Source organism: Heterodontus francisci, chromosome 1 (assembly GCF_036365525.1).
Source record: "Heterodontus francisci isolate sHetFra1 chromosome 1, sHetFra1.hap1, whole genome shotgun sequence".
Classification (NCBI taxonomy): Eukaryota; Metazoa; Chordata; class Chondrichthyes; order Heterodontiformes; family Heterodontidae; genus Heterodontus; species Heterodontus francisci.
Window position 1 is genome coordinate 168705812 of NC_090371.1, and position 122637 is coordinate 168828448.

Sequence of the window (122637 nt, forward strand, 5' to 3'; positions counted from 1 at the left end):
AGAGAGCGGGTGGCGGTGGGGGAGAGAGAGCGGGTGGCGGTGGGGGAGAGAGAGCGGGTGGCGGTGGGGGAGAGAGAGCGGGTGGCGGTGGGGGAGAGAGAGCGGGTGGCGGTGGGGGAGAGAGAGCGGGTGGCGGTGGGGGAGAGAGAGCAGGTCGCGGTGGGGGAGAGAGCGGGTGGCGGTGGGGGAGAGAGAGCGGGTGGCGATGGGGGAGCGAGCGGGTGGTGGGGTAGTGAGTGTGTGGCGGTGGGGGAGAGAGCGCGTGGCGGTGGGGGAGAGAGAGCGGGTGACGGTGGGAAAGAGAAAGCGGGTGGCGGTGGGGGAAAGAGAGCGGGTGGCGGTGGGGGAGAGAGAGCGGGTGGCGGTGGGGGAAAGAGAGCGGGTGGCGGTGGGGGAGAGAGAGCGGGTGGCGGTGGGGGAGAGAGAGCGGGTGGCGGTGGGGGAGAGAGAGCGGGTGGCGGTGGGGGAAGAGAGAGCGGGTGGCGGTGGGGGAGAGAGAGCGGGTGGCGGTGGGGGAGAGAGAGCGGGGTGGCGGTGGGGGAGAGAGAGCGGGTGGCGGTGGGGGAGAGAGAGCGGGTGGCGGTGGGGGAGAGAGAGCGGGTGGCGGTGGGGGAGAGAGAGCGGGTGGCGGTGGGGGAGAGAGAGCGGGTGGCGATGGGGGAGCGAGCGGGTGGTGGGGTAGTGAGTGTGTGGCGGTGGGGGAGAGAGCGCGTGGCGGTGGGGGAGAGAGAGCGGGTGACGGTGGGAAAGAGAAAGCGGGGTGGCGGTGGGTGAAAGAGAGCGGGTGGCGGTGGGGGAGAGAGAGCGGGTGGCGGTGGGGGAAAGAGAGCGGGTGGCGGTGGGGGAGAGAGAGCGGGTGGCGGTGGGGGAGAGAGAGCGGGTGGCGGTGGGGGAGAGAGAGCGGGTGGCGGTGGGGGAGAGAGAGCGGGTGGCGGTGGGGGAGAGAGAGCGGGTGGCGGTGGGGGAGAGAGAGCGGGTGGCGGTGGGGGAGAGAGAGCGGGTGGCGGGGGGGAGAGAGAGCGGGTGGCGGGGGGGGAGAGAGAGCGGGTGGCGGTGGGGGAGAGAGAGCGGGTGGCAGTGGGGGAGAGAGCGGGTGGCGGTGGGGGAGAGAGCGGGTGGCGGTGCTGGAGAGAGAGCGGGTGGCGGTGGGGGAGAGAGAGCGGGTGGCGGTGAGAGAGAGAGCAGGTGGCGGTGCGGGAGAGAGAGCGAGTGGCGGGGGGGAGGAGAGAGCGGGTGGCGGTGGGGGAGGAGAGATCAGGTGGGGGGGAGGATAGAGAGTGGGTGGCGGGGGGGGAGGACATAGCGGGTGGCGGAGGGGGAGAGAGACTGGGTGGCGGTGGGGGAGAGAGTGGGTGGCGGTGCGGGAGAGAGAGTGGCTGCCGGTGGGGGAGAGAAAGTGGCTGCCGGTGGGGGAGAGAGAGTGGCTGCCGGTGGGGGAGAGAGAGTGGCTGCCGGTGGGGGAGAGAGAGTGGCTGCCGGTGGGGGAGAGAGAGCGGGTGGCGGTGGGGGAGAGAGAGCGGGTGGCGGAGCGGGAGAGAGAGCGGGTGGCGGTGGGGGAGAGAGAGCGGGTGGCGGTGGGGGAAAGAGAGCGGGTGGCGGTGGGGGAGAGAGAGCGGGTGGCGGTGGGGGAGAGAGAGCGGGTGGCGGTGAGGGAGAGAGCAGGTGGCGGTGCGGGAGAGAGAGCGAGTGGCGGGGGGGGAGGACATAGCGGGTGGCGGAGGGGGAGAGAGAGTGGCTGCCGGTGGGGGAGAGAGAGCGGGTGGCGGTGGGGGAGGGACCGGGTGGCGGTGCGGGAGAGAGAGCGAGTGGCGGGGGGCGGAGAGAGCGGGTGGCGGTGGGGGAGAGAGAGCGGGTGGTAGTGGGGGAGAGAGAGCGGGTGGCGGTGGGGGAGAGAGAGCGGGTGGCGGTGGGGGAGAGAGAGCGGGTGGCGGTGGGGGAGAGAGAGCGGGTGGCGGTGGGGGAGAGAGAGCGGGTGGCGGTGGGGGAGAGAGAGCGGGTGGCGGTGGGGGAGAGAGAGCGGGTGGCGGTGGGGGAGAGAGAGCGGGTGGCGGTGGGGGAGAGAGAGCGGGTGGCGATGGGGGAGAGAGAGCGGGTGGCGATGGGGGAGAGAGAGCGGGTGGCGATGGGGGAGAGAGAGCGGGTGGCGGTGGGAGAGAGAGCGGGTGGCGGTGGGAGAGAGAGCGGGTGGCGGTGGGAGAGAGAGCGGGTGGCGGTGGGAGAGAGAGCGGGTGGCGGTGGGAGAGAGAGCGGGTGGCGGTGGGAGAGAGAGCGGGTGGCGGTGGGAGAGAGATCGGGTGGCGGTGGGAGAGAGAGCGGGTGGCGGTGGGAGAGAGAGCGGGTGGCGGTGGGAGAGAGAGCGGGTGGCGGTGGGAGAGAGAGCGGGTGGCGGTGGGAGAGAGATCGGGTGGCGGTGGGAGAGAGATCGGGTGGCGGTGGGAGAGAGATCGGGTGGCGGTGGGAGAGAGATCGGGTGGCGGTGGGAGAGAGATCGGGTGGCGTTGGGGGAGAGAGATCGGGTGGCGGGGAGAAGAGAGAGCGGGTGGCGGTGGGGGAGCGAGAGAGCGGGTGGCGGGGGGAGGAGAGAGAGAGCGGGTGGCGGGGGGAGGAGAGAGAGAGCGGGTGGCGGGGGGAGGAGAGAGAGAGCGGGTGGCGGGGGGAGGAGAGAGAGAGCGGGTGGCGGGGGGAGGAGAGAGCGGGTGGCGGTGGGGGAGAGAGCGGGTGGCAGGGGGAGGAGAGAGCGGATGGCGGTGGGGGAGAGAGTGCAGGTGGCGGTGGGGGAGAGAGAGCAGGTGGCGGTGGCGGAAAGAGAGCGGGTGGTGGGGGATGAGAGAGCGGGTGGCGGTGGGGGAGAGAGAGCAGGTGGCGGTGGCGGAGAGAGAGCGGATGGCGGTGGGGGAGAGAGTGCAGGTGGCGGTGGGGGAGAGAGAGCAGGTGGCGGTGGCGGAAAGAGAGCGGGTGGTGGGGGATGAGAGAGCGGGTGGCGGTGGGGGAGAGAGAGCAGGTGGCGGTGGCGGAGAGAGAGCGGGTGGTGGGGGATGAGAGAGCGGGTGGCGTTGGGGGAGAGATAGCGGGTGGCGGGGAGAAGAGAGAGCGGGTGGCGGTGGGGGAGAGATCGGGTGGCGGTGGGGAAGAGAGAGCGGGTGGCGGTGGGGGAGAGAGAGCGGGTGGCGGTGGGGGGGAGAGAGCGGGTGGCGGTGGGGGGGAGAGAGCTGGTGGCGTTGGGGGAGAGAGAGCGGGTGGCGTTGGGGGAGAGAGAGCGGGTGGCGTTGGGGGAGAGAGAGCGGGTGGCGGGGAGAAGAGAGAGCGGGTGGCGGTGGGGGAGAGATCGGGTGGCGGTGGGGGAGGAGAGAGCGGGTTGTGGGGGGAGGAGAGAGAGAGCGGGTGGCGGGGGGAGGAGAGAGAGAGCGGGTGGCGGTGGGGGAGAGAGAGCGGGTGGCGGTGGGGGAGAGAGAGCGGGTGGCGGTGGGGGAGAGAGAGCGGGTGGCGGTGGGGGAGAGAGAGCGGGTGGCGGTGGGGGAGAGAGAACAGGTCGCGGTGGGGGAGAGAGCGGGTGGCGTTGGGGGAGACAGAACAGGTGGCGGGGGGAGAGAGAGCGGGTGGCGGTGGGGGAGGGAGAGCGGGTGGCGGTGGGGGAGAGAGAGCGGGTGGCGGTGGGGGAGAGAGAGCGGGTGGCGGTGGGGGAGAGAGAGCGGGTGGCGATGGGGGAGCGAGCGGGTGGTGGGGTAGTGAGTGTGTGGCGGTGGGGGAGAGAGCGGGTGGCGTTGGGGGAGACAGAACAGGTGGCGGGGGGAGAGAGAGCGGGTGGCGGTGGGGGAGGGAGAGCGGGTGGCGGTGGGGGAGAGAGAGCGGGTGGCGGTGGGGGAGAGAGAGCGGGTGGCGGTGGGGGAGAGAGAGCGGGTGGCGGTGGGGGAGAGAGAGCGGGTGGCGATGGGGGAGCGAGCGGGTGGTGGGGTAGTGAGTGTGTGGCGGTGGGGGAGAGAGCGCGTGGCGGTGGGGGAGAGAGAGCGGGTGACGGTGGGAAAGAGAAAGCGGGTGGCGGTGGGGGAAAGAGAGCGGGTGGCGGTGGGGGAGAGAGAGCGGGTGGCGGTGGGGGAAAGAGAGCGGGTGGCGGTGGGGGAGAGAGAGCGGGTGGCGGTGGGGGAGAGAGAGCGGGTGGCGGTGGGGGAAGAGAGAGCGGGTGGCGGTGGGGGAGAGAGAGCGGGTGGCGGTGGGGGAGAGAGAGCGGGTGGCGGTGGGGGAGAGAGAGCGGGTGGCGGTGGGGGAGAGAGAGCGGGTGGCGATGGGGGAGCGAGCGGGTGGTGGGGTAGTGAGTGTGTGGCGGTGGGGGAGAGAGCGCGTGGCGGTGGGGGAGAGAGAGCGGGTGACGGTGGGAAAGAGAAAGCGGGGTGGCGGTGGGGGAAAGAGAGCGGGTGGCGGTGGGGGAGAGAGAGCGGGTGGCAGTGGGGGAAAGAGAGCGGGTGGCAGTGGGGGAGAGAGAGCGGGTGGCGGTGGGGGAGAGAGAGCGGGTGGCGGTGGGGGAGAGAGAGCGGGTGGCGGTGGGGGAAGAGAGAGCGGGTGGCGGTGGGGGAGAGAGAGCGGGTGGCGGTGGGGGAGAGAGAGCGGGTGGCGGTGGGGGAGAGAGAGCGGGTGGCGGTGGGGGAGAGAGAGCGGGTGGCGGGGGGGAGAGAGAGCGGGTGGCGGGGGGGAGAGAGAGCGGGTGGCGGTGGGGGAGAGAGAGCGGCTGGCGGTGGGGGAGAGAGAGCGGGTGGCAGTGGGGGAGAGAGCAGGTGGCGGTGGGGGAGAGAGCGGGTGGCGGTGCTGGAGAGAGAGCGGGTGGCGGTGGGGGAGAGAGAGCGGGTGGCGGTGAGAGAGAGAGCAGGTGGCAGTGCGGGAGAGAGAGCGAGTGGCGGGGGGGAGGAGAGAGCGGGTGGCGGTGGGGGAGGAGAGATCAGGTGGGGGGGAGGATAGAGAGTGGGTGGCGGGGGGGGAGGACATAGCGGGTGGCGGAGGGGGAGAGAGACTGGGTGGCGGTGGGGGAGAGAGTGGGTGGCGGTGCGGGAGAGAGAGTGGCTGCCGGTGGGGGAGAGAGAGTGGCTGCCGGTGGGGGAGAGAGAGTGGCTGCCGGTGGGGGAGAGAGAGTGGCTGCCGGTGGGGGAGAGAGAGCGGGTGGCGGTGGGGGAGAGAGAGCGGGTGGCGGTGCGGGAGAGAGAGCGGGTGGCGGTGGGGGAGAGAGAGCGGGTGGCGGTGGGGGAGAGAGAGCGCGTGGCGGTGGGGGAGAGAGAGCGGGTGGAGGTGGGGGAGAGAGAGCGGGTGGCGGTGGGGGAGAGAGAGCGGGTGGCGGTGGGGGAGAGAGAGCGGGTGGCGGTGGGGGAGAGAGAGCGGGTGGCGGTGGGAGAGAGAGCGGGTGGCGGTGGGAGAGAGAGCGGGTGGCGGTGGGAGAGAGAGCGGGTGGCGGTGGGAGAGAGAGCGGGTGGCGGTGGGAGAGAGAGCGGGTGGCGGTGAGAGATAGAGCGGGTGGCGGTGGGGGAGAGAGAGCGGGTGGCGTTGGGGGAGAGAGAGCGGGTGGCGATGGGGGAGAGAGAGCGGGTAGCGATGGGAGAGAGAGCGGGTGGCGTTGGGGGAGAGAGAGCGGGTGGCGGGGAGAAGAGAGAGCGGGTGGCGGGGAGAAGAGAGAGCGGGTGGCGTTGGGGGAGAGAGAGCGGGTGGCGGGGAGAAGAGAGAGCGGGTGGCGGTGGGGGAGAGAGCGGGTGGCGGTGGGGGAGAGATCGGGTGGCGGTGGGGGAGGAGAGAGCGGGTTGTGGGGGGAGCGAGAGAGCGGATGGCAGGGGGAGCGAGAGAGCGGGTTGTGGGGGATGAGAGAGCAGGTGGCGGTGGGGGAGAGTGAGCAGGTGGCGGTGGGGGAGAGAGAGCAGGTGGCGGTGGCGGAGAGAGAGCGGGTGGTGGGGGATGAGAGTGCGAGTGGCGGTGGGGGAGAGAGAGCAGGTGGCGGTGGCAGAGAGAGAGCGGGTGGTGGGGGATGAGAGAGCGGGTGGTGGTGGCGGAGAGAGAGCAGGTGGTGGTGGCGGAGAGAGAGCGGGTGGTGGGGGAGGAGAGAGCGGGTGGCGGTGGGGGAGAGAGAGCAGGTGGCGGTGGGGGAGTGGGTGGCGGTGGGGGAGGAGAGCGGGTGGTGGGGAAGAGAGAGCGGGTGGTGGTGGGGGAGAGGGAGCAGGTGGCGGTGGGGGAAGAGAGACCGGGTGGCGGTGGGGGAAGAGAGAGCGGGTGGCGGTGGGGGAAGAGAGAGCGGGTGACGGTGGGGGAAGAGAGAGCGGGTGACGGTGGGGGAGAGAGAGCGGGTGGCGGTGGGGGATAGAGAGCGGGTGGCGGTGGGGGAGAGAGAACGGGTCGCGGTGGGGGAGAGAGCGGGTGGCGTTGGGGGAGACAGAACAGGTCGCGGCGGGGGGAGAGAGAGCGGGTGGCGGGGGGAGAGAGAGCGGGTGGCGGGGAGAAGAGAGAGCGGGTGGCGGGGAGAAGAGAGAGCGGGTGGCGTTGGGGGAGAGAGAGCGGGTGGCGGGGAGAAGAGAGAGCGGGTGGCGGTGGGGGAGAGAGCGGGTGGCGGTGGGGGAGAGATCGGGTGGCGGTGGGGGAGGAGAGAGCGGGTTGTGGGGGGAGCGAGAGAGCGGATGGCAGGGGGAGCGAGAGAGCGGGTTGTGGGGGATGAGAGAGCAGGTGGCGGTGGGGGAGAGAGAGCAGGTGGCGGTGGGGGAGTGAGAGCAGGTGGCGGTGGCGGAGAGAGAGCGGGTGGTGGGGGATGAGAGTGCGAGTGGCGGTGGGGGAGAGAGAGCAGGTGGCGGTGGCGGAGAGAGAGCGGGTGGTGGGGGATGAGAGAGCGGGTGGTGGTGGCGGAGAGAGAGCAGGTGGTGGTGGCGGAGAGAGAGCGGGTGGTGGGGGAGGAGAGAGCAGGTGGCGGTGGGGGAGAGAGAGCAGGTGGCGGTGGGGGAGTGGGTGGCGGTGGGGGAGGAGAGCGGGTGGTGGGGAAGAGAGAGCGGGTGGCGGTGGGGGAGAGGGAGCAGGTGGCGGTGGGGGAAGAGAGAGCGGGTGGCGGTGGGGGAAGAGAGAGCGGGTGGCGGTGGGGGAAGAGAGAGCGGGTGGCGGTGGGGGAAGAGAGAGCGGGTTGCGGTGGGGGAAGAGAGAGCGGGTGACGGTGGGGGAAGAGAGAGCGGGTGACGGTGGGGGAGAGAGAGCGGGTGGCGGTGGGGGATAGAGAGCGGGTGGCGGTGGGGGAGAGAGAACGGGTCGCGGTGGGGGAGAGAGCGGGTGGCGTTGGGGGAGACAGAACAGGTCGCGGTGGGGGAGAGAGAGCGGGTGGCGGGGGGAGAGAGAGCGGGTGGCGATGGGGGAGAGAGCAGGTGGCGGTGGGGGAGAGAGAGCGGGTGGCGGTGGGGGAGAGAGAGCGGGTGGCGGTGGGGGAGAGAGAGCGGGTGGCGGTGGGGGAGAGAGAGCGGGTGGCGATGGGGGAGCGAGCGGGTGGTGGGGTAGTGAGTGGGTGGCGGTGGGGGAGAGAGCGCGTGGCGGTGGGGGAGAGAGAGCGGGTGATGGTGGGAAAGAGAAAGCGGGTGGCGGTGGGGGAGATAGAGCGGGTGGCGGTGGGGGAAAGAGAGCGGGTGGCGGGGGGGGGAGGAGATAGCATGTGGCGGTGGGGGAGAGAGAGCGGGTGGCAGTGGGGGAGAGAGAGCGGGTGGCAGTGGGGGAGAGAGCTGGTGGCGGTGGGGGAGAGAGCTGGTGGCGGTGGGGGAGAGAGCTGGTGGCGGTGGGGGAGAGAGCTGGTGGCGGTGGGGGAGAGAGCTGGTGGCGGTGGGGGAGAGAGCGGGAGGCGGTGCGGGAGAGAGAGCAGGTTGCGGTGGGGGAGAGAGAGCGGGTGGCGATGGGGGAGCGAGCGGGTGGCGGGGTAGTGAGTGGGTGGCGGTGGGGGAGAGAGAGCGGGTGGCGGTGGGGGAGAGAGCGGGAGGCAGTGGGGGAGAGAGAGCGGGTGGCGGTGGGGGAGAGAGAGCGGGTGGCGGTGGGGGAGAGAGAGCGGGTGGCAGTGGGGGAGAGAGAGCGGGTGGCGGTGGGGGAGAGAGAGCGGGTGACGATGGGGGAGTGAGCGGGTGGTGGGGTAGTGAGTGGGTGGCGGTGGGGGAGTGAGCGGGTGGTGGGGTAGTGAGCGCGTGGCGGTGGGGGAGAGAGAGCGCGTGGCGGTGGGGGAAAGAGAGCGGGTGGCGGTGGGAAAGAGAAAGCGGGTGGCGGTGGGGGAGACAGAGCGGGTGGCGGTGGGGGAAAGAGAGCGGGTGGCGGTGGGGGAAAGAGAGCGGGGTGGCGGTGGGGGAAAGAGAGCGGGTGGCGGTGGGGGAGAGAGAACGGGTGGCGGGGGGGGGAGGAGGTAGCATGTGGCGGTCCGGGAGAGAGAGCGGGTGGCGGTGGGGGAGAGAGAGCGGGTGGCGGTGGGGGAGAGAGCAGGTGGCGGTGGGGGAGAGAGCGGGTGGCGGTGGGGGAGAGAGAGCGGGTGGCGGTGGGGGAGAGAGAGCGGGTGGCGGTGGGGGAGAGAGAGCGGGTGGCGGTGGGGGAGAGAGAGCGGGTGGCGGTGAGGGAGAGAGCAGGTGGCGGTGCGGGAGAGAGAGCGAGTGGCGGGGGGGGAGGACATAGCGGGTGGCGGAGGGGGAGAGAGAGTGGCTGCCGGTGGGGGAGAGAGAGCGGGTGGCGGTGGGGGAGGGACCGGGTGGCGGTGCGGGAGAGAGAGCGAGTGGCGGGGGGCGGAGAGAGCGGGTGGCGGTGGGGGAGAGAGAGCGGGTGGTAGTGGGGGAGAGAGAGCGGGTGGCGGTGGGGGAGAGAGAGCGGGTGGCGGTGGGGGAGAGAGAGCGGGTGGCGGTGGGGGAGAGAGAGAGCGGGTGGCGGTGGGGGAGAGAGAGCGGGTGGCGGTGGGGGAGAGAGAGCGGGTGGCGGTGGGGGAGAGAGAGCGGGTAGCGATGGGGGAGAGAGAGCGGGTGGCGATGGGGGAGAGAGAGCGGGTGGCGATGGGGGAGAGAGAGCGTGTGGCGATGGGGGAGAGAGAGCGGGTGGCGGTGGGAGAGAGAGCGGGTGGCGGTGGGAGAGAGAGCGGGTGGCGGTGGGAGAGAGAGCGGGTGGCGGTGGGAGAGAGAGCGGGTGGCGGTGGGAGAGAGAGCGGGTGGCGGTGGGAGAGAGAGCGGGTGGCGGTGGGAGAGAGATCGGGTGGCGGTGGGAGAGAGATCGGGTGGCGGTGGGAGAGAGATCGGGTGGCGGTGGGAGAGAGATCGGGTGGCGTTGGGGGAGAGAGATCGGGTGGCGGGGAGAAGAGAGAGCGGGTGGCGGTGGGGGAGAGAGTGGGTGGCGGTGGGGGAGAGATCGGGTGGCGGTGGGGGAGCGAGAGAGCGGGTGGCGGGGGGAGGAGAGAGAGAGCGGGTGGCGGGGGGAGGAGAGAGAGAGCGGGTGGCGGGGGGAGGAGAGAGAGAGCGGGTGGCGGGGGGAGGAGAGAGCGGGTGGCGGGGGGAGGAGAGAGCGGGTGGCGGGGGGAGGAGAGAGCGGGTGGCGGTGGGGGAGAGAGCGGGTGGCAGGGGGAGGAGAGAGCGGATGGCGGTGGGGGAGAGAGTGCAGGTGGCGGTGGGGGAGAGAGAGCTGGTAGCGGTGGGGGAGCGAGAGAGCGGGTCGCGGGGGGAGCGAGAGAGCGGGTTGTGGGGATGAGAGAGCAGGTGGCGGTGGGGGAGAGAGAGCAGGTGGCGGTGGCGGAAAGAGAGCGGGTGGTGGGGGATGAGAGAGCGGGTGGCGGTGGGGGAGAGAGAGCAGGTGGCGGTGGCGGAGAGAGAGCGGGTGGTGGGGGATGAGAGAGCGGGTGGCGTTGGGGGAGAGATAGCGGGTGGCGGGGGGAAGAGAGAGCGGGTGGCGGTGGGGGAGAGATCGGGTGGCGGTGGGGAAGAGAGAGCGGGTGGCGGTGGGGGGGAGAGAGCGGGTGGCGGTGGGGGGGAGAGAGCGGGTGGCGGTGGGGGGGAGAGAGCTGGTGGCGTTGGGGGAGAGAGAGCGGGTGGCGTTGGGGGAGAGAGAGCGGGTGGCGTTGGGGGAGAGAGAGCGGGTGGCGGGGAGAAGAGAGAGCGGGTGGTGGGGGATGAGAGTGCGAGTGGCGGTGGGGGAGAGAGAGCAGGTGGCGGTGGCGGAGAGAGAGCGGGTGGTGGGGGATGAGAGAGCGGGTGGTGGTGGCGGAGAGAGAGCAGGTGGTGGTGGCGGAGAGAGAGCGGGTGGTGGGGGAGGAGAGAGCGGGTGGCGGTGGGGGAGAGAGAGCAGGTGGCGGTGGGGGAGTGGGTGGCGGTGGGGGAGGAGAGCGGGTGGTGGGGAAGAGAGAGCGGGTGGTGGTGGGGGAGAGGGAGCAGGTGGCGGTGGGGGAAGAGAGACCGGGTGGCGGTGGGGGAAGAGAGAGCGGGTGGCGGTGGGGGAAGAGAGAGCGGGTGACGGTGGGGGAAGAGAGAGCGGGTGACGGTGGGGGAGAGAGAGCGGGTGGCGGTGGGGGATAGAGAGCGGGTGGCGGTGGGGGATAGAGAGCGGGTCGCGGTGGGGGAGAGAGCGGGTGGCGTTGGGGGAGACAGAACAGGTCGCGGCGGGGGGAGAGAAAGCGGGTGGCGGGGGGAGAGAGAGCGGGTGGCGGGGAGAAGAGAGAGCGGGTGGCGGGGAGAAGAGAGAGCGGGTGGCGTTGGGGGAGAGAGAGCGGGTGGCGGGGAGAAGAGAGAGCGGGTGGCGGTGGGGGAGAGAGCGGGTGGCGGTGGGGGAGAGATCGGGTGGCGGTGGGGGAGGAGAGAGCGGGTTGTGGGGGGAGCGAGAGAGCGGATGGCAGGGGGAGCGAGAGAGCGGGTTGTGGGGGATGAGAGAGCAGGTGGCGGTGGGGGAGAGAGAGCAGGTGGCGGTGGGGGAGAGAGAGCAGGTGGCGGTGGCGGAGAGAGAGCGGGTGGTGGGGGATGAGAGTGCGAGTGGCGGTGGGGGAGAGAGAGCAGGTGGCGGTGGCGGAGAGAGAGCGGGTGGTGGGGGATGAGAGAGCGGGTGGTGGTGGCGGAGAGAGAGCAGGTGGTGGTGGCGGAGAGAGAGCGGGTGGTGGGGGAGGAGAGAGCAGGTGGCGGTGGGGGAGAGAGAGCAGGTGGCGGTGGGGGAGTGGGTGGCGGTGGGGGAGGAGAGCGGGTGGTGGGGAAGAGAGAGCGGGTGGTGGTGGGGGAGAGGGAGCAGGTGGCGGTGGGGGAGTGGGTGGCGGTGGGGGAGGAGAGCGGGTGGTGGGGAAGAGAGAGCGGGTGGTGGTGGGGGAGGAGAGAGCAGGTGGCGGTGGGGGAGAGAGAGCAGGTGGCGGTGGGGGAGTGGGTGGCGGTGGGGGAGGAGAGCGGGTGGTGGGGAAGAGAGAGCGGGTGGCGGTGGGGGAAGAGAGAGCGGGTGGCGGTGGGGGAAGAGAGAGCGGGTGACGGTGGGGGAAGAGAGAGCGGGTGACGGTGGGGGAAGAGAGAGCGGGTGGCGGTGGGGGATAGAGAGCGGGTGGCGGTGGGGGAGAGAGAACGGGTCGCGGTGGGGGAGAGAGCGGGTGGCGTTGGGGGAGACAGAACAGGTCGCGGTGGGGGAGAGAGAGCGGGTGGCGGGGGGAGAGAGAGCGGGTGGCGATGGGGGAGAGAGCAGGTGGCGGTGGGGGAGAGAGAGCGGGTGGCGGTGGGGGAGAGAGAGCGGGTGGCGGTGGGGGAGAGAGAGCGGGTGGCGATGGGGGAGCGAGCGGGTGGTGGGGTAGTGAGTGGGTGGCGGTGGGGGAGAGAGCGCGTGGCGGTGGGGGAGAGAGAGCGGGTGATGGTGGGAAAGAGAAAGCGGGTGGCGGTGGGGGAGATAGAGCGGGTGGCGGTGGGGGAAAGAGAGCGGGTGGCGGGGGGGGGGAGGAGATAGCATGTGGCGGTGGGGGAGAGAGAGCGGGTGGCGGTGGGGGAGAGAGAGCGGGTGGCAGTGGGGGAGAGAGAGCGGGTGGCAGTGGGGGAGAGAGCTGGTGGCGGTGGGGGAGAGAGCTGGTGGCGGTGGGGGAGAGAGCTGGTGGCGGTGGGGGAGAGAGCTGGTGGCGGTGGGGGAGAGAGCGGGAGGCGGTGCGGGAGAGAGAGCAGGTTGCGGTGGGGGAGAGAGAGCGGGTGGCGATGGGGGAGCGAGCGGGTGGTGGGGTAGTGAGTGGGTGGCGGTGGTGGAGAGAGATCGGGTGGCGGTGGGGGAGAGAGAGCGGGAGGCAGTGGGGGAGAGAGAGCGGGTGGCGGTGGGGGAGAGAGAGCGGGTGGCGGTGGGGGAGAGAGAGCGGGTGGCGGTGGGGGAGAGAGAGCGGGTGGCGGTGGGGGAGAGAGAGCGGGTGACGATGGGGGAGTGAGCGGGTGGTGGGGTAGTGAGTGGGTGGCGGTGGGGGAGTGAGCGGGTGGTGGGGTAGTGAGCGCGTGGCGGTGGGGGAGAGAGAGCGCCTGGCGGTGGGGGAGAGAGAGCGGGTGACGGTGGGAAAGAGAAAGCGGGTGGCGGTGGGGGAGACAGAGCGGGTGGCGGTGGGGGAGACAGAGCGGGTGGCGGTGGGGGAAAGAGAGCGGGTGGCGGTGGGGGAGACAGAGCGGGTGGCGGTGGGGGAAAGAGAGCGGGTGGCGGTGGGGGAAAGAGAGCGGGTGGCGGTGGGAGAGAGAGCGGGTGGCGGTGGGAGAGAGAGCGGGTGGCGGTGGGAGAGAGAGCGGGTGGCGGTGGGAGAGAGATCGGGTGGCGGTGGGAGAGAGATCGGGTGGCGGTGGGAGAGAGATCGGGTGGCGGTGGGAGAGAGATCGGGTGGCGTTGGGGGAGAGAGATCGGGTGGCGGGGAGAAGAGAGAGCGGGTGGCGGTGGGGGAGAGAGTGGGTGGCGGTGGGGGAGAGATCGGGTGGCGGTGGGGGAGCGAGAGAGCGGGTGGCGGGGGGAGGAGAGAGAGAGCGGGTGGCGGGGGGAGGAGAGAGAGAGCGGGTGGCGGGGGGAGGAGAGAGCGGGTGGCGGGGGGAGGAGAGAGCGGGTGGCGGGGGGAGGAGAGAGCGGGTGGCGGTGGGGGAGAGAGCGGGTGGCAGGGGGAGGAGAGAGCGGATGGCGGTGGGGGAGAGAGTGCAGGTGGCGGTGGGGGAGAGAGAGCTGGTAGCGGTGGGGGAGCGAGAGAGCGGGTCGCGGGGGGAGCGAGAGAGCGGGTTGTGGGGATGAGAGAGCAGGTGGCGGTGGGGGAGAGAGAGCAGGTGGCGGTGGCGGAAAGAGAGCGGGTGGTGGGGGATGAGAGAGCGGGTGGCGGTGGGGGAGAGAGAGCAGGTGGCGGTGGCGGAGAGAGAGCGGGTGGTGGGGGATGAGAGAGCGGGTGGCGTTGGGGGAGAGATAGCGGGTGGCGGGGAGAAGAGAGAGCGGGTGGCGGTGGGGGAGAGATCGGGTGGCGGAAGGGAAGAGAGAGCGGGTGGCGGAAGGGAAGAGAGAGCGGGTGGCGGTGGGGGAGAGAGAGCGGGTGGCGGTGGGGGGGAGAGAGCGGGTGGCGGTGGGGGGGAGAGAGCTGGTGGCGTTGGGGGAGAGAGAGCGGGTGGCGTTGGGGGAGAGAGAGCGGGTGGCGTTGGGGGAGAGAGAGCGGGTGGCGGGGAGAAGAGAGAGCGGGTGGCGGTGGGGGAGAGATCGGGTGGCGGTGGGGGAGGAGAGAGCGGGTTGTGGGGGGAGCAAGAGAGCGGGTTGTGGGGGGAGCGAGAGAGCGGGTGGCGGGGGGAGGAGAGAGCGGATGGCGGTGGGGGAGAGAGCAGGTGGCAGGGGGAGGAGAGAGCGGATGGCGGTTGGGGAGGAGAGTGCAGGTGGCGGTTGGGGAGGAGAGAGAGGGTGGCGGTTGGGGAGGAGAGCGGGTAGCGGTGGGGGAGGAGAGAGCGGGTCGCGGGGGGAGCGAGAGAGCAGGTGGCGGTGGGGGAGAGAGAGCAGGTGGCGGTGGCGGAAAGAGAGCGGGTGGTGGGGAATGAGAGAGCGGGTGGCGGTGGGGGAGGAGAGAGCGGGTGGCGGGGGAGGTGAGAGCGGGTGGCGGTGGGGGAGAGAGCGGGTGGCAGGGGGAGGAGAGAGCGGATGGCGGTGGGGGAGAGAGTGCAGGTGGCGGTGGGGGAGAGAGAGCTGGTAGCGGTGGGGGAGCGAGAGAGCGGGTCGCGGGGGGAGCGAGAGAGCGGGTTGTGGGGATGAGAGAGCAGGTGGCGGTGGGGGAGAGAGAGCAGGTGGCGGTGGCGGAAAGAGAGCGGGTGGTGGGGGATGAGAGAGCGGGTGGCGGTGGGGGAGAGAGAGCAGGTGGCGGTGGCGGAGAGAGAGCGGGTGGCGTTGGGGGAGAGATAGCGGGTGGCGGGGAGAAGAGAGAGCGGGTGGCGGTGGGGGAGAGATCGGGTGGCGGTGGGGAAGAGAGAGCGGGTGGCGGTGGGGGAGAGAGAGCGGGTGGCGGTGGGGGGGAGAGAGCTGGTGGCGGTGGGGGGGAGAGAGCTGGTGGCGGTGGGGGAGAGAGAGCGGGTGGCGTTGGGGGAGAGAGAGCGGGTGGCGTTGGGGGAGAGATAGCGGGTGGCGGGGAGAAGAGAGAGCGGGTGGCGGTGGGGGAGAGATCGGGTGGCGGTGGGGGAGGAGAGAGCGGGTTGTGGGGGGAGGAGAGAGAGCGGGTTGTGGGGGGAGGAGAGAGAGCTGGTTGTGGGGGGAGGAGAGAGAGCGGGTTGTGGGGGGAGGAGAGAGAGCGGGTTGTGGGGGGAGGAGAGAGAGCGGGTTGTGGGGGGAGGAGAGAGAGCGGGTTGTGGGGGGAGGAGAGAGAGCGGGTTGTGGGGGGAGGAGAGAGAGCGGGTTGCGGGGGGAGGAGAGAGAGCGGGTTGCGGGGGGAGGAGAGAGAGCGGGTTGCGGGGGGAGGAGAGAGAGCGGGTTGCGGGGGGAGGAGAGAGAGCGGGTTGCGGGGGGAGGAGAGAGAGCGGGTTGCGGGGGGAGGAGAGAGAGCGGGTTGCGGGGGGAGGAGAGAGAGCGGGTTGCGGGGGGAGGAGAGAGAGCGGGTTGCGGGGGGAGGAGAGAGAGCGGGTTGCGGGGGGAGGAGAGAGAGCGGGTGGCGGGGGGAGGAGAGAGAGCGGGTGGCGGGGGGAGGAGAGAGAGCGGGTGGCGGGGGGAGGAGAGAGAGCGGGTGGCGGGGGGAGGAGAGAGAGCGGGTGGCGGGGGGAGGAGAGAGAGCGGGTGGCGGGGGGAGGAGAGAGAGCGGGTGGCGGGGGGAGGAGAGAGAGCGGGTGGCGGGGGGAGGAGAGAGAGCGGGTGGCGGGGGGAGGAGAGAGAGCGGGTGGCGGGGGGAGGAGAGAGAGCGGGTGGCGGGGGGAGGAGAGAGAGCGGGTGGCGGGGGGAGGAGAGAGAGCGGGTGGCGGGGGGAGGAGAGACCGGGTGGCGGTGGGGGAGAGACCGGGTGGCGGTGGGGGAGAGAGCGGGTGGCGGTGGGGGAGAGAGAGCGGGTGGCGGTTGGGGAGAGAGAGCGGGTGGCGGTGGGGGAGGAGAGAGCGGGTCGCGGGGGGAGCGAGAGAGCGGGTCGTGGGAGATGAGAGAGCAGGTGGCGGTGGGGGAGAGAGAGCAGGTGGCGGTGGGGGAGAGAGAGCGGGTGGCGGTGGGGGAGAGAGAGCGGGTGGTGGGGGAGAGAGAGCGGGTGGCGGTGGGGGAGAGAGAGCGGGTGGCGGTGGGGGAGAGAGAGCGGGTGGCGGTGGGGGAGAGAGAGCGGGTGGCGGTGGGGGAGAGAGTGCAGGTGGCAGTGGGGGAAGAGAGAGCGGGTGGCGGTGGGGGAGAGAGAGCGGGTGGCGGTGGGGGAGAGAGAGCGGGTGGCGGTGGGGAAGGAGAGAGCGGGTCGCTGGGGGATCGAGAGAGCAGGTGGCGGTGGGGGAGAGAGCGGGTGGCGGTGGGGGAGAGAGAACAGGTCGCGGTGGGGGAGAGAGCGGGGTGGCGGTGGTGGAGACAGAACAGGTCACGGTGGCGGCGAGAGAGCAGGTAGCGGGGGGAGGAGAGAGAGCAGGTGGCGGTGCGGGAGAGAGAGCGAGTGGCGGGGGGGGAGGACATAGCGGGTGGCGGAGGGGGAGAGAGAGTGGCTGCCGGTGGGGGAGAGAGAGCGGGTGGCGGTGGGGGAGGGACCGGGTGGCGGTGCGGGAGAGAGAGCGAGTGGCGGGGGGCGGAGAGAGCGGGTGGCGGTGGGGAAGAGAGAGCGGGTGGCAGTAGGGGAGAGAGAGCGGGTGGCGGTGGGGGAGAGAGAGCGGGTGGCGGTGGGGGAGAGAGAGCGGGGTGGCGGTGGGGGAGGGACCGGGTGGCAGTGCGGGAGAGAGAGCGAGTGGCGGGGGGCGGAGAGAGCGGGGGGCGGTGGGGAAGAGAGAGCGGGTGGTAGTGGGGGAGAGAGAGCGGGTGGCAGTGGGGGAGAGAGCGGGTGGCGGTGGGGGAGAGAGAGCTGGTGGCGGTGGGAAATAGAGTGGGTGGCGGTGGGGGAGAGAGAGCGGGTGGCGGTGGGGGAGAGAGAGCGGGGTGGCGGTGGGGGAGAGAGAGCGGGTAGCGATGGGGGAGAGAGAGCGGGTAGCGATGGGGGAGAGAGAGCGGGTAGCGATGGGGGAGAGAGATCGGGTGGCGGTGGGGGAGAGATCGGGTGGCGGTGGGGGAGAGAGCGGGTGGCGGTGGGGGAGAGAGCGGGTGGCGGTGGGGGAGAGATCGGGTGGCGGTGGGAGATAGAGTGGGTGGCGGTGGGGGAGAGAGTGGGTGGCGGTGGGGGAGAGAGTGGGTGGCGGTGGGGGAGAGAGTGGGTGGCGGTGGGGGAGAGAGCGGGTGGCGGTGGGGGAGAGAGCGGGTGGCGGTGGGGGAGAGAGCGGGTGGCGGTGGGGGAGAGAGCGGGGTGGCGGTGGGGGAGAGAGCTGGTGGCGGTGGGGGAGAGAGCTGGTGGCGGTGGGGGAGAGATCGGGTGGCGGTTGGGGGGAGAGAGCGGGTGGCGGTGGTGGAGGAGAGAGCGGGTGGCGGTGGTGGAGGAGAGAGAGCGGGTGGCGGTGGGGGAGGAGAGAGCGGGTGGCGGTGGGGGGGAGAGAGCGGTGGTGGCGGTGGGGGAGAGAGAGCGGGTGGCGGTGGGGGAGAGAGAGCGGGTGGCGGTGGGGGAGAGAGAGCGGGTGGCGGTGGGGGAGGAGAGAGCGGGTGACGGTGGGAGAGAGAAAGCGGGTGGCGGTGGGGGAAAGAGAGCGGGTGGCGGTGGGAGAGAGAGCGCGGGGTGGCGGGGGGGGAGGAGATAGCAGGTGGCGGTGGGGGAGAGAGAGCGGGGTGCGGTGGGGGAGAGAGAGCGGGGTGCGGTGGGGGAGAGAGAGCGGGGTGCGGTGGGGGAGAGAGCGGGTGGCGGTGGGGGAGAGAGAGCGGGTGGCGGTGGGGGGGAGAGAGCTGGTGGCGGTGGGGGAGAGAGAGCGGGTGGCGTTGGGGGAGAGAGAGCGGGTGGCGTTGGGGGAGAGAGAGCGGGTGGCGTTGGGGGAGAGAGAGCGGGTGGCGTTGGGGGAGAGAGAGCGGGTGGCGGGGAGAAGAGAGAGCGGGTGGCGGTGGGGGAGAGAGCGGGTGGCGGTGGGGGAGGAGAGAGCGGGTTGTGGGGGGAGCGAGAGAGCGGGTGGCAGGGGGAGGAGAGAGAGAGCGGGTGGCGGGGGGAGGAGAGAGCGGGTGGCGGTGGGGGAGAGAGCAGGTGGCAGGGGGAGGAGAGAGCGGATGGCGGTTGGGGAGGAGAGAGCGGGTGGCGGTTGGGGAGGAGAGAGCGGGTGGCGGTTGGGGAGGAGAGAGCGGGTGGCGGTTGGGGAGGAGAGAGCGGGTAGCGGTGGGGGAGGAGAGAGCGGGTGGCGGTGGGGGAGAGAGAGCGGGTGGCGGTGGGGGAGAGAGAGCGGGTGGCGGTGGGGGAGAGAGAGTGGGTGGCGGTGGGGGAGAGAGTGCAGGTGGCAGTGGGGGAAGAGAGAGCGGGTGGCGGTGGGGGAGAGAGAGCGGGTGGCGGTGGGGGAGAGAGAGCGGGTGGCGGTGGGGAAGGAGAGAGCGGGTCGCAGGGGGATCGAGAGAGCAGGTGGCGGTGGGGGAGAGAGCGGGTGGCGGTGGGGGAGAGAGAACAGGTCGCGGTGGGGGAGAGAGCGGGTGGTGGAGACAGAACAGGTCACGGTGGCGGCGAGAGAGCAGGTAGCGGGGGGAGAAGAGAGAGCAGGTGGCGGTGAGGGAGAGAGCAGGTGGCGGTGCGGGAGAGAGAGCGAGTGGCGGGGGGGGAGGACATAGCGGGTGGCGGAGGGGGAGAGAGAGTGGCTGCCGGTGGGGGAGAGAGAGCGGGGTGCGGTGGGGGAGAGAGCGGGTGGCGGTGGGGGAGAGAGCGGGTGGCGGTGCTGGAGAGAGAGTGGGTGGGGGAGAGAGAGCGGGTGGCGGTGAGGGAGAGAGAGCGAATGGCGGGGGGGAGGAGAGAGCGGGTCGCGGGGGGCGCGAGAGAGCGGGTTGTGGGGGATGAGGGAGCGGGTGGTGGGGGATGAGAGAGCGGGTGGCGGTGGGGGAGAGAGAGCAGGTGGCGGTGGGAGAGAGGGAGCGGATGGTGGGGGAGGAGAGATCGGGTGGCGGTGGGGGAGAGAGAGCAGGTCGCGGTGGGGGAGAGGGAGCGGGTGGCGGTGGGGGAGAGAGCGGGTGGTGGGGGAGGAGAGAGAGCGGGTGGCGGGAGGATCAGCTTCACAGCGTGACTGGTCAATCCTGTGTAAAATGATTGTAGATCTGCTGGTGCCTCTGCGATGCGCTTGAAAGAGGCTCCCTGCAGGAATGTGGAATAGGAGTGCTCCCGATCCAGGACATCATTGTGGAAGATCAGCGCTGAGATGCATTCCTTCATGGATGAGGAGGAGTGGAGCAGGTGTTTTATCTTGCCATTCTCTGACTCAATGCGATTGTTGGTGTTGTTACCAAACCACCGGAACATGATGCCCACATCTCCTTCCATGGAATCCAGTTTGTAAGCAAGTAGTCCTGCAGGGGTGGGTAGAGGTGTCCAATCATTTCAACGCAACTTGAGATCTTGGCCTCCAAAGGTGCATGAACCATTTCCTTGCAGATCATAAACAACTGATCCCTCAGTTCACCATTCAATGGGTAGCTGCTGATCTTCCTCCTCATGCTCTGCATCACATGGAACTGACAGAGGAGAACCGTTGCAGCTGGGAGATGCTTTCTGATCGCATTGATCTCATTGATGTCCTTATCCACAATGGCCGACCTCACGCGGCAGGCGCTGGATCCCATGAAATGGATAAAAACAACCACGATCTCATCCAGCATCTGAGCCATCCCATTCCTCACCATGACATAGAACACAGCCCCGCCCCTACCAACATTGTCCTGCACCATCACCTGGTGCAGAGGGTAGCTGTATTTGTTCACTTTGTATGTTCCTTCCGTGAACAGCAGTCCAGGAAAGGCCTGCATGTGGGCCTTCATGGCTGGTGTCATGAAGGCAATATCGAGGATGTTGCTTCCCTGCAGGCCAGCACGTACTGCAGCCCCGTCCTGCTGAATCTTCTCCAGCATATCACACAGTGCATCCATGTTGTCATCCCCTGTTTTGAGCCAGGACTTTACATTTCTAATGTCACTAAGGGTCACGGTCTTGTTGAATGAATGCTCGATATAATCCTTCAGCTGTTTGTTACCAGCCTGCAGCTTGACCAACTCTTCTACCTTCTGCCTTTCATCCTGATTCAGTTGTCGTCTCCTTGCATAGAAGCGGAAACACTCTGGATCCAAAACATGACCGGTATGTACAAGATAGTAGGAGCTGACACACAGTTTGTTCTTGCTCGTATTGAATTTCACACTGATGAAGACCTCACAGCCCAGGGCGAGACACCTGTGAGACATTCAACAAGCACGCCCAAGTTCCTTGAGCCCTCAGCAAAATCTCAGCCATCCCCAGGTGTGTTGTTGGCAGCAGTTTACATGCACACCATGACAAGGTCCCAAAAGCTGGTGCACACCTGTTTTGCAGTGCAGAGGAGGTTGCGCAGAGGTGGTCAACCAGCCATTGCTCCACCCAGGAGATCACAATGAAGGCAGTCCATAGACACTTAAGAAACTGATCCTAGGAGGGGGCCATGCATGTGGCTTTGTGGGCATAGGATCTCACTGACGAGATGCTGCAAATCTAATCTTGATTCAATGCGCATCAAGGAACAGCGTTACATGACTGACACGCTACACAAGTGGAAATGTAAGGACCGCAGCACCTACCTCTGATTCGGTCTCACCCCAGTAGAACCAATGCGTGGCTGCCCATAGTGTACGCAGCACAGCCTCACTGAGGCATACTAAAGGGGCTGGGAATTTCGATTTGCCGTCTCTTGTTCTCCCTCTCAAGCATATGGGTGCTCACTTTTTTAAATAGACTCCCCGTTGCCTGTAAGCACAACAGCAAAGCGCATTTAAACAGCATTAACACAGTAAAACATAACAAGGCACATCACAGGATGTGCCTACAGACCATGCTACCTGTTGAAACATCTCCAGTTTACTGCTGAAGTCGTCATAACCCTCGGTTGTGAAGGTGGCAAGGAAGTGCTCTGTGGAATCTACTGAAGTAGCCATCATCAACGTTTGCAGTTCAGGAAGGCTATTAAGGGACCACACGGGAAACAGGAGATGAGATGAGAAATACAGAAGGCACTCCGTAGAAGCTTTACGGAAATGAAAGTGACCATTTAGATGGAAAGCTGTTCCTAGTCGTGAATGGGTTTTAGTGCAGTGCGCTGGACTGGAGCACATGTATTGCCTGCCCACAGCCCCAGACAATGGAAAGGATTTTAGTGCAGTGCAGTGGACTGGAACACATGTAGTGCCCCAGACAATGGAAATGTTTTCAGAGTAACTTACAACAGCAGAGCAACTTACCTTCAAGCAATCTCCTCTAATAAAAATGAAGCAGACTGAAATCTCCAAAACGACTAAATAATCGCGATAAAATGCCAGACAAAACCTCTCCCCCTTCCACTTTCAGAAACTCACGCCAAAGGTTGATGCATGCGTGAATGTCCAAAAGTTGATGCATGCATGAATACCTGTTGGCATTGCATTACAGTACGCGGAAAGCGCATGCGCAGAGGCCAACCAGGCGCATTGCACGAAGATGTACACATTACGTGATGACGTTGTCGGCGCATGCGCTAACCAGTCCTGGTAAGTCAGAACGCCACGCACGTGCAGAGACCAGGAGCCCATCTGCGCATGTGCGCATCTTGGTGCAGCCTGATGACGTCAGCGGCCGGCTTTGTTTGTCTTATCCACCATATGTCGCATTAACACCAACATGCCTGTTATAAGTGATGAGGACTGTTGTTATGATCGAGGCAGGAGGAGTGCACTGTTTTTCTAGTTCCACTTCTCTACAGGTCACAACTTATATTTACATTTTTTCCCAGTTACCGATATGGTCAATCATAGACTCTATTTTTATCCCAGAATAAAATACACCAACCAGGTTTCTGTAATAAACAACAAAATTATCAGTTTATTATAAAACAAGTCTTAACCAGTAACGAAGCAAAGTTTAAACACACAGATTGAAATATAAAAGTTCCCTTTTTATCTTAGCCCCTCATAGACACATACACACATAAAGTGGTTCGTCGAAAAAATAGAGATTTACTCTGTCGAGCTCTATTACAAAAAAAAACAGTCAATAAGAATACTTTGGCCAAATACTTGCTGGCTTTCCCAAGGGTGGGATTGAAGGAGAATGGGGAACCACCTTGGATCCCTCAGGTTAGTAATTAAGAAGTGGTTGATTTTGTTAGTTTTTACACTAAATCCTGGATTTCCTGGTCATAGACCTGTTTTTCAACCTGTCAGCAATGTGCCAGGGTCACCAAGGCAAGTGAACAGTGGGAAGAGCTTCTTCAGTGAAACTGACAAGCTGAGAAGACTTTGATCAGTTACACTGAAGGGCTCCAGCCTTGGCCAGGTGAGAAGCTGCTGTTCAAAGCACTCCGTCTCTCTGAGAGTGCTATCACTGCTTGTCAGGTGAGTGCCAACTGCTTGGAAGGCACTTCATCTGTCTAGGATTTTAATCACCTTCAGCTGCACTTTCCTGCTGCCAGCCTTCACGACGGCATGGGAGCAGCTTGTACAGCTCCACCTTACACCTCTGTTGAGGAACAAGAGGAACAGCAACACCAACATCAGCAGCACCAGAAGGAGCAACACTGGCAGCAGCACCAGCTGCTTTCTCCTCAACCACATGGCCCTCCACAAGGCAGAGGGGATGGACACCAAGATCCAGCTGGAAGGAGGCAAGACACCCAACACAGTGTCAATAGGCAGAGGATCAGCTCTTTTGACATGTCTAAGCGTCAGTGCCTCAGGAGCCTTAGGCTCTCATGGCAGGTCACTGCTGACATCTGCAGCTTCCTAGAACAAGACCTCCTTCCCAGTGGACCAGGTGGATATTCTTTGCTGGTGGCCAATAAGATGTCTATCATTAGAGGCCCACACCCACCTCCCCCTACTCCACATCTCTGCTTCTCACTAAGATATGTGCTCTCTTCTGCAAGGAGAGAATGCAGGGAGGTGTGAGTGCTGGTAATAGGTGGAGAGTGGCTGAGGCATGGGTGTGAGAGGGCAATAGGCTCAGGGTGACTGAGATTGTTGGCTGCTCAGATGGGGATGTGAGGTGCCTGGAGAGAGAGGAATGTGTGGAACTGCAAGATAACAAGATAAAGGCATCTGGAGTTAGAGGTAATAACATGGCGAGAGGATTGGTTAGCGGACAGAAAGCAGAGAGTAGTGATAAATGAGGAATTATCAAGATGGCAGGCTGTGACTAGTGGAGTGCCACAAGGATCAGTGCTGAGGCCTCAGCTATTTACAATCTATATTAATGAGTTAGATGAAGAGACCAAGAGTAATGTATCCATGTTTGCTGTGATACAAAGCTAGGTGGGAATGTAAGCTGTGTGTTGTATGATCGCTTTAAGAGTGATGTCCCTTTAAGAACTCAGTGTGCTAATGAGCTAAGTACCAGGACATAATCATGTGACTAGAAGCCATGGTCACTCTGCACTGTAGCACCCTGGACAAAGATTCTGTATATAGATTGCTCTGTATTGTATGTACTAGTTTAGTAATAAACTTTCTAGAGATCTTCAAGGAACTGGAATCCATGTACCTCATTGTGTTGCTTAAGATAACACAAATAAATCCATGACATGGTGGCAGCGATGGTGGAAAGACAAGATATAAGCTAGACTCTGGCCAGCATCAAACTGTGCAGTCTGGAAATCCAGCAGTAGCACAACTATGCCACGCCTTCACTTCTGTTCTCTAGAGAACCGCCAGCACCAAAATGTGCCAAAACAATCAGATATCTCCATGAGGTCAAGAACTCCTCCCCCAACAAGTCCTCTACCCTGAGCCCCAGGCCTTCAAATGTAGAGGATGAGGAGAGGCAAAGGACACACTATGTTCTGAAGAGTCAGAGGAGGAATGAGTTGAAGCATTGTCTGTTGGCTCTCTGAGGTGAGGTGTGGTGCCAGAACTTTCTAAGAATGACAAGGCCTCAAAAGTGGTCATCTTGAGAAAACCAACAGAGTATTTGAGCAGGCTGAAGGTAAAGCAACAGAAACTGAATGCAGAGAGGCAGAAACTTCAGAAAAAAATAGTAACAGCTTAGATGCAAATTCTCCCAAGATGCAGGAGACACTGCTCGAAACACAAGGGAGAAAGATGGTGCATGACCGACATACAGTGACAGAACAACAGGACAACAACCAACACATTGACAACATGTCTGTAAACCAAAAACAGCCAAGGGTGAAATCCACATTCCCAGAAGGTTATACTGTAGCAAGATCTGGAAGAGTTGTCAAACCACCGACACAATATATAGACTCTTAAGCTTCTGCACTTGTAAATTTCACAATCCCTATCTTTATACTTGTAAATGTTATAATCTCTGTCCCTGTATAACTAATTTTGATATCCAATTTGATGTGTTTTTACTTGTAGCATACGAAACTTGTCTTTGGAAGGAAACGGGATGTTGTATGATCGCTTTAAGAGTGATGTCCCTTTTAGAACTCTATCCTAATGAGCTAAATACCAGGATGTAGTCATGTGACTAGAAGCCATAGTCATTCTGCACTGTAACACCCTGGACAAAGGTTCTGTATATAGTTTGCTCTGTATTGTATGTACTAGTTTAACTGTTAATTAACCTTCCAGAAATCTTCAAGGAACTGGAATCCACGTACCTCATTGTGTGGCTTAATATAACACCAAGAAACTCATGACAGTGAGGAAGACACAAAGAGGTTGCAAAGGGATTTTGACAGGTTAAGTGAAGGACAACAAGGTGCCAAATAGAGTATAATGTGGGTAATTGTGAGGTTATTCACTTTGGTAGTAAAAACAGAAAAGCAAAATATTTTTTAAAAGGTGTGAAACTTGTAAATGTTGATGTTCAGAGAGACCTGGGTGTACTCATACAAGGAACACAAAAAGTCAGCAAGCAGGTTCAGCAAGAATTAGGAAGGCAAATGGCATGTTGACCTTTAATGCAAGGGGATTGGAGTACAGGAATAAGGATGTCTTTCTCCAATTTAGCATGGCTTTGGTGAGACCTCACCTAGAGTACTGTGCAGTTTTGGGTGTCCAAATTTAAGGAAGGATATACTTGCATTTGAGGCGGTAATTGGAGCTTCACTGGATTGGTCCTGGGATGAAAGTGTTGTCCTGTGATGAGAGGCTGAGTAAATTGAGCCTATACTCTGCAGAGCTTCGAAGAATGAGTGGTGATCTAATTGGAACGAACAAAGTTCTCAAAGGGCTGGATGGGGTAGACATTGGCTGAGGAATCTAGAACACAGAGGCACAGTCTCAGGACAAGGGGTCAATCATTTAGGACTGAGATGAGGAGAAACTTCTTCACTCAATGGTTGTGAATCTCTGGAATTCTGTACCCCAGAGGGTTGTGGATACTCCATCATTGAGTATATTTAGGGTTGAGATGGACAGAATTTTGGTCTCTCTGGGAATCAAGAGGAGTAGAGGCAGAAAAGTAGTCATAATCATATTGAATGGCGGAGTAGGCTCGAGGGGCCATATGGTCCACTCCTGCTCCTATTTCTTATGTGTGTTGTCCTAAGGAGTGCTGTGCAGCAGAATACTGGGAAAGTCAGAGTGTGGGAGTTGGCACCAATAAGTATTATACCACTCACCTGTCATTCCCTCCTGAGGTCCTGGATCTTCTGGGTGCACTGCAGGTTGGAGAGACCACACTTCTGCTGCTGACTTCCTTGGAAACCTCCATCCACACCTGCTTGGTTGGAGCAGTTCTCCTCTTCCTCCCATCCTTGGGAAAGATCACCTCACTGCAGTCCCTCAGATCCCACAGCAGGACCTTCCAGATAAGAGTGAGAGACCAGGAGGGCAGCCTTCCCAGGTCTACCCCCATTCATTTGGGAACTTCAGCCTGAAAAATCTCAGGCCATGATACCTTTAAACAGAAATCCTACTTTTGACAGAATGGACATGTCATCCTGCCCGCCCTCCCTAATTGGTCAAGGAGTCTGGAGGTGGGCTCTTAATTGGTTTGCTCTGGTAAAGAGCAACCACAAAGCCTGCAAATTGAGGAGTTGTGTATTAAACTCGAAAATGGTCCCACACTCCATTGCTGAATCACTATCTATCCCGCAAACACCTGTGCAGCATGATTATAAAATGTACTGTTTGACAAAATGCACCATCAAGTTTACCTTGATAACATGTCCCTGGGACTGGGTACAGCCATTCAACATATCCATGCCAACATGCAATCTGTTAATAACTTTGCATAATGTGCAATTACACCGGACAATTGATGGAGCCGGTTTGATATATAGACAATCTGCTCATGATACTGGTGCCAGTCAGCATTCTTTTCTTCACTTTTGGGTTGTCGGAATCAGCAATCAGTCATTCTGTAGCTGAGGCAATTCTTTACTCAGAGTATGACCTTTCAGATCCTTTCAGTGCTGGCCCCGAAGTGATCAGCTCGTATTTTGTTAAGTCTAAAATTGTAGCACACAACACTCTGTTGGCCAGGAAAAGACCAGCTGGTCCATCATGACCAGACACTTCCTACCTCCCAGCAGCCAAGTAATCTCCTGGGAGAGGGGAAAATCAAACAGGAAAAGAAACCCAGGGCCAAAGAGGAAAACAAAATCTGGAAAATTTTCAGCCCCTCAAGTGATCAAAACTAGTCTAGACTGCATGAACATGCATACTTCAACTGTCAAACTGCTTACCTTTCACAAGGTGCGATCTCTGCCCCATTCAAAAACTGGACCAGTTTCCCCTTTTGATGGTGTGCAGAGTGAGCACACGGCATAAGCTGGCAATACACTCCTAAGGTTTACTACTCTTTGGGAAAAGAACTGCCTAACTTCTAACCTATTTCTACTTTTGCTGCGTCAGCTGTGGCTCAGTTGGTAGCACTTTAGCCTCTTAATCACAAGAGTCTGGGTTTAAGTCTCACTCTAGGGCTTGAGCATAAAAATCAATGCTGATGCTCCATTGATGATCTAGTGACTGTGGAAATGATTCAGACAGCCATAAAAATGAATTCTCACCTTAAAGAACCTTTGTTATTTAGATCCACTGTTAGAGGTGCTATATAAATACAGGTTTTTCTTTGTATAGTTTAAATGCATGTCAGAATGAAGGTCACCTCTAAGTCTATGCTGCATATGGCAAGGCCAGCATATATTGCTCATACCCACCTTGATGGGATTTGAACTCTTGTCTCTGGATCATTAGTCCAAGCCTTTGGATTATTGGTTCAGTAATTCAGTAATCCTTTGTAATTACATTCATGCAGTGAAATATTTTAGAATGAGGGTTTTTAAATATGCCTCATTTGAAATTTGTCTTAAGTAACCTGCTACACTTTTACAATTCAACACAGTATTCTTCTTTAAGCCTATCTTAAGCACAAAGTTTCTTTAAGGTGGGATTCATTCTTATGGCTGTCTGAATCGTTTCCACAGCCACTATATCATCAATCACCAAAAATAGACACAGTACTCCAGATGTGGTCTAACCTGGGATCTGTATCAGGACAGAATGGTGTCCTTTGATTTCTATTGAATGGTTCGACTCATACAATCCAATTCCCTCTATTTTATGAAATAGTTTTGTGATAATCCAGGTAGACAGTGTCAACCAGATCACCTTTGTCCACTAACCTAATAACCTCAAAAAAAACTCAAGCAAGTTGGGAAGACACAGCCTTTTTCAGAAGTAATGTTGAGTATCTCTAATGACCCCTTCTTCCCCAGTAATCATAAAGAGCATTTCATAAGACCTCCTCATGCGTCTTCCCTATGATCTGATGGGCCTGTATTTCCCTGGCTCTGATTTGAAAATCAGAACTATGTGACCTCCTTTCCAATCTAGGAGAACAATACGTGAATCTATTGAGCTATTTAAGATACAAGCATTTTTTAAAAAGCTCTTACTGTCTCTTTATCCACCCTGACTTTCCCTGTCCTTCTGTGCCTGATTTGATATTGGGTCAAAAGCAGGGATGTTGGACCAAGCACAACTGTTCTTTTAAAGAGCCAGCACAAATATGATGGGTCTCATGTCTTCCTTCTGTGCTTTAAGTTTCTATAATTCCAGAATTCACCCAATCTAATTTACATTTCCTTCTCAGTCTTTGCAGTTAATTTCACAACCCTTCAAACTGAGACACAGTTGCTTGCCCTGTTCACTGAGGTCCCAGATTTCCCTAGCTGCAACATCAGCAATTCACACTTTCAGCAACTTAGTATGCAAAATATCATTGTAAGTCTAATAGGAAACATCGTTCACTGCCCTTCTACACCAAATTATGGCCCAATAGTTATAATTTTATTACCTATAATACATTCCACACCTGGAATTGGTGCGCCATCCACAGAAATGTAGACTAATGTGAAGTAATCACTTAACAGCTCTGCCATAGCCCAGGAATTTGTTTGAATCTTCCAAGTCTTTCAGTTTGAATCTGTCCTCAATTATCTCTCTTACTGTGGCATATCACAGAATTGTTAGAGCAGTGTCCACACTGGCTCTCTGAAAGAGAAATTCCATCAGTCCCATTCCCTTGCCTTCTCCCCATAATCCTGCACATTCTTACTTTTCATATAACTGTCTAGTTCCCTTTTGAATGTTGCAATTGAACCTGCCTCCACCACTTTCTCAGGCAGCACATTCCAGATCTTAACCACTCGCTGCTTGAAAAAGTTTTTCCTCATAACACTTTTGCTTCTGTTAACAAATACTTTAAATCTGTGCCCTTTCATTCTCAATCCTTTCACAAGTGGGAAGTTTCTCTATCTACTCTGTCCAGACCCCTCATGATTTTGAATACCTCTATCACATCACCTCTCAGCCTTCTCTTCTCCAAGGAAAACAGTCCTAACTTCTCCAATCTATCTTCATAACTGAAATTCCACATTCCTGGAACCATTCCCATGAATCTCTTCTGCACTCTCTCCAATGCCATCACATCTTTCCTCAAGTGTGACGTGCAGAATTGGACACAATACTCCAGCTGAGGCCAAACTAGTGTCTAATACAAGTTCAACATAACTTCCTTGCTCTTGTACTCCATGCGCCTATTAATAAAGCCCAGGATACTGTATGCTTTATCAACTGCTCTCTCAACCCGTCCTGCCACCTTCTATGACTTATGTACATATACACCTAGGTCCCTCTGCTCCTGCGCCCCCTTTAGAATTGTGCCCTTTATTCTATATTGTCTCTCCATGTTCTTGCTACAAAAATGAATCACCTCACATTTCTCTGCAAACTTCATCTGCCACCTGTCTGCCCATTCCACCAACTTGTCTATGTCCTTTTGAAGTTCTTAACTATCCTCCTCACAGTTCACAATGCTTACAAGTTTCGTATCATGTGCAAACTTTGAAATTGTGCCCTGTACACCAAGGTCTAGGTCATTAATATATATCAGGAAAAGCAAGGGTCTCAACACTGATCCCTGGGGAACTCCACTCCAAACTTTCCTCCAGCCCGAGAAACATCCATTAACCTCTACTCTTTGTTTCCTGTCACTCAGTCAATTTCGTATCCATGTTGCTACTGTCCCTTTTATTCCATGAGTTACAAGTTTGTTCACAAGACTGTTGTGTGGCACTGTATCAAATGCCTTTTGAAAGTCCATGTATGCCACATCAACAGCATTGCCCTCATCAACCCTCTCCGTTACCTCAAAAAACTCCAGCAAGATAAACATGATTTTCCCTTAATAAATCCACGCTGGCTTTCCTTAATTAACCCACATTTGTCCATGTGACTTGATTTTGTCCCAAATTATTTTTTCTAGAAGTTTTCCCACCACTGAAGTTAAACTGTCTGGCCTATAGTTGCTGGGCTTATCGTTACATCCTTGTTCAAAAAAGGGTGTAACATTTGCAATTCTCCAGTCCTCTGGCACCACCCGAGTCTAAGACTGAAAAATTATGGCTAGCGCCTCCGCAATTTCCACCCTCACTTCCTTCAGCATCCTTGGATGCATCCCATCCAGCCCAGGTGCTTTATCCACTTTTTCAGGCAGCCTAATACTTCCTCTATCAATTTTAAACCCATCGAGTGTCTGACTTACCTGCTCTTTAAAGATTGCCTGGGTTGCATCTTCCTTGGTAAAGACAGATGCAAAGTATTCACTTAAAACCTCAGCTATGCCCTCTGCCTCCATATGTAAATCCCCTTTCTGGTCTCTAATTGGCCCCACTCCTTTTACCACCCTTAAATTCAATGCTTATAGAAAACTTTGGGATTTCCTTTAATACTAGCTGCCAGTCTCTCATGCTCTTCTTTACAAGTCTAATAGGAGACATCATTCACTGCCCTCTACACCAAATTATGGCCCAATAATTATAATTTTATTACCTATAGTACATTTCACACCTGGAATTGGTGCATCATCCATAAGAGCGTAGACTAATGAAATAATCACTTAACAGGTCTGCCATAGACAAGGAATTTGTTTGAATCTTCCAAGTCTTTCAGTATCTCTTACTGTGGCATAGAATCCAATAGTTAGCAAAGTTGCTGTAGCATTGTGGCCCTACTTGTAAAAAGCTATTTAATTATTACCTCCGGTTGCAGAATTAATTTAATTTTTAAATAAACCTTTTCCATGATCTTGCCTCTTCCTCTCTCTCTCTCTTTCTCCCCCCCCCCCCCCCCCCCCCCAAAAAAAAAAAGAGTCCACATTTCATTTCATAGAGATGTGAAGCCTTCAGGTTGTTGGCTAGCCACTCTCCTAGGGTTATGTTTGTGGAATATGATAGTTACCATGCTGTGATTAATGTATTCATGCAGAGGGCATTTGTGCCCACTCCTCTGCATAAATGTTTTGCACCCATCTCAATTTAAATGCACACAGTCTTACTAAGTTTTGCTCACCATCTCCATAGCAATTGTATCCACTCATCAGTTACTATTTTAAAAACTACAATGTATGGACTTTGGTCTGTTGCCATAAATCAAAATCTCAGTTAATCTAAACCAGTAGAGTATGGTACCCAACTTGGAATGCGCAGTATACTTAAATTTTCAATCCACCAGTTCACCACCACTTTCTCAAGGGCAATTAGTTTTGGGCAATAAATGCTGGCCTAGCCAGCAACGTCCACATCCCACAAACAAATAAAAAGAAACTTCCAACTATTGTCTTGAACAGATTGCAATTCACCAGAACAAATGATTTACCACCATTTTAAAATTCAAGTTTACCTAACAGAATGCAAGTCTATTCTTGGACATAAAATTGTGACCCAAGAACACAAGAAATATGAGCAGAAGTCCATATGGCCCATCAAGCCTGTTCCACTGTGCAATATGATCATGGCTGATCTTCAGATTCAACTCCACTTTCCTGCCCACTCACCATACCCTTGGATTCAGAGACCAAAATCTGTGTAATCCCAGCCTTAAATGTATTCAATGATGGAACATCCACAACCACTGGAGTAGAGAATTCCAAAGATTCACAACCCTTTCAGTGATTTCTCCTCATCTCAATGATCGGCCCCTTACCCTGAGACTGTGCCCCCGTGTTTTAGATTCCTTGACCAGTGGAAACAATCTCATCAACCCTATCCAGTCCCTTCAGAATTTTGTATATTTCAGTGAAATCACCTCTCATTCTTCTAAACTCCACCAAATACAGGCCCAATTTACTCAGCCTATCATCGGACAACCCCCTCATCCCAGGGACCAATTTAGAGAACCTTTGCTGTACAGCCTCAATGCAAGTTTATCCTTTCTTAAATGCGGAGCCTAAAACTGCACAGTACTCCAGATGTGGTCTCACCAAAACCCTATTCAGTTGTAATACTTCCTTATTTCTGTACTGCAATCCCCTTGCAATAAATGCCAAAATGCCATTTTCTTTAATTGCTTGCTGTACCTGCATGCTGTGTTTTCCTGGTATAAGCACACCCAAGTCTCTGAACAACACTTAAAGTTGCATACCTTTAAAAAAAAAATTCTGCTTTTCTACCTACAACCAAAGTGAATAACTTCATACTTCCCTACATTATACTCCATCTGCCATCTTGTTGCCCACTCAACCGATCGACATCTCTTTGCAGCCTGTGTCCTCCCCACAGCTTACCTTTCCACCTACCTTTGTATCATAAGCAAACTTAGATACACTACTCAGTCTCTTCATCCAAGTCATTAATATAGATTGTAAATATCTAAGGCCCCAGCACTGATCCGTGCGGCACTCCACTATTCACTGCCTGCCAACTTGGCATCCATTATAATCACAAGGTTTAAAATTTGATAATGTATAGCAGTTTCAGTCTCATTAAACTCCAATGAGGTTGCTAACATCTCAACACATGTGGGATGTGAACTTGGCAACCTTTATAGGGCAATATCTATAGAAACTAGGAGTAAAAAAAAAACTTCAAAAAAATATTAATGGCAACAAGGTAAACAAGCATCATATTCCACAAACTTGACTCCAGGAGAGCCATTGCAAGCCCTACCGAAGGGCTTCAAATCAGTGCGTGAAATGGAAAGATGACTTACTCTGGGAGGGTGGCAGAGGAAGAGTCAACCCCACCCCAATAAACTAATTTTCAGTACTCTTGCACATTCGAGCAATGTATGCACTTTAAAGGATGCACAAATATGCATTCAGGCTTATGCTGGTGTAAAAATTTCTAATCTATAATATGGGAAGCTAAGTAACTAAATTTCAATAGGAAATCTGTAGTTTAAGTATAGCCAAGGACACTCTGCACCCCCATCTCAATGTACAGCAGACCAACAGCCTATTTTTTCCTTAAGATCCAATAATCAAATACATGGTCATGTAGAAAACCACAATTAACATTTGAGCATTCACACTCAATTTTATTTCAGCAACAGATGCAATGCATCACATACAACAGGGTACGCCAACAAACAAGTGTTGCATCACCAGTTAGTAGCAACTTTATTATATACTATCACAGTACACAGAAGTTAAAGGAACACGCTTCTCAAGTTGTACAAAGCAAAGTAACTACAACATAAAAAATGTTTAGATGCTATATACATTTGGGACACAAAAGATGTTGATTTCAGATTTAATGTGGTACAAAAAAGTCCCAAAAGGGAAACAAAGATGCTTTCAGATTTAACATTTCCTCTTGACATGCTCTTCTGCTACACTGATGTTTTATACCTCCGTTTCTCCACCTAGAAGAGAGTAAAAATGTTTTAGAACAGGGAAGAAATTCACAAAGTTTCACAAGATTATAACACACACTGGCCAATACTTCAAGGTGCTGCACTGGAAAGCATTTTACTGCAGCAGATCTAGCAACATCAGACCTGGTTTTATCAAGTCTGACATATTTAGCCCAGCCAAAACAAAATATACTACAGCTTGCTTGATGTTGTTTGGTTATCATTTGTAGTTTTCACTACAGAGCTACAAAGAAAAAAATAACAGCATTAACATTTAACTTTTTAAATAAATTACCACACTGAAGATCCATAACTGAAATACAAGATGTTACCAAATAAAAGAGTACTGAATTAATTATGCAGTAAGAAGTCATTATACATTTTTTTAAAAATGCCTGTAAGAAATGTTTATCCAATGTTATATATATATATATATAAATGCAAAGATGATTGAAGACAAAGGCTGAAGTTTTCCAGTTTATCTTTAACGTTGATACATGATGTTTGAAGAGACCATACCACAGGGCAGCATTTTCACGAGCACACCTCACGTTCTGTCCGCAATGCGCGGCCCCAAGAGAATCGTGTGGTCAGGGTGACACGTGTCCTGCAATGAAGTTCCCGCTGGCGGGTACAAACAAGGTATAATGTCAGTTAGAAGGCAACTTTTTCTTTCGTCTTGCTGGGTCCTCTATTTGCACCCATTAGCAGTACTTTACCTGTTAAGTTTACAGACTTGTTAAAATGTGTTAATCCCTCAGACCTTTAACACCTCCTGTTACAAAAAGCTGCAATCACTTCAAGTGAAAACACTAAGGTTACCTGATGTTCAGTACTTAATGCAAAATTTAAATTACAAAATCTGACATTTTACATTACTAAAATCATACACTGACAAATTACTTAAGTGTTTTCTCCTCCATTTGCTGCAACACAATTTGTTACATACCTGCAGTGAAATAACTATATCAATTTTTCTTTAGTATGGTTGGTAGTTATTCTGGTGACTGCCTGCACCTCTAGATGCCTTTCCATAGCTGCTCTGCTGACCTGTCAAAGCGATTGGATTTTACAAGTTTAACATGCAATTTGTATATCTACATACACACAAAATTACAAAGCACATCAGCAAAGTGGCCCATTTACAAATTTAAATCATTACAACTTTTGGCCTAACTTAGTAATACCTGGACAGAAATACGAGTTCTAGTACTAAAATTTGATTCTCTGCAGGTTGCAGAAAACGGGGAAAAGCTCATTGATTTACAGCTTATCCTATTCTCTTCTTTCACCCCTATAATGTTACCCACCTGGCCACTTGCCTCTAAACAGCCTCCTTCAGCAGAGAGGGTGAGGCAGTCCAGGCCGCAGACTTCTCCACGACCATCAATGCCGCTCCTTGATTGACCATCAGGAGGCACATTTGCTACGAGGAGATATGAGTAATGTTAGTTTTTCCTCCTCTCCAAGATGGAAACGCTCCGTTACCTGGACAAAAGCTGGCTAAACACTCCCCTTATCACGGGTAATAACAAAATGTCTCAAACATAAAACAAGCTGGTTCCACTACCTTAACCCTTTACAGAAGTTTAGGTCCAAAAGTTTTCTGGCCAATTCAATCTATCTATAGGTGAAGCACCTTGAAGGACACCAATGTGGTGTCATCAGAAATAACATGCAGACTTCAGGTAGTTAAATAAACAACAAAACTAAAATGGTGCTTATCTAACAGCACCGAGGGAAACAGAAGAGACATCAGAGGGGTTACAAAGCTTCAATACCTCTCCTATAATTTTATTCTTTAAAATCTTTGATTGCTTTGTAATATATCAAATAAATATACCCTTTGAGGCCTTTCACCAGTTTACTAACACGTCTCCGAAATCTTACCACTTCACAAAAACTGTTACCAGCTATTTAGCCAAATGCTGTAACTTACTATTGTAGGTATCATATTCTGGAGCATATCCGTAGTTGTTGTAGTTATACCCAGAGTAATCATAACCTCCATATCCATTGTAACCTGGATTGCTATAGCCATTGTTGTAACTACTATAACCTTGATTCCAGTAGCTGTTGTATCCCTGGTTCCAGTTCTGATTTTGGCCTAAGAAAAGATAGCAATACAAACAACTTTGGAGTTTGTTCTAAGGCACACCATAACCCAGAATGTCTAGAAGAGGAAACCCGAGACCTAAAACCATCACAAATGAAAAGGCCTGCAACACACTATTCAACATATCCTATGCTGAAACCCAGAAAACCTGCAGGAGACCTATACTGTATCATACATGAAGAAACAGAAAGGCTGCCTGAGAATCCAATGCTACCACATTGTTTGTGTATGCAATAAATCCAGTTTACATTGTGACTGGTTCACTTAAGAGTGCCACTTGTCAATGCTAAGATGTTTAAATGTGTAGACATGTTCCTCAAGGCAAAACAAGAGACTCTCAAATATTCCTAGATTTAGGAAAAATGTAGAGGATACATTACAAAAATCTAGGTACCTGCTTGAGAAAGTGAAACATTTCAATTCCAGTAACATTTTGGTAAATATGTATTTGAAATTTGTAGTGACCAATAAAAATATTTTAATTATCTGACAGAATTGCAGAAAATGCTTCTGTGTGACAATTAAAAGGATAAAGTATTCCCAACAGCAGCCTCACAATACTATTCTCCTGAAGCAATTTTACTGTATTGTTACAAAAATGATCCCACGAAGATACTATGCAGGTTCAAAATAATGAGCTATATTTTACTGTTAGTACTTCCCATCCCTAACCTACCCAAAAATCCTGAACCAGAGTTCAAGATAGATAAGAGCAGGGAGACAGCCCTGGGTTATGTACAGAGAAACTGCACGGATCATCGCTGAGTCAGGTCAATAGCCAATGAGCATAACAATTTCCTGAGCTATCACTGACAGACCGACCAGTGATTCAAGTCTTTTCCATTACTTCTCTTTTACATGAGATGGGAAAATGGGAATCCCATTCCTTGTAAACACAAGCCCTGAGACACAGATTTGGTGTACGGACAACATCTTTTAGCATACTCCTCCACTAACTACAATGTTGTGAAAAGTGCTATATAGATTACCAGATAGAGATTCTTCACATTGTTAAAAAGGATACAGATCAAGACCTCTTCATAGTCATATTGTTTAACAAAGTAATGTCATACAAATCTTCAAGACCACACGTTTTAACAGTTTCTCATCTAAACAGTCGGAACCAGACTGAACTCCCCCATTGAACAAGTGGGAAAAGGTTAATCGGATATACCGATTAATTACCTACCCATGCATTCCTTTACTGCTCCAGTAAAGAAACCATTTCATGTTCAAAACCCACTCGTCAGGAAATTAACTTACCCCCTCTACCACGACCTCTTCCACCAAACCCACCTCCACCTCTGCCTCCTCGTTGCTGTTGTTGCCTGTAGACTTCCTTGGGTTGCGCCACTTTAATTTCACACTGTTCAAAGCACAGAAGTCTGTGGTTAAAAGAATCACCAAAGTAGATGCTCCTAAAACAAGGTCACAGTAAAACTCAAAACAGTCCATTTAATCTGTGGAGAATGCAAACATATAGCGTGAAGCATGTGCGAGGCTTTCAAACAAAGACTATACAAAAAGGTATGGTTATTAGAGTATCTGCGACATTTATCAGTTACAGATTTAACAGAAAATTTAATTCAAGGATGAACAGGCTGGTTCTTAAAAATGCATGATTTATTACAACATTTAAAACTGGGTGAGTCAGTTACATAGAAATTCACTGAAACAGACCATTCAACTCAATTAGTCGATATCACCACTTAGCTGCCACAGATGCAAAGAGTTCAAATTAACCTCTACTCCATTCTAAATCTCTTGCATTTAATCTTGTAAACAGTCTGCTTCTATTTACCCTGTCCTATCCTTTCATAGTTTGAAATATTTCTTACAGAATCCCATAATCTGTTATGGCCTAATGAAGGCTCCTAATTTTTCAAGTTTTTATATTTGTGTTTCCTCATACCAGACAGCAGCCCTAATGAATCTGTGCCATAACTTCTCTCAACCTTCAAGAGCCTTCCTGTAAGGACTCAATATTGCACACAGTACTCTAACTAAAGGTCCTAAGGCTTTACAGAGGCTTACCACTTCTTGGCTTTTTACATTCTACTGACTCTTTAATGGCAACACCTTGGATTGATAATTTTTCTTTTACTGTTCTGTGAACCTGTATCCCAAGTCCCTCCACTTTTCCACAACACCGAGTTTTCTATTCAGAGTATAATTACTGCTGTTACTTTTTTTTAAAAACTAAAATGCCTCACCTCACAATGGCAAATTCCATCTGTCACTTTTTAAAGCCCATTTCCATCATTTTATTAGTATCCCTTTGCAGTTTCCTTTGGTCCTCTAAGAATTAACTTTCAATGTTGGTGCCATCTGCAAATTTCAACATGCCCTCTAGACCTACATTGAAATTGATATACGTAGCAAATTTAAGTGGCTATAGAATTGAACACCAAAGGAAACCACTATCCACGGGTAACCACTTGGGGGTGGGGCTGGAAGAGGAGACTCATCTAACTGATTTCAGATACGACCCTTACAGTAAAATAAGTCAGTTCTCAACCCAGCAGTCATGGTTTAACTGGAACCCAGGGTCCAGTGTTGAAAAGTCCTAGATCTAACTCAATGCACCATCAAGCCATTCACCATCTTGCCCTCTAATCAGGGAACAGCTAAAGTAAACAGACCACGTCTACACTGAGTTAGCTAATGAAAACTGGGCCAGCAGCAGAGGCACCACAATTAGCCTCAGTGATTTTGCACACGAAGACACAGGGCGGAGAATCAGGCTTGGTTGTGGTATCTCCCACAAGAAAATAACTTGTCAAAACTCACAATGAAGGCACAGATAGGAACTGCCACTTGATCGAGATACTGGAGGTAGTCTGTGGAATCATACCTTAAATAGCAAATAACTTAAGAGGAGGAGGAACTTGACTGGGGGAAAAAAAACTATGTAGAGAAAGAACCTAAATAAGATACAAATAAAAATAGAATTTGTGTAGTGATAGAAGAAATTATATTTCTGTCATTGCCCATAAGTTAAGCAGAAAAATCAGACATATTTATGGCCTTTTAAGAGGCATCAGCTGCAACTCAATTGTCTTTTGGGCCTGTAAAACTGTCCAGGATTGTACCATCTTCTGTTTTTCTAACCAGAGAAAACACCTTGGTTGGCAGCAAATTAAAAACTTGTAGTTATATAGTGCCTTTCATGACCTCAGCACATCCAAAGTACTTCATAGTCAATTAAGTACTTTTGAAATGTAATCATCTATAATTTAGAAAACATAGCAGCCAATTTGTGCACAAAGTCCCACAGGAGCAACAAGATAAGTAACCTCGACTACACTTTACACTCTGCCTCCTGGAAGGACTCCATTCTATTCTCCCAGTTTCTCCATCTCCAAAGCATCTGCTCTGATGATGCAACCTTCAATAGCGCTTCTGATATGTCTTCCTTTTTCCTCAACCGAGGATTGCCCCCACTGTGGTTGACAGGGCCCTCAATCTTGTCCAGCCCATTTCCCACACTTCTATCCTCACCCCTTCCCCTCCCTCCCAGAACTGCGACAGGGTTCCCCTTGTCCTCACTTTCCAACCACCAGCTTCCACATCTAGAGAATCATCTTCTGCCATCTCCAGCATGATGCCACTACCAAACACATCTTCCCCTCCCCTGCCAGCATTCTGATGGGATCGTTCCCTCCGTGAAACCCTGGTCCACTCCTCCATTACCCCCAACATCTCGCCCCCTTCCCCTGCAATCGCAGGAGGTGTAATACCTGCCCTTTTACCTCCTCTCTCCTCACCATTCCAAGGCCCCAACACTCCTTTCAGGTGAAGTAGCAATTTACTTGTACTTCTTTCAATTTACTATACTGTATTCACTGCTCCCAATGTAGAGGAGACCACATTGTGCAGACCAAATGCAGATTGGGTGGCTGCTTTGCGGAACACCTCCACTCTGTCCGAAAGAATGACCCCAAGCTTCCAGTTGCTTGCCATTTCAACACGCCCCCTTGCTCTTATGCCAACATTTCGGTCTTTGGCCTGCTCCAGTGAACATCAACGCAAGCTCGAGGAGCAGCACCTGATCTTTCAATTAGGCACTCTACAGCCTTGCGAACTGAACATTGAGTTCAATAACTTCAGAGCATGACTGGCCCTTTTATCAATATTTTATTTTTTTAACCATGTGCCTGCTTTTCATGTAGTCAGAGCTGCTCATTATTCTGCTATTAACACTCTCTCTGGACTAATGCTTTGTCTTTCACCACAAGCATTAACACACTCTTTGCCTTTGTCCCAGGACAGCTTTGTTATTTAATCTCCCTCTGTCCTATCAAACACCTTCCCCTTTGTTCTCTCTCCCACCCCCTCCCCTTCACTTCACTTGCTTAAAACCCAATTCTTTTCTAACCTTTGCCTGTTCTGATGAAATGTCACAAACCTGCAACAACTTTGCTTCTCTCTCCACAGATGCTGCCAGACCTGCTGAGTATTTCCAGCACTTTTTGCTTTTATTTTAGATTTCCAGCTTATGCAGTATTTTGCTTTTAAGATAAATAATCTGTTTTTGGTGGCGGTGGACAAGGGCTAAATTTTGACCAGGACACCCAGAGAACTTCCTGCTCTTTGGTCATCAATGTGGTATCTTGTAGAGCTAGCTCAAAGGACAGATGAGGCCTTGGTTTAATTTCTCAGCTAAAGGACAGCACCTGCGACAGTGTAGTACTCTCTCACTACTGCATTGAAGTGTCAGTCAAGATTACGCGCTCAGGTGTCACGACTCTTTAACTGGTCGACACCCAAGATCTAAAATCCCCGTGTTGCAGGTTGTGGTGATGGTATGTAGCTCTGCTGCTGATGGGTCATAGTTCCTCATGGATGTCCAGTTTAGGGCTGCTAGATCAGTTCTTAACAGAGCATTAGTGCCATGAAGAATAATGGACTCACTATGGCAATACCGACACCTTACACAACAATCTTGCTTCTGAGTGGTTCGTAAAAAAATAACTGATGGTTCTAATGATTTCCAATAAGTATTCACTTTCTTAATCTTCACAAACATACAAATCAGTATCATGGGAGTCTTGTGTGCCATGTCTAAAGTTTAATTCCATATTTCCAGTCATTTGCATGTAAGCTCAAGTTGCTGGTACCAACAGTCTGCTAAGAACAGTCCTTTCCAAATAACCAGGCCCACAAAATGCACCCAAGACAAACCAAAACAAGAATTAGAAATGCAAAGACGACTGATTTTCCTGGGCTCTAGGGTTGAGTTGTCAGGGCTCCAGGGCTATATGCAGCACCACAGGTTTGACAGCCTAAGCTATGTAAAGACTGAAAAAAAAATCCTACAATGCTGAAATATCTACAACTGCTTCATTAAGCAAATGGAAACATACAGAATACAAATGTCCTGGAATCGATTACCAGACTGTGCCGAGTTAGCTGATCTCTACTGAGGTGGCAGTAGGGGTGTTGCATTCACCTCAGCGCTCTAGGTGAAACTCAGCAAGAATTCCAAACTGAACAAGGACCAGGTGTTTAGTTTAGTTTAGAGATACAGCACTGAAACAGGCCCTTCGGCCCACCGAGTCTGTGTAAACCATCAACCACCCATTTTTACTAATCCTACACTAATCCCATATTCCTACCACATCCCCACCTGTCCCTATATTTCCCTACCACCTACCTATACTAGGGGCAATTTATAATGGCCAATTTACCTACCAACCTGCAAGTCTTTTGGCATGTGGGAGGAAACCGGAGCACCCGGAGAAAACCCACGCAGACACAGGGAGAACTTGCAAATTCCACACAGGCAGTACCCAGAATTGAACCCGGGTCGCTGGAGCTGTGAGGTTGCGGTGCTAACCACTGTGCCATGTGATGTCATCTAAAGTCAAAAAGCTTGCCAACAGACACCATCTAGACTCGCACATGAAGAATGATCACTTGGAGCCCAGTCAATTACTTAGAGAAGAAAATTGGTGAAAAGATTTGTACTATTTTTCGAAAAATGCAAAGATACACAAGAAAATTTGCATAAGAATTCCACTGCCTAAATAGCAGAGGGGTGAAAAGGCAGGGACTATTTCTTAAAAAGGAAAAGCACAAAAGGATAAACAGATTTCATGTAAGCTCCAAGATACAGGCAACATTGCAAACCCCACAAAAATTGCACGACATTATTTGGACACAGGGTCATAAGCAGGACATATCCTTAAAACAGCCCAATTTATTGATCATCATAGCCATGGTTGAAATGGCTGAGTTGGCATTAGACCTCAAAAGTGAGCCATCAGGAATCAGAACCAAAGACAACCACAACAACCAGGTTGCTAGAAAGACAAGTAATAAGGGAAACCAAGGAAATGGGATATTGGACAGATGAAGGTCAGAAAAAGTAGCAAGAAAGGCAAGAGAGCTTGAAGATATTCAGATTCCAAAAACAGATATCGGGCAAGATCAAATAATGCCAATGGAAACAAAGGTCACAGAAGGTATTAAAGAGAATATACCTGGTATAAATATGCAGATTGAAAGGCACAGATTAGTCAGAGCTCTTCAGGAAAAGTGGGATGCATTGTACTGACAATATCTATAGAATGGCATGTTGTCTATCTGCAGCTGGAGCAGTACTTATGAAACAGTGCCAATGGTAATAGTTGATTGTACTAAACGTGGAAAAAATATAGAAGCCTTAGAAGTCACATATGCAATAACTACCTCAAAAGATAACAGATGCAAAATAATGTTCTGTAATAAAAGCAAAATACTGCGGATGCTGGAAATCTGAAATAAAAACAAGAAATGCTGGAACCACTCAGCAGGTCTGGCAGCATCTGTGAAAAGAGAAGCAGAGTTAACCTTTCGGGTCAGTGACCCTTCTTCGGAACTGACATATTAAAAATGTCACAGGTTATAAGCAAGTGAGGCGGGGGTGGGGCAAGAGATAACAAAGGAGAAGGTGCAGATTGGACAAGGCCACATAGCTGACCAAAAGGTCATGGAACAAAGGCAAACAATATGTTAATGGTGTGTTGAAAGACAAGGCATTAGTACAGAATAGGTGTTAGCGGATTCAATGTTCTGTAATAGACTTGTTTGTGAAAGAAGGGGAGTTCACCAAGAAAACAGAGCATGGAAATAACTGGCAATCTGGTGTGGAAATATCAGCACTTAAAGTCAAGCATACGTGAACAGAGACAGAATAGACAGACTTTGTGGGGCCATGTACACGTATATACATATAAACACTTGCAGCATCAATAATAAAGGGCCAGAATTGGGTGCTGTAACGAACTATGATATAGTAGCAATGTCAGAAACATAGCTAATGGCAATGAATGTAACATACAGGGTATTGTCATGCAGACCTCCACCTGCCAAGAATGAGGCACACATTATTTCACCACATGAGCATTAAAACTTAAAATTGTGGCTGGGAAGAAAGGAGGGCCTATCACAAGGAATTGCCAGGCCCCTTGCCGGAAAAACCAATTTTGCATATTAGCAGACAGTGTTGGAACAAAGGAACCAGTCCCCGCTTCCCCAATACACAGAAGACCTGGTCAGACCAGTTTAGTCACATGACTAATGACTAACTGGCTAAAGGAGTTTTTTTGAATTTGAACTTGCCATAAGTTTTAAAACTCAGAAAGCTCTTTGCTCCTGGACTGAGCATCTCTCTCCTGGCTGCTCCCATCTCTTTCTCACGGAACTGAAAACCCATTGAAGACACAAGAACTCCAAGACAAAAAAAGTCTTCTAGTGAACAAGGTTGAAGAATAATACTGGGCCCCAACGAAAAGCAACACTACGTACAAAAGGACTACAGTGAGCTCGAAGCACAGTAACAAGCAACTCTTCTGATATTGCCTCAAACCTCTCTACTTCTGGTTTTTCTTCTGCTCTTTTCTGTCTCTATTTGCACGTGCGTATCGCGTATGTATCCGAAGGTGTTAACCAAATTAGAGTTTAAGTTTCAATAAATTTCACTTTTCTTCTTTAAACCTAAGGCAGCCTGTTTGTGTTCATTTCTTTGCCTTATAATTGGATAGCGATGAACAAGGATTCACCAAGGGGGAGCTCAAAACACTGTTTAAAAACATAAACCCTGTTACAAGACGACCAGGTGAAGGCTAAAAGGGACCCCTGGACACCTTTCTCACCTGGTCGCAACAGTATAGTGGGATCAGAAAATAGAAGTAGACAGAAAGGGAGATGGTATAACTACGTTAGAGACATCAGATAGATTAATGAAGGTGGATATTGAGAGGTGAAAAATTACACAATGAACTAATCAGGTGCAACAAGTTTAATGCAAAAAAGGATGAAATACTTGGCATATGCTAAAGATCAGCAGAAAGAATGACAAATTGATTTAAGAAGAGATTTGGAAAGGTACGTGATAACAGGAAAATTATTTTATTAACAATTTTAACCAAATATAAATTGGGGATACCCAATAGTATGAAAATTGCATAGTATCTGATCCAGTATGCCTGGGAAGCCATGAGAGGCAGTGCAGATTGATTTGGATATTGTTAAGTGACTCAGATAACTTATAGGAAATAAAAGTCACAGGGACAGTAACCACGTAATGGTTCAAATCTGACATGATCTGGAACTCAAAAATAGCGAGAAGCCAGATATAAAAAGCCCAACTTCAAAAGAAACAACAAAACAGCTTAGGCAAATTGATTAACAGTTTTGTTCAACACTAGAGCAGATGATAATCTGAGCACCACTAACGTCAAGACTGAGATCAATAGATTTCTACATATTAAAAACGTCAAGGGTTACAGGGATAGTGCAGGAAAATGGTGTTGAAGTTGAGGATCAGCCATGTATTCAATGAATGGTGGAGCGGGTTCGAAGGGCTGAATGGCCTAGTCCTGCTCCTATCTCTGATGTTTTTAAAGTCAAAATGCTGAGCACGCATAAGAAATAATTGGAGTTAGCAAGGTGGACTAAACAAACATGACCCTAAATTAATTTACAAATTAAATGAAAAGTAAATTAAGCAGGAAGGGGAAAAAAATGCCAGAAAGCTAGCATGAACAAAAGAGATGGAGAACACTGGGATGAATACAGAAATATACTGAAACAAGTTAAACAGGTGATCAGAGAAGCAGAAACCTGGAAAAATCATACTAGCACACAAAATAAATTTAGTTCTCTGTAAAAGGGGAATGCGAAAAGTGACAGAATCAGGAATGTTTGCAAACAAGGCTGAAAAAGGATGGTTAATAGACAATTATGAATTAATTCAAGTATTCATATAGTAAGATAGCCAACATGTCCTCCCCTAAATAGAAATAATCCAAGTAGAATCAATGACATGCTAAGAGAGCGAAGAACAAATAAACCAAGAAAACTAGTATTTTTATCCCGAAGTCTCAAGTTTTGTAAGATATTGACAGACATGATAAGGGTGTCACTGGACACTTGAGATACCAATATCTACAGATGAAGTTGAAATAGACGCAAAAATAGACTTGATGTATCCAACCACTACAGAACAGCATCAACAAATCAAATAAAATACAACACTATATAGCCAAAACATCAGCATAGGTGTCGGGGAAGTCATGCTCAACCTGTATATAATGTTCTGGTAAGCACAGTGTACACAGTTCTGGTTATCAAGATCAGGGAAGACATTCAAATGCTGAAAACAGTTCAGTGAAGAGGCACAACGCTAATCCCTAGTGTTAGAGGTCTAACACTATGCAAAAGGACTGACAGAATGGAGAGATGACTAAGAGGTGATCCTATTGGTGTATACAAGAGAGTTATGTGTGGCAAAGGCAAATCCAGAAAATTACTACAAACTAAGTTATCAGTAGAAAATGGGACACAGATTCAAACTAGTAAAAGAAACACAAGGAATCTGCTGTTTACACTAAAAGTGATCAACATACAGGATGGCGAAAATTTTACAATCATTTAAGAAACAACTGGATCCTACAATGGGATGACTAGTTTGGGGGGTTGGGGGGGGGGGGGGGGGGGTGTCGCCTCTGGAAGTATGAACTATAACGGGTTGAATAACCATCTACATCTATGATCCTGTTACTGGGTACATTTCCAATTATAAATATCAGGAGCAGCCATGTTAAGACACAACGGGTCCTTTCCCAGAACTTGTTAACTAACAAATAATGCTTAAGGGGTTTGGTCTTGTATCTGGCAATTTAGTTGAAGATGCTACAAGTGACACAGGGGGTATTGCACGAAGCTCGCCTTATGAATTTCCTTCTCTCCCCACTTGGAAGTGCCAACTGGAAGAGCTGTTTTTGTCTGGGGCCTTTCTGGTTTCCAGAGATGCCATTCGCCTGTGTAGAACCGAGCCTTTCCGGCTTGAAGAGGGGAGATTCTTAGATGTTTGTAAAACAGTAAAGATTATGGGGGGGGGGAAAAAAACTTTTGAAAAACCCCAAACAATGCCAAGTTGCTTTTTTATTAGGAGCACTCTGCAAAATGCTACATGAAAAGATTCCTGAAAGGAGAATTTAAACAAATTGTATATTAAAAAAGACTTCACAAACTTTGCAGTCTACACAAACTTCAGCTCATCCAAAACTGAGCTGCCTGTATCCTATCCCACACCATTCCACTCATGTGTTTTCTCACTGATCTACATCGCTGGATGGCTCCCCCCATCCCAAAGCCTCAAATTTAAAATTACAAAAGAACATACAGCACAGAAACAGGTCAGTGAACTCACGTGTGCTAGTGTTCATGCTCGACACCAGCCTCCTCCCACCCATCATCATAACCTCCATTCCTTTCTCCCTCGTGTATTTTAGTCTACCTTTCTCTTAAATACATTTATGCTATCCACTCAACTACGACACTAGGTAGAAAGTGCCACATTCTAGTTAAAAATAAGTTTCTCCTGAATTCCATTTTGGATTTATTGGTGATTTATTGTTTATTGCACCTAGTTTGGACTCTTCCAAAGTTGGAAACAAGTCTACCTCAGCAAACCCTTAAAAGGCCCCTATCAGGTCACTCCTCAGTCTTCTCTTTTCCAGAGAAAAGAACCCCAATCTGTTCAGTTTTTCCAGATAGGTATGACTTCTTAGTTCTGGTATCATCCTTGTAAATCTTTTTTGCATCTTCTCCTCTGCTTTTATATCGTTTTTTATAAAATGGAGACCAGAACTGTGCACAGTACTCCAGTGTCCTAAATAAGTTTAACATAACTTCAGTTTTTCACTTCTGGCTCAGTAGAAATGAACCCCAGTGCTTTGTTTACAGTTTCTATGACCTTCCTAAAATAATTTGTATCTGTTGTCATGCAGGCCCCCACCTGCCAAGAATGAGGCACACATTATTTTGCCACATGAACATGAAAACTTAAAATTGCTGCTCGGAAGAAAAGAGGGCCTATCTCAAGAAATTGGCAGGCCCCTCGCCAGAAAGACCTTTTTTTTTGTTGCATACTAGCAGACAGTGTTCAACAAATGACCCAGTCCCTGCTCCCCCAATACACAGACGATCTGGTCAGACCAGTTCAATCACATGACTAACTGGCAGTTGGAGTTTTTTGAATTTGAACTTGCCAGAGTTTTAAAACTCACAGCTCTTTGCTCCTGGACTGAAAAGATCTCACTCCTGTCTGCTCTCATCGCTTTCTCACGAAACTGAAGACCCACAAGAACCCCAAGTGAAAAGTCTCCTACAGTGAACAAGGTTTAAGACGAATACTGGGCACCAATGAAAAGCAAGACTACCTACAAAAGGACCCTACAGTGCGCTTGAAGCACAGTTTTAAAAAAATGTCTTCAGAGATTGCCTCAAACCTCTCCACTACTTTTTCTTCTGCTCTTTTCTGTCTCTATTTGCATGTGTGCATCGCGTATGCATGCTAGCATGGCACGTAGCGTGCATCCGTAGGCACTAACCTAATTAGAGTGCAAGTTTTAATAAATTTCACTTTTCTTCTTTAAACCTAAGAAAGCCTGTTTATGCTCATTTCTTTGCCTTACAACTAGAAAGTGGTGAACAAGGATTCACCAAGGGGGAGCTCAAAACACTGTTTAAAATTAAACCGTTACAATAAGACCAGGTGAAGGCTGAAAAGACCCCTAGACACCTTTCACACCTGGTCGTAACACTGTACCCCACTTAGATTCTTATTTTCTAAGGCATAGATGGCTTCCTTATTCCACTACCAAAATGCACCACCTCTCACGTTTCTATATTGAAATTAATTTGCCAATTTACACAACCATTTTGCATGTTTATCATCTTGTAATTTGTCAGTCTTCAGTATTGACTACACCTCCTAATTTGGTGTCATCCCCCAATTTTGAAATTGTACTTCTGATTCAAATTTGTTAATGGTGAAAATTGGTCTTAGCACCGATCCATGTGGAACACCACATTCTATCTTTGCCAGGCTGAGAAGCTACCTGTAACACCTACTAATTTCTGATTTGTAGCCATCTTGATATCCATTTTTCTCCTTGTCCCCCGATTCCACTTGCTCTGACCATAGCCAGGAGTCTACTATGCAGTACTTTAGCGAAGGCTTTTTGAAAGTCCAAATATACTACATCTACTGTATTACCCTTATCTGCTCTCACTGTTCAGGTTGATCATGCATGACTTTATTTGAAACCCAACTGACTATTCTTTACTATAATAAAAACAAGAAATGCTGGAACCACTCAGCAGGTCTGGCAGCATCTGTGAAAAGAGAAGCAGAGTTAACTTTTCGGGCCAGTGACCCTTCTTCGGAACTAACAAATATTAGAAAAGTCACAGGTTATAAGCAAGTGAGGTGGGGGTGGGGCAAGAGATAACAAAGGAGAAGGTGTAGATTGGACAAGGCCACATAGCTGACCAAAAGGTCATGGAGCAAAGGCAAACAATATGTTAATAGTGTGTTGAAAGACAAAGCATTAGTAGTGCCCCTCTGAACTTGAGGCACTCCGTTCTCTCAGGTCTAACCCTGACATGGTCATCAAACCTGCAGACAAGGGTGGTGCTGCTGTTGTATGGCATACCGACCTCTACCTTGCAGAAGCTCAACGCCAACTCACAGACACTTCTTCCTACCTCCCTCTGGACCATGACCCCACCACCGCACATCAAGCCACCGTCCAAAGGAGTGTCACTAACCTCATCGCCTCTGGAGATCTTCCCTCTACAGCTTCCAACCTCATAGTCCCGCAACCCCGGACAGCCCGATTCTGCCTCCTTCCCAAAATCCACAAATAGGACTGTCCTGGCAGACCCATTGTGTCAGCCTGCTCCTGCCCCACTGAACTTATTTCTTCCTCTCGACTATCTTTTCTCCGCTGGTCCAGTCTCTTCCCACCTACATCCATGACTCTTCTGACGCCCTATGTCATTTTGGCAATTTCCAGTTTCCTGGTCCCAACCGCCTCCTCTTCACTATGGACATCCAATCGCTCTATCCAACCTCCATCCCCCACCAGGATGATTTGAGGGCTCTCCGCTTCTTCCTGGAACAGAAGCCCAACCATCCCCATCCACCACCACCTGGCTGAACTTGTTCTCACATTGAACAACTTCTCCTTCAACTCCATGCACTTCCTTCAAGTAAAAGGTGTCGTGATGGGTACCCGCATGGGTCCTAGTTATGCCTGTCTTTTTGTGGGATATGTCGAGCATTCTTTGTTCCAGTCCTACTCAGGCCCCCTCCCCCAACTCTTTTTCCAGTACATTGATGACTGTATTGGTGCAGTTTCCTGCTCCCGCCCCGAACTGGAAACCTTTATCAACTTTGCTTCCAATTTCCACCCTTCTCTCACCTTTACATGGTCCATCTCTGACACTTCCCTTCCTCGACTTCTCTGTCGCCATCTCTGGGGATAGGTTGTCTACTAACATCCATTATAAGCCCACCGACTCCCACAGCTACCTCGACTACACTTCTTCACACCCTACCTCCTGCAAGGACTCCATTCCATTCACCCAGTTTCTCCGATGCATCTGCTCTGATGATGCTACCTTCCATGACAGTGCTTCTGATATGACCTCCTTTTTCCTCAACCGAGGATTTCCCCCCACTGTGGTTGACTGGGCCCTCAACCGTGTCCGGCCCATTTCCCGCACCTCTACCCTCACCCCTTCCTCTCCCTCCCAGAACCGTGACAGGGTTCCCCTTGTCCTCACTTTCCACCCCATCAGCCTCCATATCCAAAGGATCATCCTCCGCCATTTCCACCACCTCCAGCGTGATGCCACGACCAAACGCATCTTCCCCTCCCTTCCCGTCAGCATTCCAAAGGGATCGTTCCCTCCGCGACACCCTGGTCCACTCCTCCATTACCCCCACCACCTCGTCCCCGTCCCATGGCACCTTCCCCTGCAATCGCAGGAGGTGTAATACCATTCACCTCCTCTCTCCTCACTATCCCAGGCCCCAAACACTCCTTTCAGGCAAAGCAGCGATTTACTTGTACTTCTTTCAATGTAGTATACTGTATTCGCTGCTCACAGTGTGGTCTCCTCTACATTGGAGAGACCAAGCGCAGACTGGGTGACCGCTTTGTGGAACATCTCCGCTTGGTCCGCAAGCAGGACCCTGAGCTTCCGGTTGCTTGCCATTTCAACACTCCGCCCTGCTCTCATCTCTGTCCTGGGATTGCTGCAGTGTTCCAGTGAACATCAACGCAAGCTCGAGGAACAGCATCTCATCTACCGATTGGGCACACTACCGCCTGCCGGACTGAACATTGAGTTCAATAATTTCAGAGCATGACAGCCCCCCATTTTACTTTCATTTTTAGTTATTTTTTCTTTTTTAATTTTTTACAATTTTTTTTGCATTTATTTCATTCCATCTGTTTGTTCAGTTTGCTTACCCACTGGTTTTTTTCAGGTTTGCACTTGCTGCTGTTCAATATTCAGTCCGTTAACACCTAATCTGTACTAATGCTTTGTCTTTCAACACACTATTAACATATTGTTTGCCTTTGCTCCATGACCTTTTGGTCAGCTATGTGGCCTTGTCCAATCTACACCTTCTCCTTTGTTATCTCTTGCCCCACCCCCACTTGCTTATAACCTGTGACTTTTCTAATATTTGTCAGTTCCGAAGAAGGGTCACTGACCCGAAAGGTTAACTCTGCTTCTCTTTTCACAGATGCTGCCAGACCTGCTGAGCGGTTCCAGCATTTCTTGTTTTTATTATAGTAAAGAATAGTCAGTTTGGGTTTCAAATAAAGTCATGCATGATCAGATTTCCAGCATCCGCAGTATTTTGCTTTTATTTGACTATTCTTTACTATACTTTGTGTTCAGATGTTTTCCTATTACATCTTTCAGTAAAGATTCCATTATTTTTCCTACCAGCAAATGAGAACCCAACCAATCTATAGTTTCCTGACCTTGTTCAATATCCCATTAACAAAGAACAGTACAGCACAGGAACAGGCCATTCGGCCCTCCAAGCCTGCTTGATGCCTGACTAAACTAAAACCTTCTGCACTTCCATAGTCCGTATCCCTCTATTCCCATCCTATTCATATATTTGTCAAGATGCCTCCTAAATATCTCTATGGTACCTGATTCCACCACCACCCCCGGCAGCAAGTTCCAGGCACTCACCACCCTCTGTGTAAAGAACTTGCCTCACACATCCCCTCTAAACTTTGCCCCTCTCACCTTAAACCAGTGTCCCCTAGTAACTGACTCTTCCACCCTGGGAAAAAGCTTCTGACTATCCACTCTGTCCATGCCGCTTATAACTTTGTAAACCTCTATCATGTCGCCCCTCCACCTCCGTCGTTCCGGTGAAAACAATCAGTTTATCCAACCTCTCCTCATAGCTAATGCCCTCCAGACAAGGCAACATCCTGGTAAACCACTTCTGTACCCTCTCCAAAGCCTCCACGTCCTTCTGGTAGTGTGGCGACCAGAATTGCACACAATATTCGAAGTGTGGCCTAACTAAAGTTCTATACAGCTGCAGCATGACTTGCCAATTTTTATACTCTATGCCCCGACCGATGAAGGCAAGCATGCCGTATGCCTTCTTGACTACCTTACCCACCTGCGTTGCCACTTTCAGTGACCTGTGGACCTGTACGCCCAGATCTCTCTGCCTGTCAATACTCCCAAGGGTTCTGCCATTTACTGTATACCTCCCCCCTGCATTAGACCTTCCAAAATGCATTACCTCACATTTGTCTGGATTAAACTCCATCTGCCATTTCTCCATCCAAGTCTCCAACCGATCTATATCCTGCTGTATCCTCTGACAATCCTAATCACCATCCACAACTCCACCAACCTTTGTGTTGTCCGCAAACTTACTAATCAGACCAGCTACATTTTCCTCCAAATCTTTTATATATACTACAAACAGCAAAGGTCCCAGCACTGATCCCTGTGGAACACCACTAGTCACATCCCTCCATTCAGAAAAGCACCCTTCCACTGCTACCCTCTGTCTTCTATGAGAGAGCCAGTTCTGTATCCATCTTGCCAGCTCCCCTCTGATCCCGTGTGACTTCATCTTTTGTACCAGTCTGCCATGAGGGACCTTGTCAAAGACTTTATTGAAGTCCATATAGATAACATCCACTGCCCTTCCTTCATCAATCATATTCGTCACTTGCTCAAAAAACTCAATCCAATTAGTGAGACACGACCTCCCCTTCACAAAACCATGCTGCCTCTCGCTAATAAGTCCGTTTGTTTCCAAATGGGAGTAATTCCTGTCCCGAAGAATCCTCTCTAATAATTTCCCTACCACTGACGTAAGGCTCACCGGCCTATAATTTCCTGGATTATCCTTCTTAAACAAAGGAACAACATTGGCTATTCTCCAGTCCTCTGGGACCTCACCTATAGCCAATGAGGATGCAAAGATTTCTGTCAAGGCCCCAGCAATTTCTTCCCTTGCCTCCCTCAGTATTCTGGGGAAGATCCCATCAGGCCCTCGGGACTTATCTACCTTAATGCTTTGCAAGACACCCAACACCTCATTATCAAAAAGGAGGAGATGACTGAGACTATCTACACTCCCTTCCCTCGGCTCATCATCCACCAAGTCCTTCTCCTTGGTGAATACTGATGCAAAGTACTCATTTAGTACCTCGCCCATTTCCTCTGCCTCCACATATAGATTCCCTTCTCTGTCCTTGGGTAGGCCAACCCTTTCCCTGGTTACCCTCTTGCTCTTTATATACATATAAAAAGCCTTGCGATTTTCCTTAATCCTGTTTGCCAATGACTTCTCATAACCCCTTTTAGCCCTCCTGACTCCTTGCTTAAGTTCCTTCCTACTGTCTTTATATTCCTCAAGGGATTTGTCTGTTCCAGCCCTTACGAATGCTTCCTTTTTCTTTTTGACGAAGCTCACAATATCCCGCGTTATCCAAGGTTCCCGAAACTTGCCAAACTTATACTTCTTCCTCACAGGAAGATGCTGGTCCTGGATTCTCATCAACTGACGTTTGAAAGATTCCCACGTCAGATGTTGATTTACCCTCAAATAGCCGTCCCCAATTTAAATTCTGCAGTTCCTGCCTAATATAGTTATAATTAGCCTTCCCCCAATTTAGCACCTTCACCCGAGGACTACTCTTATCCTTATCCACAAGTACCTTAAAACTTATGGAATTATGGTCACTGTTCCCGAAATGCTCCCCTACTGAAACTTCTACCACCTGGCAGGGCTCATTCCCCAATACCAGGTCCAGTACGGCCCCATCCCTAGTTGGATTATCTACGTATTGTTTCAAGAAGCCCTCCTGGATGCTCCTTACAAATTCTGCCCCATCCAAGCCCCTAGCACTAAGTGAGTCCCAGTCAATATAGGGGAAGTTAAAATCACCCACCACTACAACCCTGTTACCTTTACATCTTTCCAAAATCTGTCGACATATCTGCTCCTCTACCTCCCGCTGGCTGTTGGGAGGCCTGTAGAAAACCTCCAACATCGTGACTGCACCCTTCCTATTCCTGACCTCCACCCATATTGCCTCGCTGCATGACCCCTCCGAGGTGTCCTCCCGCAGTACAGCTGTGATATTTTCCTTAACCAGTAATGCAACTCCCCCACCCCTTTTACATCCTCCTCTATCCCACCTGAAGCTTCTAAATCCTGGAACATTTAGCTGCCAATCCTGTCCTTCCCTCAACCAACTGTCCGCCAATGTTCTAGCACTCTTTTAGTGCCCCTATCTCTGCTCCAGCTTCTTTCAATGTGCACAGATGCAATCCATCTGGGTGCACAGATCCACCCCAGATCCAGGGCTTTATCCTCTCCAAGTTTGGTTAATTTATCAATTATCTTCCCTAATTCTCTCTTCTTCGATCTCGTCTAATGCTATTTCCACTTTGCCTCTATTTACCCGGGAGACTAAAACTACAATTTTGCCTTCAAGAAAACATCGTATGCCAAATGAGAAATATTAATTCATCAGTTGGAAATTTACATTAGACTTTTAATGGAAAAAATCCTACAGGAAAATAAAATAAAATACTGGCAGCCAAGATGGCCACCGCAATTTGAATCTGAAACACCTTTGTACATTCAAGGCAGACAGAAGTCGGAGGAGCCCTGAACCCAGAACAATGGCCTGCTCTAAGTAATTGAATTACCCAGGATTGCTTCACTAGCACGATAGTCAAGGCCATCCTGACACATTGACTTTGAAAGAACAAACTGCTCAGAGTGTAAGTATTGGCATGCTGGAACCTGGAGCCAATTCTGAACCTTGTATCTCATTAAAAACAAAGTGGATTGAGAGAACCATGTGACCATCTGTCCATCTCTGAAAAAACAGAAGATTTTTTACACTCACAGAAGATAAGCAGTAAATCAGTGTGCAGCAGCAGAAAGCTTGTTTGAAAACCGTCTGCGACTGTGGACCATCCAAGCTTACAGACCACTACAGCCAGCGACCAGGGCAAGAGCGCCAACTACAATTCTGACTTCAAGAAAACCCTGAGCAAATCCGACCAGCCACAAAGTGCACTTTGACCACTTAGAACCTCAAGAATACAGCTTCAGCTGAGGACTACCGGATCATCTGCTTCACCGACTCTGTATTTAAGTTCCGTTGATTCTGGACTTCAATCCAACCACCAAATCTATTCTTCCCTCTAATGTATTTGTGTGCGTGTAATTCTCGTGTGAATGCGTGCGTGAATGTGTAGCGTATTTTTAATTATTTTGAATCGGGGTTAGAGTGTTAAGCATAACAAACTTACCTCTTGTTTAAATTCAAGAAAATCTGTCCGATTGGTTCTTCCACCATCACAGTAAAGGTAAACAGGGAAAACACTCACGGAGGTGGTAAGCACAACCACTGTTTTAAAAAAGGAATAAACCCTGTTGCGGTCAAACACGAGGAAGGGCAAGAGGGGAGCCTGAGACCCCCTCCTTACCTGGCTGTAACAACATTCAATATTTTGGCCATTTCACTGTCATTACCTGTGAGCTCATCTTGTTTATCCTTTCGTGGCCCTAACCTTATTTTCCTTTTTTGTCTCTGGAATAATATTTTCATATTCATTGTTCGATTGCATAGACCTTCTTTGCCTTCCTAATTGCATTTTTGACTTCTTTGCTAACTTCTCTATTTGCTTTTGTTTTCTATGCATTTAGTTTATGCCCTCTGCTTTAGTTTCAATTTTGTTCATCCATAGTGTCACATTGTTAGTTTGTTCCTTTGTCTTGTTTTTGAATGAAATTAATTTCTTCTGGATGCTAATTATCACCGTTTTAAATATTTCCTACTCCTGTTCTATCTGTCAATATTCTTTTCCAGTTCATTTCCCTAGTTCCATTCTCATACTCGCAAAATCTGCTTCTTTCCCAATCTATTACTTTGGTCTTTGTCTTATCTTAGGTCCTTATTAATGCTGGCCTTAAATCTTATTTTGTTGTGACTGCTACTGCTTGGATGTTTCCCTCTCACTTCTCTTATCTGCACTGATTCTTTTCCCCTTACTAGATCCAGCAGTGATTCCTCACTTGTTGGCCTTCTTACATACTGGGCAAGAAAGAAGTCCTATAAACACTAAAATCCCCATTTCTTCCCCCCCTTTACCTATTTAAAATCCTTCCATCAACTCGCACATCCCCATTTTTCTTACCTCCTCCAGCGTTTGCCCAAACTGTCAGTTTCTGACTGTAGCTTCTTGTGCACATCCCCTTCCCTTTGCTCCACCATTGGCAATTATGCATACAGCCATCTACCCATTCTCTGGAATTTCTTCTCTAAAGCCCTTTGCCTCTTCTGCTTCCTCTCCACCCTTCATATTCTCTCAAATACACCTGTGACCAAGCTTTTGGTCAACCCTTCGAACATCTCCTGTGGCTCATAATCCTTTCCTCTTGCAGATTACGCCTCTGAAGCATTTTGAGACTTTCTCCATCTTAGAAGTGCTAGATAAATGCATGTCACTTTAGTTGAAGTGTGTTCTAAACCTAATGTGCTAACCTTGAATTATATTAAAAACTTTACTGGACATACCTTGCTAGATCCTATGTTGTGATACTTATTTTCTAATAGCCGTTTTACTGGTTCTTCCTCCTTAAACGTGATGAAACAAAAGCCTCTCCGTTCATTTGTCTTGTTGTCAATTGGAAGTTCAATGCCTTCAATCTACAAGGGAAGCAGTTCAGTTATATTTCAAGTCTTTGTGCACAGTCCTGTTCACCATTTAAAGAAATTACAATCTACTCCTAAATTTTTTTTTTAAATACAAAAACAAACAACTCGAAGTAAGCACTATAAAGCAGTAATTTAGTGCTTAAAAATTTGAATGATCAAATAGTTTTAATTAAGTGATTCTACAGGGAACATTTCCTCCCAAACCCACAATAAAATTGGGTACCCTTTTGAATTTTCTTCACACCTTGAAGAAATGCTGACCTGATAGCTAATTTTGATGCAGGCCAGCAACATTTCTCATACAAAGCAGAATAGATCTGTAATGTAATAACCTTGTGTATAGCATGTATTTCCTATCTACATTACCCTTACTTCCTGTGTCACGATTTTTGAGTAAAACTTCAACATTTACAATGGAAAACCTCAGTGAACATCTTCCCAATCCATTTTAATACATAGAATACAAGATACATTTATTGTATGTGCAAAGAAGTACAATATTCCTGCGACTGTCAGCAAAATAGCATCATTTTAAGTTATACAATAGGTTTTTGACAATAAAAATAGAAGTTAACTAAATTTAGTACAATTGGTGGCTGTTTACATCAAACTTTTTCTGCCAGAGATTATGAATTACAACTTGCCTCTCCGTATGCTCCAAAGTAGTCCTTAACCATTTCTTCTGGTACATCAGGACTTAGGCCACCAACAAAAACTTTCTTAGCTGGTTCTTTGCCCTTAATTGCCTTTGCTCTTTTAGGATCAATGAGCCTCCCATCCAGTTTGTGTTCCTTCAGTTCCAAGACCTACAAGAGTTTAAGAACAGTTTCGGTACTAAAACTACAATTTTTAGAAGCTATATATACACTTGTTCAAAATCAAAATAATTGACAACCTTATTTAAAATCTTTCAAAGATTGTTTGCTAGTATGTGATAACAAAAGTGACAAATCGACAAGGGGGGGGGGGAATGAACTCTTGACCTCTGAATTTCTTCCATTCTGCTCAAGTTCCAGTTATAAGTTCAGTGCTCACTTGTCTGCAGTAACACAAGCAGAACTTGCTGTTTTACACCCCCAACTCCAAAAGCATTTCTACAATAATCAAGGCTCCTAATGAAATGTAGTATTTTCTTAGCTCTTGACCAAATTATACTTTCTGGTAAATTCAGTTATTTAAAATTGCACCCAATCATGTCAAATAGGAACCAAAATAGTCCCCTGGTTTAATAAATAACTTCGGCAGCAGAGGTCAAATTTAGGTGCACAGGAGAAGCTCCTACCTCAATCCAATATATTTTTCCCAGCGGGGATCAATAACAAAAAGCACATTTGTGTACTTAAAATGATCACATCCGCTCTTTACTCACCTAGCTTCCTGCCAATTAGAGTCATGACCTGGGGTGAAAAGCAGAGGTCAGTGCCACAAGAACACAAACTGCACGCTTCTTGGTATCATTCCCTGCTGACAACAAATATCTTCAAAAATGGATTGAGTTTTGAACAAAATTCTCACAAGTAATCTATAGTTCATATATGCACAACATGGAAAGAATTTAGGTATAATCACTGCATTCTAGCATTCATTTGAAGTAGCATTCTCCAAATGAATATCCAGAGTCAGCTTTCTGCAAGCTAACTCTTGCATAATCACTACTAAAAACTCATTAGAAAGTGATCTGTAATATGGAAAGTTGTACATGAACACCCCCCCACCCCACCATCATATGGACTACCCCAAAAAACAAATGAAACACCCCTCCCCCCCCCACAGAATGGGTCAACACTATTGAGGTCACTTATACAAGGGCATAAATCAAATACCAGACTAGTAGCAGTCTGAACTAGGACATCAGAAATACCTATGAAAATAATCTACTGATTTCACTAAACATTGGAACCAAAGGAGGGAAACCAAATTCTACAGCTTAGTAATGTTTGTGTCTATAAATGTCACAACTGGATATTCCGATTTTCAAGAAGAGTGAATACCCATTTGTAACATGCTATTATGAACATTTCCCAATACAACTTTTTATCCACAGGCGACACGCATACACATATATTTTGATGGGACTTCTTAACAGTATTTTGAGTTGATTTACCCTGTCCACGCTTGCAGGTTCTCGGAATAGTACAAAACCAAATCCTCTTGACCGCCCTGTCACCGCATCCATCTTTATGGTACAGTCCACTACTTCACCGAACCTGGACAAGTAATCTGTCAAATCCTTCTTGCTTGTATCCCAGCTAAGACCCCCAATGAACATTTTTCTGTGAACAATAATATGTATATAGTGACCTTGGCACTCCTGGTATATTTGAATGCATTATTTATAATTAAACAAATAGCAATACATGGTAAAAGTTAAACAATAAGTTGTCCAAGTTACCTTAATCATGTCTTGTGGATAAGTTACTTGTTTCCATGTCCCTTGGGGGTGTTTCTCATTTTTAAAATGCTATATATTAACATGTTCATATTTTATTACAAAATGCATTGTCAGTTGGGTTTCGCTGCCAAACATTTTCCCCAAAATAAGTATCAAGATTATGAATACACAACTGTTTTTTTGTAACCAACTTAAAAAACACCTCTAACGCAGTGCAATAGTTCCATCAATCTCAGAGATGGAGATTAAATACACAAACAGCACTGCCCTGGTAGACCCATCATTTCAGCCTGTTCCTGTCCCACTGAACAGATTTCTTTCTAGCTCAACTATTTTTTCTTCCCTTGTCCAGTCTCTTCCCACCTACTTCCACGACTCTTCCGTTGACCTCCATCACTAAGTCCAGCTTCCTGGCCCTAACCGTCTCCTTTTAAGCATGGACGTCCAATCCCTTATACATCTCCATCCTCCACCAGAACAGTTTGAACATTCTTCACTTCTTCCCTGAATGGAGGCCCAACCAGTCCCCATCCACCACCATCCTCCTCCGCCTGGCTGAACTTGTTCTCACATTGAATAACTTCAACTTCACTCACTTCCTCCACATAAAAGGTGTTGCTATGGGTACCCGGATGGGCCCTAACCGTGTCTGCCTTTTTGAGAGATATATGGAACATTCTTTGTTCCAGTCTGACTCGGGCCCCCTCCCTCACCTTCATCTAGTACATTGATGACTATCAGTGCCATTTTCTACTCTCACCCTGAACTGGAAAATGTCATCAACTTTGCTTCCAATTCTCACCCTTATCTTCACATGGCCCATCACCAACCATGTCTTCTCTATCTCCATTTCTGGGGATAGGGTATCAAACAATATTCGCAAAAGCCCACTGACTCCCACAGCTACCTTGACTACACTCGCTCACACACGACTTCCTGCAAGGACTCTATTCCATTTTCCCCAGTTACCGTTGCATCAGTTCAATGTAACCTTCCATACCAGCGCTTCCAGTACTGTCCCTTTTTCCTCAACCGAGGATTCACAACCCACCCTGTGTTTGACAGGGCCTTCACCGTGTCTGTTCTATTTCACATGCTTCTGCTCTCACGCCGACCCCTCCCTTCCACAGCCACAACAGGATGCCCCTTGTTCTCACCTTCCACCCCACCAGCCTCAGTATTCAACAGATCATCTGGACGAGGGTGCTGTGGAGACTCAGTCAATCCCAACACCCCTTCCCTATGGCACATTTCCATTCAAGTGCAGGAGATGCAACCCCTGTTCTTTTACCTCCTCCCTTCCCTCCATCCAACACTCATTCCAGGTAAAACAGAATTTCTTTCAATTTATAATACCGTATTCACTGCTCACAAGGCAGTCTCCTTTATATTGGGGAAACCAAATGCAGACTGGGCAACCGCTTTGCAGAACGCCTCCATCCAGTCCACATGTATGACCCTGAGCTTCCAGTTGCCTGTCATTTTAATTCTCCGCCGAGTTCCTACTCTGACCCTTCTATCCTTAACCTGCTGGTGTTCCAATGAAGCTCAGCGCAAGCTCAAGGAACAGCACCTCATCTTTTGAGAAGGCAGGGTATACAGTTCTGGATTCACCATTGAGTTCAACAAGATTAGATCATAACGTCCAGCCCCATTTTGTTTAATATCTTTGCTCGTTTCTCCATTTCCTTCACGTTGCATTTGGATGATAACTATTCCACCATTTACATCTTCTCTAGATGAAACCTTTCGTCACTTAATCTCTCCTGCCCTCCACCCTTTTGTTCTTCTTCCCATCCTCTCCCCGTTCACTTACTTACGTTTCTAACTTTTCCCAGTTCTGATGAAAGGTCACAGATACTGCCTGACTTGCTGTATATATCCTGCATTTTCGTTTTTTATAAAGAAAACCCTGGTCGATTTAATGACGAACCATGCAGGCCACATTCGCTCAAAAGGGTGGGGGACGGTGAGCAGAAACAGACAAACAGAGATACTGAAACGAGGTGACACACAGCGTGGTGCCGAATCACTGCGCCACGTATTTGAGGCAAACAAAAACAGAAGGGAAAACCCGGAACAACAGAAGTTAGAAAATATACAAGTACACCGAGGGCGCCAGTCCCGGGACGAGTATGCAGAACAGACGGAGCGCAAACGCTTGCGTGCGGGCCCAACACGCGCTCCGGGCCCGGTATTCGGAGCACGCGGCCAGGGCCCCTCCCCCACCCACCCCGGGCTCTTACTCTTTTTGGGGGGGGGGGGGTACCCGCCCTCCCGCCCGGTACTTAACGGGTCTTGGTCTTGATGGCGAAGCTACTCCCGGGGGTCGGGAACATGAGGACTGGCTTCTCCAGGCCGCCGCACAGACTCGCTCACCCTTCGTCTTCCTCGTTTTTGCTGGCGTTTATTTTGGCTCCTTCGGGGAACTCCTCGGACACCGTCATGGTCTGCTCCATCAGGCCGGCAGACGGCGGGTTATAACTGTACTGCGAGTCCATCGGTTCCTTTCCTCCCGCGGGTTGTCGGAGGGGGGGTGGGGAGGAGGCGGTGACCGGGACACCGACGCTGACGACTCTCTGTTGCTCGGATTGACTGACCTGGCGCCGCCGCGGCTGCTGCTCTTCTCACACTACAAAATGGCGGTCGGCAAGATGAGGAAAAAATCCGGGCACCCGGCCGGCGGCCACTTATAGCCGGCACGTGACGGTACGCCGCCCAATCGCGCGAAGCTCCCCGCCACCGGCCTGGCTCTTTGTGTCGCTGTCCTGGGCGCTGGCTGTTCACACAGCTCCGCCACTCTCTGGGATTGAGGCGGCTCTGGCCGAAGATCCGGGGGCAGAGGAGGGAGCGCAGTGACTGCGCAGACTTGACCGGCCCTAGAACCAGGGGAAAGATTCCAAACAATTGAAGATTCGACCAGAGGAACCCGGGGGAGGAATGAAAAGCGGATACAGGGCCGGGGGAGGGAAGATACAGGACTGGGGGTGAGATACAGGGCCGGGGGGTGGGCGGCGGGATGGGAGAGGGGGGGAGCGAAGATACAGGGCCGGGGGATGGTGGTGAGGGGGGGAAGATACAGGGCCGGGGGATGGTTGGGGAGGAAGAGGAAGATACAGGGGGGATGCAAAGATACAGGGTCAGGGGATTTGGGGGGCGGGGGGAAGATACGGGGATGGGGGGCGAAGATGGGGGGGAAGATACAGGGCCGGGGGGGGGGGGGAGAGAGGGGGGAAGATACAGGGCCAGGGGAAGGGAAGATACAGGGTCGGGGGAGGGAAGAGGAAGATGCAGGGGGGAGCAAAGATACAGGGTCTGGGGGGGGGGGGCGAAGATACGGGGCCAGGGGAGGACGGGGGATGGGGGGAACATACAGGGCCAGGGGAGGGAGGGGGGAAGATACAGGGTCGGGGGAGGGAAGGGGAAGATACGGGGAAGGGGAAGATACAGGGCTGGGAGAGGGGGGATATAGAGGGGGCAAAACAGAGCCTGTGGGGGTTGAGGGGGGGTCCAGGAGGTGTTGGATGAGGGCGAGGAGGGGATCTGGGGGTTGTTGGAAGAGGGCAGGGGGAAACAATGGGTGGGGAACAGGGGGGGAGGAGGGCGGGTGGGGAGGGGGAGAAAAGAGACCGAGGGACTGGTGGGGTGGGGGCCTCTTAAGCACCCTATCCACCAGCTTAAACATTCACACGGTGATAGGAGTGTGTACCATATACAAAATGCACTGCAGCAACTTGCCAAGCTGCTTGCAAAAACACATTCCAAACCTGCGCCCTGTACCACCTAGAAGGACGAGGGCACCACCCTCCAAGCCACACACCATCCTGACTTGGAACTGTTTCACTGTCACTGGGTCAAAAACCTGGTACTCCTTATCAGCACTGTGGGAGTACCTATACCAGTTCAAGAAGGTGGCTTACCACCACCTCCTCAAGAGCAATGAGGGCTGAGCAAAAAATGCTGGCCTTGCTGGCAATGCTCACATCCCATGAAAGAATTAAAAAAAAACACCCATTGACACCAAAATGAACAAACCCCTAACAGTAATAACAGGACATTTAGAAAGTCAAAACACAATCCATCAGAGTCAGCATGGTTTTATGAAGGGTAAATCGTGTTTGACTAATTTGCTAGAGTTCTTCGAAGCTGTAACAAGCAAAGTGGATAATGGGGATCCTGTAGATGTAGTTTATCTGGACTTCCAGAAGGCATTTGATAAGGTGCCGCACAAAAGGTTAATACACAAGGTAAATTCACATGAGGTTATGGCCAATTTATTAGCTTGGATAGGGGATTGGCTAACCAACAGAAAACAGAGTCGGGATAAATGGGTCTTTTTATGGTTGGCAAGATGTAACTAGTGGGGTGTCACAGGGTTCGGTCCTCGGGCCCCAACTATTTACAATCTATATTAATTACTTGGATGCAGGGATAGAAGGTACTATAGCCAAATTTGCAGATGACACTAAAATAGGTGGGACAGTAAGTTGCAATAAAGAAATAAGAAAGCTACAAATGGATAGATTAGATAAATAGGCCAAAATTTGGCAGATGGATTTTACGTGGATAAGTGTGAGGTTATCCATTTTGGTCAGAAGAATAGAAAGGCAAATTATTATCTAAATGGTGAGAAACTTCAGAGTGCTTCGGTGCAGAGGGATCTGGGTGTCCTCGTTCATGAATCGCTGAAAACTAGTTTGCAGGGACAGCAGGTGATCAGGAAAGCAAATGGAATTTTGGCATTTATTGCTAAAGGAATAGTGTATAAAAGTAGGGAAGTGTTGCTGCAACTGTACAAAGCATTGGTGAGACCGCACCTGGAGCATTACATATAGTTTTGGTCCCCTTACTTGAGGAGGGATGTAGTTGCATTGGAGGCAGTTCAGAGGAGGTTCACTAGATTGATTCTAGAGATGGGGGGCTTTTCTTATGAAGAGAGATTGAGCAGTTTAGGCCTTTACTCTCTGGAGTTTAGAAGAATGAGAGGAGATCAAATTGAGGTATATAAGATGATTAAGGGGATTGACAAAGTAAACAGAGAGGATGTTTTCTCTGGTGGGCAATCTAGAACGAGAGGTCATTGTTTTAGGATAAGGGGTAGCAGATTTAAAACAGAGATGAGGAGAAATTACTTCTCAAAGGGTCGTGAGTCTGTGGAATTCACTACCCCAGAGTGTGGTGGATGCCGGGACATTGGGTAAATTTAAGGAGGAGATAGACAGATTATGGGTTGAAGGGTTATGGAGAACGGGTAGGAAAGTGGAGTTGAGGCCGAGATGAGATCAGCCATGATCATATTGAATGGCGGAGCAGTCTCGAGGGGCTGAAATGCCTACTCCTGCTCCTTGTTCTTATGTTAAGGCCTAACATTCATTTGAACAAACCACATGACAATGATTTTTATGTGGCAGTGATTTTTTGAATGCTATTGTTACAAGATTCAGGCCTTGCCTTAGATATTCTTTCAGGTAGGGAAGTACTAGTCAATCCGAGTGTCTAAGTATCAAACATTTAGGGGTTTGCTTATACTTCCCAATATCTACCGAACAAGCAGCAAAATGCACGGGGGCTGGTGGTGGTAGTTGATGGGTAATGCTAACTTCCTTGTGATCTGAACTGCATACCCGTGTCTCTTGCATGTATGTTTCTTCAGTCATTTTGAAGAGTGATCGAGTTTGTGATATGAATTGTTAAGCTGCTTTATTTCATACAAAACCGTTAGTTGTGATCAGATTCACTTAATCAGTGTATCTTATCTCTGTACTATAAAATAATGAAGATGCCATACTTCTGCACATTTGTTTTTTTTGCTTAACTAAAGTAAATAAAGAATTTGCATTTATGCAGTGCTTTTCACTAGATGTCCTGAAGAACTTCACTGCCACTAAAGAACTTTGAAATGTAGTCATTACTGCAATGTAGGGAAATGCAGCTGCCAATTCAGCAAAATCCTATGAACAGGAATGAGATTACCGATAAGATAATCTGGATACTGGGAGAGCTCCCCTGCTCCTCTTCAAATAATGCCATGTGATCTTTACATCCATCTGAGAGAGTAGGCGGAGCCTTGATTTAACATCTTATCAGAAAGTGCCACCTCTGGCAGTGCAGCACTCCATCAGTCTTGTACTGTCAACCTAGAGTCTCCGAAGTGAGGCTTGAATTCACGGCTGTGACTATGGAGTCAATGCATTTAAACTTTCTCACAGCTTTTACATGACTTCATTGCCCTTGCAACAATATATTATAAGAAATATAACTGACATTTTAATATCCATCTGTTGGCAGCCAAAAGAAACTTCCTAGAACAGTGGGTGATGGTGTTTAGCAACTGCTGAGGCAGGCTAACAAATTGCTTATTATTTACAATCATTAGAGAACAACATTAAAACTAGCTTATTAGCATTTTAACCACCTGTTGTCTCTGTCTTAAACCTGTAAGAATACAGTGGCCTTGAAAACTTGCAGGACACATAGCTAGCGTAACTGTTGGAATTATACCTGCCAGCATCCTCTGGAGCTAATCCCATTAGAGTTTGTGGGTTCATTAGGAGGGCTTCTTGTTGCATGGGGCTGAGCGCACACGTCAGATACTCTCACATCTGGCCACTTTTGGCTAAGTATTGAGGGTCCACTCCTCACCCCATGTGTAAAGGACCAATAACAAATATTTTATTAGAAATCTTTCCAAGCCGGAATTAAATGCAGCAATGGTGGTGGAAAATTGTAAGATCTTTCTGGATGGAAGTACCCAAAAGGGGCAAATGGTCACCTTTATCCTTACTCATCATCTGAATAAAGGTATAGTAGTGTAGTGGTTATGTTGCAGACTAGAAATCCAGACACTTGGACTAATAATGAGGAGATAGAGTCATTATGGCACAGAAGGAGGTCATTCGCCCCATCGAGTCCAGGTTGACTATAAAGCAATCCGAGCAGTTCCACTCCCCCACTCTATCCCCTTAGCTCTGCCAGTTTATTTCCTTCCAGTGCCCATCCAATTTCCTTTTGAAATAATTCATCGTCAGTTTCCACCACCCTCGTAGGCAGCAAGTTCCAGGTCGTTGCCACTCACTGCATGACAAAGATCTTCCTCACAGCCCAAAGTCTTTAATTTGTGTCCCCTAGCCCTTGTACCATCAGTTAATGGGAGAAGCTTTTCTTTGTTTATCTTATCTAAACCTGTCCAAATCTTGTATACCTCTATCAAATGTACCCTGCTCTAAGGGAACAACCCAGCTTCTTGGATAAAAGCAAAATACTGCAGATGCTGGAAATCTGAAATAAAACCAGAAAGTGCTAGAAATACTCAGCAGGTCGAACAGCATCTGTGGAGAGAGAAACGGAGTTTATATTTCAGATCTGTGACCTTCAGCCCAGCTTCTCCAACCTCATCTTCCAGCGAAAATCTCTTATCCCTGGAACCATTCTGGTAAATCTCTGTCCCCTTTCAAGGGCCCTCACATCCTTCCTAAAGTGTGACCAGAACTGGACACAATTTTCTAATTGTGGCCTAACCAGAGCCTTACAAAGGTTCAGTGTAACTTCCCCGCTTTTGTACTCAATACCTTTATTTATGAAGCCCAAGATGCCATATGCTTTGCTAACAACTCTCTCAATATGTCCCACCACCTTCAAAAATCTATGCACATGAACCCCCAGGTCCCTTTGACCCTGCACGCTGTTTAGGTTTGTGCCATTTAGTCTATACTGCCTCACCCTATCCCATCAGCCAAAATGAATCCTCTCACACTTCTGTATTAAATTCCATCTCCACTTGTCTGCACATTTTGCTAGCCTATCCATGTCGTGTTGCAGTTGTTCGGTGTCGTCTTCACTGCCACACTCTTAAGTTTGGTATCATTGCCAAATTTTACTCTATATTCCGATATCCAAGTTATTTATATATCAAAAACAATGGTCCTAGCACTGAACCTTCTCACCACGTGGTCGTAACAGTACCCATTAAGTATTCCAGCCTTGTCCTGCACCTCTAAGCATATATTACCCTCTTTATTCTTGATAGGTCCTTCCACCTTTTACTACCCACTGATTATTTACATGCTAGTGGAAGATTTTTGGGTTCCCTTTTATGTTAACTGCCATTGCATTCTCATACTTTCTCTTTGCCAGTCTTATTTTCCGCTTCACTTCCCCTCACAACTTATTATTCGGCCTGGTTCTCGCTTGAAGAATTCAGCTGATGTGCATCATAAACCCTCGTTTTCTGTTTCATCATATTCTCTATCTCCCTCATCATCCAAGGAGCCCTGGCTTTGGTTATCTTACCTTTTGCCCCTGTTACAATGTAACCAGTCTGTACTTCAAACATCTCTTCCTTAATGATCACGCATTGTTCTGTTACAGTTTTTCCTGTGAGTCTTTGGTTCCATTTTACCCTGGCTAGATCCCCTCTCATCCCGTTGAAGTTAGCCCTCTTCCAAATTAAAAGTTCTACTTTAGATTATTCCTTACTCTTCTCCATTGCTAATCTAAATGTTATGATACAATGATCACTCTTACCCAAGTGTTCCCCCACCAACACTTGGTCAACTTGGGCCATTTCATTCCCCAGCACCAGATCCAGCAATGTCTCTTTCCTAGTTGGACCAAGTATATACTGGTCAAGGAACTTCTGAACACATTTCAGAATTTCCTCCCCCTCCTTTCCCTTTTCTCTAACATTATCCTAATCAATATTTGTGTAATTAAAGTCCCCCAATATCACCACTCAAGAGTTCTGGCACATTTCTGTGATTTCCCTGCGGATTTGCTCCTCTATCTCTCTCTCATGCTATTTGGAGGCCTATAGAATACCCCAAGTAGCGTGACCATACCTATTTTGCTTCTCAACTCTAACCAAATGGATTCTGTCTTTGCCCCTTCAAGGACATCCTCGATTTCCAACACTACAATGCACTCCCTAATCAGTACTGCCACCCTACCTCCCTTTTATTCTTTCCCCGTCTTTTCTAAACACTTTATATCCTTGAATATTAAGTGCCCAGTCCTCACCATTTTTAAGCTACGTTTCCATTATTGCCACTGTTCCCACAGGGCTATTTGTGCTTGTAGCTCACCAATCTGCTTCACCACACTATGTGTATTTACATACATGCGTTGTAAACCTGTCTTTGTATTCCTCATAGTCCTTCTTAGTCTGCTCCTATCTAATATGGTACTACCTTCTCTAGTGCTATCCAACACTCTCAATCCTTCATGCACCTTATTCCTCTTTTCTACTTCTATATGCTGATGCCCACCCCTCTGCCAATTCAGTTGCCTAAGCTCTGGAATTCCCTTCATAAACTTTTCAGCCTCTCTACCTCTCTTTTCTCCTTTAAGGGTTCCTTAAAACCTACCGCTATGACCAAGTTTTTGGCCATCTGCCCTAATATTGCCTTATGGGGCTCGGGGTCAAGTTTTGCTTTATAATACTCCTGTGAAGCACCTTGGAACATTTTATTATGTTAAACGTACTAGATAAATACAAATTGTTGTTGTTTACCATCAAGCCAGGTGACTAACCCTACTTCAATGAGGAGTGCTGAAGAGCATGCCAGGAGCAACACCAGATGTACTTGAAAATAAGGTGTCAACTTGGTGAAGCCACAGCTCAGGACTACATGCAGGATAAACAGCAGAGGCAGCATGCTATAGACACATTACAACAGTGATAATACTTCAAAAAGTATTTCAATGGCTGTGAAGCCCTTTGGGGGATCCTGAGGTTGTGAAAGGTGCTGTGTAAATGCAAGACTTTTTCTTTTCAGCTAGGTGATTACACAGCCAATGGATCATGTCAAAGCTCTGCAGTCCTGCCACATTTAGTCATGAATGTTGGTGGGCAATTAAACAACTAAAGGAAGGAGGAAGCTCCATGAACATCCCCATTCTCAGCTGGGTTTCGCCAGGACCATTCGGCTCCAGACTTTATTACAGCCTTGGTCCAAACATTGACAACAAAGCTGAATTCCAGACGTGAAGTGAGAGTGACATGCCCTTGACATCAAGGCAACATTTGACACACTGAACTGCATGAACTATAGTAAAATTGAAGTCAATGGGAATCGGAAGAAACTCTGCATTGGTTGGAGTCATACCTATCACAAAGGAAGATGGTTGTTGTTGCAGGCCAATCATCTCAGTACCAGCATATCATTGTAGGAGTTCCCGAGGGTAATGTCCTAGGCCCAAACATCTTTGACTGCTTCATCAATGACTTACCCTCCATCATAAGGTCAGAAGTGGGGTTGTTCGCTGATGATTGCACAGTGTTCAGTTCCATTCACAATTACTCAAACAATGAAGCTGTGCCCGCATGCAGCAAGACCTGAACAACATTCAGGCTTGAGCTAATAAACGGCAAGTAACATTCATGGCATACAAGTGCCAGGCAATGACCATCTCCAACAAGAGAGAATCTCACCATCTCCAACAAGAGAGAATCTCACCATCTCCCCTTAATGTCATTGCCATCATCAAATTTTCCACCATCAACATCCTGGGGGTCACCATTGCCCAGAAAAGTAATTGGACCAGCCACATAAATACTGTGGCTATAAGAGCAGGTCAGCAGCTGGGTATTCTGTGGTGAGTGACTCACCTCCTGACTCCCCAAAGTTTTTCCACCTTGGACAAGGCGCAAGTCAGGAGTGTGATGGAATACTCTTAACTTACCTGGTTGAGTGAAGCTCCAACAAAATTCAAGAAGCTTAACACCATCCAGGACAAAGCAGCCACTTGATTGGCACCCCGTCCACCACCTTCAACATTCACTCCTTTCACCACAGTGGCAGCAATGTGTACAATCTATAAGATGCACTGCAAGGTTTCTTCAACAGCACCTCCCAAACTTGTGACCTCTACAACCTAGAAGGATAAGAGCAGCAGGCTCATGGGCACACCACACCCTCCAAGTCACACACCATCCTGACTTTGAAATATATTGCCATTCCTTCATAATCGCTGAGTCAAATTCCTGGAACTTCCTACCTAACATCACGGTAGGAGTACATTCAACATACGGACTGCAGTGGTTCAAGTAGGCGGCTTATCACTATTTCCTCAAGGGCAATTAGGGATGGGCAATAAATGCTGGCAGCGAAGCCCACATGCTGCAAATGAATAAATAAAAATAAAATTTGAACTTGAAAAACAATTATTATCTGTTAGTCAATTTGCTGTGGCAATGGACATGGGGAGTCAAGATTAAGTGTAGTCTTTAGGTGAGATGGAGTTGGGGGCTGTTGAGTAATTGGGCTGTTTTAAAGTCATACAATATTTATATTTTTCAGTTCCAAGTTTCTATATCCACAGCAATGAAACTTAATGTAAAGTTGTGATGTTGTAAGTACACCTGCTTGCCAGTGATTGCGCTGCAGCACAACCACGGAAGGTTGGGGGAGGTATACTTACAGTGTAAGAACATTGGGCAGCACAGTGGCGCAGTGGTTAGCACCGCAGTCTCACAGCTCCAGTGACCTGGGTTCGATTCTGGGTACTGCCTGTGCAGAGTTTGCAAGTTCTCCCTGTGACCGCGTGGGTTTCTGCTGGGTGCTCCGGCTTCCTCCCACAGCCAAAGACTTGCAGGTTGATAGGTAAATTGGCCATTGTAAATTGCCCCTACTGTAGGTAGGTGGTAGGAAAATTGAGGGGATGTGGTAGGAATATGGGATTAATGTAGGATTAGTATGTAAATGGGTGGTTGATGGTCGGCACAGGCTCGGTGGGCCGAAGGGCCTGTTTCAGTGCTGTATCTCTAAATAAAATAAATAACATAAGGAGCAGGAGAAGGCCATTCGGCTCCTTGAGCCTTCTCCACCATTCAATAAGATTATGGCTGATTTGATTGTTATAGTATAATGTGATGTAGGTTGTTGCTGGGTAGATTATGTAAATAGACTAAGCATCATTACAGATTTTACAGAAGCTCCTGTAAGAAGTATTGTAGTGGAAGCCATAGATAAGAACTAGGAGCAGGAGTAGGCAATTCAGCCCCTCGAGCCTGCTCCACCATTCAATACGATTATGGCTGATCTCATCTCGGCCTCAACTCCACTTTCCTGCCCGTTCTCCATAACTCTTCAACCCATTACTAATTAAAAATCTGTCTATCTCCTCCTTAAATTTACTCAATGCCCTGGCATCCACCGCACGCTGGGGTAGTGAATTCCGCAGACTCACGACCCTTTGAGAGAAGTAATTTCTCCTCATCTCTGTTTTAAATCTGCTACCCCTTATCCTAAAACTATGACCTCTCATTCTAGATTGCCCACCAGAGGAAACATCCTCTCTACGTCTACTTTGTCAATCCCCTTAATCATCTTATATACCTCAATTAGATCTCTTATTCTTCTAAACTCTAGAGAGTAAAGACCTAAACTGCTCAATCTCTCTTCATAAGACAAACCCCTCATCTCTGGAATCAATCTCATGAACCTCCTCTGAACTGCCTCCAATGCAACTACATCCCTTCTCAAGTAAGGTGACCAAAACTGTACGCAATACTCTAGGTGAGGTCTCACCAATGCCTTGTACAGTTGCAGCAACACTTCCCTACTTTTATACTCTATTCTTTTAGCAATAAATGCCAAAATTCCATTTGCCTTCCTTATTACCTGCTGCACCTGCATACTAGTTTTCTGCGATTCATGCACGAGGACACCCAGATCCCTCTGCACCGAAGCACTCTGACGTTTCTCACCATTTAGATAATAATTTGCCTTTCTATTCTGACCAAAATGGATAACCTCACACTTATCCATGTTAAACTCCATCTGCCAAATTTTGGCCTATTCACCTAACCTATCCATATCCATTTGTAAATTTCTTATTTCTTTATTGCAACTTACTGTCCCACCTATTTTAGTGTCATCTGCAAATTTGGCTATAGTACCTTCTATCCCCGTATCCAAGTAATTAATATAGATTGTAAATAGTTGGGGCCTGAGGACTGATCCCTGTGGTATTCCACTTGTTACATCTTGCCAACCAGAAAAGAACACATTTATCCCAACTCTCTGTTTTCTGTTGGTTAGCCAATCCTCTATCCAAGCTAATAAATTGCCCCTAATCCCATATGATCTTACCTTGTGTATTAACCTTTTGTGCGGCACATTATCAAATGCCTTCTGGAAGTCCAGATATACTACATCTATAGGATCCCCATTATCCACTTGCTAGATGCTAGACATTTGTAAATAAGCTCCAGTTACTGTAACCCGCAGACTAATATCTTTATTCAGTACAAAGAGTATAGTAACCCGGATATTAGAATTGTGGCCTTAACTCCACTTTTCTGCTGGTCCCCCATAACCCTTGACTTCCTTGTAGATCAAAAATCTGTCTAACTCAGCCTTGAATATATTCAATGATTCAGTCTCCACTTCTTTCTGGGTAGAGAATTCCAAAGATTAACGACCCTCTGAGGGAAGAAATTCCTCCTTATCTCCAACTTAAAAGGGGATCCCTTATTTTGAAATGGTGCCCCCTAGTTCTAGATTCCCTCACGAGGGTGACATAGCTAATTTCTTAAAAATCTTGATGTAGGAATTTAGAATGGAAAATTCAAAATGCATGCTAAATTTAAGATTTTTGTTATAGATATTCGCCAATAGTGGAACCATGAAAATTGGGGATGTGCGAGAGGCTGGAATTGGAGGAGCGCAGGGATCTCAGAAGGATATAGGGCTGGAGGAGGTTACAGAGAAAGAGAGGGGTGAGGCCAGGGAGGGATTTGAAAACATGGATGAGAATTTTAAAATTGAGACGTTGCCAGACCAGGAGCCAATGTAGGTTAGCGAGCACAGGGCTTATGGGTGAATGGAATTTCATGCAATCTAGGATAATGGGCAGCAGAGTTTTGGATGAGCTCAAATTTACGGAAGGTGCAAACATCAATACATACAATTTCAAAGGATCTTGACAAGCTTGATCGGATGTGCATTATGTGCTGAAGAACAACTTATTCTTATATAGCACCTTTAACGTAATAAAACGTCCCAAGGCTCTTCACAGGAGCATTATAAAACAAAATATGACACTGAGCCATAAAAGGAGATATTAGGTCAGATGACCAAAGCTTGGTCAAAGAGATAGGTTTTAAGGAGTGTCTTGAAGGAGGAAAGCGAGATGGAGAGATGTAGGGAGGGTATTCCAGATCTTGGGGCCCAGGCCACTGAGGGCACGTCCATGAATGGTGGAGCGATTAAAATCAGGGATGCTCAAGAGGCCAGAATTAGAGGAGCACAGATATCTTGCAGGGTTGTGGGGCTGGAGGAAACTAGGAATATACTTGAGGTATTGAAGTAGAAGAGAAATTTAGCAGTTTTAGTGGGCAAGCCACTAAAACCACCAGCACAATATTCTCAGGCAGTTAAAAAAAAAGTAAATAGACTATAGGTGTAACTTTATTCTCCCTGTTTCAAAAGCGTATTCAGTTGTTGGTGGAGATACGGACACATGGGCTGCACAGTTGATCCCAGAAAATAAGGGAATAACTTATGAGGAAAGATTGCTGACCCTGGGTCTTTTGTTTTCTGAAAAGGGAAAATCGAGAGGAGACTATGATAATAGTGCTTAAAATAATGAAAAGTTTCGACAGTTTGGATCCAATTTCTGCCCTGTACAGATTGTGAGCTCGTTGGGTCAAATTTACCAAATAAGGACAACAAAAGGAATTAGGAAATGCAAGAGAAACGTTTTTATTGAAAGGGGAGCATGTGGAACAGATGACTGGAAAAGATACTGGAACAAAAATCCTTAACTGTTTCAAGAAGGAAATAGGTTCTTGTCAACAAATGGCATTCAGACTTTGTACCAAGTACAAATATACCCACGCTGATGTCGAGCTATTTTAAAGCAATTTAAAAAAAATCAAATCAACAATTCCAGTGATTCGAGGGGAAAAAATCTCGGCTGGTTCTTAATCCCCTTTTAGATTTTATGCCGGCTAACAACTCGCCAGCCCCTTTAAGGTAAGAAGAGCTCGGTTCGCGTTGCCGTTGTCAGAAAGATCTGTACATTTGCAGCCATGATGGCAATTGTTCCTGCAGCAGTCCGAGTGTTTCTGCTCGATATAGAGGGGACCACAACACCCATCTCCTTTGTAAAGGTAAAGGGTAGAAAGCGAGTGGTAACTTTACAGCATGAGGCTTGTATTTTAGGAAGATAAATAGTCCAGGATGCTTGTTCCCCGCTGTAAAGAGATGTACATTGCACATGGGATATGAAGGAGCTCGAGTACTTCCTGAGTTGAACTGCTTCCGTTTGCCCCTATGTGTTCCTGCAGGCAGCTGCTGTGCCTACTACAGTATTGGCGTCTCCCACCTTAGCAGTTATGGTTAATATAGCCCTAAAAATGAGGGTTCAGGGCAATAGTGGCAGGATGGCCGTAGTCTATGTAATGCAGTGCTACAGTACCATGTGGGATTCAGAAACACACTGCCACACTTGTACTCTTTAGATCTGCACAGATTTTGTCAGAGAGAATTCATGCATCAGACGCTTCATTTTTTTCTAAGCTCCTAAATCTTGTGATTTTTAAGGGTTTCTGGTGCCTTACTTTAAATTCTGCAGGATGCTGGTCACATTTCCCTTTACTGAACAACAACATGCATTTATATAACGCCTTTGACAAAATAAAAGGATGCAAAGTGCTTCACAGCAGCATTTCCTTGGTACAAAGTCTGAATGCCAAATAAAATTTGATACTGATCCACAAAGAGATATTAAGGCTGATGGCCAGAAGCTTAATCAATGAGGAAGGAAAGATAAAGAAAGGCTTGTATTTATGTAGCACCTTTCATGGCCACAGGTGTCTCAAAGTGCTTTATTACAGCCAACGAAATACTTTTAAAGTGTACATTGTTGTAACGTAGGAAACACAGCAGCCAATTTATGCACAACAAGCTCACACAAACAGCAATGTGGTAATGATCAGATAATGTTTTTGTGATATTGATTGAGGAATAAATATTGGACAAGATTCCAAGGATAATTCCCAAGCTGTTCAAAAATAGTGCTGAGGGATCTTTTATGCCCGCCTGAGAGGGCCTCAGTGTAACATCACATACGAAAGGCACTGGAGTGTCAGCCTCAATCATTGTGCTCAAGTCCTTAATTGGGACTTAAACCCACAACCTTCTGACTCAGAGGTGAGAGTGCTACCAACTGTGTCACAGCTGACACTAGTAGAGAGGTAGCACGATTTAGGGAGGGAATTCCAGAGCTTAGGGCTGTTGCAGCTGAAGGTACATTGTTCGTAATTAAAATTGGGGATGCTGAAAAGGCCAAAATTGGAGGAGAACGGATATCTCGGAGAGTTGTGGAGCTGGAGGAAATGCCATGTAGGCCTTTGAAAACAAGGATGAGAATTTAGAAATTTAGGAGGCATTCCTTAACCGGGAGCCAATGCAGCTCAGCAAGCACAGGAATGATGGGCATGAGTTAGAATATGGGCAGCTGAGTTTAGGAAGACCTCAAGTTTGTGAAGGATAGAATGTGAGAGGCCGGGCAGGAGTAATAGTCCATTCTAGAGGTAACAATGGCATGGATGAGGGTTTTAGCGGCAGATAGGCTGAAGCAAGGGCGGAGTCAGGCAATGTTACGGAGGTGGAAATAAGCGGTCTTGGTGGTGCAAATATGTAGTCGGAAGCTCATCTCAGAGTCAACTATGACAACAAGGTTGTGAACAGTCTGGTTCCGCCTCAGATAGTTTCCAGGGAGAGAGGTGGAGTCGGTGGCTAGGGAACAGAGTTTGTTGTGGGGATAGAGTCATAGAGTTTTACAGCACAGAAACAGGCCCTTCGGCCCAACGCGCCTGTGCCGACCATCAAGCACCCGTCCTAACTAATCCCATTTCCCTGCACTTGGCCCGTAGCCTTGTACGTTATGGCGTTTCAAGTGATCATCTAAATATTTCTTGAATGTCGTGAGTGTTCCTGCCTCTACCACCCCTTCAGGCAGTGTGTTCCAGATTCCAACCACCCTCTGGGTGAAACTATTCCTCCTCAACTCCCCTCTAAACCTCCTGCTCCTTACTTTAAATCTATGCCCCCTAGTTATTGACCTCTCTGCTAAGGAAAAAAGTTTCTTCCTATCTATCCTATCAATGGCCCTCATAATTTTGTATACTTCAATCATTTAGAATTTAGAATTTAGAACATTACAGCGCAGTACAGGCCCTTCGGCCCTTGATGTTGCGCCGACCTGTGAAACCATCTGACCTACACTATTCCATTTTCATCCATATGTCCCCCCTCAGCCTTCTCCGCTCCAAGGAAAACAGCCCTAGCCTTTTCAGTCTCTCGTCATAGCTGAAATGCTCCAGCCCAGGCAACATCCTGGTGTATCTCCTCTGCACCCTCTCCATTGCAATCACATCCTTCCTATAGTGTGGCGACCAGAACTGTATACAATACTCCAACTGTGGCCTAACCAGCGTTTTATACAGCTACATCATAACCTCCCTGCTCTTATATTCTATGCCTCGGCTAATAAAGGCAAGTATCCCGTATGCCTTCCTAACCACCATATCTACCTGTGCTGCTGCCTTCAGTGATCTATGGACAAGCACCCCAAGATCCCTCTGTACTCCCTAGAATCCTACCATCCATTGTATATTCCCTTGCCTTGTCAGACCTCCCAAAGTGCATCACCTCACACTTCTCAGGATTAAACTCCATTTGCCACTGCTCTGCCCATCTTACCAGCCCATCTATATCGTCCTGTAATCTAAGGCTTTCCTCCTCACTATTTACAACACCACCAGTTTTTGTGTCGTCTGTGAACTTACTGATCATACCTCCTATATTCACGTCTAAATCGTTAATATACACTACAAACAGTAAGGGTCCCAGCACCAACCCCTGTGGTACACCACTTGTCACAGGCTTCCACTTGCAGAAACAACCCTCTACCATCACCCTCTGCATCCTTCCACTAAGCCAATTTTGAATCCAATTTGCCAAATTGCCCTGGATCCCATGGGCCTTTACTTTCTTAACCAATCTCCCATGCGGGACCTTATCAAAAGCCTTACTGAAGTCCATGTAGACTACATCAACTGCTTTATCCTCATCTACACATCTAGTCACCGCCTCAAAAAATTCAATAAAACTTGTTAGACACGATCTCCCCCTGCCAAAGCCTTGCTGACTATCCCTGATTAATCCCTGCCTCTCCAAGTGGAGATTAATCCTGTCTCTCAGAATTTTTTCCAATAATTTCCCAACCACTGACATTAGACTCACCGGTCTGTAATTACCTGGTTTATCCCTGCTACCCTTCTTGAATAATGGTACCACTTTCGCTGTCCTCCAATCCTCTGGTACCTCTCCTGTGGCCAGAGAGGATCTGAAAATTTGTGTCAGAGCCCCCGCTATCTCCTCCCTTGCCTCACATAACAGCCTGGGATACATCTCATCTGGGCTTGGGGATTTATCCACCTCCAATACAGCTAATACTTCCTCCTTTTCAATGCTAATTTGATCAAGTATATCACAATCCCCTTCCATGATCACTACACCTACATCGTCCCTCTCCATAGTGAACACAGATGAAAAATAATCGTTCAAAACCTCACCTATGTCCTCTGGCTCCACAACAATCTTAAATCTTACAGAGTTATGGTCACTATCCCCAAAAAGCTCCCCCACTGCCACTTCTACCACTTGTCCGGCTTCATTCCCTAGGATTAAGTCCAGTACCGCTCCTCCTCTTGTAGGACTCTCTACGTGCTGGCTGAAAAAGCTCTCCTGAATGCACTTGAAGAATTCTGCCCTCTTTAAGCTTTTTGCACTAATACTATCCCCTCTAATATAGGGGAAGTTGAAATCCTCTCCTGTTATTACCCTATTATTATTGCACCTCTCTGAGATTTGCCTACATATCTGCTCCTCTACCACTGCCTGACTGTTTGGAGGCCTGTAGTACACTCCCAGTCAAGTCATAGCCCCCTTTTTGTTTTTAAGTTCTACCCATATGGCCTCATTAGAGGAACCTTCTAAGATATCATCCCTCCAGACTGCAGTAATTGTCTCTTTAATCAACAGTGCAATGCCACTTCCTCTTTTATCCCCTCCCCTATCACGTCTGAAGAATCTATACCCTGGGATATTAAGCTGCCAGTCCTGCCCTTCCCTCAACCATGTCTCAGTGATGGCAATAATATCATATTCCCATGTGCTAATCAATGCCCTCAATTCATCTGCCTTACTAGTAAGATTCCTTGCTTTAAAATGGACACAATCCAGCCTTGCATTATTTGCCTGAGCCTTAACAGATCTACATTTATTCTGTCCTCCGGACTGACTTAGCTTCACATTTATATTTGATTGTACATCACCCCCTACTGTGCTTCCACTCTGTATCCCATCCCCCTGCCAGATTAGTTTAAACCCCCCAACAGCACTAGCAAACCTCCCAGCAAGGATGCTGTTCCCGCTCTGGTTCAGGTGCAACCCGTCCATCTTATACAGATCCCACCTTTGCCAGAAACAGGCCCAGTGATCCAAGAATCTAAAGCCCTCCCTCCTGCACCATCTCCCCAACCATGCATTCATCTGCTCTAACCTCCTATTCATATACTCACTAGCCTGTGGCACTGGAAGAAACCCAGAGATTACAACCTTTGAGGTCCCTACTGCCTAGCTCCCTAAATTCTTTTTGCAGGACCTCATCCCTCTTTCTACCCCTGTCATTGGTACCACCGTGGACCACGACCTCCGGCTGTGCACCCTCACCCTCCAGAATACTTTGTAGCCGCTCAGTGATATCCAAGACCCTTGCACCAGGGAGGCAACATACCATCCTGGAATCACGTCTGCGACCACAGAAACGCCTATCTGTTCCTCTAACCATAGAATCCCCTACCACTATTGCCCTCTTGTCCCTTTTTCTCCATCCCAGCACAGCCGAGTCAGCCGGTCATGACATTCCTGTCATGATTCTCAGTGCATTCTCCAGAGAAACCCTCTCCCTCATCGGTACTCAGAACTGAATACCGGTTAGAAAGTGGGATGTCCTCTGGGGACTCCTGCATTACCTGCCCTGACTCCTTTGTCCATCCGGCATCCACCAAGTCACCCCTCCCGACTGTGCTTGCCTAGGCACCTGCTTGACTATCTCCTGAAATGTGCCATCCACGTAGTCCTCCACCTCGCAGATGCACCACAGTGACTCCAGCCGCCGCTCGAGCTCCGAAATCCGAAGCTCAAGCTTTTGCAACCGGAGACACTTTCTGCAGGCATGTTCACCATGATGATTACAATGGCTTCGTCTTCCCAATATTTATTTGGAGGAAATTTCTGCTTATCCAGTACTGGATGTCGGATAAGCAGTCTGACAATTTAGAGATTGTGGAGGGTCAAAAGAGGTGGTGGTGAGGTAGAGCTGCATGTCATCAGCGTACATGTGAAAACTGAAAGTGTTGTTTTCGGATGATGTCGCTAAGGGGCAGCATGTAGATGAGAAAATAATATAGTAAAACATCCCAAGAGAGGTTTAAGGAGGGAATTCCAGAACTTGTGGCCTAGACAGCTGAAGGCACAACAGCCAATGGTAGAGTGATTAAAACTGGGGCACTCGAGCAGTGTTCCTCCAAAGCTGCACAGCAACCCAAAACATCCTGCACAGGCCACGCACAGGTTGGACCCTTTAAGTTAATGCATGTGCGAAGCCATGCAAAAAAATATTAAAGGGGCTGCGCAGTTAAACAAATCGCCTGCGCACTCCAAAATAAATTAGAGGGTACGGAGCTCTCGGGGCCAGAATTGAAGGAGCGCAGATATCTTGGAGGGTTGTGGGGCTGGAGGAGATTACAGAGAGAGGGAGGGTGAGGCCATGGAGGGATTTCAAAACAAGAATGAAAATTTTAAAATCATAGTGTTGCTTAACTGAGATCCAATGTAGGTCAGCGAGCACAGGAATGATGGGTGAATGGGACTTGATGAGAGTTAGGATATGGGCAGCACAGGGATGATGGGTGAATGGGACTTGGTGAGAGTTAGGACATGGGCAGCAGAGTTTTGGATGAGCTCAAGGTTACAGAAGGCGAAAGATGGGAGGCTAGACAGGAAGAGCATTGTTGAGGCTTCTTGTTAATGGAACAGCATGGTTCTCTCCACAGCAAACTGTGAAGTCCCACAGTTTACTTCATAGGGCATATATTTAAACATATTGAATCTTTACAAGGTAATTTTGTTCAGAACCCAGAACATAAAATGCTTTGAAATGTTTCTGAGAGAAGAGAGATGGCTTTTCTTATATAAACATTTTCAATGCATATACAGTAGTTTGGTGTACATCAACTCACAGTTATATAGTGACCTTCACAAAAAAAAAGTCTTGAAGCACTTTACAAGAGGGAGAAAGGTATAGACTGAGCAGAAAGTTTGGGGAAGACATTAAAGAGAGTTGTTTTTTTGGGAGGTTTTGTCGGCATGGTGACTAGTAAAGGAAAAAATAACTTGCAGCGATAAAGCAGCTTTCATAACCTCAGGACATCCCAAAGTACTTCCCAGCCAATTAAGTACTTTTGAAATGTAGCCATTGTAGGAAAAACTGGCAAGTCATAATGGATTTTGGAAGATGAATTCAGAGGGCAGGACCATAAAAGATCTGACTCCAGGATGGGAATAGAGGGATACAGTCCCCGGAAGTGCAGAAGGTTTTAGTTTAGGCAGGCATCAAGATCGGTACAGGAGGGCCGAATGGCCTATTCCTGTGCTGTACTGTTCTTTGTTCTTTGTACTGAAGCCTATAGGGCCTGGAGTTCGGGGATTCAAGGGTGTTGGCTAAGATTTGTATTCAAACAGAGTGCAACAAGGTTGTGTAGGGAGTTCAAATAAGGGATGAAGATCTTAACATCAATATGCTGGGGCATGGATGTAATTGGTGACCATTTGTGAACATGAAGTTCTAAATTATTTGAAGTTACAAGTGGTAAGTAAGTGGCAAAAGCATGAATGAGGGGTTTTGCAGCAGAGTGGGGTGAAGTAAGGATGTAAGCAAGCAATGCTCTGGAGATGGACAAGGGAAACTCAATGATAATCCATAGGAAGCCCAGCTGAAGATTAAAGAATGCTGAGATGGCACATCAAATTATTGTAAAGTTCTTGATTTCCGTTGTGTGCAGCGATTTGTAGCCGAATCACTTTGTTATTATTAAATCTCTCCGCAGTTTATTTCTGTATACACTGGTACTCCTTGTGATGTCTAAACTAATATCTATTGTATGCATTTTTAAATTAGGATGTTTTGTTTCCTTACATCAAAGAAAATGTGGAGAGATACCTGTACACACACTGGGATGACAAGGAATGTCAGGAAGATGTAGAGCTTTTGAGAAAACAGGTAAATCTACCAGTCAGATTGCTACTCCTTAGCTTCCTGTTGCCTTGAGAAAAAGTTTTGTTGGACTGAATGGGACAATGGGAAAATGTGTTGAGAACCTGGTGGAGATGTTTACAATAATATTCATTTTGTAATGTAAAAAAAAACTTGATCTATGTACTAACTGGAGTGACTGCTTGAAATTTTCACCACTGTCTCAGTGTGAACGTAGTATGCTTTGTGAGTTCAAAAATGTGTTTGTAGTGAATAAATGGATATTCCAGAGTGATTATCTCCGTTCAGGATTTAGGTGCTACAATCGTGTTACAACCAGGTGAGAAAGGTGTCTAGGGGTCTTTCTTAGCCTTCACCTGGTCTTATTGTAACAGGGTTTTGTTTTTAAACACACTGTGTTTTGAGCTCCCCCTTGGTGAATCCTTGTTCACTGCTTTCCAATTATAAGGCAAAGAAATGAGCACAAACAGGCTTTCTCAGGTTTAAAGAAGAAAAGTGAAATTTTATTAAAACTTAAACTCTAATTCAGTTAATGCCTACAGATGCACGCTGTGCCCCATGTTAGCATACATATGCGATACTCATATGCGAATAGAGACAGAAAAGAGGAGAAGAAAAAATAAAGTAGAGAGGCTCGAGGCAATATCAGAAGAGTTTCTTGTTACTGTGCTTCAAGATCACTGTAGTCCTTTTGTAGGTAGTTCTTGCTTGTAAGTAATTTTTGCTTGCCGTTGGGGCCCCGTATTCTTCTTAAACCTTGTTCCCTATAGGAGACTTTTCTCTCTTGGGGTTCATGTGTCTTCAATGGGTCTTCAGTTCCATGACAAAGAGATGGGAGCAGACAGGAGCGAGGCGGCAGCAAGCCAGCCACGAGAAGTCTTTTCCAGTCCAGGAGCAAACAGCTTTCTGAGTTTTAAAACTCTGTGGCACGTTCAAATTCAAAAACTCCAACAGCCAGTTAGTAATGTGACTAAACTTGTCTGACCACGTCAGTTTGTGTATTCGGCCATCTTATCAATTAACCTGGAATGCTAGCCTCTCTACCTTCAATATCTGGTAATCAAAAGTCCATTGTGGATTAAATTGGAGCGGAGAGTGGCCCCTATGTCCTTTCCAAGTACTGTCTGTTACTGTGCAAATGTCTTTCCAGTCAAGGGTCTGGTGTTTTTTTTAAAAACAAGTTCTTTCTTTACTCCAGTAACAGTTTAAAAATCAATGTTCATGTGGTGAAACATTTGTGCCTCATTCTTGGCAGGTGGGGGCCTGCATGACAATAGACTTACAACTATGACGTTTGAGGATTTTATGAGACTGCCTGGAAACTACCCCAATGTAAACATTTTTGTTTATACTGCATACTAGAATGATACAGTATAGAAGAACTGTGCCAGCTCTTTGGAAGAGCAATCCAATTAGTCCTACCACCCCTGCTCTTTCCCCATAGCTCTGCAAATCTTTCTCCTTCAAGTATTTATCCAATTTATTTTTGAGGGTTGCTAGTGAATCTGCTTCCACCATCCATCAAGGTCATACAGCTCAATATGTAAATTTGTTTTTCCTCATGCTGTCTCTTGTTCTTTTGCCAATTACCTTTATTCTGTGTCCTCTGATTATTGACCCATCTACCACTAGCAACAGTTTCTCCTTATTTACTCTATCAATACCATCACGGGCTGGAATTTTACAGCCCCCCCCCAGTGAGTGGGCTGGTGGCAGTGGGTGGGGGCAGGTATAAAATTGAGTGGGAGGCAGGGGATGTGGGGGGAGGCCTTTTCTGACACCTTCCCACCCCTGTTGCAATTTTACATGGGGAGGCAGCGGCGAGAAATGGCCCGTCCGCCCCAGGCAATTCAAAGCCTTTATATGGCCAATTAACTGCCACATAAGGACCTCCTCCCGCCACCGCGGGTATTTTATCCTTGGCAGGTGGACGGCAAAGGCCCCAAGAACACTGCCAGGTAAAGCCTGGTGGCCTTCTTGCGGGCTGAGGGGCCCTCCTGATCAGGCACCCTGTGCCCCACAGAGGGCTGCCCCCGAAGCCATAACCACACCCCCCACACAACACACCCCCACCCCCCACCAACCGACCCCCCTTGCCTCACTGGGGCCCAGCCAACTGCCCCTGGCTTGGCCCCAAAAACGTACCTTTGTTCCAGGGCTGTCCACCTTGCTTCTGATGGCTGGGTGTAGCCCAAGTGGCGCTGCTGGGACTAAGAGCTGGCGGCCCGCTGATTGGTCGGCAGCTCCATCAGGCGGGGCTTCCTGCCTCAAGGAGATGGAAGTCCGCCCAAGGCCAGTTATGGGCTGGGGAGCGAAAAATCTCGGCGTGGTTCCGCAGGCCTGGCGGAGGTGAGCTGGCCCCCAACTTTTCAGCTGGTGGGCGGGGTCTCCCGCCCAATGTAAAATTCCGGCCATAATTTTTCAACAACTTCTTCAAATCCCCTCTTAACCTTCTCACGCCTATGAAGAACAACCTCAGCTTCTCCAGTCTCCCACGGAACTGAATTCTGTTACAACCAGGTGAGAAAGAGGTCTAGGGTTCCCTTTCAGCCTTCACCTGGTCTTACTGTAACAGGGTTTAATTTTAAACACACCATGTTTTTAGCTCCCCCTTGGTGAATCCTTGTTCACTGCTTTCCAATTACAAGGCAAAGAAACCAGCACAAACAGGCTTTTTTAGGTTTAAAGAAGAAAAGTTTAAATTTATTAAACTTAAACTCTAATTCGGTTGACGCCCACAGATACAAGATGCGCCCACACTAGCATGCATATGCGATACACACATGCAAATAGAGACAGAAAAGAGCAGAAGAAAAGTAAAGTGGAAAGGTTTGAGGCAATATCGGAAGAGTTGTTAGGGTTCTTCAGACTCATTGTAGAGTCCATGATTTTAGGTAGATCTTGCTATTCATTGTGGCCCAGTATTCTTCTTAAACCTTGTTCACTGTAGGAGACTTTTCTCTCTTGGGGTTCATGTGTCTTCAGTGGATTTAGAGGCTTGTGAGAAAGAGATGGGAGCAGACAGGAGAGATCTTCTCAGTCCAGGTGCAAACAGACTTTCTGCCCAAACTGTTTGTGCAAATTCAAAAAACTCAGGTTGCCCAGCAGGTTAGTCAGGTGACTAGCTGGTTTGACCATGTCCCTTTGTGTATTCGGCCAACTTAGCAGTCAACTTGGAATGTGAGTTCCCCCACCTTCAATGTCTGATGATCAAAAGTCCATTGTGGGTTGAATGTGTCAGGGAATGGCTGCTTTGTCCTTCCAAACACTGTCTGTTAATATGCAAATGTCGTATCCAGCCACGGCTGATATGTTTAACAAGTCTGCATGGTATTATTCCGTGAGTATGATTATGTCAGGCTGTTGCTTAACTAGTCTGTGGGACAGCTCTCCCAACTTTGGCACAAGCCCTCAGATATTAGTAAGGAGGACTTTGTAGGGTTGACAGGACTGGGTTTGCCATTGTTGTTTCTGGTGCCTAGGTCGATGCCGGATGGTCCGTCCTGCTTCATTGCCTTGCAAAGATTAGTGGTAGGCTAGAAGATTGGGAAAATTTTAGAAGCCAGCAGAGGATGACTTAAAAATAATGAAGAGGGAGACATTTGAATATGAGAGTGAACTAGCAAGAAATATAAAAACCGACAGTAAAAGTTTCTACAAATATATAAAAAAGAAGAGAGTAACTACAGTAAGTTATAGTCCCTTAGAGGATGAGACTGGGGAATTAATAATGGGAAACAAGGAAATGACAGAGAATTTGGACAAGTATTTTGTATCTGTCTTCACAGTAGAAGACACAAAAAGCATCCCAAAAATAGCAGAAAATCAAGTGGCAGAAGGCAGGGAGGAACTTAAAAAATCACTATGATGAGAGAAGAAGTACAAGAAAGCTAATGGCCTGTATCCCAGGGTCTTAAAAGAAGTGCTGTAAAGATAGTGGATGCATTGGTTGTAATCATCCAAAATTCCCTAGATTCTGGAAAGATCCCAGTGGATTGGAAAACTGCAAATGTAACACCTCTAATTCAAGAAAGGAGGGAGACAGAAAGCAGGAAACTGTAGGCCAGTTAGCCTAACATCTGTCATTGGGAAAATGCTAGAATCCATTATTAAGGAAGTAGTAGATGAAAATTTAGAAAATTATAATGCAATCAGGCAGAGTCAACATGGTTTTTTGAAAGGGAAATTGTGTTTGACAAATTTATTAGAGTTCCTTGAGGATGTAACAAGCAGGGTAGATAAAGGGGAACCATTAGATGTATTTGGATTTCCAAAAGGCATTCGATAAAGTGCCACATAAAAGGTTACTACACAAGGTAAGAGCTCGTGGTGTTGGGGTAATATATTAGCATGGATGGAGGATTGGCTAACTAACAGGAAACAGGATAAATGGCGTGTTTTCTGGTTGGCAAACTGTAACTAGTGGAGTGCCACATGGATCAGTGCTGGGGTCTCAACTATTTACCATCTATATTAATGATGTGGATGAAGGGCCTGAGTGTATTTTAGCCATATTTGTGGATGATACAAGGATAGGTAGGAAAGCAAGTTGTGAGGAAGACACAAAGTGTCCACAAAGAGATATAGATAGGTTAAGTGAGTGAGCAAAAATTTGGCAGATGGAGTATAATGTGGGAAAATGTGAGGTTGTTCACTTTGGCAGGAAGAATAGAAAAGCAGAATATTCCTTCATGGAAAGAGACTGCGGTACAGAGGCAGCTGGGTTTTTAAAAACTCTTTCATGGGATGTGGGTGTTGCTGGCAAGGCCGGCATTTGTTGCCCATCCCTAATTGCTCTTGACAACTGAGTGGCTTGCTTAGGCCATTTCAGATGGCTGTTAAGAATGAACTATATTGCTGTGGGTCTGGAGTCACGTGTAGGCAAGAATAACAGATTTCCTTCACCAAAGGATATTAGTGAACCAAATGGGTTTTTACGATCAATGATAGTTTCATGGCACCATTACTGAGATTAGCTTTCAATTCCAGATTTTTTATGAATTAATTGAATTTAAATTCCACCAGCTGCCTTGGTGGGATTTGAACCCATGTCCCCAGGGTATCAGTTCCGAAGAAGGGTCACTGACCCGAAACGTTAACTCTGCTTCTCTTTCCACAGATGCTGCCAGACCTGCTGAGTGAATCCAGCATTTCTTGTTTTTGTTTCAGATTTCCAGCATCCGCAGTATTTTGCTTTTATCCCCAGGGTATTAGCCTGGGACCCTGAATTACTCGTCCAGTGACATTACCACTACGCCACCATCTCCCTGGGTATCCTTGTACATGAATCACAAAACATTTGCATGCAGCTGTAGCAAGTAATTCGGATGGCAAATGGAATGTTGGCATTCATTGCAAAGGGGATGGAGTATAAAAGTAGGGAAATCTTGCTACAACTGTACAAGGCATTGGCGACACCACATATAGAGTACTGCATACAGTTTTGGTTTCCGTACTTAAGGAGGGATACACTTACATTGGAGGCAGTTCAGAGAAGGTTCACTAGGTTGATTCCTGAGATGAAGGTGTTGTCTTATGAGGAAAGTTTGAACAGGTTGGACCTATACTCATTGGAGTTTAGAAGAATGAGAGGTGATCTCGTTGAAATATATAAGACTCTTAAGGCGCGTGACAAGGTAGATGCTGAGAGGATGTTTCCCCTCTTGGGAGAAGATAGAACTAGGGCACACAGTTTCAAAATAAGGGACTCCCTTTTAAAATGGAGATGAGCTTGAATTTCTTCTCTCAGAGGGCCGTTAGTGTTTGGAATTCTCTTCCACAGAGAGCAGTGGATGCTGGGTCATAGAATATATTCAAGACTGAGTTTGACAGATTTTTAATCTACAAGGGAGTCAAGGTTTATGGGGGGCAGGCAAGAAAGTGGAGTTAGGGCCACAATCAGATCGGCTATGGTCTTATTGAATGGAGGAGCAAGCTCAAGGGGCCAAACGACCTACTCCTGTCGCCTTTCTTATGTTCTTATGTGCTGCACACTTGGTTATCCAGGGCACCTAAAGCATCCTAGAGTTCCCACAAGGCACAGGAATTAGAGGCAACAGGTCTCAGCTGCCCCTCCATTCTATTTAGAGTCTGTAGATCCTTTTAATACCTATTTATTGTTTATACATATCACATTCTTCTTTAATACAATTTTGTATACTTATAGTTTTAGTATCCCCTGTTTCTTTATCTTATCTCCTTAGTTGTAATCAATTACTCAGATTATTTATTTGTATATTTACTCATTTAGCAGTTAGTAAATGGATTGAATGCCATTTGAAAATAGTAATGAATGGATGTATTCAATTATTTTTAACTATTTCTTAATCTACTTATCCTTTTATTCTGAGACTCTCTCAGAGTTCCTCCTCTGTGTTTCCTGTGATTTCACTTTCTCACATTCTCTTGGTGTTCATGCTGCTCTGCCGATTCTGCCACCGTCACTCTGATTAACTCTCTTCAGGCCGCTCCCCTGGTGCTCCACACTTTCAGTGCAGTTTACAGGCTTAGGTTGACTTTGCATCTTGTGTTTAGATTAGTGGCAGGTGTCACTGTGGGTATTGATGGTGAGGGAACACCATACATTTAGTTCAGGATGTCATCACTGAAAGAATGATAACTGTACAAGAAGGACGGGTTGCATCTAAACTGGAGGGGCACAAATATCCTGGCTGCGAGGTTTGCTAGCGTCACTCGGGAGGGTTTAAACTAGTGTGGCAGGGGGGTGGGAATCAGAGCAGTAGGACAGCAGGTGAAATAAATGAGGGGGAACTAGTAAATAAGGCCAGTAAGACTAAGAGGAAGAGCAGGCAGGGAGATGTTGCGGAGCACAGCGGGACTGGTGGTCTGAAGTGCATTTGTTTCAATGCAAGAAGTATAACTGGTAAGGCAGATAAACTTAGAGCTTGGATTAGTACTTGGAACTATGATGTTGTTGCTATTACAGAGACTTGGTTGAGGGAAGGACAGGATTGGCAGCTAAATGTTCCAGGATTTAGAAGCTTCAGGTGGGATAGAGGAGGATGTAAAAAGGGTGGGGGAGTTGCATTACTTGTTAAGGAGAATATCACAGCTGTACTGCGGGAGGACACCTCGGAGGGGTCGTGCAGCGAGGCAAAATGGGTGGAGCTCAGGAATAGGAAGGGTGCAGTCACGATGTTGGGGGTTTTCTACAGGCCTCCCAACAGCCAGCGGGAGGTAGAGGAGCAGATATGTAGACAGATTTTGGAAAGATGTAAAGGTAACAGGGTTGTAGTGGTGGGTGATTTTAACTTCCCCTATATTGACTGGGACTCACTTAGTGCTAGGGCTTGGATGGGGCAGAATTTGTAAGGAGCATCCAGGAGGGCTTCTTGAAACAATATGTAGATAGTCCAAATAGGAATGGGGCCATACTGGACCTGGTATTGGGGAATGAGCCCGGCCAGGTGGTTGAAGTTTCAGTAGGGGAGCATTTCGGGAACAGTTTCGGGAAATAATTCCATAAGTTTTAAGGTACTTGTGGATAAGGATAAGTGTAGTCCTCGGGTGAAGGTGCTAAATTGGGGGAAGGTTAATTATAATAATATTAGGCAGGAACTGAAGAATTTAGATTGGGGGCGGCTGTTTGAGGGTAAATCAACATCTGACATGTGGGAGTCTTTCAAACGTCAGTTGATTAGAATCCAGGACCAGCACGTTCCTGTGAGGAAGAAGGATAAGTTTGGCAAGTTTCGGGAACCTTGGATAACGCGGGATATTGTGAGCCTCGTCAAAAAGAAAAAGGAAGCATTCGTAAGGGCTAGAAGGCTGGAAACAGACGAATCCCTTGAGGAATATAAAGACAGTAGGAAGGAACTTAAGCAAGGAGTCAGGAGGGCTAAAAGGGGTCATGAAAGGTCATTGGCAAACAGGATTAAGGAAAATCCCAAGGCTTTTTATACGTATATAAAGAGTAAGAGGGTAACTAGGGAAAGGGTTGGCCCACTCAAAGTGAGAGAAGGGAATCTATGTGTGGAACCAGAGGAAATGGGCGAGGTACTAAATGAGTATTTTGCATCAGTATTCACCAAAGAGAAGGACTTGATGGATGATGAGCCTAGGGAAGGGAGTGTAGATAGTCTCAGTCATCTCATTATCAAAAAGGAGGAGGTGTTGGGTGTCTTGCAAAGCATTAAAGTAGATAAGTCCCGAGGGCCTGATGGGATCTACCCCAGAATACTGAGGGAGGCAAGGGAAGAAATTGCTGGGGCCTTGACAGAAATCTTTGCATCCTCATTGGCTACAGGTGAGGTCCCAGAGGAATGGAGAATAGCCAATGTTGTTCCTTTGTTTAAGAAGGGTAGCAAGGATAATCCAGGAAATTATAGGCCGGTGAGCCTTACGTCAGTGGTAGGGAAATTATTAGAGAGGATTCTTCGGGACAGGATGTACTCCCATTTGGAAACAAATGAACTTATTAGCGAGAGGCAGCATGGTTTTGTGAAGGGGAGGTCGTGTCTCACTAACTTGATTGAGTTTTTTGAGCAAGTGACAAAGATGATTGATGAAGGAAGGGCAGTGGATGTTATCTATATGGACTTCAGTAAAGCCTTTGACAAGGTCCCTCATGGCAGACTGGTACAAAAGGTGAAGTCACACGGGATCAGAGGTGAGCTGGCAAGATGGATACAGAACTGGCTCTGTCATAGAAGACAGAGGGTAGCAGTGGAAGGATGCTTTTCTGAATGGAGGGATGTGACTAGTGGTGTTCCGCAGGGATCAGTGCTGGGACTTTTGCTGTTTGTAGTATATGTAAATGATTTGGAGGAAAATGTAGCTGGTCTGATTAGTAAGTTTGCGGACGACACAAAGGTTGGTGGAGTTGCGGATGGTGATGAGGATTGTCAGAGGATACAGCAGGATATAGATCAGTTGGAGACTTGGGCGGAGAAATGGCAGATGGAGTTTAATCCGGACAAGTGTGAGGTAATGCATTTTGGAAGGTCTAATGCAGGTGGGAAGTATACAGTAAATGGCAGAACCCATAGGAGTATTGACAGGCAGAGAGATCTGGGCGTACAGGTCCACAGGTCACTGAAAGTTGCATCGCAGGTTGATAAGGTAGTCAAGAAGGCATACGGCATGCTTGACTTCATTGGTCGGGGCATAGAGTAGAAAAATTGGCAAGTCATGCTGCAGCTGTACAGAACTTTTGTTAGGCCACACTTAGAATATTGCGTGCAATTCTGGTCGCCACACTACCAGAAGGACGTGGAGGCTTTGGAGAGGGTACAGAAGAGGTTTACCAGGATGTGCCTGGTCTGGAGGGCATTAGCTATGAGGAGAGGTTGGATAAACTCGGATTGTTTTCACCGGAACGACGGAGGTGGAGGGGCGATATGATAGAGGTTTACAAAGTTATGAGCGGCATGGACAGAGTGGATAGTCAGAAGCTTTTTCCCAGGGTGTAAGAGTCAGTTACTAGGGGGCATAGGTTTAAGGTGCGAGGGGCAAAGTTTAGAGGGGATGTGCGAGGCAAGTTTTTTACACAGAGGGTGGTGAGTGCCTGGAACTTGCTGCCAGGGGAGGTGGTGGAAGCAGATACGATAGCGACGTTTAAGAGGCATCTTGACAAATACATGAATAGGATGGGAATAGAGGGATACGGACCCCGGAAGTGCAGAAGGGTTTAGTTTAGGCAGGCATCAAGATCAGCGCAGGCTTGGAGGGCCGAATGGCCTGTTCCTGTGCTGTACTGTTCTTTGTTCTGTGCCATTGAAACACAAATCTAACAAGTGGTAAACTGCAACTTCGTAAAGGAAAATAACACAGTCTACTAGTAGTCTACTAGTTCTACTAAAAGAACTGCATGACTTATTTCTGAGATATTATTTTAAAAATGAGCTAATTTGTATAAATGATTCTTAAAGATCTGCCATAAAAACATTTGTTGATGTTGTGCCCATCATGGTGTGAGATGGTATTGTTGATGCCGGGATGGAATCAGGAGTCTACATCTGGTGCATTCAGGCCAGGTACAGCATGGCTTGATGTAAACTGTGAATCAGCTGAGTAAAGCTTTCTCTGCTCAACCCCAACTATTGCCTCTGCCTCAATCTCAAAAGTACCACCTGTGCAGCAATGTGACACTTTTCCATTTCAAACACATGCTATTCTATAGTGATTTAGTTTCAAATTAGGAGCAGTTATTTGCTTGGGGCCCATGGCCAGAAGCAACTAGTTTGAGACTATCTAGTCTCGTTTCACATAGGACTCTTCCAGCCAGTAGAGAGAGATTTTATTCCATTAGTCTGGGGTGACTTTGAAGTCAATCCAAGAGGTGATAGGGCAGTGTCAAAGCAACCCTCCGTGCAGTATCCCAACTGCATGTCGGGATTGCTGTGGGCAACCATCATACTGCAGCTGTAAGAGTTAGAGAAGGAGTGGGTTGGGTCTCAAGGGAATTACATTTTAAAAAAAATCAAATAAGGCTGCAATATGGGAATACCATTAGACATGATTAGCATGCAGAAGAGAGGACAAGAAACAGGAGGCAACCAGAGGAACCAGGTGCATCAAGGGAGATCCAGACCACCCTAGTGGTATGCTGCTGACAGAATCTATCATTGCAGGACCAATGTTACAGATCTAAAAAAGGAAACTCTGTCTTATAGTTGAATACTCAAATTTTACTGGCAAACTACTGCTGTCATTACAAAATTATGATGGTTTAACATGATGTACAGTACGATCAGTATAACACTGCAATATATAGTGTAATTGGTAGAAGCTCACATACTACACTTACAAACAGTTTAAAGAATGGGGGGCAAAAATCTGTTCATTTGTGAAGCTGTGGAATTCACTTCCAGTGTTAATGGTAGAAAGAAGAAAGAAAGATATTGGGTGACTTTAATTACCCAAATATTGATTTGGGATAATTTTAGAGTGAAGGGAAAGGAGGGGGAGGACTTTCTGAAATGTGTTCAGGAGAACTTCCTTGATCAGTATGTTCTCAGCCCAGCTAGAAAGGAGGCATTGCTAGGAAATGAGGTGGGAAATGAGACCAAGTGTCTGTGGGGGAGCACTTGGGTAAGAGTGATCATCGTATCATAAGGTTTAGACTCATAATGCAGAAAAGTAAGCAATATTATAAGGTAGAACGGCTAGATTGGAAGAGGGATGATTTCAATGCGGTGAGAATGGATCTAGCCAGGATAAAATGGAGCCAAAGACTGACAGGAAAAGCTGTAATGGAACAATGGCTTATCTTTAAGGAAGAGATGCTTTAGGTACAGGTTAGGTGCATTCCAACAAGGGCTATAGGTAAAGGAACCAAAAAAAGGGCTCCTTGGATGACGAGGGCGAAAGAGATTATGATGAAACCAAAAAAAAAGAGGGTGTATGATGCATGTCAAATGAATTCTTCAAGTGAGAAGCAGGCCAAGTGCAATAGGTTGAGAGGGGAGGTGAACAGGAAAATAAGACTGGCAAAGAGAGAATATGAGAATAGAATGGCAGTCAACATAAAAGGGAACCCAAAAGTCTTCTACCGGCATGTAAATAGTAAGTGGGTAGTAAGAGGTGGAGTGGGGCCTATTGGTGACAAAGGGGGTAATATATGCATAGAGGTGCAGGGCAAGCCTAGAATGCTTAATAAGTACTTTGTATCGGTGTTTACTAAGGAAGCAGAATCTTACAAAATATCGGTAGAAGCGGAGAGAGTGGAGGCAATGGATAGGGTAAAAATTGAGAGGGAGGAGATACTGGAAAGGCTGGCTATTCTTAGGGTTGATAAGTCATCTGGTCTGGATGCTTTGCATCCCAGATTGCTAAAGGAAGTGGGAGTGGAGATTGTGGAAGGACTTGCCATAATCTTCCAATCTTCCCTAGATATTGGGGAGGTGCCAGAGGATTGGAGAGTGGCAAATGTGACACCCTTATTCAAGAAAAGGTGTAGGACAGTCCTAGCAACTACAGACCAATTAGTTGAACATCAGTGGTGGGTAAGGTTTTAGAAACAATAATCAGGGAAAAACATCAACAGGCACTTGGAGAAGTTTGAGTTAATTAAAGATAGTCAGCACGGATTTGTAAAAGGCAGATCATGCTTGACTAATCTAGTTGAATTTTTTTGAAGGGTGATGAAGGAAATATGGTGGATGTTGTCTATATGAATTTTAAGAAAACGTTTGAAACAGTACCACATAAAAGATTGGTTAACAATGTTGAGACTCGTGGAACAGAAGGGTCAGTGTCCAATTAGATTTTTTAAAAATTGGCTTAAGGACAGAAGACAGTGAGTCATAGTAAATGGTTGTTTTTCAGGCTGGAGGATGGAGGACAGTGATGTTCCGAGGGTCAGTGCTGGGATCACTGCTTTTTTTGCTGTATATAAATGACTTGAATCTTAGAATTCTTCTTTGGCCTGCTTATCTCGAGAGACAATGGATAAGCGCCTGGAGGTGGTCAGTGGTTTGTGGAGCAGCGCCTGGAGTGGCTATAAAGGCCAATTCTAGAGTGACAGGCTCTTCCACAGGTGCTGCACAGAAATTTGTTTGTCGGGGCTGTTACATAGTTGGCTCTCCCCTTGCGCCTCTGCCTTTTTTCCTGCCAACTACTAAGTCTCTTCGACTCGCCACATTTTAGCCCCGCCTTTATGGCTGCCTGCCAGCTTTGGCGGACGCTGGCAACTGACTCCCACGACTTGTGATCAATGTCACAGGATTTCATGTCGCGTTTGCAGACGTCTTTAAAGCGGAGACATGGACGGCCGGTGGGTCTGATACCAGTGGCGAGCTCGCTGTACAATGTGTCTTTGGGGATCCTGCCATCTTCCATGCGGCTCACATGGCCAAGCCATCTCAAGCGCCGCAGACTCAGTAGTGTGTATAAGCTGGAGATGTTGGCCGCCTCGAGGACTTCTGTGGTGGAGATACGGTCCTGCCTCCTGATGCCAAGTATTCTCCGGAGGCAGCGAAGATGGAATGAATTGAGACGTCGCTCTTGGCTGACATACGTTGTCCAGGCCTCGCTGCCATAGAGCAAGGTACTGAGGACACAGGCCTGATACACTCGGACTTTTGTGTTCCGTGTCAGTGCGCCATTTTCCCACACTCTCTTGGTCAGTCTGGACATAGCAGTGGAAGCCTTTCCCATGCGCTTGTTGATTTCTGCATCGAGAGACAGGTTACTGGTGATAGTTGAGCCTAGGTAGGTGAACTCTTGAACCACTTCCAGAGCGTGGTCGCCAATATTGATGGATGGAGCATTTCTGACGTCCTGCCCCATGATGTTCGTTTTCTTGAGGCTGATGGTTAGGCCAAATTCATTGCAGGCAGCCGCAAACCTGTCGATGAGACTCTGCAGGCACTCTTCAGTGTGAGATGTTAAAGCAGCATCGTCAGCAAAGAGGAGTTCCCTGATGAGGACTTTCCGTACTTTGGACTTCGCTCTTAGACGGGCAGGGTTGAACAACCTGCCCCCTGATCTTGTGTGGAGGAAAATTCCTTCTTCAGAGGACTTGAACGCATGTGAAAGCAGCAGGGAGAAGAAAATCCCAAAAAGTGTGGGTGCGAGAACACAGCCCTGTTTCACGCCACTCAGGATAGGAAAGGGCTCTGATGAGGAGCCACCATGTTGAATTGTGCCTTTCATATTGTCATGGAATGAGGTGATGATACTTAGTAGCTTTGGTGGGCATCCAATCTTTTCTAGTAGTCTGAAGAGACCACGTCTGCTGACGAGGTCAAAGGCTTTGGTGAGATCAATGAAAGCAATGTAGAGGGGCATCTGTTGTTCACGGCATTTCTCCTGTATCTGACGAAGGGAGAACAGCATGTCAACGGTCGATCTCTCTGCACGAAAGCCACATTGTGCCTCAGGGTAGACACGCTCAGCCAGCTTCTGGAGCCTGTTTAGAGCGACTCAAGCAAAGACTTTCCCCACTATGCTGAGCAGGGAGATTCCACGGTAGTTGTTGCAGTCACCGCGGTCACCTTTGTTTTTATAGAGGGTGATGATATTGGCATTGCGCATGTCCTGGGGTACTGCTCCCTCGTCCCAGCACAGGCATAGCAGTTCATGTAGTGCTGAGAGTATAGCAGGCTTGGCACTCTTGATTATTTCAGGGGTAATGCTGTCCTTCCCAGGGGCTTTTCCGCTGGCTGGAGAATCAATGGCATCACTGAGTTCTGATTTGGTTGGCTGTATGTCCAGCTCATCCATGACTGGTTGAGGCTGGGCTGCATTGAGGGCAGTCTCAGTGACAACATTCTCCCTGGAGTACAGTTCTAGGTAGTGCTCAACCCAGCGGTCCATTTGTTTGCGTTGGTCAGTGATTATGTCCCCTGATTTAGATTTGAGGGGGGCGATCTTCTTGATGGTTGGCCCAAGAGCTCTCTTCATGCCATCATACATTCCTCTGATGTTTCCGGTGTCTGAGGCCAGCTGAATATGACTGCATAGGTGTTGCCAGTAGTCGTTTGCGCAACGCCTAGCTGTTCTTTGTGCAGTACTTCTGGCTGCTTTAAGTGCTGCGGATGTTAAATCGCTGGGGGCTTTCTTGTAGTTCAACAGTGCAATGCGCTTAGCGGCTATGACAGGTTCCAGCTCTTCATTATGAGATTGAAACCAGTCTGCATTTCTCTTCGCACTTTTGCCGTAGGTGGTCAAAGCTGACTCATAGATGGCATCTCTGATGTGGGCCCACTTGGTCTCAGCATCCCCTGTGGGAGTGTTTTGAACAGCTTTTACAAGTGAATTTAGAAATTTTTGTAACAGCTGTGGGTGAGAAATTCTGCTTGTGTTGATGCGCGGGTGGCCTTTCTGATTGGAATGATGCAACTTCTTTGGTCTGAGTCTAACCTTGCTGCACACCAGGGAGTGGTCGGTGTCGCAGTCCGCACTGAGGAAGCTGCGTGTGATTTGAACACTGTTTAAGGAGGCTCGCCTTGTGACAATGAGGTCTAGCTGGTGCCAACGACGCGATCTTGGGTGCCTCCATGAAACCTGATGACGGGGTTTAGTGTGAAAGAACGAGTTGGTGATGCAGAGGTTATGATAGGTACACAACTCAAGCAGCCTCTGCCCATTCTCATTCATCCTTCCAACGCCATAGCGCCCAAGGCAGGAGGGCCATGAGTCATAGTCAGACCCAACCCTGGCATTAAAGTCCCCCAGCAGGAATAGGTGTTCGGTGTTGGGGATGCTGCTAATGATGCTATGGAGTTCCTCGTAGAACTCATCTTTAACTTCAGGTGGGGAGCAGAGTGTTGGAGCATAGATGCTGAGTAGGTGTACTGGACCAGAGGTGGTGAGCAGTCGGATGGACAGTATGCGTTCCGAGCCATTTGAGGGAAGCTCTATCATGCTGAGCAAGGAGTTTCTGATGGCGAAGCCCACTCCATGCTGTCTTGGTTCTTCAGGATCCCTGCCCTGCCAGAAGAAGGTGTAGTCTTGCTCTGCTGGAGATCCACTCGCGGGAAGGCGAGTCTCCTGAAGCGCTGCAATGTCTACATTGAGTCTACTGAGCTCGTTGTTAATAATGGCGGTCTTCCGAGAATCGTTGATTTGTGTAAGGTCTTCCGACAGGCCAGGACACATAGTTCTGACGTTCCAGCTTGCAAAGCGAAGGGCTGGTACCTTCTTTCCTTTTTTCGTGTTGTTTGGTGCGGTGTATCAGTCCACCTATTGGGCAATGACCCTGAGCTCCAAGCACCCATTGAAGCAGGTGGACTGTGGCGGGACAGAACCTTGACCGGGGGCTGCCCGGTTTGAGGCGGGCGGTAGTTGTCCAGTGAGGTGTGATGACCTCTCCCACCGACAAAGGCAACCCGTGGCGCCCAGTTTCTACGCCAATTTATCTGGACTTATAACCCGTAACTGCTGCCTTCCGTGTTGTGTCAGTCGCTGTGAGGCAACTATGGAGTGACCTCTCCATGGTGCATGCCTGGGCGTATTTATGGAGGTTGAGAGTTGCCCAGTCGTCAAAAACCCCCTCTCGGCCTTTCTGGTCTGGTCCAAAGGAGTGCAGAGCACGATGTTTGGCACCGGTATGGCTGCAGGAACTGCCGGAAACATGCCAAAGGTGACACATGACCGTCTACGGGGTTCCGCTCCGCATTATCTGTTAGGGTTTACTCCCTTAGCCTTGGTCTCTCCCGAGACGCCCACAAGGGAGTGGGGTTGTTAGGGCCCCTACACAGGTGTCGGATGATGCCGGTGGGAGGAGGGGATGCGAGGGGGAGGGGTGTGCGAGGGGGAGCTGGGGGTGCAGGGGAACGGGGTGCGGGGGAAGATGGTGCGAGGGGGCTGGCTGGGACGGGATTGTGAGGGGGAGAGCTGAGAGGGTGGAGCAGGGAAGGGGACGGGGAGGGATGGAAGGGGAGGAAGGGGGAGGGGAAGGGGGGGGGGGAAAGCGGGTGCAGGTAATAAGCCATTTCCTCAGTGCCCACCATCGACGTCCGGAAAGCTCATCCACGTCCTTCGGGAGGTGAAGCATCTTTTGGCAGACTTACAAAGGTGATTATATTCGTTAAGGGTTTTTTGATGTGGTTTATATAAAGGCATGCAGCATTGCCGACAGTGCGCTGCAGATGCTCTCCGAGCCATCTCCCGCGGGTGCTTTGAAGTTGCGGCCGGGGAGCCATTCGTGGATTTTTTGGGTGTTCGGAGCACCTTTTCTCAAGACTTCCCTAGGGTCCCGCTGCTCCTTCTTCTCCTCAATGGACTTACCGCACGCCGTGGCCGCAGACACTCTGGGCAGTGAAGACAGCAGGATCGGAGATTAAAGTATCAACAGCTGTGCTCTTCAGTTTCGTCCGGATCAATTTCGTTAGCTCTGTCGAATCTTAGAATACAGAGTAGAATTTCAAAATTTGACGATGACAGCAAACTTGATTTGTGCAAACAGTGGTGATGATACGAACTGCCTGCAACAGGACATAGATAGGTTAGCAGAGTGGTGAGACAAGTGGCAGATGGAATTTAATACAGACAATTGTTAGGTGATGCATTTTGGCAGAAGTGATAGAGCGAGGCAATATAGACTTAATGGCACTGCTCTAAAGAGTGTACAGGAACAGAGGGACCTTGGGGTGCAAGTGCATAGATCTTTAAAGATGGCAGGACATGTTGAGCAACTGGTTCGTAAAGCATATGGAATCTTGGTCTTCATAAATTGAGCCATAGACTACAAAAGCAGGGAATTTATGCTGAACCTTTATAAAGCTCTTATTAGGTCCCAACTGGAGTATTACATCCAGTTCTGATCACCACCCTTTTAGGAAGGATGTGAGGGTCCTTGAGAGGGTACAGAGGAGATTTACCAGAATGGCTCCAGGGATGGGGGATTTTAGTTACAAGGTTAGGTTGGAAGAACTGGGGTTGTTCTCCCTGGAGTAAAGGAGATTGAGTGGCGATTTGATAGATGTACAAGTTTATGTCAGGTTTAGATAAGTTAGACAAGGAAAAACTGCTCCCATTAACTGATGGTACAAGGACTAGAGGATGCAGATTGAAGGTTTTGGGCAAGAGATGCTGGGGGAATGAGAGGAAGAACTTTTTTATGCAGCGAGTGGTAATGATCTGGAACTCGTTGCCCACGAGGGTGGTGGAAGCAGAGACAATCAATAACTTCAAAAGGAAATTGGATGGGCACTTGAAGGAAATAAACTTACAGGGCTTGGGTGGGGGAGTGGGACTGACTGGATTTCTACACGGAGAGCTAACATGGACTCAATGGGCCAAATGGCCTCCTTCTATGATGTAAATGACTCTATGACTCATAGAGCACATTTCACAACCTCAGGACATCCCAAACTGCTTTACAGCCAAAGAAGTACTTTTGAAGCATCACCACTGTTGTAATGTAGGGAAAAGGCTGCAGTGAATTTGCACACAGCAAGGTGCCGCCAACAGGAATGATATCAATGGCCAGGTATTCTATTTTAGTTATACTGGTTGAGCGATAAATACTGGCTAGGACATCAGGAGAACTTCCTTGCCCTTCTTCAAATAATGCCATGGGATCTTTTAAGTCCAGCTTGGAGAGAAGAAGGTACCTCGATTTAACATCTCTTCCAGAAGACAGTGTAGATCTCTGGAGTGGGACAAACCCAGAACCTTCTAACTCAGAGGGGACCTGGAAATCAAAGTGTTTTCACTGAGTCAAGGTTGACACTGTGTCAACATTTAAGATTAGATTTGAATAGATGGGTGGAGGGTAAAGAAACAGGATGGGTAAATATGATGAGGACTGTTTGCTCATGTGGAGGGTGAACACCAACACAAACTAGTTAGTGGCCTGTTTACATGTAGTAAGTCTGTGTGTATCCTATGTAAGGGATCTGGGTTCAAATCAAACCCTAACTGATGGAGGAGACTTTTGAGACATTCATTTCATTTATAATGATCTGATGTAAAATGAAGAATTTGTACAGTCCCAGCCTAGTTCTTAGTGGGTGTGGTCTACAGCACAAACTGTCCCATATTTGGCATTAATTGTACGAGGAAGGTGCTTCCATTATTAATAATTTTTGAGGACTTGTGTTTAAAAGACTGTGGAAAATACCTGATGAGATGCTGGACATGTTTTCTTTTTAAAGGGTCACTAGAAGGACACTTGGGACTTTGTTTAAAAACAAACACTGGAAGTCACATGTCAGAAGTGAAGTCAGCAGCCAGAGCCTTATGGACTATGGAACTGTTTGGACTTTGAGAAGTCACATGTCTGGGTTTATGGCTCAGGAGTTTTGGTTTCATTTTTGGGATATTGTGGGGAGTTGAGTTGGGGTTGCAGCCTGCAGAGAGAAGCAACCAACCCATCCTGTTCCATCTCTTTGAGAAACCCTGAGAATCCAGTGTGAGAGCTGGAGAAACTGATGCAGCATTTCTCCTGAGACACTTCTGGAAGACTTCCTCTTGACATCTCCTAACGAATTGTTTTTGAAAAGATCCCAGTGACAACCGCATGTGTCTAGTGACACCCGTCTATGTGCACCTAGATGCCAGACCAAAAGGCCATCTGGAACATTCCATATTTTATCCTTTTTCTTCAAGAATTGACAATAACTTGGCCAAAGTATTTTGTTTAAAATTGATCTTTGCAGAGCCAGCTTTTTCAACTTTTTCTTTAACCGGTGTGTGTGTGTGTGCGCGCGCGCCTGTGTGTTAGGTTATTTTAGAAGGGTAGACATTTATACTTGCATATTTCAAACTGTGTGTTAATAAGCTTTGCATCTTATTGAATAAGTCTCGTTTTATAATAAATCAATAATTTTGCTGTTTACTAAAGAAACCTGGTTAGCGGATTTGTATTCTGAAACAAATAGATAAAAGTACATAAGTGGCCATATCCATAATTGGTTGAAATATTTTTAAATATATGTTGTGATCAGTGGGACTAGAGGGAGATAGGGCACTCCTCCAGCTACGGTCATAACAATTGGCAGTCTTAGAGAGGTAACAGCCTGCTTACCGATGCTTAGTTTGGGTTCCACCAGGGCCACTCAGCTCCAGAACTCATTACAGCCTTGGTCCAAACATGAACAATAAAGCTGAATTCTAGAGGTGAGGTGAGGTGAGAACAATCATCCTTGATATCAAGGTAGCATTTGACCAAGTGTGACCCTTGTAAAATTGAAGTTCATGGGAATCAAGAGGAAAACTCTCCACTGGTTGGAGTTATATCTAGCACAAAGCAAGATGGTTGTGGTTATTGGAGGCAAATCATCTCAGCCCAGGACATCACTGCAGGACATCCTCAGGGTAGTGTCCTCGGCCCAACCATCTTCAGCTGCTTCATCAATGATCTTCCCTCCAACATAAGGTCAGAAGTGGGGATGTTTGCTGATGATTGCACAATGTTCAACACCATTCGCAACTCCTCAGATACTGAAGCAGTCCGTGCAGAAATGCAGCAAGACTTGGACAACATCCAGGCTTGGGCTGATAAGTGGCAAGTAACATTCAAGCAATGACCACCTCCAACAAGAAAAAGTCTAACCTGTATTACAATCACCAAATCACCCACCATCAACATCCTGAGGGGTCACAATTGACCAGAAACTTAACTGGAGTAGCCATATAAATACTGTGGCTACAAGAGCAGGTTAGAGGCTGGAAATTCTGTGGTAAGTAACTCACCTCCTGACTCCCCAAAGCCTGTCCACCATCTACAAGACACAAGTCAGGAGTGTGATGGAATATTCTCCACTTGCCTGTCGTAGTGGGTGCACTTCCAGGGCTGGGCATATGGCATATTGTTGGGACAGAGTAGAGCAAGCTTTTGTATCCCTTTGTTTGCATTATTCGTAATTATGGCTCAGAGTGTCAGTAGTTGACAGGAAAAGAAAAATCAGAATAAAGTATTGTTTAATTTTTATATATACATGGCAAACTAATAATAATGAAGGTCAATTAACTTTTATGTTTTAACATTTATTTTCAGTGTGTTAGTGTTAGTGTCAGATGGCAGATGTCCATGACAGAAGACGGTGACTTTAAACAACTGTACTAAACCTGCATTGGGAAATTATTCCAACAACAATAACTTGTATTTATATAATGCCTTAACGTAGTAAAACTTCACAGGACCATTATCAAACAAAATTTGACATAGCGCCACCTAACGAGATATTAGTGTAGGTGACCAAAGTTTGTTCAAAGAGGTCAGTTTTAAGGAACATCTTAAAAGAGGAAGGAATTGAATGGTGGGGAGCTTTCGAGAGGGAATTCCAGCCTCTGGGCCTTGGCAGCTGAAGGTATGGCTGCCAATGGTGGAGCAATTAAAATTGGGGATGCTCAAGAGGCCAGAATTGGAAGAGCACAGATATCTCCGGAGGATTGTAGTGCTGGAGGAGTTTAGAGAAAGGAAGGGGTGAGGCCATGGAGAGATTTGAAATCAAGGATGAGAATCTTAAGATCGAGGCATTGCTTAACGGGGAGCCAGTGTAGGTTCGAGAGCTCAGGGCTGATGGGTAACAGGACTTGGCATGAGTTGGGACACAGGCAGCAGAGTTTTGGATGATATCAATTTACAGCGGGTAGAAAATGGGATGCCGGCCAGGTGTGCATAGTCAAGTATAGAGGTAACAAAGGCATTGATGAGAGTTTCAGCAGCAAATGAGTTGAGGTAGGGGCAGAGTCAGATGTTATGAAGTTGGAAATGGGAAGTCTTAGTGCTAGAGCTGGGAATCGTCAGCGTACATGTGGAAACTGATGTCGTGTTTTTGGATGATTTCACCAAGGGACAGCGTATAGTTAAGAAATACGAGGGAGCCAAGGATAGATGTTTGGGGGACACTAGAGGTAGACACTTGGGAGGAGAAACTGGTGATTCTTTGGCTACAATTGTGTAGATAAAAATGGAACCGGATGAGTGCAGTCCCACCCAGCTGGACAACAGGGAGAGGTGTTGGAGGAGGATGGTATAGTCAGTTGTTTCGAAAATTGCAGACAGGTCGAGAAGAATGAGGAGCGATAGTTTACCTTTGTCACAGTCACATAAGATGTCATTTATGACTTTGATAAGAGCCATTTCTGTACTGTGCAGGGGCAGAAACCTGGTTGGCGAGTTTCAAATATAGAGATCTGGGAAAGATAAGTATGGATTTGGAAGGCGACATCAGCTTCAGAGACTTAGGAGAGGAAAGGGAGGTTGGTGATAGGACAGTAGCTTGCAAGGATGGAGCGGTCAAGGGTTTTATTTTTTAGGAGAGCAGTGACATTAGTTTTGAAACAGAGGAGGCAGTACCTGAGGAGAGAGAACATAGAACAGTACAGCACAGTACAGGCCCGTCGGCCCACGATGTTGTACCGAACCTTTAACCTACTCTAAGATCAAACTAACTACCTACCCTTCATTCTGCTATCATCCATGTACCTATCCAAGAGTCGCTTAAATGCCCCTAACGTATCTGCTTCTACTACCACGGCTGGCAGCGCATTCCACGCACCCACCACTCTCTGTCTAAAGAACCTACCTCTGACATCTCCCCTAAACCTTCCTCCAATCACCTTAAAATTATGCCCCCTGGTGATAGCCCTTTCCACCCTGGGAAAAAGTCTCTGACTATCCACTCTATCTATGCCTCTCATCATCTTGTACCCCTCTATCAAGTCACCTCTCATCCTTCTTCGTTCCAATGAGAAAAGCCCTAGCTCCCTCAATCTTTCTTCATAGGACATGCCCTCCAGTCCAGGCAGCATCCTGGTAAATCTCCTCTGCACCCTCTCTAAAGCTTCCACATCCTTCCTATAATGAGGCGACCAGAACTGAACACAATATTCCAAGTGTGATCGAACCAGGGCCTTATAGAGCTGCAGCATAACCTCGCGGCTCTTAAACTCAATCCCCCTGTTAATGAAAGCCAACACACCATAGGCCTTCTTAACAACCCTATCAACTTGGGTGGCAACTTTGAGCGATCTATGGACATGGACCTCAAGATCCCTCTGTTCCTCCACACTACCAAGAATCCAGTCTTTAAGCCTGTATTCCACATTCAAATTCGACCTTCCAAAATGAATCACTTCACGCTTTTCCAGGTTGAACTCCATCTCCCACTTCTCAGCCCAGCTCTGCATCCTGTCAATGTCCCGTTGCAACCTACAACAGCCTTCCACACTATCCACAACTCCAGCAACCTTCATGTCATCGGCAAACTTGCTAACCCAGCCTTCCACTTCCTCATCCAAGTCATTTATAAAAATCACAAAGAGCAGAGGTCCCAGAACAGATCCTTGTGGAACACCACTGGTCACCGAGCTCCATGCTGAATACTTTCCATCTACTACCACCCTCTGACTTCTATGGGCCAGCCAATTTTGTATCCAGACAGCCAACTTTCCCTGAATCCCATGCCTCCTTACTTTCTGAATGAGCCTACCATGGGGAACCTTATCAAACGCCTTGCTAAAATCCATATACACCACATCCACTGCTCTTCCATCATCAATGTGTTTTGTCACATCTTCAAAGAATTTAATAAGGCTTGTGAGGCATGACCTGCCCCTCACAAAGCCATGCTGTCTCTAATCAAACCATGCTTTTCCAAATAATCATAAATCCTGTCTCTCAGAATCCTCTCCAGTAATTTGCCCACTACCGACGTAAGACTGACTGGTCTATAATTCCGAGGGTTATCCCTATTCCCTTTCTTGAACAAGGGAACAACATTTGCCACCCTCCAATCATCCGGTACTACTCCAGTGGACAGTGAAGATGCCAAAGGCGCAACAATCTCTTCCCTCACTTCCCGTAATATCCTTGGGTATATCCCGTCTGGCCCCGGGGACTTATCTGTCCTCATATCATTCAAAATTTCCAGCACATCCTCCTTCTTAACCTCAGCCTGTTCGAGCATATCAGCCTGTTCCACGCTGTCCTCACAAACGACCAGGTCCCTCTCACTAATGAATACGGAAGCAAAGTATTCATTTAGGACCTCCCCTACCTCCTCCGACTCCAGGCACAATTTCCCTCCACTATCCCTGATCGGCCCTACCCTCACTCTGACCATCCTCTTGTTCCTCACATAAGTGTAGAACGCCTTGGGATTTTCCTTAATCCTACCCGCCAAGACTTTTTCATGTCCCCTTCTAGCTCTCCTAAGTCCATTCTTCAGTTCCTTCCTGGCTACCTTGTAACCCTCTGGAACCCTGTCTGATCCTTGCTTCCTCAACCTTAAGTAAGCTTCCTTCTTCCTCTTGACTAGCTGTTCCACATCTCTTGTCATCCAAGGTTCCTTCACCCTACCATCCCTTCCCTGCCTCATCGGGACAAACCTATCCAGCAGTCGCAGCAAGTGCTCCCTAAACAACCTCCACATTTCTGTTGTGCATTTCCCTGAGAACATCTGTTCCCAATTTATGCTCCCCAGTTCCTGCCTAATAGCATTGTAATTCCCCCTCCCCCAATTAAATATTTTCCCATCCCGTCTGCTCCTGTTCCTCTCCATGACTATAGTAAAGGTCAGGGAGTTGTGATCACTATCACCGAAATGCTCTCCCACCGAGAGATCTGCCACCTGGCCTGGTTCGTTGCCAAGCACCAAGTCCAACATAGTCTCCCCTCTAGTCGGCCTATCTACATATTGAGTCAGGAAACCTTCCTGGACACACCTGACAAAAACTGCTCCATCCAAACTATTTGCACTAAGGAGGTTCCAATCAATATTAGGGAAGTTGAAGTCACCCATGACAACAACCCTGTTACTTCTGCACCTTTCCAAAATCTGCCTCCCAATCTGTTCCTCCATGTCTCTGTTGCTATTGGGGGGTCTATAGAAAACTCCCAACAAAGTGACTGCTCCTTTCCTGTTTCTGACTTCCACCCATAATGACTCAGTAGACAAACCCTCCTCGACGACCTCCCTTTCTGCAGCTGTGATACTATCCCTGATTAACAATGCCACTCCCCCACCTCTTTTACCTCACTCCCTATTCTTTTTGAAACATCTAAACCCCGGAACATCCAACATCCCTTCCTGCCCCTGTGATATCCACGTCTCCGTAATGGCCACAACATCGTAGCTCCAAGTACTGATCCATGCTCTAAGTTCATCACCCTTATTCCTGACACTTCTTGCGTTAAAATAGACACACTTCAACCCATCATACTGGCTGCAACTTTGATACTGCTAACAATATCAGCTAATATGCGAGCCAGGAAGGGAAGTTGGGTTGTCAGCAGTTTAGTGGGAATAGGGTCAAGGGAGCAGGTGGTGGATCTCATGGACAAGTTGAACTCGGAGAAGGCATGAGGGGAGATAGGAGAGAAACTACAGAAAGATGCAACTTCAGGGCTAGGGCGGGGGGGAGCTTTACAGGAAATTTGGTCTAATGGGCTAGTGGAAGGGAGGGACACAGCAGAGGCAGCTAATCGAATGGTCTCAATCTTAGTGACAAAGACCACAAACTCCTCGCGCTTGTTAGAAGTGAAGGTGGAAAAGACAGGGAAGAGGGGTTTAAGAAGAATGCTTGCAGTGGAGAAAAGAAGCGGGAGTTATCTCTGCATTCTAATGAACAGTTTTGGCAGATGAGAGCAAAACCCAATAGTGCTTGTGGTGGTGAATGCTAAACCAGTTATCTTCTATATTCACTTAAGTCTTCGTGCCTTGGACTTAAAGGAGGGGAGATGAGGCCTGTTCCACTTCCAAGCAGTAACCTTCTTCATAAACAATAGAAATAATGAAATAAAAACATATTCAATTAAATGGATTGCATTTGACAATCAGTATTCAGAGTCTTGTGCAATTAGGACAATTGTTGAACTTTATCCATTCATTCATTAAGGCTAAAGATGACAAGGAATTAGAGGGAGCAGTGCTAATTCCAGAATGGTGCTCAGGAGAGACTGTTGACAAGGAACAAACAATCAAAACTGTGATAAACAACATCTTGTGGCAGATGTCCCAGGACAGGAAGACGACAGCTTTGAAGCAGCTACAGGGTCACATGTGGAGAGAAGCCTATATACGTGGAGAAGTGAAAGGAGAGTAAGTGATTTAAAATGTGTATATATTATGGAGCAAAATGCATTTGACCTCACAATTATTATAGATTCAGAACGTCTAAGTTCTCTGATGTGAAAGTAAATCATATGGACCTAGAAATTCCCAGGTTCCAGTCGGGTTAGCTAATTTCAGCTTGGGCAATGGTAGTACATTACAACTGGTGCTTTGGGCGAAGGAAGGGAAACATAACTGGGAATCCTGCTGTCCAGCGATTCTCGGAGGAAAGTGTTGTGTATGTATGTATGTATTTGATGAGCATTGGATCATGCTTGGCTGTGATAACCTACCAGCTCTTGCTCTCTGGGCTTGCAGATGTTGAAATGGCCATTTGGGCAGAAACCTGCAAGGGCCAATGTCTTTGGGAGAAAAAGAATAGAATCGGAAAATATTCAGAACAAAGCAATGTCTAATTTTTTTATGTATGTGGCAACCTGATGATAATTGAGGTGAATTACCATTGTGCTCAACATTTCCTTTTCTTTCAACGTGAGTCAGAGTGTATGAAGATGTTGCTCCAGCTATTAAGGAATGGAGAAAGGCAAGCAAGAAGGTGTACATCTATTCCTCAGGCAGCGTGGAGGCTCAGAAACTTCTGTTTGGATATTCAGTTGAAGGAGACATGTTGGAGGTAGGAAGCCATTGTTTGCCGTGCCTGCCCATTACTGATACTGAGGTTTCCATAAACAATTCATAAATGTAAAAATGTACTGGCCTTATTCATACTGGAGACTTCATCTGAAATCTGCTGAAATTCAGGCATTATAGGTCAATTGATCAATACACTGGACGAGGCACTGAGGCATATGGACTAGAAGGATCCCAGGTACAATCTCTGGGCTGTACTGAGAAATGCTTGCCAGAATGTTAACACAAAAGTAGCTGCAGGAGCACAACATCTTGTGGTGGAGGAAGAAAATGGACAGGATGTTTGGAAAATCTCACTGAGACATGCAGCCAGCACAGTCATTATGATACTGTTGAGTTGGACATGGTGCACCAAGGGAGGTTGTACCAAGTCAGTGCAATTACTTGGTCCCTTGTATCTGACTGCAAATCAGGAACAAGGTTGCTGCTATTGGGGGAAAGGCAATGTTCTGCTCACTTTTCAAAATTTCTTGTGAAGCCCATTAAGCTGCACCTTCTGGGAGATACCACTGGAAACATTGTGCACAATCATTGTACTTTCACTTACCACATTCTTCTTAAAGGTGGAGGTAAAAGCTGAGGAACAGCAAACAGATGCTGAGATGGCTGGATGGAGATGCCCGGGTAAATGTGCTCCTCAGCTTTCAAGCGGTTTCTCAGTGAGCTCAGTAGCAATGGATATATCAGATAGACTATCTCCTAAGAGCCTTCCATCCGGTGTTTCCAGATACCACCTGAACATTAATTGAGTGCAAACTCTTAATCTTCCTGAAGGTCATGAGCTGATATGCATCTAGGTATCATGTGCGACATTTTCCACTCAAGTGAAGTCTGCCACTCAGTTAAAATTGTGCAACTTCTCCAGCTGACACTTTCCTTCCACAGAAAAAGTAATGATGTTACCCTTGATATATGTGTGCAGTGTAGATTCCGTGTGTGGCCTGGAAGGCTGTGGTAACCTTCACTTCAGTGGAAAGAATTCTTTGCCAGATATTGTATGTAGGAAATTGCATTAGCGGAGACAATTTTTGTTGACAGGAAGGTATGTATGGACAGGTCTATAAAGCAGGCTTTTTGGCAGTGAGCAGTGTGGCTGAAATGCATTGCCTTCCTCATTTTAGTTATGCAGCATGTTCCGAACCCCCAAAGGAATACCCAATCGCACCTCTTTGTACAATGTTAGAACCAACAGCAACCAAGAATAATGAAGCAAACTATTGGTGTGGCAAGAATGCGAAAATGAATGTCAACTCAGTGAAAGAAACTTATGTCTGGAGCAAAATGCAGCAAAAGATACAGAAAAACACAAAAGAAAAATAATTTAAAGGAAAAACCTAATGATAGGTGGACCCTCAACCAAAAATGCAAAACTCATCCTAGGACCCCTTTCCATGGTATTAAAATTAGACCATGGCTTGGCCATGTGAGCCGCATGGAAGATGGCAGGATCCCCAAAGACAAATTGTACAGCGAGCTCGCCACTGGTATCAGACCCACCGGCCGTCCATGTCTCCGCTTTAAAGACGTCTGCAAACGCGACATGAAGTCCTGTGACATTGATCACAAGTTGTGGGAGTCAGTTGCCAGCGTTCGCCAGAGCTGGCGGGCAGCCATAAAGACGGGGCTGAAGTGTGGCGAGTCGAAGAGACTTAGCAGTTGGCAGGAAAAAAGACAGAGGCGCAAGGGGAGAGCCAACTGTGTAACAGCCCCAACAACCAAATTTTTCTGCAGCACCTGTGGAAGAGCCTGTCACTCTAGAATTGGCCTTTATAGCCACTCCAGGTGCTACTCCACACACCACTGACCACCTCCAGGCGCTTACCCATTGTCTCTCGAGATAAGGAGGCCAAAGAAAATTAGACCAGTGCATGTGTTTTCAAAAGCTATAAGAATCAGTTGCCCATTTTGCCAGCTTTGCTGCCACTATTAGGGTGCTGGGAATTACATTCAAAAACTGCTGAAATTTGATCTCCATACATTTAATGTATAAACACCACATTCAGTTTGTCTTGGTTATTGCATCAACTAAATGCAGCTCTATGGGTATGTGATTGAGCTTGTGTTACAGTGTAGTGTAACGACCAAGGCGGGAGTAATACACTGTTAATTCAGTCCCACTACTCCGCAGGTCACAGCATATTAGTAAAGATTCCCACCTACTGGAAAATAGCCAAATTAAACACTCTATTTGCCCCCCAGAATAAAGCACACCAAACCAGTTTTCTTTAAACAACAGCAACATTAACAATTTATTAATAAACTAAGTCTTTCACAGATCTTTCAGCAAAGGGTGTAGCAACAGGTCTACTTGTGCTTTGAAATAGCAGTCTAGCAATAGAAGCTTTCTTTGAGCTTTCAGGATCTCTCAAAACATAAGAGGCAACAGGAATCACTCCTGATGCCGAAATTTTTCAGAGACTGGAGGCAATAGGAATTTGCTACCTTTTAAAATGCAGGGTTTCCTCTCAGCAAAGGAGCCTTTCTCCACAGAGAGCAGCAACTCCTCTTTTCCTGGGTCTTTTCTCTTCCCCGACAGACCACAACCACCACCTCAAATGTAGGAGTTCTTTCCAAGAGAGGCAAATCTTCTTTTCTGAGAGTAGGTCTTTTTTCTGGTCTGTAAACACAGGTACCAGCCAGCTCACTGCTAATTGGCTGCTATATTTCCTACATTATGGCATCATATTGATCTTCATTAGGTTCTGGATTCAATTCCCAATCAGTGATCAGGAAACTCACCTCAGCTGGAGCAATGCTTGCAGCTTCTGGCATCTCTGGCTTAGGAAGGGGAAAAATGTCCAGTGTTCTCCCTCCTGAACCTTCAGCCTCTGCTGGAACCTGTCTATATGACAGGTGAGGACGGGATCAGTGCCCATGGAACGGTGTCAATGCTGTTGGGAGAGGAGTAAAATAAACTGGCAAAAAAGCTCTTCTCCAATGATACGATGACTGATAGTAGGAATAGGTTTATAAGTTAACTGTAAAACAACACAAACGAAATCTGTAGTTTGGGCATGCAACAAGCCCTTGACATTAATGACGTAGTGATGGATTTGAAATTTTAACAAAATGCATGTTCTGTGCCATGTCTGAAGGTGAAAGTAATGCACCTGTGTTATATAGACACTTGTTTAACCCTTTCAGCTTTTTGATGGCCATTTTGACACCAAGATTGGATCCAAAATAGAAACAGAAAGTTACAGAAGAATTGCTCAAACCATTGGCTGTTCCACAGACAACATACTTTTCCTAACAGATGTGACTAAAGGTTTATTTAAATATTTATTGACTATTTTTGTAACTTATTTGATTGCTCCACATAATTATCATGGGGAAAAACAAGAGGATAAGAGATGCAATAGTGTGAGTGGAATGCGATGATCTTGCCAGGGGACTGTCAAAGCAAATCTCGAATGGTAACAGTGCTTAAGATGGCAGTCTTAGAATCAATCAAGAGTACCTATTATTTTGTAATGATAGATTGTGGTAGTGACTTTAATAAAGACTTAGCCAAATGTCTGTTTCACAGTATTTCAAGAAGTGCAGGGAATCCTCCCACAGTCTTGGCCAACATTTCTCCCTCAAGTATTAGCACCAAAAACGGATAAATTAATCATTCATTTCCTTGCTGTTTCTGGGATTTTTGTTGTATCCAAAGTGACTCCCATGTTTGCCTACTTAATAGTTTACTGCACTTCTGAGCCATTCATTGTATGTGATGTACCTAGGATGTTTCTGAGAGATGTGATGAGATGATATGTAAGTCCAAGACTTTCTTTTCACGTGCAACTACAAATCACTTCTCCTAAGTATACATTATCTATCAACAGGCCACTCACTATTTTAAGTACAGTACTGTTTAGCGAATAGTGATAATTGTGATTTTATTTCCACAATTATAAAATTTGACTTGTTATAGTTTTGAGGCAAAAAGTGCACATCAGAAATTTACTGGAATATCATTCACTTAATGCACTAAATATTAAAGATATTTACTTTATTGGAAAAGTGTTTGCCACCTTTTATATTTGCAAACAAAATACCGGTGATCTAATCTGTGCAATTTTGGGGTCATTCTCAAATCATTGCTTCAGCTTATGCTCTCATGCCCTGTGGCTCATTGAATTTATGTGCATTTATTTGCAAACATATGAAAAGGTTTGTCATTGTTTTTCCTTAAGTTTATTATTTTATTTTTGTAATCAGTCCAGCCCTGTAATTTCTATTTTTTTTAAAAATTCTATCAGAGGCAAGGGCTGCAGAACAGGCAGGAGTCCGAGTGACTATTGTGGTGAGGCCTGGAAATGCAGAGCTGACAGAAGAAGAAATGTCTCATTCTATCACCTCCTTCAGTGAACTGTTATTATCTAGTCACAAATGAAAACCGAACAGCTTCAAAATACAAGCAAAACCATTCTTCTGCAGTAGGATTTACTAAAATAATTTATCTGCAAGAATTTTCAATAAATACATTCTAATCATGAGCAGGTGTTCACAGCAAGTTGTTTTGCAGAAACGTTTTTCAAGAAGCAGTGAGACATGGGTTTATGTTGAACTTTCCCTTGTATGTTGAGTTCCTGATCTCAGTACTTCCTCGTAGAAAGGTGTTGACGACAAGAGAGATAACTACCTCAAAAGGTGAACAAGAAATTTCAGATTGGAAGTCACCCCAGGCTGCTATCATTCATCTTCTTGCAACCAGGTTGTGTTTGTGTGGCATGGAAATAGATCATCTCCATTCTCGGCTGTACATGATGCAATCGCTAGGAATTTGTGTACGGCAATGTGGAAGGATGAAATTTGTATATCCGCTTAAAGTGTGAAAAACCCCTCATTGTCCAATTAGGTTTTGTACTTTTACACCAAGTTGTGGCTGGAAAAGCATTTTGAACTGTATAATAGTGAAGTTGCAGTGGTGACTAGTAGTGATTGTAGTGGAAGCAATTTAACTAAGAGTATGACACTTCTCTTGATTAAACAACCCCAATGACACTGGAAAAGGGAGAAAAATATGTTTCAGGAAACTCATGTCTTTAACAAAGTGCATTTAAATGATTTAATTTTGATAAGTCTGTAATGCTTAATTCAGCAATTAAAAAAAAATATCCTCTTTGGATAGCTCATGCCACGAACCTCACCTTCACATCTGAATTACTTTGAAGTACAAACCAGGGTAAATCTTACTTTCAATTTATTAATGCCATCCTTGGCTCTATGGTAGCACTCTTATCTCAGATGGTTATCTTATCTTATGGTTCAAGCTCCACTTCAAAGACTCGAGCTGACACTTCAGTCCAATAATGTGGGAGTGATGCACTGTTCGAGGTGCCTCCTTTCAGCTAAAGCTGTAATCCTGCCCTCTCAGGAGAACATAAAAGATCCTATGGCACTAATTCAAGAAGAGCATAGGAGTTCTGCTTCGACTGTTATAATCACTAAAACACATTATTGATTTATTTATTTCATTGCTGTTTGTGGGACTTTGCTGTATGCAAGCTGCTGCTGTGTGCCTTCGATTAGAATGGTGATTACATTTGAATAAGGACTTCAGTGGCTGTGAAGTGCTTTGGGAGGGCCTGAGGTTGTGAAAGCTGCTTTCTAAATGCAGGTTCTTTCCTGACAAAACAAACTGCTTTGAGAAACTCTACCTCGTGGCCGAACAAAGAAGTTGTAACAGAATTCCCTGAGAATTTTCTGTAAATCAGGAAATCTTGGGCTGGATTTTCTTTGCTGGGAGCAACGGCTGGCAAAAAAGGTAGCCCACACATGCATGCTGTGCACGGCCATGCCGCCGCGATCTTCCTTGATGCGGCCCAGGATAATGAGCCGGTCGAGCTGCCCTCCCCCTGCCACCAATCACGTGGGTGTGCTGGCTTTCCGTCCTGACGCCATTTTTAAAGGGCAGTCAGCCGTGCTGAGTCATTTAAATTTTTCAAAGGCTGCCCCTCCCAATGTACTGCCAAAAAGTCCATTGCTCCTCCCTCAATAACAATTAAATTCAACATTTGCCCCCTCCCTCCCCCACCAAAACACTTACCATCTTCACATTGACCTCCACCCCCCCACACACAAGAACACAAAAAATAGCAGCAGAAGCAGACCATATGGCCCATCGAGCCTGCTCCGCCATTCAATACGATCATGGCTAATCTTGGGCTTCAGTTCCACTTTCCTGCCTGTTCCCCATATCCCTTGATTCCCTGTGAGACCAAAAATCTATCTGTCTATCCCAGCCTTAAATGTATTCAATGATGGAGCATCCACAATCCTCTGGGGTAGAGAATTCCAAAGATTCACAACCCTTTGAGTGAATTAATTTCTCCTCATCTCAGTCCTGAATGATCGGCCCCTTATCCTGAGACTGTGTCACTGTTCTAGATTCCCTGACCAGTGGGAACAATCTCTCAGCTTCTACCCTATCAAGCCCTTTCAGAATCTAGGTATGTCTCCATTAGATCGTCTCTCATTCTTCTAAACTCCAAAGAATATAGTCCCAATTTATTCAGCCCTCATCCCAGGGACCAATTTAGTAAATCTTCGCTGCACCGCCTCCAGTGCAAGTATATCCTTTCTTAAATGTGGAGACCAAAATTGCACACAGTATTCCAGGTGCGGTCTTACCAAAGCCCTGTACAATTTTAGTAAGACTTCTTTATTCCTGTATTCTAATCCCCTTGCTATAAACGCCAACATGTCATTTGCCTTCCTAATAGCCTGCTGCACCTGCATGTTAACTTTGTGCGCTCCTTGTACGAGTACCCTCAAGTCTCTCTGAACATCAACACTTACCAGTTTCACTCCTTGTAAAAAATATTCTGCTTTTCTACTTTTATGACCAAAGTGAACAATTTCACACTTGCCTGCATTATGCTCCATTTGCCATCTTGTTGCCCACTCACTTAACCTATCTATATCTTTTTGCAGCTTCTCTACGTCCTCTCTGCAGCTTACTTTCCAGCTTTGTATCATCCAGCAAACGTAGATACATTATATTAATGACTTGGATGAAGAGACAGAGAGTAGAGTGTAAATAGCCGAGGCCCCAGCATTGATCCTTGCAGCACCCCACTACTCACTGCCTGCCAACTTGAAAATGCCCCATTTATGCCCACTCTCTGCTTCCTGTCTGTTAACCAATCCTCTATCCATGCTAATATATTACCCCCAACACCATGAGCCCTTATCTTGCCTATTACTCTTTTATGTGACACCTTTTGAAAATCCAGGTGTACTATATCTACTGGTTCCCCTTTATCTACCCTACAAGTTACATCCTCAAAAAACTCTAATAAATTTGTCAAACAGGATCTCCCTTTATAAAACCATACTGACTTGTTCTAATCAGACTATGCTTTTCCAAGTGCAATGTTAAGACTTCTTTAATAATAGATTCCAGCATCTTCCCAACAATTGATGTTAGGCTAACTGGCCTGTAGTCCCCTGTTCTCTCTCTACATTGTTTCTTGAAAAGCAGCGTAACATTTGACAACTTCCAATCTGACGGGACCATTCCTGAATCTAAGGAATTCTGGAAAATCATAGCCAGCGCAACCACTATCTCTGCAGCTATCTCTTTTAGAACCCAAGGGTGTAGGCCATCTGGACCTGGGGACTTGTCAGATTTTAGTCCCTCAAGTTTCTCCAATACTTTTTCTCGGCTGATATCAATATCCTTAATTTCCTCACTCTTTTTAGCCCCTTGGTTACTGCCTATTTCTGGTATGGAACTTGTGTCTTTTACTGTGAAGACAGACACAAAATATTTGTTCAATGCCTCTGCCATTTCCTCATTCTCCATGATGATTTCTTTTGTCTCAGTCTCGAAGGGACCAACATCTACTTGAGCTACTCTCTCCCTTTTATGTACTTATAAAAACTCTTACAATCTGTTTTTATATTGCTGGCTAGTTTACTCACATTCTATTTTTTCCCTTTTTATCAACTTGTTGGTGGCCCTTTGCTGGTTTCTAAAACAGACATTCCTCAGACTTGCTACTACTTTTTGCAACATTGTAAGCCTCTTTTAGTTTAATACTCTCCTTAACTTCCTGAGTGAGCCATGGATGGGTCTTTCTGGACTAGTTTTTGTTTTTGAACGAATGTACTTTTGTTGAACCTTTTGAATTGTTTCTTTTAATGTTTCCCACTGTTGATTTACCGCCATACCTTCCAGTCTATTTACCCTGACCTCTCTCACTTTGGATTTCTAAATTTCCCTTTACCCAAACCCTTCCCTCCTCTCCCCACCGTTAGTTTAAAGCCCAGTCCACAGCCTTAGTTACGTGATTGGCCAGGACACTGGTTGCAGCCCGGTTCAAGTGAAGCCCATCCCAATGGAGTAGCTGAGTACTTCCCTGAGTACTGATGCCAGTGCCCCAAGAATCGAAACCCCTTCTACCCACACCATTCTTTGAGTCACGCTCTTCGAGTTCTCTAATCTGCTTGACCCTGTGCCAATTTGCATGTGACTCAGGTAACAATCCGGAGATGATTACCTTTGATGTTCTGCGTTTTAGTTTGGACCCTAACTCCTCAGATTCTGTAAGCAGAACATCATTTCTGGTTCTACCTGTGTCATTGATTCTCACATAGACCACGACCACCTCCCACTCCAGATTCCTCTCCAGCCACGAGGAGATAACCTTAACCCTGTCAGGCAACACAGCCGTCAGAGCTCCCTGTCACGGCTAAAGAGAACAGTATCTATCCCCCTGACTATACTGTCTCCTATCACAACCACATTCCTCTTCACTCCCCCCACTGGAATGGCATTTTTCACCATGGTGCCATGGTCAGTCCGCTCATCCACCTTGCAGTTCTTCTCTTAATCCACACAAGTAGCAAGGACCTTGTACCTGTTGGAGAAGGTCAGGGGCTGAGACTCCTCCATCACTACATGCTGATTCCCCCTACCTGCCTCACTTGCAGTCACACCCTCCTGTCCCTGACCATCCCTAATGTTCTCCCTACTCTAAGGGGTGTGACTGCCTCCTGGAACAAAGTGTCCAGGTAACTCTCCCCCTCCCTGATGCTCTGCAATTTCTGCAACTCAGTCTCCAGCTCAGCAATTCTGAGATGAAGTCATGCAAGCTGCCAATCAAAGTGCAGAGGTCTTCCATTCCCACCCTCCCCTACACTAATAATTTGCATTAGAGTTCATTTCCCCCTCCCTCACTGCACTAAAAGTCATAAGTTCCCTCCTTCCTCTCCACGGTGGTGCCTGCTTTCCCTGGACAGGAAATTCAAGGCGCGTGAGTGCCGGCCGCTGCTTGGAAGATCGCGGCCTGAAGGTAAGATCGCTATTGATTTTATTTAAATGTATTCATTTCATGAATTTAAATATGTTAATATGGGTCCCGTTGCCCAGCGACGGAAGGGCTGCCACAGAGCCTTGCCACCGTCGGGAAGATCGGGCCCAGCACTGCCGGTGTCGGGCTCCATGGCGGGCCACTGCCGGAATGATCTTCGCCCCCCCACCCCTCGCCATGGAGCCCAGTAAAATCCTGGCCATAGTGTGAAGAGTACTTTGTACAACCTGAGTTTTGAACACACTTTCTACGTAAGAGGTAAATTTAAGTGGGCAAATATAACAAAAACTTTTGTGAACAGCTAGATTTTACATGATGTAAAATATTTTGTATGTATGTTCTCGTTTTTAAGAAAAGAATTCTCTGCTCCTGGATGGTTCATAGATGGTAGCCTAGAAATTGTCTCATGCCTGAATCGGGCACAATCAGGTGTTGGATACACTGCATGCACCTATAACGGCCAATGACTGAACCACAGGGGACTGCTCCATCCAACTAATTTCTTCATTCCTGATGTGCAGTGGGTGAAAGTCACAGCCTCAGAGGGGGGGGGGGGGGGGGGTGGGGGGCGGGGGTAGCAGGGCAGCTACAGCACTGGCATCTACCTGACAATGTGGAAAATTGCCCAGGTATGTCCTATCCACAAAAAGCAGGGCAAATCCAATACAGCCAATTACTGCTCCATCAGCTTCCTCTCGATTATTAGCAAAGTGCTGGAAGGTGTCGTCAACAGTGCTATGAAGCAACACTTACACAGCAATAACTTGCTCACTGATACTCAGTTTGGGTTCCGCCAGGGCCACTCAGCTTCTGACCTCATTACAGCCTTGGGCCAAACGTGGACGAAAGAGCTCAACTCGAGCTGAATGGCAGCTGGTGGAATATAAATTCAATTAATTAATAATAAATTCAATTAATAAATTAAAATCTGGAATTGAAAACTAGTCTCAGTAATTGTGCCATGAAACTATCATTAATTGTCGTAAAAACCCATCTGGTTCACTAATGTCCTTTAGGGAAGGAAATCTGCCACCCTTACCTGGGCTGGCCTACATGTGACTCCAGACCCACAGCAATGTGATTGACTCTTAAATGCCCTCCGAAATGGCCTCACAAGCCACTCAATGTCGCGGGCAGTTAGGGATGAACAACAAATGCTGGCCTTGCCAGTGACACCCACATCCCATGAAAGAATAAAAAGAGGGGAGCTGCAAGTGACTGCCCTGACATCAAGGTAGCATTTGACCAAGTGTGGCATCAAGGAGCCCTGGCAAAATTAATGTCATTGGGAATCAGGGGAAAAACTCTCCACTGGTTGGTGTCATACCTAGCACAAATGAAGATGGTTGCAGTTGTTGGAGATCAATCATCTCAGCCCCAGGACATCGCTGCTGGAGTTCCTCAGGGTAGTGTCCTAGGCCCAAGGATTTCCAGCTTCTTCATCAATGACCTTCCCTCCATCATAAGGTCAGAAGTGGGGATGTTCACTGATGATTGCACAATGTTCAGTACCATTTGCAACTCCTCAGACACTAAAGCAGTCCATGTACATATGCAGCAAGATCGAGACAACATTCAGGATTGGGCTGAAAAGTGGCAAGTTACATTTGCATTGCATAAGTGCCAGGCAATGACCATCTCAAACAAGAGAGAATCTAACCATCTCCCTTTGACATTCAATGGCATTACCATCGCTGAATCCCCCGCGATCAACATCCTGGGGTTACCATTGACCACAGGCTGAACCACAACAGCCACATAAATATTGTGGCTTCAAAAGCAGGTTAGAGGCTGGGAATTCTAAGCTGAGTAACTCACCACCTGACTGACTCTCCAAAACCTGTCCACCATCTACAAGGCACAAGTCCAGAGTGTGAAGGAAAACTCACCGCTTGCCTGGACGAGTGCAGCTCCAACAACACTCAGGAAGCGCGACACCATCCAGGACAAAGCAGCCCACTTGATTGGCACCCCATCCACCGCCTTAAACATTCACTCCCTCCACCATCAGTGCACAGTGGCCACAATGTGTATCATCTACAAGATGCACAGCAGCAACTCACCAAGTCTTGTTCAACAGCACCGTACAAACCCGCGACCTCTACCGCCTAGAAGGACAAAGGCAGCAGATGCATGGGAACACCACCACCTGCAAGTTCCCCTCCAAGCCACACACCATCCTGACTTGGAAATGTATCACCACTCCACTGTCGCGGAATCAAAATCCTGAAACTCCCTTCCTAACAGCACTTTGGGTGTACCTGCACCAGATGGACTGCAGCAGTGTTAAAATCTTCCATTAAAACCACTCTGCCTTTAGTACATGCTTGTCTAATCTCTGCATTTTTAAAAATTCATTTATGGGATGTGGGCGTCACTGGCTATGCCAGCATTTATTGCCCATCCCTAATATACAGTCTACCACTTCACAGCTACTACCAGGGGGCCTGTGTATAACTCCCATTACAGTCTTAATTCCTTTGCTACTTCTTAATTCTTCCCATAAAGCTTCCACTGCCAGCTTACCTCCTTTGAAGTGATTTCATCCTTAATCACCAGGCTACTCCTCCCCCTTATAACCTGGTATATTTAGTTCCCAGTCCTTACTGTCTTACAGCCACATTTCCATAATGTCTAACATGTCATACCCTCCAAGTTGACTTCAAATGACACAAAACTCAGAAATGTTGTAAAGTGAGGAGAATAGTAACATACTTCAGGAGGGCACACGCATACTGGTGAAATGGGCAGCCATATGGCAGATGCAATTTAACACAGAGGGAAGTGAAGTGATGCAATTTAGTAGGAAGATTGAGGAGAGGCTATACAAACTCTATGGTATAATTTTAAAGGGGGTGCAGGAAAGGAGATCGGGGCATAGGTACACAAATCTCTGAAGCGGGCATGGGTTTAAAAAGCACATGGTATCCTTGGCATTATAAACAGAGGCATAAAGTGCAAAAGCAAGGAAGTTATTCTAAACCTTTATAAATCACCGGTAAGGCCCCACCTGGAGTATTGAACAGCATTTTATTTGAACTGCAAGGCACAGCAGACCACTACCATTCTGGAGACACTTGCTGGTGAAGGGTATCCCCAAATTTGTCCAGGCACCTGAAACGCATCTTCAACAACCTAATAGCTTGCTCAATGATCACCCTTGTGGTCATGTGGATCCTGTACCTCTCCTCTGCATCAGTGGTAAGGCTCCTCACAGGGTAACCCTGGTCTCCAAGGAGCCACCCTCTCACTCTGTGTGGAGGAATGAAACCTATGGGAGATACAACTGTCGCAAATGAAGGAATCATGGCAACTTCCAGGATATCTTGCACAGACATGCATAATAACCTTCTGGTGATCACAAACCAGCTGAACATTGAGAGAGTGGAATCTCTTAAGACTGATAAATAGTCCAGACTGATCTGAAGGTGCCTCGATTGCCACATGGGTGCAGTCTATTACTACCTGTAGCTGTGGGAATCCAACCACCGCAGCAAAAGTGAGAGCCCCCTGGCTCTGACTGGCCTCATCAATGTTAAGTGGCAGCCCAGGCAAACATGGCATTGGTCATCTGAGAGATACACTTGTGGGCAGCTGATTGTGAAATCCTGCAGATGTCACCAGCAGCTCCCTAGGAGGAGATGGTGGCAACAAAGTTCAGAGCTGCAGTTAACTTGATGGCCACTGGTAATTCATCCCCAACTAGACCTTTTCGAAGGTCTTGTTCCAGGGACAATCATCACCCATTTGGATAAAAATACCAAACTGAGCAAGACATCTACCTGCCCTCCCCCCACAACAATATTTTGTAAATCAACTACACCCCATCTCCAGTTAGCATGATTCTGGCCTTAACACCTTGCCATTGAGCAGCATTTTACCCTTAAAGGCCCCACTACAAGATTTCCCCCCTCCCATTGATGAGCGAGATTTACCCTCCTCATTGGCTGCATTTTCAATTCCAACCTGCCACTTGCTGCCAATCCCCTCCAACCCCAAGCTACACCACAGGCTGCAATTGAATAACTTCCCCCTTCCCCTTAACTGCATTTCCTATCCAAAGCACCCCCTCCCCCTTTCCAATGGGTATTCTATACTTCAATTCCCTGCCCTCACTCCTGCTAATGTGAATTCCCCCTCACCCTTTTCCTTCCTCCCTCCTCTTCTACCACCCTGCTTCCCATGGATTTTTCCCTCCCTCCTCCTACTTCCCTCCCATTCTTTGCCTTTCCTTTCTATTTGCCCCCTCTTTCCCCACCGCTACCCCACACTGGTTCCATTATCCCCAACTTGCTGAATTGGTTTTGACGACCCAGGTGCAACACTACTGGAGATTGAGTAGTGACTCTGTATTTACTGAAAATCACTCCCCTGAAATCGGTATGTACGTGTACTGGAAAGCACCGACAGATTTTTCTATGAATGCTGTACTTTCAACATTAGATGTCACGTTTATTTTTTGTGACTTGAAGGAGAATGAAAAATATTGATTGCTCAATACAGAGAACAGGAAGAATAGAAAGGAAGCATATTATCCAAATGGTGAGAGATTGCAGAGCTCTGAGATGCAGAAGGATCTGGCTGTCCTAGTGCATAAATCGCAAAACGTTAGTATGCAGGTACAGCAAGTAATTAGTCCAAAGGCCCCACTACAAGATTTCCCCCCTCCCATTGATGAGCGAGATTTACCCTCCAAAGGACTGTCACTGACCTCATCTCCTCTGGAGATCTTCCCTCTACAGCTTCCAACCTCAGTCCCGCAACCCCGGACAGCCCGCTTCTATCTCCTTCCCAAAATCCACAAACGGGACTGTCCCGGCAGACCCATTGTGTCAGCCTGCTCCTGCCCAACTGAACTTATTTCTTCCTATCTAGACTCTATCTTTTCTCCGCTGGTCCAGTCTCTTCCCACCTACATCCGTGACTCTTCTGACGCCCTACGTCATTTTGACAATTTCCAGTTTCCTGGTCCCAACCGCCTCCTCTTCACTATGGACGTCCAATCGCTCTACACCTCCATCCCCCACCAGGATGGTTTGAGGACTCTCTGCTTCTTCCTGGAACAGAGGCCCAACCAGTCCCCATCCACCACCACCCTCCTCCGCCTGGCTGAACTTGTTCTCACATTGAACAACTTCTCCTTCAACTCCACGCACTTCCTTCAAGTAAAAGGTGTCGCTATGGGTACCCGCATGGGTCCTAGTTATGCCTGTCTTTTTGTGGGATATGTCGAGCATTCTTTGTTCCAGTCCTACTCAGGCCCCCTCCCCCAACTCTTTTTCCGGTACATTGATGACTGTATCGGTGCCGTTTCCTGCTCCCGCCCCGAACTCGAAAACTTTATCAACTTTGCTTCCAATTTCCACCCTTCTCTCACCTTTACATGGTCCATCTCTGACACTTCCCTTCCCTTCCTCGACTTCTCTGTCTCCATCTCTGGGGATAGGTTGTCTACCAATATCCATTATAAGCCCACTGACTCCCACAGCTACCTCGACTACACTTCGTCACACCCTACCTCCTGTAAGGACTCCATTCCATTCTCCCAGTTTCTCCGTCTCCGACGCATCTGCTCTGATGATGCTACCTTCCATGACGGTGCTTCTGATATGACCTCCTTTTTCCTCAACCGAGGATTTCCCCCCACTGTGGTTGACAGGGCCCTCAACCGTGTCCGACCCATTCCCCGCACCTCTACCCTCACCCCTTCCCCTCCCTCCCAGAACCGTGACAGGGTTCCCCTTGTCCTCACTTTTCATCCCACCAGCCTCCATATCCAAAGGATCATCCTCCGCCATTTTCGCCACCTCCAGCGTGATGCCACTACCAGTCGCATCTTCCCCTCCCTTCCCGTCAGCATTCCGAAGGGATCGTTCCCTCCGCGACACCCTGGTCCACTCCTCCATTACCCCCACCACCTCGTCCCCGTCCCAGGGCACCTTCCCTTGCAATCGCAGGAGGTGTAATACCTGCCCATTTACCTCCTCTCTCCTCACTATCCCAGGCCCCAAACACTCCTTTCAGGTGAAGCAGCGATTTACTTGTACTTCTTTCAATGTAGTATACTGTATTCGCTGCTCACAGTGTGGTCTCCTCTACATTGGGGAGACCAAGCGCAGACTGGGTGACCGCTTTGCGGAACATCTCCGCTCAGTCCGCAAGCAGGACCCTGAGCTTCCGGTTGCTTGCCATTTCAACACTCCCCCCTGCTCTCATGCTCACATCTCTGTCCTGGGATTGCTGCAGTGTTCCAGTGAACATCAACGCAAGCTCGAGGAACAGCATCTCATCTACCGATTAGGCACACTACAGCCTGCCGGACTGAACATTGAGTTCAATAATTTCAGAGCATGACAGCCCCCCACTTTACTTTCATTTTTAGTTATTTTTTCTTCCTTTTTTTTGCATTCCTTTTTACATTTTTTGCATTTATTTCATTTCATCTTAGTTTGTTCAGTTTGCTTACCCACTGTTTTTTTCAGGTTGTTTTTCTTCAGGTTTGCACTTGCTGATGTTCTATATTCAGTATATTCACACCTAATCTGTACTAATGCTTTGTCTTTCAAAACACCATTAACATATTGTTTGCCTTTGCTCCGTGACCTTTTGGTCAGCTATGTGGCCTGGTCCAATCTGCACCTTCTCCTTTGTTATCTCTTGCCCAACCCCCACCTCACTTGTTTATAATCTGTGACTTTTCTAATATTTGTCAGTTCCGAAGAAGGGTCACTGACCCGAAACGTTAACTCTGCTTCTCTTTCCACAGCTGCTGCCAGACCTGCTGAGTGAATCCAGCATTTCTTGTTTTTGTTTGAATTAGGAAAGCTAATTGTCTTATGAGGAAAGGTCAGACAGGCTAGGATTGTATCTGCTGGAGAGTAAGAGGCGACTTGATTGAAACATATATGATCTCAAGGGGCCTGGACAGGGTGGATGTGGAAAGAATGTTTCCTCTTGTGGCAGAATCTAGAACTAGTGGTCACTGTTTAAAAATAAAGGGTTGTCCAATTAAGACAGATGAGGAGAAACCTTTCTC

General features: G+C 48.2%; 2 protein-coding genes across 8 annotated transcripts; one reads left to right on the top strand and one right to left on the bottom strand.

The window, feature by feature from the left end:
- Positions 1–32382: 32382 nt before the first annotated feature.
- Positions 32383–60528, bottom strand: hnrnpdl (heterogeneous nuclear ribonucleoprotein D-like). 7 transcript variants are annotated; one of them, XR_010975625.1, is made up of 10 exons: positions 60200–60528; positions 57533–57701; positions 56073–56234; positions 55288–55419; positions 36107–36209; positions 34667–34834; positions 34038–34153; positions 33677–33777; positions 33247–33351; positions 32383–32736 (listed from the first exon to the last, which is right to left on the bottom strand). XR_010975625.1 is itself a non-coding variant. In XM_068038123.1 (9 exons), the coding sequence occupies exons 1-8, from the start codon at positions 60319–60321 to the stop codon at positions 33691–33693; spliced, it is 1059 nt and encodes a 352-aa protein (XP_067894224.1). In that variant the 5' UTR covers positions 60322–60526; the 3' UTR covers positions 32383–32736; positions 33677–33690. The 7 variants fall into 7 exon arrangements, 5 of the variants coding, with proteins under 5 accessions (XP_067894224.1, XP_067894238.1, XP_067894231.1 ...); XR_010975626.1 differs by lacking the exon at positions 34038–34153 and having other exon boundaries at positions 60200–60522; XM_068038123.1 differs by lacking the exon at positions 33247–33351 and having other exon boundaries at positions 60200–60526.
- Positions 60529–72810: 12282 nt separating this feature from the next.
- Positions 72811–111412, top strand: enoph1 (enolase-phosphatase 1). The gene is made up of 6 exons (XM_068038162.1): positions 72811–72935; positions 80075–80176; positions 105428–105630; positions 106144–106276; positions 109438–109561; positions 110541–111412. Exons 1-6 carry the CDS (start codon positions 72855–72857, stop codon positions 110672–110674), a joined length of 777 nt encoding a protein of 258 aa, XP_067894263.1. The 5' UTR covers positions 72811–72854; the 3' UTR covers positions 110675–111412.
- The last annotated feature ends 11225 nt before the right edge of the window (positions 111413–122637 follow it).

What these genes read in the sequence shown, in the direction of transcription:
- enoph1 (XM_068038162.1), top strand. Translation starts at nt 72,855, where the DNA reads ATGATGGCAATTGTTCCTGCAGCAGTCCGAGTGTTTCTGCTCGATATA. An exon ending in CACCCATCTCCTTTGTAAAG is followed by an intron (nt 72,936 to 80,074) that starts GTAAAGGGTAGA and finishes TTTTTAAATTAG; the next exon opens with GATGTTTTGTTTCCTTACAT. An exon ending in CGTGGAGAAGTGAAAGGAGA is followed by an intron (nt 105,631 to 106,143) that starts GTAAGTGATTTA and finishes AACGTGAGTCAG; the next exon opens with AGTGTATGAAGATGTTGCTC.
- hnrnpdl (XM_068038123.1), bottom strand. Translation starts at nt 60,321, where the DNA reads ATGGACTCGCAGTACAGTTATAACCCGCCGTCTGCCGGCCTGATGGAG. An exon ending in ACAACATAGGATCTAGCAAG is followed by an intron (nt 36,210 to 55,287) that starts GTATGTCCAGTA and finishes TGCTTTGAACAG; the next exon opens with TGTGAAATTAAAGTGGCGCA. An exon ending in GTTTAGAGGCAAGTGGCCAG is followed by an intron (nt 33,778 to 34,037) that starts GTGGGTAACATT and finishes TCGCTTTGACAG; the next exon opens with GTCAGCAGAGCAGCTATGGA.